General features: G+C 31.4%; 23 protein-coding genes and 1 non-coding gene across 26 annotated transcripts; 16 read left to right on the plus strand and 8 right to left on the minus strand.

Moving 5' to 3' along the window:
• Positions 1-6,744: 6,744 nt before the first annotated feature.
• On the plus strand, positions 6,745-9,182 carry LOC124929650 (F-box protein CPR1-like). Its single transcript, XM_047470052.1, has 2 exons — positions 6,745-7,976; positions 9,065-9,182. The coding sequence occupies exons 1-2, from the start codon at positions 6,745-6,747 to the stop codon at positions 9,180-9,182; spliced, it is 1,350 nt and encodes a 449-aa protein (XP_047326008.1).
• A 10,053-nt stretch (positions 9,183-19,235) lies between these two features.
• On the plus strand, positions 19,236-21,312 carry LOC124931784 (high mobility group B protein 9-like). Its single transcript, XM_047472336.1, has 5 exons — positions 19,236-20,102; positions 20,184-20,262; positions 20,350-20,515; positions 20,601-20,971; positions 21,068-21,312. The coding sequence occupies exons 1-5, from the start codon at positions 19,951-19,953 to the stop codon at positions 21,194-21,196; spliced, it is 897 nt and encodes a 298-aa protein (XP_047328292.1). The 5' UTR covers positions 19,236-19,950; the 3' UTR covers positions 21,197-21,312.
• Positions 21,313-22,489: 1,177 nt separating this feature from the next.
• LOC124932576 (plastocyanin-like) lies at positions 22,490-23,139 on the plus strand. The gene has a single exon (XM_047473229.1). It carries the CDS (start codon positions 22,517-22,519, stop codon positions 23,015-23,017), a length of 501 nt encoding a protein of 166 aa, XP_047329185.1. The 5' UTR covers positions 22,490-22,516; the 3' UTR covers positions 23,018-23,139.
• Positions 23,140-24,757: 1,618 nt separating this feature from the next.
• Positions 24,758-26,356, plus strand: LOC124931011 (monooxygenase 2-like). Its single transcript, XM_047471394.1, has 3 exons — positions 24,758-24,917; positions 24,981-25,127; positions 25,195-26,356. The coding sequence occupies exons 1-3, from the start codon at positions 24,826-24,828 to the stop codon at positions 26,225-26,227; spliced, it is 1,272 nt and encodes a 423-aa protein (XP_047327350.1). The 5' UTR covers positions 24,758-24,825; the 3' UTR covers positions 26,228-26,356.
• Positions 26,357-26,786: 430 nt separating this feature from the next.
• On the plus strand, positions 26,787-28,590 carry LOC124931399 (protein Abitram). Its single transcript, XM_047471852.1, has 6 exons — positions 26,787-27,149; positions 27,430-27,478; positions 27,580-27,706; positions 27,919-27,989; positions 28,081-28,153; positions 28,301-28,590. The coding sequence occupies exons 1-6, from the start codon at positions 26,921-26,923 to the stop codon at positions 28,412-28,414; spliced, it is 663 nt and encodes a 220-aa protein (XP_047327808.1). The 5' UTR covers positions 26,787-26,920; the 3' UTR covers positions 28,415-28,590.
• Positions 28,591-28,648: 58 nt separating this feature from the next.
• LOC124929652 (GDSL esterase/lipase EXL3-like) lies at positions 28,649-30,112 on the minus strand. The gene is made up of 5 exons (XM_047470053.1): positions 29,944-30,112; positions 29,571-29,701; positions 29,267-29,500; positions 28,918-29,185; positions 28,649-28,839 (listed from the first exon to the last, which is right to left on the minus strand). Exons 1-5 carry the CDS (start codon positions 30,110-30,112, stop codon positions 28,649-28,651), a joined length of 993 nt encoding a protein of 330 aa, XP_047326009.1.
• Positions 30,113-32,341: 2,229 nt separating this feature from the next.
• On the plus strand, positions 32,342-35,542 carry LOC124931398 (stress response protein NST1-like). The gene is made up of 3 exons (XM_047471851.1): positions 32,342-32,662; positions 34,083-34,536; positions 34,629-35,542. Exons 1-3 carry the CDS (start codon positions 32,582-32,584, stop codon positions 35,312-35,314), a joined length of 1,221 nt encoding a protein of 406 aa, XP_047327807.1. The 5' UTR covers positions 32,342-32,581; the 3' UTR covers positions 35,315-35,542.
• A 10,330-nt stretch (positions 35,543-45,872) lies between these two features.
• LOC124929653 (chaperone protein dnaJ 11, chloroplastic-like) lies at positions 45,873-46,352 on the plus strand. Its single transcript, XM_047470054.1, has one exon. The coding sequence runs from the start codon at positions 45,873-45,875 to the stop codon at positions 46,290-46,292; it is 420 nt and encodes a 139-aa protein (XP_047326010.1). The 3' UTR covers positions 46,293-46,352.
• A 2,181-nt stretch (positions 46,353-48,533) lies between these two features.
• On the minus strand, positions 48,534-50,054 carry LOC124932218. The gene is made up of 4 exons (XM_047472836.1): positions 49,574-50,054; positions 49,435-49,497; positions 49,253-49,327; positions 48,534-49,185 (listed from the first exon to the last, which is right to left on the minus strand). The coding sequence occupies exons 1-4, from the start codon at positions 49,913-49,915 to the stop codon at positions 48,688-48,690; spliced, it is 978 nt and encodes a 325-aa protein (XP_047328792.1). The 5' UTR covers positions 49,916-50,054; the 3' UTR covers positions 48,534-48,687.
• A 2,884-nt stretch (positions 50,055-52,938) lies between these two features.
• LOC124931005 (hexokinase-2, chloroplastic) lies at positions 52,939-55,530 on the minus strand. The gene is made up of 9 exons (XM_047471386.1): positions 55,166-55,530; positions 54,917-55,067; positions 54,636-54,818; positions 54,484-54,558; positions 54,248-54,412; positions 54,076-54,171; positions 53,717-53,853; positions 53,522-53,603; positions 52,939-53,433 (listed from the first exon to the last, which is right to left on the minus strand). Exons 1-9 carry the CDS (start codon positions 55,432-55,434, stop codon positions 53,098-53,100), a joined length of 1,494 nt encoding a protein of 497 aa, XP_047327342.1. The 5' UTR covers positions 55,435-55,530; the 3' UTR covers positions 52,939-53,097.
• Positions 55,531-56,797: 1,267 nt separating this feature from the next.
• TRNAS-UGA lies at positions 56,798-56,879 on the minus strand. Its single transcript has one exon. It is a non-coding gene; the product is annotated as a tRNA-Ser (tRNA).
• A 4,347-nt stretch (positions 56,880-61,226) lies between these two features.
• On the plus strand, positions 61,227-63,363 carry LOC124931323 (endoglucanase 2-like). Its single transcript, XM_047471762.1, has 5 exons — positions 61,227-61,552; positions 61,643-62,364; positions 62,448-62,583; positions 62,666-62,832; positions 62,905-63,363. Exons 1-5 carry the CDS (start codon positions 61,330-61,332, stop codon positions 63,238-63,240), a joined length of 1,584 nt encoding a protein of 527 aa, XP_047327718.1. The 5' UTR covers positions 61,227-61,329; the 3' UTR covers positions 63,241-63,363.
• Positions 63,364-64,953: 1,590 nt separating this feature from the next.
• On the plus strand, positions 64,954-67,352 carry LOC124929379. The gene is made up of 7 exons (XM_047469727.1): positions 64,954-65,189; positions 65,307-65,948; positions 66,032-66,225; positions 66,313-66,560; positions 66,646-66,848; positions 66,926-67,051; positions 67,128-67,352. Exons 1-7 carry the CDS (start codon positions 65,022-65,024, stop codon positions 67,224-67,226), a joined length of 1,680 nt encoding a protein of 559 aa, XP_047325683.1. The 5' UTR covers positions 64,954-65,021; the 3' UTR covers positions 67,227-67,352.
• Positions 67,353-67,515: 163 nt separating this feature from the next.
• On the minus strand, positions 67,516-69,105 carry LOC124929380. The gene is made up of 2 exons (XM_047469728.1): positions 68,685-69,105; positions 67,516-67,814 (listed from the first exon to the last, which is right to left on the minus strand). The coding sequence occupies exons 1-2, from the start codon at positions 69,039-69,041 to the stop codon at positions 67,785-67,787; spliced, it is 387 nt and encodes a 128-aa protein (XP_047325684.1). The 5' UTR covers positions 69,042-69,105; the 3' UTR covers positions 67,516-67,784.
• A 1,238-nt stretch (positions 69,106-70,343) lies between these two features.
• On the minus strand, positions 70,344-75,095 carry LOC124929508 (protein IQ-DOMAIN 32-like). Its single transcript, XM_047469888.1, has 6 exons — positions 74,774-75,095; positions 74,154-74,576; positions 73,884-74,072; positions 73,373-73,444; positions 71,314-72,844; positions 70,344-70,609 (listed from the first exon to the last, which is right to left on the minus strand). Exons 1-6 carry the CDS (start codon positions 74,852-74,854, stop codon positions 70,590-70,592), a joined length of 2,316 nt encoding a protein of 771 aa, XP_047325844.1. The 5' UTR covers positions 74,855-75,095; the 3' UTR covers positions 70,344-70,589.
• A 1,686-nt stretch (positions 75,096-76,781) lies between these two features.
• On the minus strand, positions 76,782-80,468 carry LOC124932459 (protein BASIC PENTACYSTEINE6-like). Of its 3 annotated transcripts, XM_047473090.1 has the most exons (5): positions 80,260-80,468; positions 79,721-79,778; positions 78,128-78,226; positions 77,176-78,045; positions 76,782-77,100 (listed from the first exon to the last, which is right to left on the minus strand). In XM_047473090.1, exons 3-4 carry the CDS (start codon positions 78,179-78,181, stop codon positions 77,194-77,196), a joined length of 906 nt encoding a protein of 301 aa, XP_047329046.1. In that variant the 5' UTR covers positions 78,182-78,226; positions 79,721-79,778; positions 80,260-80,468; the 3' UTR covers positions 76,782-77,100; positions 77,176-77,193. The 3 variants fall into 3 exon arrangements, with proteins under 3 accessions (XP_047329046.1, XP_047329044.1, XP_047329045.1); XM_047473088.1 differs by lacking the exon at positions 79,721-79,778; XM_047473089.1 differs by lacking the exons at positions 79,721-79,778; positions 80,260-80,468 and adding an exon at positions 78,670-78,755.
• Positions 80,469-81,480: 1,012 nt separating this feature from the next.
• On the minus strand, positions 81,481-86,604 carry LOC124931910 (rhamnogalacturonate lyase-like). The gene is made up of 16 exons (XM_047472492.1): positions 86,020-86,604; positions 85,471-85,529; positions 85,179-85,300; positions 84,950-85,006; positions 84,737-84,856; positions 84,541-84,666; positions 84,141-84,282; positions 83,652-83,822; positions 83,394-83,552; positions 83,208-83,314; positions 83,000-83,090; positions 82,756-82,897; positions 82,502-82,658; positions 82,285-82,401; positions 82,012-82,138; positions 81,481-81,886 (listed from the first exon to the last, which is right to left on the minus strand). The coding sequence occupies exons 1-16, from the start codon at positions 86,090-86,092 to the stop codon at positions 81,608-81,610; spliced, it is 2,049 nt and encodes a 682-aa protein (XP_047328448.1). The 5' UTR covers positions 86,093-86,604; the 3' UTR covers positions 81,481-81,607.
• A 4,458-nt stretch (positions 86,605-91,062) lies between these two features.
• Positions 91,063-93,336, plus strand: LOC124929297 (pentatricopeptide repeat-containing protein At1g09900). Its single transcript, XM_047469621.1, has 2 exons — positions 91,063-91,209; positions 91,317-93,336. The coding sequence occupies exon 2, from the start codon at positions 91,377-91,379 to the stop codon at positions 93,195-93,197; it is 1,821 nt and encodes a 606-aa protein (XP_047325577.1). The 5' UTR covers positions 91,063-91,209; positions 91,317-91,376; the 3' UTR covers positions 93,198-93,336.
• A 2,728-nt stretch (positions 93,337-96,064) lies between these two features.
• Positions 96,065-97,443, plus strand: LOC124929052 (aquaporin PIP1-3-like). Its single transcript, XM_047469315.1, has 3 exons — positions 96,065-96,741; positions 96,852-96,992; positions 97,082-97,443. The coding sequence occupies exons 1-3, from the start codon at positions 96,115-96,117 to the stop codon at positions 97,172-97,174; spliced, it is 861 nt and encodes a 286-aa protein (XP_047325271.1). The 5' UTR covers positions 96,065-96,114; the 3' UTR covers positions 97,175-97,443.
• A 3,309-nt stretch (positions 97,444-100,752) lies between these two features.
• On the plus strand, positions 100,753-102,125 carry LOC124929048 (aquaporin PIP1-2-like). Its single transcript, XM_047469312.1, has 3 exons — positions 100,753-101,430; positions 101,537-101,677; positions 101,774-102,125. The coding sequence occupies exons 1-3, from the start codon at positions 100,804-100,806 to the stop codon at positions 101,864-101,866; spliced, it is 861 nt and encodes a 286-aa protein (XP_047325268.1). The 5' UTR covers positions 100,753-100,803; the 3' UTR covers positions 101,867-102,125.
• Positions 102,126-105,495: 3,370 nt separating this feature from the next.
• Positions 105,496-106,781, plus strand: LOC124929214 (aquaporin PIP1-2-like). The gene is made up of 3 exons (XM_047469515.1): positions 105,496-106,158; positions 106,261-106,401; positions 106,480-106,781. Exons 1-3 carry the CDS (start codon positions 105,532-105,534, stop codon positions 106,570-106,572), a joined length of 861 nt encoding a protein of 286 aa, XP_047325471.1. The 5' UTR covers positions 105,496-105,531; the 3' UTR covers positions 106,573-106,781.
• An 8,706-nt stretch (positions 106,782-115,487) lies between these two features.
• LOC124932877 (putative F-box protein At4g21240) lies at positions 115,488-117,076 on the plus strand. The gene is made up of 2 exons (XM_047473587.1): positions 115,488-115,579; positions 115,843-117,076. The coding sequence occupies exon 2, from the start codon at positions 115,846-115,848 to the stop codon at positions 117,043-117,045; it is 1,200 nt and encodes a 399-aa protein (XP_047329543.1). The 5' UTR covers positions 115,488-115,579; positions 115,843-115,845; the 3' UTR covers positions 117,046-117,076.
• A 5,685-nt stretch (positions 117,077-122,761) lies between these two features.
• LOC124929654 lies at positions 122,762-129,656 on the plus strand. The gene is made up of 12 exons (XM_047470056.1): positions 122,762-122,857; positions 123,110-125,125; positions 125,207-125,336; positions 125,407-125,480; positions 125,740-125,963; positions 126,077-126,163; positions 126,251-126,350; positions 126,696-126,918; positions 126,998-127,112; positions 127,203-127,321; positions 129,391-129,461; positions 129,576-129,656. Exons 1-12 carry the CDS (start codon positions 122,762-122,764, stop codon positions 129,654-129,656), a joined length of 3,336 nt encoding a protein of 1,111 aa, XP_047326012.1.
• A 9,601-nt stretch (positions 129,657-139,257) lies between these two features.
• LOC124931627 (signal peptidase complex subunit 2-like) lies at positions 139,258-140,480 on the plus strand. The gene is made up of 5 exons (XM_047472140.1): positions 139,258-139,430; positions 139,516-139,667; positions 139,778-139,859; positions 140,013-140,155; positions 140,254-140,480. Exons 1-5 carry the CDS (start codon positions 139,311-139,313, stop codon positions 140,345-140,347), a joined length of 591 nt encoding a protein of 196 aa, XP_047328096.1. The 5' UTR covers positions 139,258-139,310; the 3' UTR covers positions 140,348-140,480.
• Positions 140,481-140,521: the final 41 nt, after the last annotated feature.

Consider the following 140,521-nt stretch of genomic DNA (forward strand, 5'->3'; position numbering starts at 1 on the left):
ATTAATTGCAACTATCCACACATTTGATCAAATTATTCTAATAGAAGGTTCAATTCTTCTCTTCTCTTACTATATATTTTCTTTCATTTTCGATTTAAGTGGAACGAAACTCTCTTGTTTATTAAGTAGTTGAATTTGTGATTGTGATTTCAGATTTATTACAATGTTTCTAGAGTTGATTTTGGTGGCTACATTGTGAGAATTAGTCAATAAATTTATAGCTTTATTAAATTTATATTTTATTTATCGTAGTGGATACAATAAGAGAAATGATTGGGAGGAAATTGAGAAGGGAATGAGACAAAAATAACAATTTTTTTTTTTCCTTATTTTATATTTTTTCCAATCAGTGATATAATGACACATCATTTTCTCTTTCATTCCCTCTCACAAATTTTTTATCCTATCCTCCTTGTAAATAATTAGTGGTTAGAAGAAGAAGAAGTATTAATTTATATTTTGTTGCTTACAGTTATTTCATTGTAAGGCTATGTAATAGTCTCCATTTTATTAATACAATGGGGAATTTTAACTGTGTGAGTTAACATAAGCATAGTTTTGATATACATTGTTTACAATTGGTTAAGAGCCAAAAACCTCCACCCAAAAGAGAAGAATGACAAACTGTGAGCTTGACATTGCCCATACACGAGAGAACGAAAGGCAAACTGTGTATTCTATCAAGCAATGGGAGAAGAAACACGAGTAGAAAAAGGGTCTTCTTTAACGAATGTCAGTAACAACATTTGAAAGAAGTGATGCGGGCATTCCAAGGATTCCACAGTTCGATGGGAAGCACTATGACCATTGAACCGAACTGATGGAGAATCTACTACGATCAAAAGGCTATTGGAATCTAGTAGAAACGGGAATTGATTACTCAACCGTTGTTGAGCCCCTAAGTAAAGCTCAGCGGGATGAGCTAAAGATGAAAGACTGCAAGGTAAAGAATTATTTGTACGTTTGAACAAATATTAGACAGACGAACTGCTAAGATTGTATGGGAATCATTGAAAAGTAAGTTTGGGGAAATGAGAGGGTGAAGCGATCTTTGTTGAACACACTGCGAAGGGAGTTTGAAATATTGGAAATGAAAAGGGGAGGGACGATATATTGGTAGAGTTACATGATGTGAAGCAATAGGAAGCAGATAGTACTATAGTTGAGAAGATTCTAAGAACTCTGATTGAGAGATTTATATGTGTGGTAGTCTCGATAGAAGAGGCTAGAGATACAAGGCTGATGACGATAGATGAGTTACAAAGCTCCTTGGCAGTACACGAACAAAAGTTCAAAAGAGAAGAAAAAGAAGATGACCAAGTTCTAAAAGTCACCAGTGAAACATGAGGAGGAAGAGGAAAGAGGAAGATTTGATAAATCTAGACTGGAATGGTACAACTGCCACAAACTTGGGCACCTCCATTATGCCACAAACTTGGGCACCTCCACTATGAATGTTCAATTAGAGAAGTGAAGGTCAACTTTGCAGAAGAAGAAGAAGTATTATTGATGGCTCTTATTGAGTCTTCTGAAAAATCCGAAGAAGAAACTTAGTACGTAGATTCAGGTTGTTCGAATCACATAAAGGGAGGAGGAACAATAAAGATGCAAGTCGAAGGTGTCAGACAAACAATCTTATATGTATTCTATGTCCCTGAACTAAAGAATCACCAATTGAGTTTAAGACAGTTTCAAGAGAAGTGACTTAGTATACTTATTAAACATGGAAAATGCAAGTTATATCAATCCCAAATGGGTCTTATAGTAAGAGCTAAAATGACATCAAACAATATGTTCACCATTTCTGCTACTATGTTGCATAAAGAAGAATCAGTGAAGCTACCAGCTATGACATGTTTTTAAACATGTGCTGAAGAAGAGTCTTATATATGGCAGTGTAGATATAGACATCTAAATTATAAGTCTTCAAGAGATGCAATCAAGAAATTTGGTAGAAGGCTTACCTCAAAATAACAAACCAGATACAGTTTGTTGTCACTCTATGACAGAAAACAACATAGACAGATTCAGTCAAAAATCAGTAAATGGAGAGCTACAAAGAAGCTTCAACTCATACATTCAGATATATGTGGACCTATTACACTTATCTCAACAAGTGGAAAAAAGTACCTATTATCCTTTATTGATGATTTCAGTAGAAAATATGGGCATTCTTTTAAGCTGAAAAAACAGAAACTTTTGAGAAGTTTAAATCTTTTAAACTGATAGTATAGATAGAATGTGGAGAATCACTTGCTTGTTTAAGAACAGACAGAGGTGGGGAATTTACCTCCCACGAGTTTAATAGTTTTTGTGAAGAGAAAGGAATCAGGAGACAACTCACGGTATATACAACCCAACAAAATGGGGTAGTTGAATGAAGAAATCGCACAATTATAAACTCAGTCCGTAGCATGTTATCCAACAAAAATATGGAAAAAAAATTCTAGCCTGAAGCAGCCAATTGGAACATACACATTATGAATAGAAGTCTCACATCAGTAATAAAGGAAATGACGTCAGAAGAAGCCTGGAGCAATCTGAAACCCTTTGTAAGTTATTTCAGGATTTTTGGTTGTCTCGCATATGTTCATGTCCTAGACCAAAGAAGAATAAAGCTAGATTATAGAAGTGTGGTATATTTTTGGGGTGAGTAAAGAGTCTAATCACAATAAGCCGAAATGTCATTTTTTAGGAGAAAAAGGGATGGAATTGGAATAATAATTCACCTCAAGAAGAAGAACCAAATCTGAAAGGTGGAGTAAAAGAGGAAGAAAGTGATACTGAAGAATGTCAAAACAACAGAATATGAAACACATGACCTTTCTGAAGAATTTGTGACAAGTCCAATATCTGAGGAAGCTACGGTTAGCCCTGTACAAGCATACACAATTGGAAGAACACAAAGACCTCCAAATTAGCAAAGAGACTGTGTAATGGGAGATGATCTACTTGAAAATATGAAAGCAATATGGCATTTTTCATCACATCTGACCCAACTACATTTAAAAAAAAAAGCAGCTGAGAGTCAACGCTGCGTAGAAGCAATGAAACAAGAAATCAAGTCTATTGAGAAGAATAAGACTTGGAAACTAGTGGAGTTATCAAAAGGGGCAAAGAAAATCGGTGTCAAATGGGTATTCAAGACGAAGCTAGATGAATCCGGGAAAATAAGTAAGTATAAAGCAAGATTGGTAGTGAAGGGTTATGCTAAAACATATGGGGTTGACTACAAGAAGTCTTTGACATGTCGCAAGGTGGGATACTATTAGAATGGTGTTAGCCACAACAGCTCAAAGAAACTAGAATGTGTATCAGTTAGATGTGAAGAGTGCATTTCTTCACGGGGAACTTATGGGATATGTCTTTGTGGAGCAACCTAAAGGTTTCAAGATAAAGAAGAAAGAACATAAAGTATATAAATTGGAAAAGGCACTATATGAATTGAAACAAGCTCCAAGTGCTGGAAAAGGTTTTCAAATGTGGTCATTTAAACCTAATTTATTTATTAAGTCAAGCTTTAATAATGACATATTAATTGTTAGCTTGTACGTGCTGCATCTTAACTTTGTTAAAAGGGTACTGTGATACATAAAAGGGACTTCTGAGCTTGGATTACTATATGAGAAAGATGGAATAGTGGATCTTCTAGGCTACACAGATAGCGACTATGCAGGAGATGTCGAAGACAAAAAGAGTACATCAGTGTATGTACTTTTAATAGGCAAAGAGGCAGTAGCATGCTCCTCAAAAAAGCAGCCTATTGTGACTCTATCAACTGCAGAAGCTGAGTTTTTAGCTGCAGCCGCTTATACCTGTCAAGCAATTCTGAATGAAAAGAATTCTCAATGCCATGAATTATCTACTCAAGAAATGCATTACTCTTTATTGTGATAATGTCAATGTGCCTATCATAAGGCTGTCAAAGGATGTTGTTCTTCATGGAAAAAGTAAGCATATTCATGTGAAGTACTATTATATGCAAGATCTATCTAATGACAAAGAAATAGAATTGGTACATTGCTCAACTGATGAACAATTGGCGGACAGTATGATGAAAGCTCTCAAGCTCTCAAGCTCGAAACGTTTGAGAAACTAAGAAGGATGATGGGAATTATGAAAATTGTAGAAGTAAACTGAAAAAAAAAAAAAAAAAAATCAGTTTAAAGGAGAGTTTGTTAGAATTAGTCAATAAATTGAATCGATAATGTAGATAATGGTATGCCAATATATTGAATCGATGTGTCATCCTTGATACCCATGATATTGTAAATGTCTACCTTTGTTTCCTCCTTCACTCTATCTTAAAAAGTCAAATTTGTCCTTAACATGAGCAAACAGATTTAGTGTTTCCTCCATAGTATTTACGTTCACATGAGCCGCTATAAGAAAAAGTCGTCAATAACAAATATGAGCATTATCTTTTTGTCTCACCCTATTTTTCTCTTTTTAATAGATAATCGTAACACACTACATAATTCATTCAACAAAATATAAGGAAATTCAAAATTATCATAGATGTTATCCCATTTAATTGAGTCAAAAAATTTCCTAATATCAATCTTGAAAGTAAGCGGAAAAAAATATGTTTCTATAACTTTTGAGAAGGCTTTGCATAAGTATATTGCGTGGAAATGAATTATTATAAAATTACAGAAAAATATCCCAAGATCATTTATTTACTATTAAAACCATTAAAAGTATATAAGGATCAATATTTATTATTTTAAGTTTCACTTACGAAATTTTTCTTATATAGTTGTATTTAAAAAAATGCATTTATATATGACATGAATCATTTAAAAAAACAATAAAATTGACATGTAATTTCATATTTACCTATAATAAAAAAATATAATTCATTATCTTTCTAACTTAATTATTTTAATTGTTTTTATATTTATTTAGTAGATATATTCTAAGTAGACATAGACACAACACGAGTATGCACATTAAACAACGTAAACACATTATCTAAGTTACTCAACTTAATATTAATATTTTTTTTAAATCTATTTACATTTTTATTCAATTAATAAATTATTTAATTTTATAAATATAATATATATAATTAAAACTAAACATACTAAATTAAAATAAAATATTAACTTAAATAATATTAATTAAAATAAAATATAAATATAAATAAAATTATATAAATAAAAATGTGGTCTCCAATTAATTCTCTCAAATATTACTTTTATTAATTAATTAATTAATTTATTTTATTTTAAATTTATAAATTATTTTATAATTTCAATTATTGATACATTAAATAATAAATATATTATAATAATTTAATTTTGATAATATAATAATATATTTATAATTTTTACCCACTTCTCCATTAAATTATAATATAATAATATATATTTATAAATATGTAAACTATAAATCCATTAAATTTTTACTCACTTTTCATATTTTCTTCTTTAAATTACCCACATTTTTCTTATTTCCTTACTTAAACTTACATTAATATTTTCAAATTAAATTTATTTACATTTTTATTAAATTAATAAATTATTAAATAATTTTATTTGAATAATTATTTTAAAATTTTAAAATATATTATAAATAATTGATATTCAAATTATTATTTATAAACTATAAGTTAGAATTTATATGTACCTATTTAACATTTAATTAGTTTTTAAAAAACATATTTAACACGTTCAACTTATTAAATTAATTTAAGTTTTCTAAATTAAAATTAATTAATTAATAATTATATTTTATAATTTTTCCTAACAACATAATTAAATATATATATATAATTAACATGAGTGTGTCAAAACGACATTACACACTTAAAAATGGGCATCGACACAATACGGTTGGGTCGGAATTCTAGTTGGAATAACACGAAACACAAATTTAAACACGATACGAATAAACTCGTGGATACGAATTAACACGACACAAAAGAGCATGTATATCATAATATTTTGAGTGTGTCAAAACACGATATGACACGATTGAGAGTCTAACACGACTTATTCGAGTTGAATACAACCGTTTAGGCACGATGTCCAGTTCAAGTATGACGTGACATCTTATCATTCTACGAGGAAAAAAGTATGAAAAGAGAATGAAGAAAAAAAAATTTAATATTTTTTCAACCAATGTTAAGTCATTTCTCCTCTTATTCTCTTTTCAAAAAAATTCTTCCTATCATTTCTTATAAATATATATAATATCTTTAAAATAATTATATATTTATTTATTTATTTTCTCTGCCTAAAAAAAGTTTAGAATAAGGTGAAAAATCTTTTTTTTTTTCTTTTGATCACTTCGACTTCGGTTGTTTTTCATCTGACGTGAATTTTTTTGTTATTGAATTACTGAAATATGATGTGAATTGTTTGAATATAATTCTCTTTTGTAAAAGTATAATTTAAATGATTTGAGTAAAATGATTTTAAATTAATTGTACGAAATATTGTTTATTTTCATGAAATAAAAACGTAAGTAGCACGCAATAAACGTAATTTATTCGGGATCTTTGTATTATAGTTATTTATTCGTTAGAAATGAAAGAGTGAGTATTCACCAACCACTTGTGGTCGCCACTTGGTGGTCGGAGAGACGACGGATATTCCTAAGGTTATCAAGTACGTAGTTTATTATTTGAATAGCAGCTGCTGCTGGTGCTAGGGTTTAAGTTATAAGCAAGCATTTGAGTATTTGAATAGCTGCTGCTGCTGCTGCAAGGTAGGGTTTTAAGTTAGAAGCGAAAACGAAATGAATGTGTATGTGAAGAAGAAGCTGTTAGCAAAGATGGAGAAAGAACTTGCGGCTGCGGCTGCGGCGGGCACTTCAATCGGGCAACTGCCGAACAACATCCTGGTCGACATCCTTTCTCGCCTTCCGATTAAATCTGTGATTCGGTGCAGGTGCGTCTGCAAATCATTTCTCTTTGCAATCTCTCAAGATCCCGAATTCCGTCCCTTACATTTGTCCAGATCCCCTCCTGAGCTCATACTATCCCGCTACACTGAACAACTTTTTCTCGTCGATGATTACGACGACAACGAGGAGCCGCGATATCACCAGCTCAATCTCCTCCGCTTCGAAGGATCTTATAATTATTATCTCGAGGCCCTCAACTCCACCCGCGGCCTGCTATGCGTCCACATACCCTATTCCTGCAGACCCCTTTGCGTCTTCAATCCCTTTACTCTCGAATACACTCTCATCCCGCCTCCTTTGGATTTGATAGGTACAACAACAAAATATTTTTTACTGAATTTCGGATTCGGCTACAGTCCCATCACTGATAAATACAAGGCGTTAGCGATCGTACAATATAAAAAAACAGAGTATTGTACTATCACTACTACTACTACTTTCACTGCCATTTACACTGTCGGAAGCCCTTCTTCTAGTTCTTGGAGGAGAATTCAGGAGGATGCTCCTGACGTGTTTTTCGACAAATCACCTACGTACCTGAACGGATCTTTGTATTGGATAGTCACAAAGAAATGTCATTATTACATTCTTTCTTTCGATTTCGATAATGAAAAATTCGGAGAAATAGCGATGCCGCCTCCTTTTGACACGGTGCGAGAGAAATGGTTTGACCCGCCGGAGGCTAACCTCTCTGTCTTTGAAGGTTTGTTGAGTGTATGTGTATTGACTGATCGCAGAAGAGTTGATCTTTGGGTGATGAAGGATTGTATGGACGTTAATAAATCGTGGTACAAGGAACTTGTTGTGGAAACAGTACCAGACCATGTCTGGTCTTGGGGTGCATTTCCTTTGAAATATGTGAACAAGGATAAAGAAGAAGTATTGTTGGATTTTATGGGTGATGATACTTTAGTTAAATACAACCTTATTGAGAAGAAGATTGTCAAGTTGAATTCGCTTCCATTTTATAATGGTACATTAAAGCCATTGATGCACGTTCCCATCCTGCTACCCCTAAAGGATCTAATTATCGGAGCTGAGGTCCATCTCATAACTGATGCAAGGTATGAATGACTCTTCTTATTTTAAGCCTAGTTATATATAAAAGATGCAAAACTTCAACCTAGCTAGCTATATATAACAATAATTAATAATTCATGCACATGTTTTCATATTTGTTTATTGCATATCTCAATTTCCCATTAATAATAAAACAATTACCAACCAAATGTTAATATCAATTTGGTTCAAGCTTTAATTAAAATGTATTTATAGATCACTTCTTAATTAGCAAAATGCCTTTTATTTTGTTAAAACCCATCATTAACTAATAAAGTATTAACTTTTGTTCAAATAAAGTGTATGTCAATAGTCCATTTTAGATTTAATTGTCACTAAGGAAATTACTCTAATTTAAAAAATTTCACTAAAACCATCTCATTTAAAAAGGGTCATAACATTAGGAGATCAGTTCATGCTAGTCATTTTCGAAAATAAACCCTTGAAGACAAACCAACATTTTTTCCTAGAGTCATTATATCTCCTCACTTCCTAATATAATCTCTCTAAATGTTATTTAAATGTACATTTTTTTAAGGATTTTGACATAGTTACTAGTGTTCTTTTTTATTCTCAATGTTTTTTTTATGCTTTAATGGTTAGAATTTCATCATTAAGGTAGGGAATCTAACCTAATATATGAGGTTATATATTTCTTTCCTCATTGTTTTTCTTTCAAACCTCTCTTTCTATATTTGTATGTAAGAATTGACTTCATGTCTCATTTCACAATAATCCACAATATGCAAACTTTAACTTGAAAATATTTATTTTTATAAATTAGTGAGATTTTTCCTTGTAACTAAAATATTTTATAGTTTTGAAGGTGCTAATAAAGTTTTAGATTTTGTTGAAATAATAAACAAAAATACATGGTAGTTTAAGTCTCTAATTTGTACTTGAACAAATTCACATTTATATATATATATATATATGATTTAAGTAATAGAATATATAATAAATGACAAAGAAATTGATATTAATTATGTTATTCAATTAGTGGAATTAGTGAATTAGAAAACAATTTAATTACTATATATTCTTCAACCATATATGTTATCAACAGGATGTGATAAGTGCTTTTATTTTGCAGACACCAATGGAAAGAATGGATTGGAAACAGCGTATCATCAGAATTAGAATCTACTCCTACTTTTGAAAATGATTCTGAATATGATTCTGTATATTCTTATTATTCTGATTCTGAATAAAGCATATGGCGGAGTGACTAGAAAGTTTCGATCTCTCAAGAAAACACAAAGCTCATTGAAATTAAAGGTATATCACTAAAAGATCGATGTTTGTCTTAAACTGCAATTATATATCCACGCATTTAATTTGGTCAAATTATTCTTATGGAATGTTCATTTCTTCTCTTCTCTTCCTGGATATTTTCTCTCATTTCCGATTTAAATATTGGAACGAAGAAGACTCTATTCTTTGTTGAGTAGTTAAATTTTGTGGTTGTGATTCCAGATCTATATATTATATGACCTCTAGACATAATGTGGTTGTTTGATTGATTGATTCAGTTGCATTAATATTTTGGCTCATTGCATCTTCCTTATTGTGTGATTTTCACTTTATTACTTTCCTTAGATATGGTATAATCTTTGACCATTAAACTATTACAATCACTATTTCAAATTAATATATGTCATTATTAAATTAATTTATTCTTTTAAATCATTCAAATATTAAATGAATTTTATTATAATTTCTATAAATAATTAAGTGATTTATGTTTGATGTTTGGTTTCATTAGATTGGGTAATTATTCAAATTAAGAATAGAAGCTTATTACTTTTGATTTCCCTATAATTATTTGAGGAAACAAAAAAGAAGAATCTATTCGAGCTAGAAATAATCGATATTTTGTTTCACCACAGAAAATTATTTGATTCTTGTCTTTCAAAGAATTTTCATGATCAAATATTAGTGATAATATCATCAAAATAACATTCTCATGTATTTCTTCATTATTTGAGGATCAGTTTGAATTTGTTCATTTGAAATATGTACTCGGTTTGAATTTGTTCATTTGGAATATGTACTCTTCGACTTCATTGAGAGAAGGGATGTCATAATTGAGGTTGAAAAATAAAGAATTATTTCGATGGAACCTTTTCTTCTATTGTATTCCCTATAGTAACTGAATTCGTGAATTATGATCAACAAATAGTACGAGCTCCAAGTTTTTAGATTAATTGGTCAAAATTTCATGATTATCTTGTCCCACGCTATTTGGTGGAATTTGACATATCTTAACTAAGCCTTTGGCATGAGTTCGTCGTGCACTGGTATAGTTCTGGAGAGGCTTACAAATTTTCATATTTAAAAGTAATTAATTTATATAATTATATAAATTAATGAAGATATTAAAATTTTTAAAAAGTTATAGACAAATGGAGGTTGAACTCCTTATAAAAAAAAAGCACCTCATGAAATTATCGCTTCTCCCATTGTATTACCCTAGAGTATTTAGAGTTGTAAGTTCAGTGAATATTTATTCCAGTGTTTATTAGTGGTACTATAATGTAGGTTTTTGCACTTTATAAAAAAAAATCTTTTTTCATAATTCGCCTATTAGGTCCATATTGTATTAATATAATGTTTATTGTTTTATTTGGTATATATATATATATATATATATATATATATATATATATATATATATTAAAATTATAATATAAGTTATAGTGTAACTATTTTATTAACAAATTTCTTATCATGGTAAAAAAAAATTACTGTATTTTTTTCATAAATATAATTTTTGAGTTTTCATTTTAAATTTATTTCTTTTTAAATTTTGTTGTAACGCAAAAAGTCATCTCTTTTCAAAAAAAGGGATTTTCGAACTGGATAGTCAACTCCATAATTCACATTACTCTCGAGTGAGACAGACACCAAAATGATTCAATTTTAGTTTATTTATATTTTTTAGTTTATTAGAATTAGCCCCAATCTTAGTTATAAATTAGGTGTATATTTACATTTGTTAAAGAATTGGATCCCTTTTGAGTTTTTAAGTAATTTGGTAGGTATTTTAATCTGTTAACTAAAAGAACGAATTTTTCTTTTAGTATTTTTTTTACAAATATACTAAATTTATATATATTTTGTTTGGATCTTATCAACCTACAAAATCTATATACAGACACAATCTATTATAAATATATATTTTTTTCAATTTATATTTTTCTTAAAAAAGTATTGATTTGCTATGTGAAAATCAAAATTAGTAATACCTACCTCATGTATAATAATTTAATCAAAATACATCATATAGGAATACATGAGAAAATATCTTAAGATCTTTTATTTACTATTTACACCATTTAAAATATATAATTATTAATATTTATTATTTTAAGTTTCTCTTTTCTTATATTTACGTTCTTATATAGTTGTATTTAAAATACTTTTATATAATTCATATATGACATGAATCATTAAAAAAACAATAATAATGACATGTAATTTCATATTTACCAATAATAAAAATATAATATTAAGTAATTAATAAATATTAAGTAATTAATAAATATTTATTAATTAAATAATAATATTTTTCCTTTTAAAAAAAATAAATATAGAAAATATATTTTAACAGTTTTTTTCTGTTTTAATAAAATGAGTTGAACCAATATTTTAACTAACCCATAAACTCTAAAAGTGACAACAGTGGTTATTTCAAAACATGATTTAGTTATTATGGAATAAAATGCTAACTACATCCGTTCAAATGAGAGAATAGATCTGAGAATGAGAATGAATTTTTCGGCAATTTTTCAGTAAAATTTTCTGATGATAGATTCTTGAAATTTTTCTCCAACAACGTGCACATTATTCTATTCAGCAATAATAACAAATCATAAATTCAATCGCATCACCAGAAAAACAAGAAACGTCGTCGTTCGTCGATTGAAACACTATCGGCACGAATGACACGTTTCACGAAGTAAGTGTCGTTAACTCTAGATCTCTCAGAATTGCGTCGATAGCTTTTATGGAAGCTTATTTCCTAGTCGTGAACGTCAGAATGCTGCATTTTGAAGCAATTTAGTCACTAAATGTTTAGGGTTTCTGAATTAGCTCATTTCTGCATTTACTCTATGTTATTACTGTGTTCTACTCTTCAACAATGGGAAAAAAATTAATAAAGCCAAGGAAGTAAAAGATTTTGTTATTGAAGATCTCAAGGAAATTGCTGGAAAAAAATTGAATTGATTGTTGAAAAAATCATTCAAAAAAATAAGACAAAAGCAAAGGAAAATCAAATGTTGTGAAAAATTATATAAAAAATAATGCAGGACGAGAAGGTTTCTGAAGAAAATAATGCAGGAAAACAAGAAAAGAATGAATGAGTCTGGAAGGTTGGTTATAATGAAAGAGTCAATATGTTTGGCTTCAAAAACCAAATCACCAAGTTCTTGATGTATTCTAAAGAATGAGAGATTGTTATTAATAAGGAAAAAATCCAGTATATAACCGTTTAACTCAATATTTATTATCTTCAAGACTGAAATCTGTTGAAGAATGAATAATATGAATAGATAAAAAGTTGATCAGTGGTTATAATGAGGGAACTGATGAAGACCCCTAAATCGAAGACTTATACTATCATGAGCAACTTTGCCTGAAAAGTAAAATGAGGTATGCAATAAAAATGCAAGAAAGAAAGCTGAAGATCATGCCTAGAAATGAAAAATCTTCTTAGGAGATGTTAAAACAAAAGTGGAGGTACTAAATTCTTCTTTTGAATTTAAATTACCTAATGAAATGGAAGAAAAGTGCATAAAAGAATGGAAAAATATGGTGGTAGAGAATTATATTGGGAAAACATAGTATCATTCTCAATCACCAAAGAATGGGTGGAGAAGATCTCTACAAATATTCATGATCTCTATTTTCTTAAATTCAAGAAAGGATCGAATCTGGATAAAATTCTAGAAAATGAGCATACATATATTGGATCCAACCAAGGGCGGAGCCACACAGGGGCTAGGGTGGGCTACAGCCCCACCTAAATTAAAATCTTAAAACAAAACATTTTATATATGTATTTAACAAATGACTCTTAGCCCAGTTGGCTATATAACTAAACTGTGAAAATGAGGTCAGGTGTGATCAAACCCTGACCTCACCTTTAATTTTAAAATATTATTTTTATATAAAAATTAATTTATAATTATTTTATTTTATACCAACAATATTTTCTAATATACATAAAATTTAATTAATATATAAATAATAAGATTTATTTATATAAATAACTTTAATTTATTATATTTTAAAATATAAATTTTATCTATAAATTAATTCATAATTATTTTATTTTATAAACAATATTTTCTAATATACAAATATTTATAATAATCCATAAATTTTAATTAATATATAAATAAGATTTATTTATATAAATAAAGTATAAAAAATAATATATAAAATAATGTAAATCATATAATAATATTATTTGTTTTAAAATTATATTTATATAATAATTATACATTATTTTTTATTTATTTTAATATAATTAATAATACAAATTATTTATAAGGGTAAAATATAAAAATTAAAATAATAATAGTGTTTTATATTTCTTAATTTTAAACTATTTCAAAAATTTATAAGAAAATATAAATTAATATTAATAAACAAGTTAAAATAGTTACATTGGTTTGATTCGGTATTTAAATAGAGAATTTGATATCCCTGCTCAAAAACCTAACAAATCTCCTAGAATTGATGTTGATATAAATTCTCTTAAACTTGATCCAGCATTACGTATTCCGATATGGAAATATCCTTTTAATAAAATGGATGAAATTAGACGAGCTTATATAAGATGGGGTCATATCAACCTATTAAGGATGAGTACCCGCCGACCAAATTTAGAAATCAAAATCGACGGTTCCAAAGTCATTGGTTTAAGAAATTTACTTGGTTAGAATACTTTCCTTTGAAAGATGCTACTTTTTGTTTCCCATGTTTATTGTTTGAACATAAGCAACCCCAAAAACCTACATTTACAATAGAAGAATTCACATATTGAAAGCGAGTTAATGATGGGGATAGATGCTCTTTTGTTATGCATATAGGATGTAATATTTCACCACATAATAAGGCAGTTGAATATCTTGATAATCTAATAAATATCCTTGTCATATTGACAAAGTACTGAATGCATAATATTCAGATGAAAAACAAAGTAACAGATTACGGCTTACAACAACTATTGAAAGTACTCGGTGGCTCACTTTGCAAGCGTGTGCATTGAGAGGGCATGACGATTCTCCATCTTTGAATAATCGTAAAAATTTTATTGAAAAAAAAACGAAGTATAGAAAGTTAAATCTGAGAAGCAAGTTGGAGTCAGCCCTAGGTAATTTTTTATCCTGGATCTCCAACTAAATGAAGTTAGAAAGATGATATTAAGATTTGAATCTGTTAAGTAAACCTAAATAGACATCACAGATATGGTTCAAGCTTTGAAATATCTCTGCACACATCTACAAAGTAGAAGCAATTAGTTATTTTATAGAATTATTGGGAAAATCATTATACATGGACCCAATAACAGAAGGTGGAAAGTATCTACCATTTGCTAGAATTGGCATAAAGGTGAATCCTCGTAGCACATTGCCGAATAATATGACAGTGGTCGATAGAAAGGAAAATATAATATCATGGGAATCACTTATGAGTGGAGACCAGGCAGGTGTGCATTCTGCAATACTTTCCAACATGTCAGCACGAAATATGCTCAAACTATGGAAGAAGAGTAGAATATATTGAAAGGTAAAGAAGCAAAAAAAATAGGAAAAAGAAATAGAAAAAGTCTAAAGCAAAGAGCAAAATATGGAGGAAGAGAAAGAAGTAGAAATCAAGAAAAACTCTGAAAAGGAAGAAAGCAATGAAATTAAAAGAAAGATGTTAAAGGGTTTATGTTGAAGAATAGAATAAAGGCAGCGATGAAACAAGGAATGAAGAAGATGAAGAAAGTTAATTCTCAAACAAGTCAAGTTGTAATAGAGGAAATCAGAGAGGAGGATACTCAGAATAATTAAGTTGAAGCAGAGGTTACCAAGTTTTGTTGTAGAGAATACCATAGCTAAAGCTGAAGGAAGCAAAGACAATAATCCTAAAACTCAAGTTGAGAAAAACAAAGATAAGAAATCTAAAATCCTAAAAAAAATCTTTTATATTAGATTAGCACGGGTTCGTTCAAAGAAAGATTACCCAATGAGAATAAGAAAGTTTCATCATCTTCTTCAATTCAATATTCTTTCATCGCAAGTGGAAGGAATAGAGGAAGGGGAAGAAGGCCACATGACGCAATAGGCTTTTATGGAAATAAACACTCTGATTGGGATAATTATGAGTTGTTATTGATTGTAAGTTTTTTAGTTTGTAAACTTTGTTGCATGGTTGTGTGAATGTTAATAATCAAATACTTTAAGGTCTATTTGATTGTCATTTTTTAATCATAACTAGGGTCTATATATCTATAATTCTTGAACCTCTCACTTTTAGAATTTTTAATTAAATAGTATTAACTGTTTTTCAAAAAAAAAACATGATTTAATTGTGCTATTGATATATAAATTGGTTTAACCATTACATCTTTACCTGACTTTATTCTTTAAATATTCTATTTCAACTTATTTGAATCAAATTTTTTTTATTTTTTTTTAAATTGTCTAACAAAATCTTATTTAATAAAAAAAATGAGTTTTTAATTATTAAAATATATTTTTTAATTTAAAATAAAGTAAAAATATTTTAGTTTATAAAATAAGTGATTTGATAGTTATAATCATAATGACAAAGAAAATTTATATAAATTTTAAAGATATCTCAAAAAAATATAATAAATATTGATATTGTAGATATCTAATTTTTACATCTTAAAAGTTAAAATAAGTCTATCTAGTCTAATATGATAATATGATAATCATATTTGATTATTGGACTAAAATATCAAAAATTAAAAATACTTTTCAAAACCGGCTTAAACGACACTTTTAAAGTGGTCAATCGTCAATTTTTTAAAATACTTAAAATTGGATGATTTAGTACATTCAGATTAACCGGTTTGAAAAATAATAAATTTTGAGTATAATATTTTTATTTGACAAAATGTAAAAAAATAATTTTTTTTAGACTTGTTTTTGCATTCAAACACCATTTTTTTATAAATAGTTGGAATTTAGGAGACTTGATATGTTCAGATTAACCGATTCGAAAAATTATGAATTTTGAGTTTAATATTGATGTTGATAATTTTGTGTATAATACATTCAAAAAGTCAAAATAGTGAAAACCGAGTCAAACCGGGCGGTTAGAAGCTTAGTCAACAAAAGTCAACAAAAGAATACTACACCAAGACTTTTCAAAACATGGAGCTTACATCATTGTGACGTTAGTGAGAACCACATTTGAAAACCTCCAAATGTGTTCTTCATTTGGTATCACCCCACCGAAGGAATATCAACAAGGACCTCCAACTTTAAAAAACCACATAGGCCTATACACTTGATGGTTTTGGATGATCTTGTATGTTTTTGAAAACTTAAAAAGTCTTCTACAAATTTCGTTTAAGTATTATTTTGGATTGAAACCCTTGATCACAAAGAATCGACGATGCAATATGAAGTATCAAGAATAGGACCAAACTAGACATGTCTTTGGTTTAAAATTCATAACTTGAGCCACATGGCCTCAAATATGGATTTCTACATATATTTAGAGAGATTAGACACAACCCGGTCGAATGGCACTGGTCTCAAGTCTCTATTCGATGGTTAAGGTGGTCTACATGTCTAGACAACACGATACAAATGCACTCATTTCGATCCTAGAGCAAAAATGAAGTTATGTGTAACTTAATAAATTAATATATTTTGATTTACCCAATCATTTGGTGTAAATAAGCTACCATTAGAAAGATCATTGAGTTAGCTTTCTATTGACACCAAATAGCACTCGTGGCTCGACCTCTAGTCCACGCTAAGTTTCCCGTAAGCTAGATTGTCACATTTGAGGCATTGACGTTCCATCAGAAATTTCATGAACTTGTGTTTTGTTTTGGACTTCGAGAGAAAGACAAACGGTGTATTTAACTCAATTACTTTTCCAAATCATCTAGACTCAACAACAATGGTGGTCTAAGTCGGAAGTTATAGACCTTCGAAGTCTCGGTTAGAACAAAGCTACTAAAATCGAAACTCAAAAGAAGGTGAACTTTGAAAATTTGTAACTTGGTTCACACTCTATCATTTGAGTTTATTGAAATTGGAGAATGAAGATAAATCTGTTACCTACAAGAATAAATCAGCCATAACTCAGTGAAAACCATAATAGGTCATTTCAACTCACTGAGTTAGTTGTCAAATTAAAAACACAGTAATTCCTTATTTGCCCCTACTGGAGTATTTAAGGAAAATTCCTCATTCAATTGAGAGGCACGACTAACCATTTTTCTTAAATCTAGAGAGAAATTACACAATTTGAGAGCTTCTTTCTAGCATCAAAAGTGAAGGAGAAATCGAAAATGTGGATATCGACGAGAAAGCTTGGGTGGTTTTTTAATATTGGAGTGTCTCCTTCCTATTTTCACTACTTATTTTCACTACTAATTGAGTTAGTGTTGTATTTTATTCGATTTTGCATTATGTTTAGTCGGATTGGATTTGTCGTCTGAAACTTTTATAATCCGAATAATACTCACAACTTTTTGTGTCGTTTGTTGCTCATATTTGTCGACTGCTCATGTAATTTTTTCTCGAGTTTGTGTTCATCATATTTTTAGTAACAAAAGGAATGAAGTTGTCATATCTACTATTATTTCTCATTTATTAAATAATGAGTTATATTAACTAATCTTTCATTTGAAGGACCTTTTATAAAAATCCTCACTTGTTTTTATGAATTTCTCATTATTTTAACTATATACGCAGATAGTTAGTTATTAAGTAATTATCACTTGACATAATATTTTCAAATATTTTTTACCAACTCACATAAACAACATGCAAAGACAATTTTCATTACTACTCATAATATTTGGTAGAGATTATTTCGACATCACTTAATTAGTTTGTTTGACTTGCTCCATTTTATCATTCATTCTTATGGAGCTCAAACGAGTTCGTCTTTAGAACCACGTTAATAAAAATTAAAAAATATTGGATTATTCATTTTATTTTAATTTTTATAAATTTGATATATTATTTAACATTATAGATTATCATTTAATTATTCGAGTTGTGTAAATGTTATAATGTATTATTTGTAAATTAATTTTACATATATAACTCTATTTTTTGAATGAGTAAAATTAACTCTTATAATCTATAATATCAATAATATAATAATTAAAGCATGCATATTATATATATATATATATATATATATATATATATATATATTAAATGAAAATACTCTTTCTAAAAAATAAAAGAAATCTCACTCAACCATATTCAATAAATACATTTTGTATTATCCCAACTTATCTAGATGCATTAAAGAGAATGCTAATTAAGCCACTTAGTGAAACTCAAAACATTTAATCACTAAGATGCTAGTATATTAATTAAATACAATATTAATTTCAAATTAGTACAGGGTCTCCATGATTTGAATAAACTAGAGTTATTTTGTAAATAATTTTATTTAGATGAATAAAAATTGAGTTATATTAAAGATATAAAAAAAAATGGGTTAATTAATAATTTAAATAATATAATTGATAAAAAAAAAAGATAACCAAAAATAAATTTATAAATGAGATAGAAAGACATAAGTGAATATATTAAATAATTAAATATATTTTGGTGAATAAAAAGAGTTATCATAATAAATGAAGTCAAATACTAAAAAAAATAATATTGAATGTTAGGTAAAAATAAAAATAAAAACCAATATCAAACAAGCTCTTGAAAAACCTAATATCTCTCTAAAATGTGCTTCTTCTTCTGAAAAAAGCTGTTTTATTAATGGTATATATTTGAGACACAAACAAACAACCATAAATTGGTTATAAGAGAAAATATATTGGGTGGAAGAGAATTAGGTATATCCATTATTAATAAGGTATTATTATAAATGAGTTGAAATTAAAAAAATGGAGCACCACAAGTTGGTTGTGAGCAAAAGACAACATGACATTCCTTATCTTAAAAATTGTAATATCACCATTCACTCATTAAAATGACCAAATATATATATTGATTCAATTTAGACTAGAAGAAGAAGAGTATTATGAAATGAAATGAAAAGAAAAGAAAAGAAATGGTATAAATAAATACAAGTACAAGGCGTGCTATAAGCTATGCTTAATACGGGAGATGTCTGGTCTGGTCTGGCCTGTGACTGTCTGCACACTATCTTAGCCACAGGTGTACGCAAAGATATGGTCCGACCCAGATATTGATCAAAAGCATCAATGAAAGAAAAAGCATCCATCGATTCATTCATACATATATATATTGTCAACGTTATTTCATTCTACAGAGAGGACCTGTCAGCAAAATATTGACACTTCACTTCCGGAGGAGATACAAGAAGAAGAAGAAAGAAGAATAAATATACTTTTGTAATTATTACTACTATATATCTATATGACAGACATAGACACAGTCCTATTCCTATACTATGTATAATCAATTAACAACATTCATTTATGATTTGAGAATAGCTAGATACCCTTTTTAATACTAGACCAGAGACGACGAAGAAGAAACAATAAAGAAAGCTGCTCAACAAAAATCCAAAACCACCCACCACCAGCGTAGTAGTCTTCTCACACGCGTCTCAAAGACTCCAGCTTTTTTCCAAAAACCTCTGCTTTTTGGACAGTTCTCTTTTAATTACAAGCTTATCTTTCTTTACTGCCCTTCCTGGAATCCCTTTTTTAATCTCTCTTCAGACCCTACAGTATTTTTCAATCTTTTTTTTCTTCTGAACTTGGGATTAATGTCTACACCGGCGCCGCCGACGACGGTTGCCCCTGCTGGGAAAGACGAAAAGCGCCGGCCACTGGCTGCTCATGAGGACATGGTCAAGGATCCGGCTGTGTTCTGGGATGCTCTCAGTGTATTCCATTCTCATAAAGGAACAAAAATTATGTAAGTCTTATCTATATCAATCTGCAAATAATCCATTACTAAAAAATTCTTAGGATTTCCATTTTCAAATTAAAAAAAAAGGGTTCCTGTGATTGGAGGAAAGGAGCTGAATTTACATGTTTTGTACGTGGAGGTTACCAGCAAGGGTGGCTACGACAAGGTTATATATAACATGATCATTATGATATGATTACTGTTTATTTATTTATTTATTTATCAATAATAAAATGTATTAATTAATTAATAGGTAGTGTTGGAGAAGAAATGGAGGGAAGTAAGCTCTGTTTTCAGTTTCTCCCCGACAACGACAAGTGCTTCGTATGCATTGAGAAAACACTATTTCAGTCTTCTCTACCATTTTGAACTAGCCCATTTCTTACACCGTGAATTCTCACTTGACTCTTCCTTAACAGGTATATTTGTCAGTAGACCCAGAATTACGCCATTTTTATCTGATAACAATTTCATACAATGTTGTTTGTTTTGTCTGTCGGGCAGCTATTGGAACAATCGATGGGAAATTTGATTGTGGATACATGGTGACAGTAAAGCTAGGATCTGAGACACTCAACGGAGTTCTTTACTATCCTGACGAATCGTCCAGCAGTACTACTCCGGTGCCGGTAAAACCCTGCACGGCCATTGTTCCCTTCAATATAAAGGAGACAGGAGGGGTCAAGCGAAGGAGCAGGAGAAGGAAAAGGGGTGGTGATCCTAATCGGCCAAAACCCAATAGAAGCGGTTACAACTTCTTCTTTGCTGAAAAGCATGCCTCTCTAAAAACAATGTACCCGGAGAAGGAAAAGGAAAGACAGTTTACTAAAATGATAGGTGAATCATGGAACAAGCTCACTGCAGAAGAAAGGGTGGTAAGTTTGTAAGTTATTAAATCATCATCATTATCATTGACAATTGGCATGAATTTCTTTCTTCATCAATGGTGTGTGTTGTTATTGAATTGATAGGTATATCAGAACTATGGATTGAAAGATAAAGAAAGGTACCAGAGAGAATTGAAGGAATATACAGATAGGATGAAAATGGTGGCTGCTGCGGGGGAGGGGTGTAGCGTGTCCAAGGAAACTAATAATTAATTAATTAATCATGTCTCTGTAAAACTTATTATTATCATTTCATTTGTATGTTGTTTCTTCCAAAGACATTTTCATTTGAGGACCAATTAATTTCTAGTTATCTCTTTATTTTCATCTAACTTTTTTTTTATTTGCTAAAATAAAATATTTTATTTATTTGCTAGAGATCTTAATTTACTTTCATCTCACTCCAATTTCTTGTAATCACTGGCTTATTTGTTAATTGTTGTGATTTATTTTTGTTAATTTTATTTTCCCAACAACACAAACTAACATATATTAAGTGATTTGATTTGATGGATTTATACAATGAAATGTATAATCAAATTGACTTGAAAAAATCTCAAGGGTGTTTTATTAAATAATACAACTACACATAGAATATTTTTTTTAAAATATAATAATAATAGTAAAGGTTCTTAAGAGATAAAGGTTAAAACTTTAATTTTCACTTAAAACGTTTTAAGTTGTAGTGTATGTAGTTACTATGAAGTTATGTTTGTATTCTAACTTAATATAACGGTAACAAAATGTGGATATCTCCAGCCTCACTGAGGACTTGAGTTCGAGTCCGTTAAATAGCAATTTTTGCGTCTGATTAAATGGTTAAGTGTTTTCGAATTATGCTTCAAATGCATTAATTATGTTAAAAAAATAGTGTTTTTTAAAATGACTTATGTGTGATGTATGAAGTTCAAACACATAATATTGTGAACATGAATGGTTATTAAGCAATTTGTATTTTCTGCTACCATTTTTTTGGTTATTTCGATGTTACATATACATGCAGGCAGTAAATGTATTTCACTCATATAATGATACATATACATAAAAGTGAAGCATCGTCTTTCTTGTTTGTTAATTTTTTTTTTTTTCTGTACAGGTGGTGGTACCTTAGTGGATACAGACATTGCATTTATAAGTAACATCGAACTAACCAATTTTTTCTAAACACCCTTGTTCCGTCTCACAGAGGGTAAAACTGTAATAATTTTATTTATTTACGATTTTACCCGTATTTGTGAGACAAGCAAACTTGAAGAAAATGGTAACAAAAGATCTATTAAGCTGTATTTTTATTCTAGTAATGAAAAATTAAAAATAATATGATTCGATGGTAGAAAAAAAGGGTATTTATCCAAATCTGGAGTTTGAGCCTCACAATGATGCGATGCCACGTGGACAGGCAATAGCATCCTAATTGAACCAATAGGATCCATTCAATCCAATCCAGATAACACCATCTCACTTCTCTACCATACACTTTCTCTTAAATATCCACTCCTTCTCCAAATTCAATTACTTACACAAATCAAAATAATGGCTGCCGTTACCTCTTCCGCCGCCGTCGTCATTCCCTCTTTCACCGGCCTAAAGGCATCTAAAGTAACCGCAACCACCACCACCGTTAAAGTTTCCACCCCATTCAGGAAATTCAGCGTCAAGGCCTCAATGAAGGACGTGGGCGCAGCCGTGTTCGCGACTGCGGCCAGCGCGATTCTGGCGGCGAACGCTATGGCTTTGGATGTAAACCTAGGAGGCGACGACGGAAGTCTGGTGTTCGAGCCGAGCACATTCTCGGTATCATCGGGAGACACAATCGTTTTCAAGAACAACAAGGGGTTCCCGCACAACATAGTTTTCGACGAAGACGAGGTTCCGGGCGGTGTGGACGTGGCGAAGATATCGATGAGCGAGGAAGACCTTTTGAACGCTCCGGGAGAGACCTACAGCGTTACCCTTACCGCCAAGGGAACCTATGGCTTCTACTGTTCTCCTCACCAGGGCGCAGGGATGGTTGGTAAAGTCACCGTTAACTGATAATTCATTATTCCCCCCTATTATTATTAATAATGTCTTAATTATTATTGTCTCCTCTTGTAATTTATGAGTAATATTAATTAATACTTGCACCCTTTACAAAATACCATTTTATTATGTTACATTGCGCATTCAGCTTAATTTAGTAGTTTGGTCAGAACATTTTGGGTTGAGTTTTACAAACTGTTTTAACCCAAAACATTGTCTTTAGATTATATAATTTACCCATTGCAGTCCTCACAACAATGTCCCGTGATAACTATGATGAGGGGATTCAGTGAGCAAATTAGGAGGCAAGCAAATAGACTTGAATCATATATCAAAAAGAGTATTTTAGTAAATAAATGAAACATTAAGGTGTTTAAATAGTAAAGAAATGGGGAATACACAAAAGAGGAGAAATATAAGTCCACTACCCTTATACTAAAACTAAAAAATAAATAAATGAGAAATGGATGACTTCTTTTTTTTTAATACTTCTTGTTTTTCTACTAAAAAATATGGTTATAAATCTTTGTTGATTGAGAGTTTGATTATCGAAGATATGGAATTCTTAGGGCTCGTTTAATGTATTGGTTATTGTTTTTTCAGGTTATTTACCTTTTAAAAAATATATGTTTGATTAAATTTTCTAAAATATCAGTTTTTAAGGGTTAAAAAGTAAAAAATATCTTTTAATTTTTAAAAATAAATAAATTATATATAACTAAATAAAATATAAATTAGTATTTAAATATATAAATTGAACGATTAGACGGTTGAAATGATTTGTGATATAAAGTTTGAAAAAAAAAAACATTTTTTATATATTTTTTTTTTGTTCAATATTAAATTTTCTAGAAATTAGTTAGCGCAGATAATATTGTATTGAATTGTATTTTTTTTTTTCTAAAACGACCTTAAGGTTAACAAATATGTTTCTGATCAAATTTGAAAACTACTAATCTCATAAAAAACAAATAACCAACTATTATATATACTAAATTGTTTTTATTAATTTTAATATTAATATATTAGATGTCTAAACAATTTAGACAGGTAGTCAAATGGGAATGGTGGTTTTTAAAGACTAAAGGTCACGCTTCAATGTATACTTAAAATGTCTTAAGTTGAAGTAGATGTCTTAATTGTGGAGTGCATGTTTTCTTATTAAAAAAATAAATAAAAAATGCTTAAACATAAAAATAAAATAAAAAAGTTGAATAAGCCTATAAACGTTTTCAACCTTCTAGCGTCACGTTACATTGATTATCATAATTTTTTCTTTTGTTTGAATCATAATTTATTTTCTGAAAAAATCTAGCGGGATCCAATCATTATTAATAGGTAAATAGAAGTATATAAGATATTGGATAGTTACGCCATATTATTTTCTAACCCTAACCCTAGTCCATCATTCATCTATTGTGCCACAGCTTGTTGGGTTCGCCCCTATACCTATTATATAACTTTATACTATTAATTATTGTTTGATTTGATAAATAATGAAAAATTGATTTAAAATGAGCATCTAATTAAATGAGGTATATTATAATTGAAGATAATGGTTGGTACGCTACAAAACAAATGAACCAAGTTTTGAAACAGAAACCAATTTGACCAAAAAAGAGAGCAATTCCAACTTTTTATTGACCAAAAAACAAAACAATTCCAACTTTTTATCTATGGAACATGTCTCTAATATTATATACTGAAAGGATAAACAAACTATTATACTAATATATAATTATTGTCTTGGAACATGGGAGGGAGGATTATAAATTAGGTGTGGGTTGGATCGAAATTGGTAAAAGAAAAAGAAAAAGAAAATGGAGGAGACAAAGGTGGAATTAATAGAAGAAGAGATAGTCATTATCGGTGCTGGAATTGCAGGTCTATCCACAGCTTTGGGACTTCACAGGTACGTACTATAATCATTCTTCTTGTTGGATTAGAAATGATAATAATGAATTGGAAAAAGCAGATTGGGGTTGAAGAGCTTGGTGTTGGAATCATCAGACAGTCTTAGAGTGAGTGGCTTTGCTCTCACCTTGTGGACTAATGCTTGGAGGGCTCTCGATGCTCTTGGAGTAGCCGATTCTCTCAGAATCAAATTCCCTCAAATTCAAGGGTGGGTGGGTTGGTGGGTTCGTACTTTAATTCTCGATTCTCGATCTAATTATATATATAATTTGTAGGTTTGAGCTTGCATCGGCCCATGCTTCTACTTCCACACCACAATCAGTAGCCGCTGACTGTGGATTGAATCGACCTTACGAATGCCGATGCGTGGAAAGAAAGGAGTTGCTCGAGACCCTGGCCAAGGAACTTCCACACGGAACCATTAGATTCTCCTCAAAGCTTCTTTCCATTCATCATCATCATCAACAATCTACTACAGGTTTCAAGTCTTTGCAACTGTCTGATGGTTCAGTAATCAACACCAAGGTGTTGATTGGCTGCGATGGTGTTAACTCCCAAGTGGCAAAATGGTTGGGTCTCAAAAACCCAGTTAAGTCAAACAGATCAGCGATCAGGGGTCTCCTTCAATCTCCCCCCGACGGAGGAGGACATGGGTTAGAACCCAGATTCCACGTCTACTTTGGCGGTGGAGTGCGTTTCGGGTTTGTTCCATGTAATAACAACTCCTTGTATTGGTTTTGCACCTTCACTCCTTCCTCCTCAACATCATCATCAGGTGGTAAGGAGGAAGAGTTTGAGGAAGGGGAAGCTATGAAGATGAAGCAATTTGTGTTGAACAAGGCTAGGAACGCCCCAAAGGAAATGCTGGAGGTGGTGGAGAGAACTGGGCTAGATGCGATCTCGTGTTCAGAGCTGAAATTGAGGCCGCCGTGGAATTTATTGACGGGTAATATTGTGAAAGACAATGTTTGTGTTGCCGGGGATGCTCTTCATCCTATGACTCCTGATATAGGTCAGGGCGGTTGTTCTGCTCTTGAGGACAGCGTGATACTTGCCAGGTGCATCGGGGAAGCTATGATGATGAAGACAAATGATGATAAATTGCTTGAGAAATACGGGAAAGAGAGGAGATGGAGAAGTTTTTGGCTGATTAGCGCGGCGTATATGATGGGTGTGATCCAAGAGAGCGGCGGGAAGGTGACGAGTTTTATTAGGGAGAAGGTTTTGCCTGGTTCAACTATTGGGGCCTTGGTCTATATGGCCGACTTTCATTGCGGCAAACTTACTACCACGGAATCTTCATCTTAAATTATAATCCATATTTATTCACTTTGTGTGTTTTCGAATCTGGGTTTCATGTCTGTAATCCTTTGTTTTGTTTGTTGTGTTTTTTTAAATGATCCAAAATGTCAAACTCAGTAGACATTACTTTTTACACTTTGAGTTACTAGTTTTTTTTTTTTTTTTTTTTTATGGTTTGTAATTCTCTTATAAAATAAAATAATATTATAGATGATCAAAATTGGAACAAATAATGCAACTAATTTGTACAATATCATATTTACAAGACATTTTTTTTTTCATTATTTACTCTTGTTACTAATGATTTTAACTAGGACTAAAAATATTTAGTAAAGATTATTTTCACATCTCCCTTAATAAACTATTACAAGGAGCCTTAGATTTTTTATTTTCTCATTGAAATCTTTATTTTTAGGTTAAATTATTAATACAATATATATATATATAGATAGATTACTAATTAATTTAATTGATTAGATGTTAATTTAAAACTAATTCATTTATAAAAATAATAATGATATAAATTGATAAAAATAAATAAAAAAAGTTTAATACGCGAGAAAGAAGAAAGAATCGATCGGTTCCGCCTCCGTCCGTCCGTCCGTCCATCCGTACTCCCGTTTGATCGTCTTCTTATCGTCGGCGATAAGGGTTTAGGGTTTAGTTTGTGTCCGGTGGATTTCAATTAGGTTTAATTTGATGGAGGACCCAAATCCCTCTTCTCTAATTGATCAAGTAGGCGGCGCCGACACGATCATCACTCCCACGGTGGTCACCTCTTCTTATACAGAAGAATCGTCGAAACCGAAAGTGGAACAAGAAGACGAAGACAATGAGTTGAGGAAACTACTTGTCCCTGACATTGCAAATCTCCCCCTTTCTCCTCCCTCCGCCGTTGAATGCAACTTTGTCTCTTACTTCGCTCCAGGTTCTTTCCTTTCTCTCTCTCTCTCACACACCACCGAAGATATGTGATAGGGAACACTGCTGCTTGCTATTCATGTAAAACTAAGCAAGACTATTTTGGGTTTTTCTGTTGCTAATTTGTTTGATCAGGGGTTTCAATGCTTCCATTTGGGGTAATTTTCTGCTAGCTTGTTTCTATGTTGATGATAATGATGTGATAGTTTTGTCTCTTGTTGATTGAGCAAATAGTATATGTTTAGTACTACTATCTATCCCTCATACAAGCTTATTTTTTCATTCAGATTTCATCAAACCTGGGCACGATCAGTATATTTATCGTCACGCAAATGGGTATGTATGTATACAATACAGTGCTGATACAGATGAGTTATTGCATCAAGATTTCCTTGAATAGTGTGATATAATCGTGCATGTTTGATAATTGATTGAAGGCTGTGTGTGGTTGGCTTAGCACCTATGCACCTGGCTTTGAAGGATGATGGTGGGATTACAGCAGTTGATTTCAATGTTGGAAAGTCTGATCGAAGTGGAATTAAGGTGACTGGGAAGCGTAAAAAGGTGAGCTTATTTGACTTTGAAAAGCATTGTGAGACTTGTATGTTCTATCCTTCATCGAATTCTAGGGTTTTCGATAGGTTTAAGTAAATCATAGCTGTTTGATAGTGGTGTTCTTTTGTGAAGTTTTCGTTTCTTGTCAAAAAAAATGTCCTCCCTTATAAACAAAGGAGTAGTATTTCAAACCTTATTGAGATTAGACATAATTTACGCAGAACGCGCAGCACTTGGAGCCCAATTCGGCCCTATGTAAAGTTTCTACAAGCAACTCCTCGTACATGGTCAGGTGCTGGTTAATAATACATTATCCCAATCCTTGAGCTTATTTATGCTATTATTATCCTTTGATCCTAAGTCTGTTAGGCATCCATCTTCAGATGCTGCATAAAGGGATCATTGCTTGAAGTGAATGACAGATTAATGAAGCAACCTGAATTGCTAAATTTATCAGTAAGAATCAGAAACCTCATTCTTCTATTACAGATGCTTCCCCTTCCATTAATTACTAAACCTCTGTCAAATTTATTTTTTTCAATTTACTTGGATGCTTATGGTAATGTATATGGAGGAATTATTACAATTCTGGTTCTGTTTCAGGCGGAAAGGGAGGGTTATATAGCCATCGTGATGCCAAGACCATCAGATTGGCTTAAAGCGAAAGACCAGCTATTGAGTAGTGAAGAGTACAAGAAGGTGCGAGAACTGCTTTGAGACAACCTTCAATTATTTATTATTGTCTTCTTCTTCGACTACTACTATTTTTGTTTATGAATAATTTGTGGCTAATGAGTTGTTGATTTTGTTCTAAACATATTACTATTTGGACCAAGTTCTTGTAGACATGAATTTTTGCTGAGTAATGAGTAATTACACACATGTTTACTAAATATATTCACGACCTTAGAATCAAAAGAGAGCGGGTTTTATTTGAAATGTGTTCAACTATCAAAAGAATCTAGGTAGATACGTTTGAATTAGCTCATCAACTAAAATCTTGTACCCTTTTTCGGTAGGATGAAAACTATCCCAGAATAAATACGACGAGTGATTTGAGCATGTGGAGCTATATTTGTTGCACAATATAATCATTTCTATAGTGCCCGTGCCACAACATCCTCTATCCACCACTTCAAGCCCTGGAAAATTAAAGACAGTTATATCAAACAATAAAGGAAGAATCATTAGAAGATTGATTAACTGGGAGCAGTACTCACCATATTTTGTAGGGTTCATAATTATATCAAACAATTGTGTGTAAACATCTATATAGACCACTCTAGCCTTCTGGTCGAGGCTGAATCTAGTCCCAATCGAACTAATCATGTTCGAGAGCTTGGTATTGTATAAGAGTGCTGCCTGGTTGTATGGCTCTGCACACACCCTTAATAGCCCACCCCCACCTAGAGTCCTTTGAGATGGAAGGCACCCTATTGGTGGCACGTTGAAAACCGCAATCTTGCGAGCGCCCAATTTGTAGAGTTCCTAAATTAAAATATATAACTAAATTGTAAGTAGTTTGTAGGATGAAGGAAATTATTGAATTATAATTAAAGAAAAGACCACCTTAATGAAATCGGTAGCAGATTGTAGCATGAGATCGGTATAAGAGTTGATGTCATATTGAGCCTCTCTTAAGCGAAAGGTGAAATAAGTATTGGCTAGATCGTCGGAGCCAGCCACCACGAGAAAGAGGCTATTGCTCAAGATAAAACTGCTTCTTTCCTCTCCTACTAATCCTTTAATTTTTCTCAAGTATTCTTTGAATAACTCCAATTGTTGCATCATTGGTATCACAGACTAATTCATCATCCAAATACAAAAATTAAATCAAATCATAATCAATCAAAATAACATTAAATATGTGTACCGCTATTTGAGATGTTTGAGGATCGTAGCCGGAGGAGCCAGACGCAAATGTAACTCCGGTTGGGAGATCATTATCGAGCAAGGTTGGATCTAAGTAAGCTGGAAGTAACTCTTTGATTCCCAGCTTCTCAGCTGCAAAATCATGCAGAATGTTATTATTTTAAAATGACAAACCATTTCATTTGATTGAATTGGTAAAAATTAACCCAACAAAAACTATTTCAAACAAAATCTATATAAAAAAAACAGAAAAAAAGTATGAAAACAACAGAGATCAAATGAAACATTAATCCACACAAATCTGTACCCTTGGGTCACATTTAATATGATCATACACAAGTTTTAATTAAGAAATGATTGAGTACTCTTGGTACCTATTAAGTCAGCGGGAGTCTTGCCGTTGGAAAACCTTCCTGTGGGAATTTGATGGATGAAATCGGTGCCATAGGGAGGGAAATTACATTTGACTAAAGTTGTGAGATTGTTGTTGTTTCCGTTATCGACAATGGAATCTCCAAAGGCTATAACTGCCGGAATCGTCATATTTTGGGGCGAGGGCGAGGGCGAGGATGATTCAGTACTCCCATTTCTGCTACCATAACACAAAACCAACAACAGGAGGAAGAAAAAGATTATGAATCTTCTTTGCTTCATGATGATGATGCTCGATCGATCAATTAATCCTCTTAATTCCTAATGAGTGTATATATATATATATATATATATATATAGTACTGATTAATTGTCATGTTAAATTAATTTATTCTTCATATGTGTATTATTATTCCACACCTAACTACTAATGCATGCTAGCTTCTTTTCTTTTATCTGCATTTATTCATTTATGTGTGCTTATAAACATATTGTTTGGTAAACAACCATGCACACCCACACACTTAAATTATTATGTATATTCCATCTTAATTCCATTATATATACACTTAAAATAAAGATGTCAATATTTGTGACATCAATTTCTTTGTGATCTATTTATAATATAACTATTGTCAATAACTCAATTTTAACTCCACTAATTCTTCTATATTTTATGTTTATATGATTTTTTAAAAGATAATTTTTTTAAAGTAAGATTTTAAATCAAGACTCTTCACTTGAACTTAAGTCACATATTTAGTGCGAGATTATCAAGATAAAAAAATATATGACATGTTTTCAGTATATTTCTAAGTAACCTATTGTCTGATTGCAGACATATCAAAGCTCAATAAGTCCTCTAAAATACATTAATGACTTGTTTATAAAGTCTTATATAGGATATCATATATATATATATATATATATATATATATATATATATATATATATATATATATATATATATATATATATATATATATATATATATATAATCAATTGTAACACACGGGAGGAATACATACAAACTAATCATCAATTTAAAATCTCTTTTGATTTTTTTTCTCTGAAAGTTTTATATTCATCATCTTTGATATAACAGTATTTTCAAATCAATTGACTGAGTAATATCAAATTCATATAGATTTTTAGACACACCTCAAATGTCAAAACTAAATTTCAAGCTAGTAATTATTAGTTTAATATTTTTTAAGTATTACTGTAATTCATAAAATAAATTTTAGGACGGCGGATAACTAATTACGAACCAAAATTATCCATATGGAAGACCTCAAAATAATTTGTTTGTTAATGCTTCATTCTTTTTAACTATTTATTCCCTAAATTTCATAACCCACTTCAATCAAGAACGTTCATTATCTTATATAAGATTACTTTTATTTGAACTATAATAATTATATATTTTAACATTTATTTCAAAGTTTTGATGATAGTTAATATATATATATATATATATATATATATATATATATATATATATATATATATATATATATATAAATATAATTTTGGATGCTTAGAACTTGTCTCATATGGTTATTTGGGAATTTTACCCAAAATCCAACCATCAAATTTCTTATATTTTCATAATTTAAATCATTGAATTTTCAATTAACAAAATATCAAATTATTCTTTATTTTTTATTTATTAAAGATAAAGATATTTAAGTGATATATACATAAAATATATTTTTCCCAAATTAATCAAACTCTTTTTTTTAAACTATTTTTTTTATCCACATATTAACCCAGATCAAACCAGCTCTATACTTCGATCCTGATATATTGAAATATTTTCAATAGTATCATTTATAATATATATTCTTTTCATTTGTATCATTTATAATATATATATATATATATATATATATTTATAATAATTAGAAACATTTAAGCCTAAACATAATAATTTAATTTATTTTTACCCTCTTTCTTCAAACAAATCTATAAAAAAAATAATGAAATATTTTATTAATAAAAAAATAAATATTATGAACAAAATAACTAAAAATTATTAATATAATTAAAATTATTACTAATTATATTTGATCAAATAAAACGAAATAAATTTCTACAACTGAAATATGGAAACAATATTAAAGTGTGGATACCCAATTTCACGTTATATAACAAATTAGGAAAAAATAAAATTATTATTATCATACTAAAATTATATTAAATTAAATTTCAATCATGATTATGTGTTTTTCGAGCAAAAGTGGATTTCAAACAAGGTGCAAGCATTAGGTTCCGCTTCTGCGCCACGAAAAATATGAGGGTTAGAAGGGTAATTCATAATAAATAACAAGGGCATAAATGCGAACAAATAATAAACAGCGTCCAAAGTCCGCGAACCTCTATAAATATCCTGCTGCCCCTAACAAATTTCTGAAATACCATATGCAATTTTCTCCATCGGCGAAAACCTAAATCTAGGGTTTGCTTTGGATTCTTCAGTCGGAGACATACAACTTTGTTTATTTGGGTTTTCATTCCGATCGATCGGTACACTCTTATTAGGATCTTGATTCTTTTGACCGTCTCAATTTTTCGCGTCCTCCGGAGAAAAAAAAAGTTAATTTCTGTTTGCGATCTTTGATTACCGAAGGAAGGAAGATGTCTCGGTGTTTTCCGTTCCCACCACCTGGTTATTCTGCAAAGATTTCTATCAACGAGACCTTGATCGAATCGATTAAGGTTTGATGAGCACCTATGCATCTTTGCGTTTATGCTCAACTCGACTCTATATTGTTCTGTGATGACCTATTTAAGATCTCTTTGGTTTTAAACAAAGATTTTCTGTTCCTGTGGCATTGGTTGGTGGTACATATTTGATGGATCAAGTCTTAGATGAATGATTGGGAGTCGGTTTTGTTTATCAGCATTGCATTTAACTTGACTAAAGGGTTTTCTAAATTCAGATTAAGATGTGTTGAATTGAAAATAGTGTTCAAGGTGATTGATGGGGATATATATATAGGTTTGATTTAGGGTTTTAATTGGTTTGTTGGAAGATAGAAACATGTGATATTTCTCTTAGTTGATAAAAAAAATGCAAATTGCAAAACAAATAGGTTAAGTGGAAGAGTTTTGTATTCATTTGTTGGACTTGTTTGACTATCAGTTCCATGTGGGAGGGAGGTATCATGGTTTTCATAGCATGGGAGAATTAACTAGATTGTAAATTTTTATATAGATTAAACCTTGAAGAACTTGCTAGTTCTACTGATGTGGGGTCTTTAAATTCTGTTTTGGGGCTACAGTCTGACTTCCTGATAAAAAGTCTTAACTGTATCACAAAGTTCTTCAATTCTTAAGCTAGATTACTTTTGACTTCTTTTCAATAGCTATTACTAAAGTACAGAATAAGCTGGTGGGTTTTTTCTTTGGGATTTTATATGAAATTGTAGATTGGTTTCCAAAACTTGTTTGGGCTTTTTCTTAGCTAACCATTTTATTAAAACAAAGACTTTTTTATGAAGCCCTGTTTGTGGTGAGCTTAAATAACTTGACTTATTACTTGTGTAGGATGTCATAATCTGACATGTTTTATCTAATGAAATCTTTCAAAGTTACATGTTTGTCGGTTTTCACAAGCTCATTGTGTATCTGATGAATTATGTAACCTTATGCTTTGTGAATATAATAAGCCTTTCTTAATTTAAATCATATTTTTCATCCTGATGTTAATCCAAATGAAATGACATTTGGATTTCATCCTTATGTTTTGTGAACATAATGACTTTATCAGGTTGCACATTTTATGTCCTTTTTCTCATGTAGATTAGATCAAGTAAACTAAATTTAAATGTACAATAATTTAATAGTGGGTTTTCATCTGTATTTGGATTCAGATACATTTGTATATAGTGTAACTGAAATATATTTTAGGAATTTTGAGATCCCCATTAATACATGCACACTTTTTCATCTGTTTACAATCGGCTGGTCTGTGAGTGTAACAAAAACTTTTATTTGGACTGATCTGTAGAATGTAACAAGAGATTTTGTTTTGGACTTATATGTAGCACACATTAGCATGTCTCTGCTTTTTATCTATGGTCTTCTCTACTACTCTGTGCTGAGAAAAAAACTTTTCTTCTGGTTGCTTTAAAAGCTCCAGAGAGAAACAGAGAAGGCCAAAGCTGAAAGGAAGAAGGAAAGGAGAAGAGAGAAGAAAGATAAAAGAAAGGAAAAAAAAGAAAGCGACAAGTCATTAAATGCGGCTGTTGATGAGAAGGGAAGGGATGATAAATGCGAGACAAAAAAGAGAAAGCGCAGTGAAGAAAAGGTCAGAAAAAGCGGCGATAAAAAAAGGCGTCGAGAAGACAAATCTCCGAAACAACAAAGTGAGAAGAAAACTCATGCAGAAGAGAAACCGAAACTTGATGAAGAGAAAAAGAGAGGAGTAAATACAAACGAATTATTGGAGAAGAGTGATCTTACTCAGGAGCATGAGCAACCCCTTTATTCACAGAACACATACTGTTTGTCAGACAGTTCAGAGAACAGCAACCAAAGAAAACTGCAGCAAGCAACTACATTACATGAAAATGCTGTCAATGCTCAAGGTGAAATTTCTCAATTTGCTCTTGTTATTGCAATTTCTTTAGCTTAAAATATGAGACTAGTTAAATAATAATATATATTAATTATCAAACAGGAAAGCAACTGATTAGAATTCGACTACCCTCTTTAAAGAACCAACCTGTAGCTGTGTCGTTATCAACAAGTAAAGATGAACAACCCTGCTCAACTTCTGGTAGAGCAGATTCTGAAACTGGTGATGGATATGATAAGTTGTTGCCCAAAAATGAGGAAAAAATAAGTTCCGATGCCCCTTCAGGGATAAAGGGGGTTATTTCTAATCTGAATCTGAAGCAGACTGCTCATGTTGTGCCTTGTTCATCTTCTTCATTTGAGAAGAAGATGAAAAAGGTAGAATTGGTTTCTAATCCGAATCTGAAGCAGACTGCTCATGTTGTGCCTTGTTCATCTTCTTCATTTGAGAAGAAGATGAAAAAGGTAGAATTGGTTTCTAATTTGAATCTGAAGCAGACTGCTCATGTAGTGCCTTCTTCTTCTTCTTCATTTGAGAAGAAGATGAAAAAGGTAGAATTGGTTTACAAAGCTTTAGTAGAGAATTTGGGGCCATCACTAAATGAAGAGATGCCAGATACAAATGATGAGTTTGATTGGCTATTTAAGAGAAGTGAAAGGTGTTGTAAACCTGTTGCTGCTGCAAATGATAATAGTGGTGGAGATGAGAGATCTTCTACTATGTGGCCTAGAGCACATTATCTTGCTGAAGCTGATGTTTATTTGATGCCATTCACTATTCCCTTTTAATAGTGAGTGAGTGAGAAAGAGTATATTCCAGTTTTGTTTAGTTGTTAGGTAGTTGGCAGGTTTATGGTGCTATTGCCATGCATTCTGGTTTCATTTGCTTACATTCAAAACTAAAGGCTGTTTTTTTGCTTCTTTATGTATTGTATGTCGTTTGATACTCTGATGTATGACATTTTTACCAACAAAGTTGGGCAGGCTAAATGAGTTCTTTTATACTACGACATTTTATTTTTTTTAATCATCTCTTAGTACAAAATGTTTATTATTTAATTTTAAGAGTTTGATGATATAGTATAGAAGTTTTTAAGTGAAATATATCACTTCTGTGAGATATTAGTATATAAACATGGTGGAGAATTGATTTCTCAGAAAATAACACATTTAAGAAGAAGCAAATCGCAAAGTGTTTTGAAGTCAGTCTAGTTAATCCAGATTATTTCAGTCTTTCAATCCTTTTCCTTTGCCTTTCTTTAGCTTAGTTGGTGCAAGGACCACCTTGATTGCAAAAACTCCCACATTCTACATTTCCAAAATCTTCAAAGGAAAACAACAAATCCTCAAGCAAAGAAAAACCTATTGCGTCTTTGAACCACATTCAATATATTTCCATCAAGTAGTAATATGTAAAGCAAAAAACAAAGAAATGAAACAGAGTTGATTGATTACCTGCAGTATCCCATAACTCTAAGTATTGTAGACAGATTGAGCAAGTCCTGGCTAGAAGAAGGAAACGATAATTCAGTTAACACCTTTCCATTCCATCCCATCTCAGCTCTGAAAAGGAATTATTACACTTGTCTCTTTCTCTCCATTTCTTCTTTCACACTAATTTAATTATTTTTACACATTCTTTTAACAATATTATAAAAACAAATAAATATATTTATTTTATTTTGAAAATGATTTTTGTACGATATTATGAAATGGATAGTTGTTTAACCGCAACAAAAATAAATAAAATTTGTGTAGAGAAAATCAATTATACATAAAAAAAAAAAAAAAATTAATGTGTACGAAGATTTTCCAAAAGAGAAATGAGCTCTCAGACTGAATTTGTTGACTTCCCATAACCTCATGTCATGTCAATACGATAGCATTGTGAAATATCTGTAATGGTCGATTGAGATTGTTGAAGGTTCTACGATTCTCTCAACTAAATTATCCACCAGAAAATAATAAGGATATAACCCCATTGTCTCTGACTCGCAAATCTAACTGCTTCAATCCACATTTTTCAACATGCACCAATAGTTCCCGACATAACCAAGTGAATATCAGTAATACTCTAGAGAAGATCATCATCCTATAAAGAGTTTCTATGACAATGACAAACAAAAAGGGGGACAACGGGTCTCCTTGCCTAATTCCCTCAAACTCTCGAAAAAATCTTCAGAATTATCATTCACGATGATAGAAAATTTAGTCATGGAAATGCAAAATTTTATCTGTCGAGTTCACTTATCACTCATTTTAATCCTAGCCATGACATCGAAGAGAATATCTTAGTTAAAATGATCATAAAATTTTCCAATATCAAGTTTAACGAGAGCACATTGAACATCATTGGAGTTAGATGAACCAATACACTCATTGACCACATAAAAAGATTTGATGTTCTTTAATAAACGCAATTTGATTGACAACTATAACCAATTTTAACACCACATGTAACATTTTTGCCAAATATTTTGAAATAATATTATTAAAAGTTGTAACTAAACTTATAGACCTAAAATTATTTAAGTCTATAGTTAATGAAGCATTGCGGATAACAACAATCAATGTAGAATTTCAATTATTTTCAAAAAAATGAGAAACTATAAAAATGTTATAGCCGCATACCATCCATTTAAATAAGTCTATGTTTTTTTTAGAAAAGTCAATGTATGTGAAGCCATAGCTATTGTCACTAGCGCACACATTAATAACATATTATACCTTATTCACTTTAAATTATCTCTCGAAAATAAGCTTTTACATAAAACTAATAGCCACAAAGTTTATGTAGTCTAACACGTTGGCCTATCAATAAACGGTTGGAGAAACATATTCTTATAAAACTGAATAATGTTGATGGAAATAGTTATTTATTTATTTTTTATATTTAAAATAGATATATTATAATATATAAAAAATATATTTTATATTAGAAACAATTTCATTTTTTTTAAATATAATATTAACCGTGAATAACTCAACTTAAGTGATAAAATAGTTTATAAGAGAATAAAAAACACATATTAATATTCTCAAATTTAATTTATTCCTCTAAACCATTTAGACTTAATCGGACAATTCTAATGGCTAGAATTGTTTGAAAATTTGTATCCTAACATATTGGAAATCTATTGAAATTTTACTTATAATTTATAAAATTAAAATATCAATAATGTAATTGAAATAAGTAGCAAATTATTTGAATAAAATTAAGTTGTTTAATCAGTTGAAAATTAATAATTGCATAGTTAAAAAAATAGTTGGCCAAAATGCGGTTAAAATCTCAAGTTAACTTTTAAAATGTTACGATTTTACTATTATTTTTTCAAATTAATTTTTTAGAATTTCATGTAAACTCTAGATTTTACGAGTTTACAATTGTTGACTAACGTTTAAAAATTGAATAAAAAAATAATTTGTAATGAGATTTGAACCCACAATCAACTAAATATTTTAAATATTTATCTTTCACCATTACAACACTTTTTTTTCTTCTAAAATTATAACAAATTTAATAAAAATATCTTACTAATTTTAATAATTGGGCTGCCCTGGGGAGTGGGCTACCCTAGCCCAAGAGCTTGTTGGGCTTACCTCAGGGTCGACCCTACTAACGATTCTACGTAAATTTCCGATTTTAACAGAATTAATTGGTATGATTGTTATAGCTATACTGTCAAAGTGGGCCGACTCTAGGATAAGCCCGACAAACCCTCGGATTAAGTCAATCCATTCCCTAAGGTCCATTTATTTTAAATAGTCAGATATTTAGTTAAATCTATTTTAGTTTTAAATATAAAAATTATAATTAAGTGGTTTAAGATGAAAAAAATTTATAATTTTTATAACCAAAATTAATTTTTATCAAAATTTTAAACTAGACCGGAAAAAATAAAAAATAAAAATACCGACATCTTTTCTTATCTGGGTAGGGACTGTGAATTCAAAGCTAGTCGATCTTCGCAAAGATTATGCAAATTAATTCACCTAAATGTCACGGCCCACTTAAGTTGGTTGGAAAAATCAGCCCACAAAGAAAAATATCTTGAAAGATCTTTAGAATATTTTAGAAGTGTCCAGGTCTTTCCTTCCAAGGAATTCTCTAGAATTCTCTAGGAAGTACTCAGTGTAAATAGTCCAAAGATGTGTCTAGAATTCTCTAGGACTTACTAAATGTAATTAAATATTAGAAGTCTCTAGAAAGACCTAGGATAAAGGAGTATCTAGAATGATCTCCTCCCTTGTATATAAACAAGTCTTGGTCATTAAGCCAAGCACCAAGTAATACAATTCTGCCTTATTCTCCAAGCTCTCACTCTAAAGTTTCCTTCTTGCAATTTCAAATAGGTTGACTAGTTAGCATTGTGGCAATACTAATCTAGGACCGCACGGGTCGAGGAAATCAAGCATTCGAAAGTTAGCCCATGACAAGTGGTATCAGAGCAAGCGTTTTGTACTTCCGCACTCACGTTGCAAGAAATGGATTCAGGATCGAACGTCACAAAGGTTCCGACCGACGAACAAAAGGACAAGGCGCCCAAGAGGGGAAGGTCCGTTGAGAGGAATGCTGCCATGGAAGCGCGGGTGACCCGGCTTGAGGAAAGCATGAGCGAGCATCAAGAAGCTCTCGAGGAGTTCAGCTCGGTGGCCGACAAGGTGGCGGCGTTAGACGAGGCAAGTGAAAAATTGGAGAATGAAGTCATGGGCATCATCAACAACTCGAATCGTGGCATTCGGGACGAAGTACTTGGGGTGGTTCGAGGTGATGTCAATGCTATTCAGAACGAGGTCCTCGCGACAGTCCGGGGAGAACTCCAAACGATGATCAACGCCTTCCGGAGGGAGATGATGGGAAGGCTAGAGGCGGTCGAAGCCCGGATTGGCTTAAATGGAGGGGAATTTCGAGGTGCGGCACCTCATCATGTGAATGTTCCCAAGCCGACTTCATTTAAGGGTTCGAGGAGTGCAAGGGAAGTTGAAGACTTCCTTTGGAACGTGGAAAGGTACTTTCGGGCATCCAACATACTCGATGATCGAACTAAGTTGGATACAACACCTTTCTTTCTAGTAGACATGGCGCTTCTATGGTGGAGGAGGCGTGAGACGGACATTGAACGTGTCACATTACGAATGGAGACTTGGAAAGATTTCAATGCCGAGTTCAAACGCCAATTTTTCCCAGAAAATGCGTATTTTGAAGCTCGGAAACGACTAAGCCAACTCGTGCACAACAAGTTCATCAAGGAGTACGTGAAGGAGTTCCAAGAACTAATGCTCGAGTTGCCAAGTCTCACCGAACAGGAGGCCCTGTTCACATTCGTCAATGGCCTGAAGACGTGGGCACAACTAGAACTCCAAAGGGCCAAAGAGCCAAAGTGCAGAATGTTTCCGAAGCCATTGCGATCGCGAAATGACTGGTCGAGCTGAAAGTGTCCACGGATAGGCCGAAGTCTAGCAAGGAAAACAAGGAGAAAGGTGGGGGAGACCGCCCATCCAAGAAGTGGCATCCAAACAGCAACTCGGGGAAGCAAACCGAAGAATCGGGTAAGCGAGCTTGTCATATTTGCGGTGCTACTAACCATTTGAAATTCATGTGCCCGTTCAAAGGAAAGAAGGTTGCGGCTGTGCAAGGGACCGAGCCAGCCGAGGAAGAAGAAGAAGGGACTCAAATGGGATCCCTAAAACTGCTTAATGCGGTCAAGGCTAGTGTGGTGGAACCGGTCAAGGGAACAAAGAGGGGCTCAATGTTCGTGGAGGCCTTGATCGGAGGAAAGCGTGTCAAAGCACTAGTCGACACGGGTGCCACCCACAACTTCATGCGTGAAGGTGTGGCCAAAGCGTTGGGTCTCAACATCAACCCAACAAAAGGGACCATCAAGTCCGTCAACACAACAACCAAGCCGGTGGCCGGGGAGGCGAAGAGCGTACCAACTCAGATCGGGGACTGGAAAGGAGTGGTCTCTTTCACCGTAGTCCCTATGGATGATTACGACATAGTGTTGGGGCTTCAATGGTTCGACCAGGTACGCGCTTGTATCATTCCTTACTCTGATTCTCTAATTATCTTGGACCACGAGAAGACTAGTGCCATACCATCAAAGAGAGAATTAGAGGGAAAGGGCATGCTGTCGGCGATGCAATTCAGCCGAGGTCTGAAACGTTGTGAAGAAACGTTTGCGGCTTTTCCCATGGTGGATGATGAGGATGAGCCCAAAGGAAAAGGGGAGATACCCAAGGAGGTCCAGGCGGTGCTGGAGGAGTTCAAAGATGTGATGCCCAATGAACTCCCAAGGAGATTACCACCAGAACGGGACGTGGACCACAAGATCGAGTTGGTGACCGATGTTATGCCTCCATCTCGCACGCCCTATTGGATGGCACCGCCCGAGTTGAAGGAGTTGCAAAGACAATTGAAGGAGTTGCTCGATGCCGGCATGATCCAGCCATCCAAATCGCCCTATGGTGCCCCGGTGCTATTCCAGAAGAAACATGATGGGTCGCTGAGGATGTGTGTGGACTATAGAGCACTCAACAAACTCACCGTTCGAAATAAGTACCTGATTCCTCTCATTGGTGAGTTGTTCGACCAACTTGGAGAAGCCAAGTGGTTCTCAAAGATAGACTTACGATCCGGTTATTGGCAAGTGAGAATTGCCAAGGGAGACGAGCCCAAGACCGCTATGGTAACCAAGTACGGATCGTATGAATTCTTTGTTATGCCTTTTGGCCTTACGAATGCACCGACCACGTTTTGCACTCTAATGAACAAGGTCTTCCACCCTTACTTAGATAAGTTTGTGGTAGTCTATCTCGACGATATTGTGGTATACTCACCCACGTTGCATGAGCACGTGGAACATTTGAGATTGGTTTTCCAGGCCTTGCGCGAGAATGAGTTATACGCAAAGCTGGAAAAGTGCTCCTTCGCCCAAGATGAGGTGATGTTCTTGGGTCATCGAGTGAAGTCCAGGTGCATCATGATGGATGAGGCCAAGGTCAAGGCCATTCGAGAATGGGAGCCGCTCAAAACTGTACCCCAACTTCGGTCGTTCTTTGGCCTGGCCAATTACAACCGAAAGTTTATAAAAGGGTACTCCAATATTGCTGCACCCCTGACCGACCTTTTGAAGAAGGACCGAGCATGGAGCTGGGACGAGCGGTGCGTGGAGGCATTCGAGGGGCTCAAGGCCGAAGTTACAAAACAACATGTGCTAGCACTGCCCGACCACACTAAGGAATACGAAGTCCAGACCGATGCATCTGACTTCGCCATTGGAGGTGTATTGATGCAAGAGGGGCACCCTATTGCATTCGAGAGCCGGAAGCTGAATGACACAGAGCGTCGATACACTGTCCATGAGAAAGAAATGACCACGGTCGTGCATTGCCTACGCACATGGAGGCACTACTTGCTCGGGAGCAAGTTCAAGGTCAGGACGGACAACATTGCCACTAGCTACTTCCAGACGCAGAAGAAGCTCATACCAAAGCAGGCTAGGTGGCAAGAATTTCTAGCGGAGTTCGACTACACATTGGAGTACAGGCCTGGGGTCACCAATCGTGTAGCCGATGCACTAAGCCGCAAGGCGGAGCTGGCCGCCATAAGCCAACCCGAGACCAACCTGAGGGAACGCATACGGGAAGGCCTGGAGAAAGATCCTCATGCGAAGGACATGATGAAATTTGCTCAAAGTGGCAAGACCCGAAGGTTTTGGGTCGAAGACGGGTTGCTCCTTACAAAAGGGAAACGAGTGTTCGTGCCCAAATGGGGAAGCTTGCGACGTGATGTTTTGAAGGAGTGTCACAATTCAAGATGGGCTGGACACCCTGGAATGCATCGCACTATGGCTCTCATGGAGGATTCATACTACTGGCCCAGAATGCGGGAAGACGTGGAGGCATACGTGCGAACGTGTCTTGTGTGCCAACAAGACAAGGTTGAGCAGCAACAACCGGGCGGATTACTCCAACCACTACCAGTGCCGGAATATCCATTCGAAAGTGTTTCAATGGATTATATCACAACATTGCCAAAGTCGGAGGGGTTCGGTTCCATCATAGTGGTGGTAGATCGATTCTCAAAATATGGCACATTCATTCCGGCAACACCCGATGTCACAGCCGTCGAGACGGCCAAGCTGTTCCTAAAGAACATAGTGAAATATTGGGGAGTCCCAAAGACGATCGTGAGCGACCGGGATCCCCGCTTCACGGGGAAGTTTTGGTCCGAGCTGTTCAAGTTATTGGGGACCAATCTAGCATTCTCGACCAGCTTCCACCCCCAAACTGATGGGCAGACTGAGAGAGTCAATGCCTTGCTGGAGTTGTACTTGAGACACTACGTGAGCGCCAACCAAAGAGACTGGGCAAAACTTTTGGACACGGCGCAATTCTCATACAACTTGCAGAAAAGTGAATCGACCGGAAGAAGTCCGTTCGAACTCGTGATGGGGAGACAACCATCCATTCCACATAATTTGGCCACAAGATACGTGGGTCAAAGTCCGGCTGCCTTCACATTCGCTAAATCCTTCGAGGAGGAAGCGGATCTTGCTCGGGCGTCTTTAGATAAAGCAACAAAGAAGTTGAAGAAATGGGCGGATCTAAAGAGGCGGGCAGTCGAGTTCAAGGAGGGAGACCAAGTAATGGTGAAATTACTCCCGCAACAATTTAAGTCCCTCCGGTCCGTGCACAAGGGTCTAGTGCGAAGATACGAGGGGCCGTTTGAAATTGTGCAGCGTGTAGGTAATGTCTCCTATCAGCTGAATTTGCCACCAAAACTAAAAATCCATCAGGTATAACATGTGAGCAAACTCAAGCCGTTCCACAAAGACGAAGAGGATGCCGGACGGGGACAATCAAATCAGGCAGCGACTGCCGTCACCATCTCCTTCGACAAAGACATTGAAGAAATCATATCCCATAGGGAGGTTAGAAGGAGGGGCGTTCCACATTACACCGAGTACTTCGTACGATGGAAAGGCCTACCAGATGCCGAGAGTAGTTGGGAAAGTGAAGATCACTTATGGAAATTCAAGCAGAATATCGAAGAGTACCGGTCCAAGGTCGAGACGAGGACGTCCACGACTTAGGTGGGGGATTATGTCACGGCCCACTTAAGTTGGTTGGAAAAATTAGCCCACAAAGGAAAAATATCTTGAAAGATCTCTAGAATATTCTAGAAGTGTCCAGGTCTTTCCTTCCAAAGAATTCTCTAGAATTCTCTAGGAAGTACTCAATGTAAATAGTCCAAAGATGTGTCTAGAATTCTCTAGGACTTACTAAATGTAATTAAATATTAGAAGTCTCTAGAAAGACCTAGGATAAAGGAGTATCTAGAATGATCTCCTCCCTTGTATATAAACAAGCCTTGGTCATTAAGCCAAGCACCAAGTAATATAATTCAGCCTTATTTTCCAAGCTCTCACTCTCACTCTAAAGTTTCCTTCTTGCACTTTCAAATAGGTTGACTAGTTAGCATTGTGGCAATACTAATCTAGGACCGCACGGGTCGAGAAAATCAAGCATTCGAAAGTTAGCCCGTGACATAAAGCACACTTTGATATTCAAGAAATCAATGAACAACTCTTTATTATACAATTATTAATTAAATTATTTTAAAAAGTTATTATAAATAATATTTTAGTCATATTAACACCTTATTATGTTTTAAATTATTTGAAAATAACATCGTTAAATATATATTATTAAAAAGCTAGTTATTTTGGGTAAAATATATTATGTAATAAAAAGAAATTAAAAAGACAATATATTTTAGTTGATATTGATTGGTGTTATTTTGTGTGAATGATACAAATAAATATATAATTTGATGGTGTAAAGATGTATAATTTTAACCGAAGAAGGTTTAAATAATTTGAAATAATCCTTTTTTTTCTTCAATAATAACACTTATATCAAACAAGCTCATTAAGTGGCCACTTATTTTATATTTGGTTAGACAAATATACAGAGGATTTTATCTAAATAAATACTTTTAAATAAGTTATTTTAACAATTAATCTTTGATCTAATAAGGTTCTGAGTAGGTAATCCTAATTTTTATTCGTATGACCTAAGATCTAGTTTGATGTTGGTGTATTCTTTCTTCTAAAATTTATTTTTTATAATATATATATATATATATATATATTGATTAGTTTGGGTTTAATAACACAATTTAATCAAATGATCGTATCAATATATTTTATCGTATCACTAAATTCATTAATTAAATATTAAAATATTTTTATTTAAAAAATATATTTATTTATTAATATATTTTAATTTTTTTTATGAAAAAATATAAAAATTAAACATACTCAAAATCACCATTAATTATTATTTTTTAAAATAATTCATGTTATTTAAATAAACTACAAATAATACCATAATCACTCAATCTATAAATTAAAATATTATAATATCTTTATTTATTTTTATCAAATATAAGAGACAAATAAAAGTGATAAAATTTGTATACAAAATTGATTTATCAAATAGTTCAAATGAAAAATATCTTAACTGATCAGAGTTATTATTATATTAGATTTCTAATAAAATAAAAAGACAATATTAATTTATAATAACTTAAGTAATAAAAAATTAAAATAATTTAGTGAAATCATTATTATAGGGTCATGTAATTTTTTTAATAATTAGATTCACACTATTTTAAATTAAAATAATTTATTATGAATAAATAATTAGAAAAAATCTTATATAGTTAATAATGTTGAATCTTATTACAAAATATTTAATATATTAAGAAAAAAATAATAATCAAATTAAATAAATAGTTTAATAATAGTAAAAAGAATATTATATTATTTAAAATATATATTATTAAATAAATTTTATTTTATCAAATTGTAAAAAATATTATTTAAATTTAAATAAAATTTATTATTTTTTAAAGTTAGTAATGATATATTTAAATTAATTTGTTAGTATAAAAAAAATATATATATATGACTGCAACTAGCAGAATCAATAGGAACCTTTTTTTCCATGTCTATCCATCGACCAAACTTTCTCCTTCTACCAACATTTCCATTCCTACAATTAAAGATAAAATGCACAAATCTCAATAAATGAATAAAACCTTTTTGTCATATTTTTTTTTTGTTTTGCTGCAAGGATAAAACCTTTTCAATCACTAACCGCTCGTTTCCACCACGTGTCATGATCATAGAACACGAATATATTGCCGTCTCAAAACGACTAAAAGTGGGTCCCACCCTCCTGCACAAAATATATAGTTCTACGCTTCTTTCTTCTTCTATAAATTTCCACTATTATAATGTATACCAGAAATTAAGAAGGTTTAAAAAAAACAAAAATGTGTTCTTCTACAACCATCTTCTTCATTGCGGCGCCCTTTCTCGGCGGCGCCGGCACTAAATTTGCCTCACGCTCCGCCGTGCCAACGACGCTAAAGTTCCGGCGTGCTCACAATTACTCATCAATCATCATCCATTCTTCTTCTACCTTTTACGAGGTCCTGGGGATTGAGGCCGGGGCGACGTCTCAGGATATAAAGAAGGCCTACCGGAATCTAGCCCGGGCTGTCCACCCTGACGTGGCGCCGGCGTCGTCCAACGGGTCTGAGTCATCGGCTGACCTGTTCATCAAGATCCACGTGGCTTACTCCACGTTGTCCGATCCTGGAAAGCGATACGATTACGACAGGAAGCTTTGTCAGCGCCGCCAGCTATGTGGTCAGCCGCGCCGGAATTGGGAAACTGATCAATGCTGGTAACTAGCTAGCTAGCTCGCTCAATCGACAGTTGTATTTATTTATATCAATTTGGAAATGCTTTTTAATCTGTTTTTGTATCCGGAAAAATAAAAAATTTGACAGTAATTTACGTTTTAATTTTAATTACGGGTACAAGGATTCTATAAGTAAACTAAGTTTATTGTCATTAGTACTTTTTAGCCGAAAAATTACAGTTGTTATTATCAATTAAATACAAAATATTTTAAATTATCCAAGCTACAGTCCGAACAACCTTATACATGAATCCGTTCCTGCATATATCCAGGCCATCTCATAAGGATCATATCAAACTCTATCAATCGAATCACTTTTTCGATTTTTCGAGAAAGACGAGACATCTAAGTCATACAAGTAAAACATCTATTTATTGATAAGAAAAGGAAAAAATCGTGAACGTTAATTCTTCTAATTATACAGTACGAAATAACATAAAAAAATATATTTTGAATTGTTCTATTTTACTAGGATGGAATCCTAGTGAGTGATTGCTCTTCTCCGACCCTTACTACCCAACCTGAGAGTGGACAGCTAATGCGTTCCACTTATTGAACAGGGTTCTATGGTCGGTCCGCGACCCTTGAATGCCGAAGGCCGTCCTTGGGTGATCTCGTAATTCCTACGGGGTGGAGGTGCCACCCAGGGCAGCACATTAAATAAAATAAAGAATAAATTTTTATAATTGTTTTAACATAAATAAGTCTAGCCTAGTGGTTTCAGGAAAAAAAATATAAAATTATCATTTTGTCATTAGTTCAATTTTAAAAAAAAAATATCATTTTTTTTAACAATCAAAAATCATGTTTTTTTTAATTTGGGGCATCCCAAACATCGGGTCGGCTCTTACTCTGCATATACCCATGGGGTTTTGCTTCTTATTATTATAGTGTGCAGTTAACATGCAAAACTAATGTAAAAAAACAAAATAACTTTATGTTAAGATTAGATCTGTCATGTTTTTGCAAGTGAGTTTTTGTTTTCTATGTATTTAAAATCATTTGTTTTATAAATTATAACTATTAATATTCTTGTAACACTAATATTATTTTAATTTAACTAATTAAAAATCTAAAATATATTTATTAACCCAACATGAAAGGTAAAAAAAAATGTACTGATCATGAGAAGTTGAAGATTTTTTTTAATAAAAAATTTTAAACTCGTATTAATATATAATAATAAGTAATAGTTTAAAATTTATAATATTTTAATTAATGAATTGAATGGAAGTAGGTAGGAAATGTAATAATATTTTTTTACATTTTAAGTCTTTTCTACCTGTCTTTCCTCATTGTTTACTCTATTTTTTCAACAATTATGCATAAATTAAAATTGTTTTATCATTTCAAAATATATATGTATATAAAAGCAATTATCATGAGACTGATCAACTTCTCTGTTGTTCCCATAAGCACGGTTTCTATCAAGAATTTCACTTCTTGATTTTTATTTCTTTTAATTCTTAGAAAAATAATTCACTAGCAAGAATTATCTTCAAATAAGTAGAAGCATATTTTATGAAAATCACATTTATGTAGCAAATCTCTCTTTGAATAACAACCGTTATTTTCATTACTAATATTTTTTTTTATGTATATTGGTTTTCCTAACCGTTTTTGTTCGATCCCAGAGTGCTTTCCAAGAGCTCTCTTAGATTTCTTCCTCCCGTGTCTGCCTAAGGCCCTAAGCTCAGTCCACCAACTAAAGGGAAGATTTGCAAAGAAGGTACAATTTCCTTCTATTGGCAAAGTGGGAGATTCATCCCCAATTTGGCCGAACCATTTTTAACCTTACAAATAAAAAAATAGGTTTGTTTTTAACTATCAAATTACTCCAATTCATCAATTAAAAATAAAAAATATATATATCCTTCTAACTTTTTCATAATTTTATTACAAAATTATTTTAATAAAAATAACTAAGAAGTCAAGTTTTTCTAGAAAAAGACATCAAACTAGGTTTAAAAAAAACAAAATCTACTACATTAGGATTTGTTTGATCTTGTTTTTTTTTTTTTAATTTAAAAAAATAAAAATATTTTAAAGTTAAAAAAACTAGGGATCAAACTAACTGCTCTATTTAAGTAAACATGCAACTTTAAGAAGTTATTTTCTTGATATAAAGCAAGGGACCATATAAACAAATAGCTAGATAACCCTAGAATTGCAAATAACACAGATCAATCAAGTAAGGGCACCTAACTAAACCATGTTAAATGGAGCCCAATACAAAACACTATTATTAGTATTGCAGTTCAAAATCTCAACTAGCTAGTGAGTATGAAGAAGTATTAATCAATAAATGTAAAAAGTAAATTAAAAAAAAGGGGAATGGAAAAGAAGACAGTAAATATATATATGTATATATACTACTACCCTCATCTGGACATGAATGTCTGCATTTTGATTTTGGCTGTAGAAGAAGAAGAAGACATTCGCCTTGTCTGTTTCATCCTGTTGTTGTTCATCCTCAGCTTCCGAGCTGCAGCATATTTTGCCTTCTTCTCCGCATCTGAAAAAGTTCTTCTAAGATCCGATGGGTGCACATTGAAAAGGTAGCCGCTTTCAGACGGTGCATTCAGATCAGGTCTCTTGTTGACGACCAACTGAGGCCCAGAAGATGATAAGTAAAGTAAAGCCCCCATTCCCAATTGGCTGCTGCTGCTGTTTCTGCACGACTGTTGGAAGTTCTGAATCTGGGTCTGCCATGAACAATTCAATGATGATGGGCATGATGCATCCGTTTGATTCACAAACATGTTGTACGGCTGCTGTTGTTGTAACTGTTGGATAACTACACAATTGTTGTTGTGCATCGTTGTTGGATAACCATTTCCATTATTAGAAGCAGTAGTTGTAGTAACAGTAGTACTCAACTGTAGAGAAGATAAGAAATCAGAATCAGTTGAACAGCATTTCCATTATAAGTAAAACAAAACATACATCTTGTTTCATGGTCTTCAATGCCAAATTGATTTCTTGAAGCTGGGAATGATATGTCCCCACTTTCTGTAATTCCTGTTCCTCAAATTTTACCCCAAACCCCCCCACCCACCACCAACAACATTTCATTAGCATATTTCTACAGTTTAATAATACTCATAATTACAATTACAAAAACTCACCACTCTCAATGTCTCCCTGCACCCAACCAAACCCTCGACGTTCTTCTTCAATACTTGTCTCTTCTACAACAATTAAGATGATAAATGAACACGATTTGCGAGAAATTAAGAGAAACAGAGATTAAGTAAGACGACATACTTTCTTTTGGGTTACGCGGATTTTGCGGTTGAGCTTGTCCTCTGATTCGCTTGATGAGAACAGAAGCGGGGTTGCGGGGCTTGGTGGCAACTCTTTTTTGCTTGGCGGCGCTCTTACCGCTCTATTAGTTGTAGATCTCCTCTTTTTAGAGGCCCAATCGGGCAGAAGAAAGGATTGGGATTGGTGAGTGACAGTGAAATGATTACCCTTGTCATGAATCGGCTTCCTGGGTTTGGAATTAGAAAGGAGAAGTAAGATGTCGGCTATGGCTGACTCGTCTTGATTGAAAAAATCAACGAGATCGGTTTCTTCTTCTTCAGAAGCAGCATTACTCTGTTCCATTGTCGCCTCTTTTCACGATAGGGTAGGTCACAGCTTATTCTTTCTTTCTTCTTCTTCTTCTTCTTTGTGACCAGCTCCCCCAAGTGTTGGCGGGGATTGAGCCAAATGGCAGAAAGAGAATTGTCAATGCGAAAAGATAGGATTAAAAAGACAGAAGAAGATTTTAGCACTGTTTTTTTTTTTTTTTTTCTGAATATGGCAATACAGGTTTACGCCACGTGTTGCTTTCTAGGAGTCCTTTTTCTAGGGTTTTCTCTCCTCCTTTTTATTTCTTTCACCTTCTTCATATCCTTTTTTTATTTTTTAAATTAATTTTTATACTATAAAAAATAAATTTTATTTAAATTCAACTAAATTTATGATATCATACAAATTAAAATTTTATTTACTAAAACAAAATTGTTAAGCCTTAAATATATTTGGTTTATATTACTTGCAATTTATGGAGCATATGATGGGCCCGGCCCGACGAGTATGACTGAATCAGTCGTGTAATTAGTAATGACAGAGGTGGTGATGTTTAATATGATTTGGGCCTAGGTTTAGGCCTATTCAAGCCTCTATCATCTAGAAAGCTTGTTATAACTTATAACAATCAACGAGCATCTTTTTTTATAATTAAAATAAATCAAATCTGTTTTAAAAAATAAATGTATTAAGGTTACAGAGAGAAAATATATATTTTTAAAGTTAAGTTATATTTATTTAGAAAATAATATTTTTTATTAAGATTTGTTTGATTTTGTTAAAATGTTCATTATGGCTAGCTTAATCTGAAATGAAAATTAAATCTTAATTATTTATAGGTAATATATATATTTAATTTATAAAAATTATTTCGATATTTTAATATATACAGATATACAAAATTCTTGAAAATTTTTGCGGGGGATAATCTTCCTCAAATCATAATTGTGACGCCATAGGCTCGTGATTCTAAATATATAGGATAAATTGTTAGGAACCACCCTATCTGAGTGGGAATGCTCCAATCAATGTTGATGTGGATACTTTGGCCTTTAATTTGGGTATTCCCAAAGTTGTCTAAATCAAACAAATTACTAAAAATTGTCTTGAATATCATATTCAGTGGGGGATAATGCATTGTTTTTTTTTGTTTTTAATGTTATAGCATGTCTTGTTAAGTATTTGGGATTAAAGGTTATTTCTTATTTCTTTTTTAATCAATAAAAACTTTAATTAAAAAAAAAATTAGGGTTGAATCACAAGTGTTTCAATAAAAGGTATTTACAATATTTCTGATTCTAAATATATATATATAAAAAAGACTAGAATGTGCTGTATTGATATCTTTGAGCCAGGAGAGAAAAGACAAGATTAGAATTGGAGTCGGTTAGTGGATAAGAATGAAAATATTATATATGATGATAAATAGATGATAAAGAGAATGAGAAAGAGTACGTAAGAGAAAGGATGAGTTTGGTTTTGGAAGAAGAAAGGGTAGGAGGAGGAGGAGGAGGCCGTCCGTGGTGGAAGGTGACGGTGGCAGATGCAGCTGTGCGTCCGCCTGCTAGTCTGGTGATGTTGGTGACCATAATATTTGTGTTGCTTTTTGTGAGTCATCACTACTTCAATTCCGAATCTCGTCTCGAACGAACAACAGCTAACCTCGAGGTGTATCTGTTGCTGTTGCTCTTGGTTATAGGCTTGTTGGCCACCCAAATTGGTTGGCCCGCCACACAACCCAAACCTCCTCCTCCTCCTCCTGTTTTTGCCGCCGCTGGTGGCGGAGAAAGAGTTGGAAGCGGCGGCGCCTCCTTGGCTTCGCCATGGGGAGTTATAGCTGCCTTGTTGCTCACCTTACTTCTCTTGGCTTTTCGCAACTCTTCTTAATTATTATTATTTTTATTATTATGTTTCTTTTCTATCTATGTTGTGGCATTTATCTTATATGCATATAGTACTGGTGATCTTGGGTTAATTAGTTGATATGGTTTTTCAATAAATTTACATATTACCTCACTACTCTAGTTTGTTTTAATAGTAAATCGACAAAAAGATTAACTAAATTAAATCAAATATACAATAACTAAAATGATTCATCAAGTTTTGGCATATATAGTTTTTCTTTTTAAATAACAAATTAATATATAAAATAATACGAAATAAAATCAATACAAATATTTGAGATTTAGATATTAAATATTTTACAATCCAAAGAGAATGTTCAACCATCCCTTAATGTTATTAGAGGTTCCCTCAACAAACTATGAGGATTGAAATAGGGTCCACCCAAAAATGTAATTGTAGATGAGTTTTTGTGAAAAATCAAATCAACTAAATAAGATAAATCAAATATACAATAATTATAATGAAATTAAGCTTTTGTATTGTTTTTTGAAGTATGATAATGCTAATATTTTAGAAATATAAGCAAATGCTGCTAATTATATGAATAACCATATAGAATTTTTTTTTGAGAAAAATAATAAACATGGAAATATTAAATATAAAAAAGTTAAAAATCTATTTTTTAATTTATTTAAAAAAAAAACTATGAAATGAATAAAATTATACAAGATTTTAAAATTTAATATTAGGATCAAGATTTGACAAAGTAACATGCATGGCTTATTTTTTCTTAAGCAAATCGAATATTTTTTGAAAATTTAGTATATATAAATTAACGGTGTTTTCCTGTCATACTTTGTTATTATTTTGTGTGTTTAAACAATATTTTTTTTATATAAATTAATGATTTAAAAAAAAAATTAAAATAAACAGTGTTAGTGTAATAAATTAACGGTTTTAGTATAAGTCAACCAAATATAGTAAAGAGAATTATTTGAAAGACAAAAATAAAATAAAATTAATAGGTCTAAATTTGAAAAAAAAAAAAAATGCTTAGAGGATAGTCAAATTTATCATCCCGTAAAACTTGAATAGGTTTGTCTGCTCAGCCTTGCTTATAATTAACCCTTGTACTTGAACGAGATCATCAAAACAACCCTTTTATCAAATAAATGTGACACTCTTATTTGATAATAAGAGACATTATCAAATACTTGAAAACATGTATAATATAAATGTATGATTTATTCCCTGCTTATATTTTACAAACTCTAATAAATTTAAAGAAGAACAAAAACAGAAAACAAGAAACAACATTATAAAAATCTCCCAAAGAATTATAATATAGTCCTGAATCTGATCATTCAAAATCAAGCATGGTGCGAGTACTTGGAATTAGTGGCAGCCAACAGAGCAGCCCCGATTCCCGACCCATCTTTAGAATGTTCGATGACAATGTTTCTAGAAACATCGGGTCCTAAAAGCTCATTGACAGCTTCTTGAAGATAGTCTCTATACTGAGGATAATGTTCGTATAAACCTCCATCCATGGCCACAACCGTCCTATTTCCCATGAATAAACCTCCCGAATCCTCCATCTTTTGAAGTATCCCAACAATCCCTGCCCCAGCCAGCCTTCCTCCCCTCTTCACTATCGTGTCGCAAACCTCCACCACCATTTTCCTCGCACTCAAATCAGACCTCACCTATATTATTATTATTATTCACTAGAATTATAAATCACAATTTATTTTAATTGAAATCATTGTATTTTGCTGTATATATATCACCCACCCCTGCCACATCGTATAGGATTGCCTCCACGGATTTGAGATCTTGGGAAGTGTCCTGTTGCATTGAACATACGTCTGGGGTCCTAATTCAAATGACAAAACCATTCTTAATTATAGAATATTTTATTCAATCAATATTCATACTATGTTTCAAATTTCAATGCAACAGAAAATTAATAGGATGAATCGAACACACCTAAGAGAGAAAGGTGTGGACAATTTTTCGAGAGGGGAGTTCCCGAACAAGGCGGCGCCTTCATGTTGAGCCATCTTGAGCAGCACTCGTCGGATGATCTCGCCGAGGTACATGCCAGAGATGGTCTTCTCAAATATCTACCATTTATTTATATATAATGTATAGAACAATATAAGTAAAGTTCATGTAAGAAGAACAATCCTTTTGTCAATTAGATGTTATTTTGGGAATTTGGATTTTGGTCCCCCTTCTAATGTTGTTTTCTATGACAAACTATGTGTTGTTTTTGTCTAGATGTTTGATCAACTTTCTTACCATTTCAAGAAAAAGAAAAGAAAAGTTATAGAGTTGGGGAAGACCTGTTCGCCGGGGTTTATACTCTGAGCGTCCATGTCCCGATCAAACTCCGTCAACGGAAGGCCATTGGAGAATGCTCCCCACTCTGTATTGACAATCTGTGTATATAGTATTGATAGATATTAATTAAAGAAAGAAAGAAAAACTTATTATGATTTTTATTTGATCACCAACCGTCATGCCCGAGTGAGTTTGATTGTTGTTGTTGTTGTTGATCTTAGGAATAGCATCGACGCGTTCTACATAACAAGCATTGGTCCCTGTTCCTAGGATTACAGCCACCATTACATCCTTATCCCAATATTTTGCTCCGGCCAGTGTCGCAACCGTGTCATTCACCTGAGAATACATAAATACTAACATACATTCTCTGATTCAGTCTAAAGATAGATAGATAGATAGATAGATACCAGGGCTGAAACCCGCATATCGAACCCTTTCCTTTCCATAGCTTCATTCAGGCATGCCACCACGTCTCTTCCCGCCTATTAATTAATGAATCCAATTAATTAATTAATTGGGGGATCAAGAGGAGGAGATGAAGTTAATTAGTTGTACTTACTGTTCCAGAGACGGAAAACCCTTTTGTCCACTTGATGAGTATGCCGGAATCAATGGAGGTTTGCTTCACCGGGAAAGAAAAAGTGAAACCCATCTCCCTTTTAGTCCCATTTGGTAACTCAAACTTATCGCCCTCAGTTTCAGAGAAATTAGCCAGTGAAGAAGCAATGAAATCGAAAAGCTCCTATATTATATTATAAACAAGCCTTAATTAGATTTAGATCATGGGCCGGCCGGCCGCCCGGCAGTTGTAAGATTTGTTGGAAAGACAATTAGACAAACCTCAGAGGTAGAGGACATGAGTTCCTGTGGGATCGGAACTTGCTGAAATTCAGTGGCCACCACTCTCTCCTCCTTCCCTCCTAACTGTACTCGAAGAACACGGAAATTTGTACCACCAAGATCCAGAGCATAATATAACCCTTTCTCATTTCTTTTTTAAAAAATCAAACAACTTTAATAATTACATTCAATTTAATTGAAGATCTAAACTATATATTCTCAATTAATAATAATAATATATAAATATACCCAGTTGGAAGATTGTCGACATAGCTTAGAATCATTTTGAGATCGCTTCCGCCGTCGACGGCAAGGCCGGCACGCATATCAGCTGCCATGGAACTGGTGACGTGGCGTAAAAGAGGGAGTGGAGTGGCGCACTCAGTCTTGAGCTTGGTCAGCATTGGTCCTAAAGGGGGGATCACGTTCGACCTCATGTGAAACCTCGGCGAGGAAGAAGCCGGTGATCGTGAGAACCGGAGAGATCGGAAGGGCGGCGTCGCCGGAGTTACCGACATTATTATTAATGGGTTGGCACTTGGCTGTTGGCTGGCGGTAAGATCAGAGAGAAAGCAACCAACAAACAGGGTGGAGAGAGAGAGAGAGAAAAGGGGACGGAGTCGTTAATGAAGATGTTTGACAACGACGTTATATAAAAGGCCGTTGGATTAGCAGCGGAAGTGTTTTTTCTTTTCTATCAACAGTTATACCACTATCCTCTTATTTATTTCAAATAAAAAATCATTTCATTTTATTCCATTACAAATATCATTATCTAATGAATTTCAAGTAATATAAGTATGTTTAAAACAATATATTTTATTTTTTTATATATTTTTAGAAAACAGATTAATTCGTTAATAGGTACTTTGACAATGATTTTCAAAAAAAACTATATAAAATAATTATTTTGACAATTTTTTTACTTATACAATTAACTGAGGACTAATTAAAAAAAAAATGATCTATATATTATATATTTTTTTAAGTTGTACTATTTGTACATGTAACCACTAATAAAAAAAATTATATATACTGTAAATGTTGTTAAATGCCAACATTTTGGTAGTGATATAAAAATCAATTATATAAATAATTAAGTACTGTTTTTTTATTTATTCCAAATAATCTAGTTTTTTAAAGTTAAATAACCATTTTAAGTTTGTAACCTATCCATTATAATAGTATATTATCTCAGAATATTCTGAAATAAAATAATTAACATGTAGCATCTAAAGGTTTGTCGTTTTGGCGATACAAATCCAATCCAGTCCATCTGTGATATATATATATTAAATTAATAATAGGTCCTTCAATTTAATCAATAATATATCAGGAAATAGATTATACTCTCATGTAATATTACTCCGTTTTAACTTAAGACTTTCTCTTTTATAAATTAAAATATATATATATATATATATGTTCTCTTAAACAATATTTTTCCACTTTAAGTTACTTAATGTATTTATTTTTTTAAAGTTTTTTAAAAGGTGGTTTGGTGATCTTTTCATATGAATAATTGATCATTTTAACTAATTTCTGTACCAAATTCAATCAATAAAATAAAATATCACACCAAACAAAGCTAAGAGATTTCTTTGATCTGTTGCAACCACAGCCACAAATATCAACCGGAACCCACTTTTTCCTTTTATGTTAATGTTATCATTATTCTTTCTCAATTTAGTTGATTATATATGATTTGAAAATAATATTATTCTCCCGGACATGAGTAATATTATATTCTTAAATTAAAGATCTGAGATGTCTATAGGAGAACCAATTTATTTGTTTGCTTAGCTTAGGTTTATATTTATGTTTGTTTCAATGTCGGTCAATTTTCATAAATAATGTGCAAAACTAAAAGAAAAAAAATATCGTCAACAGCAGGGTTCGAACCTGCGCGGGCGAAGCCCAACAGATTTCAAGTCTGTCTCCTTAACCACTCGGACATATTGACTATATGTTTAATTATGAAAACTTTATTTATTTAACTAATTAATTTAATGTACATATAAACTATATTAATACTAGGTTATCCCCAAAGTAGAAGAAATAATTATTATCTATACATTAAATCCCGAATACTACATTTTATGTGGTATCAAATTTTAACTTACTAATGGAATAGTTATTTACATATATATATATATATATATATATATATTATCATTTATCCTGGATTTATACAACCATATCATATGGCTCCTCTTCTACATATCTCTTTGTAATTTGGACCATGTATATTGTATACCATTTTAATTAAATAAAATAGATACAAGTTCTACAACTCTCATCAACTTTCTCTAGTATTCATATTTTACCATATAGGTGAGCTAAAATTGAAAGAGTTGTTAAATTTAAAAAAAAAAAAATTGTATTTGATTAGCACCTAAAAAAATGTTATAAATTGTTGCAAGTCAATCGATTTAAAAACATGAAACATAAGTTTGAAATTATTATTGCCAATAATTTTTAATTATATGATTTTCACTATTATAAAGCAGTAATATATATATCTGGACTCATAGATTTGTGGATCTTTATGTTATTTGTCTGAAAGATTGAACTTCTTTCTTTATAGAAGCTCTAGAGAGTTCTACTCACTGTTATTTCTTGATGGAGAGAAAGAAACCATTGAGTGTCAACATTTCTTATATACTAAAACATGTGGGCCAAACTTTAATTAAAAAACTCATAACATTAATGGTCCTACCCATATTAATGATTTATCGCATATTAAAAACTTAATGGGCTTTAGGTTTACCTTCTCCCACCGATCATAAGTAATTAATATAACCATTATAAGATAAATTCATAATCATATGGTAACATCATAATGTCATAATTAAGCAAATAAATTAATACAAATCATAGCGTTGTATGTCAATTTATCGACAGAATCCCTTTTATGTATCACATACCAGCTCTTCACATAATGAGACATTTCATGAAAGTATACATAAGGTCCAACAATAATGTTTTTGTCAAAGACAAAATATCCTGTTTAATTCACATAATTCATTAAGTATATATATACAAACATAAATAACAGTATTAATGACATTTATATCAGAAACAACAAAACCATGAGCTCAGAGTGTTAAACTCATCATAATTGAACATATACTATATCATACGTAGTATCTCATAATCCACATACTTTTGACATGTTCATTATATGTCTTGGGGTTCAATTCTTTTGTCAAAGGACTGACCATCATTAATTTGGGGATTATATGTTCAATTAACACTCTTTGTTTCCGAATTTCTTCTTTAACGACGAGATACTTTAATTTCATATGTTTTGCGCCTCTAAAATACATATCGTTTTTAGAAAAGAAGAGTGATACATAATTATCATAATAAAATTTCAACGGCTTGGCGATAGTGTCGACAAGTCTGAGCCCTGAAATAAAGTTCCGCAGACATAAAGCATGAAGTGTGGACTCAAAGCTTGCCATTCAGCTTCTTGATTCATTCTTGTGGATTTGGACAGAAGATTCATTTATCAATAATATCTTCTTGCCCTTCCAGACTTTTCTTAAGTGGTTTTCTTTCAGCTCTTTTCGTACTCATTAGATGTGCAGAATGAATACATGGGCCTTCATCTTGATTGAGCGTTTTTTTTTTAATTCATGCACATCTCATTTATCCTTCAGAGTAATATAGTTCATATGAAATGGATTGTACTCTGAGTGTAAGGAATTAAGAATGAACGTTACCAGGAAATTCTCATTAACTTTCATTCTCATAATCTTTAACTTTGTTGCTATATTCGTCATTTCAATAATATGCTCATACATAGGACGATAAGTGTCAAACTTAATCGTGGTTAAAATACTCATTAGTGTTCCAGCAACTGATTTATCGGCCGAATCAGACTAAGAACACTCTTCCACGAACCTCATGTATTCCTTCGCACTTTCAGTTTTCTTTATTGTGGTCTACACTCATTCGCATAAACATTAAGCTGAGTCGATTAGATCTCTCTCAGACTTTATGAAAATATATATCTTCAGCACTGCGTATATCAATAATAGCAGTTGGTTTCTCACTTAAAATGTCAAATCAAGATCCAAAACCCAAGATGAAATTGGACTTGTTCATACTATTCTAAGAAATTTAGTCTATTAAACTTAATAATAAACGTTGTGAATGAAGAGAAATAGGAATATATGCTGCAAAATCTATGCTCACGCATATTAACTTTGATTAACTTAACTTTGATTAAAATATTATCATAAGGCGTATATATTAATGTTCTCTTCTGGGTGATACACCAATATACCAACACATGTGATGCCCAACATAATTTTATATAATTGATAATTAAAATACTTTAATAAGACATATTTGTAATCTTTAGATAGACTAAGTATATACCAAATAAAGTTTATTAATTTACCAACATAATGTTCATAATTATAAAATAATTGATCAATCTTGATCGATACATAATATTTTATATATACACGTCAATGTACTCAAGACAAACTTTAATGTCATTCCATTATTAGTATCACATAAACATGAGTAATTGATTTTATTTTAATTTAATATCAATATACCTTCTAATTCGGTCACTTTGGTGACTAACAAATTATTCCTAACATATATCAAAATTAAAATAATACCATGATTTACAATGAATATATAATAAACTTTTGGTGCTGTCACTTTGATGATTAACAAACCACATTAATTATATCCATGGATAGATTTAAAACTTTATAAATCTTTTAATAAGGGTCCTCTATTTGAAAATGGAAAAGAGACAATTTTTTTCCTTTTATTCTTAATATTTATATCTATAAATCTTATACTATAGATATCGTATTAATCAATAACATAATTTATAAATAATATTATTTATAGTGAATATAATTTTTCTCATCCATTGGTGATTAACAAACCCACTTAATTATATTCATTAAATTTAAACGTTATAAATTTAAAATTTTCAAATTGACCTTGCAAAAATGATAAAAAAAATTATTATATTTCATGTTTCATAATAATTAATTAAACCAAACAGTACTTTATCGTTCATATAGGCTATAGTTACATAAATAAATTATGTATTTTTATTAAATTGCTCAAACCTTTCAATTCTTTCCAAGGATGTAGCAATACATTTATCTATTAATACATACATCCTATCAATTATAATTGATGAAGAGGAGTGTCATTTAGAGAAATTAAGAGAATACAAGAATGATGTGTATCACGTTATTAGTTGAAAAAAAAATTATAAGTAAAAAGTAGAAATTTTTTTATTATTTTTACAATTAATTATATTGCGCCACGTCATATTTCTTGCTCATCCCTCTTTCAGTTTCTTTCGCACAATCCTTTCTTTTAATTGAAAAAAAAAAAGATAACGTGTATCTCTATTCTTTCTTTCTTTCATCAATGAAGCTAACTGTTTATATATTATTAATACCTTGATTCATTTCAGCCATATCACATACACAATTACATACTCAGTTAATTGGAAGAGGACAGAACTCATTAATAAGACATAAAAAGTCAAAAGTTTATCATTTCCTTGCTGATAACTTTGACTGATATGCTTATCTAATAATAAATTAAATTGAATAATATTATTATTATTATTATTATTATCCAGCATCATCTTCACCTTACGGTTTAGCTTCCACTTCCATGAATGTTTCAATTACATAAACTTCAGTAAGCTTTTCTTAATATATATATATATATATATATATGAAACCTTAATATATCATAATTTAGAAAATCATACGTCCTTAAACCAAGCTCTAATTCTACATGAAACATACAACTTAAATTTGAAAACATTATTGTAAATAACCCGATCATAAAACAGTAATGCAGATAGTTTGCAAATTTCTAATTTTTATGCTATTGGTTCGAAGATTGAGCTTTCTTTATCAAAAGCTCCAAAAAGTTTTTCTTACTACTCTTTGTTGATGGAGTGAAAAAAATCATTATTGAAGAGAACCTTCAAACACCTTCCATAAAAAATAAAAATATATATATATTTGTAATTGTGGGATAGGTTTTAATTAAATAATATGAATAATTTATCTTATCATATATTAAAAACGTTTTTAATTAATAGGAGTATATATTATAGTATGTTCTCCGATTTGTCGGTTCCTCCCTAATTATAAGTTTGAGAAAAATAAAAATACAGAGGTTCCCCACAACAGATTTATCTTTCTCTCTCACACACACACACACTCACTGTGGCTCCACATTTTTAATTTTGTGATTTCATAATTCATATGTGGGCCGTCTGTCTGTCTGCATTCATCTCCCATACTATACTGTCCTTTCTAATCAATCCAACCAAATCAATACAAATACAAAAGAATATGTTAACTGCAATTTGAACAAGAAGAAGAAGAAGATAGAGTGAAATCATGAGAGTAATCAAACCCAGAGAAATGGGTGGCCGAAGGTCCACATCAAAACTATACTCCGGTTGGTTTCTCGTGCTGATTGTCGGTGGGCTGATCATCGTCCTCGCCATACACAAGAACACTAACAACTCCCATGTTCCGGTTCCTCCCGGTTTTGTTGACGACGGCGGAAAGTATGCGGAGGCTCTTAAAGTAGCCATGAAGTTCTTCGATGTTCAAAAGTGTAATCTTTTATAAGAAATTAATTCGAATCTTGATCATGGGACCTTTATTAATTTATTTAGTATTATTGCATTTGCATTTGCATTTGCAGCAGGGAAATTGTTAAACAATGAGATATCTTGGAGGGGAGATTCGGGTCTTAAAGACGGTAGCCAAGCCAATTTAGATCTTTCAAAAGGAATGTATGACGCCGGCGACCATATGAAATTCGGATTTCCGATGGCTTTCACTGCGACAGTTCTATCATGGGCTATCCTTGAATACGGCAACGAGATGAAAACCCTGAAACAGTTAAAACCCGCTAAAGACTCTCTAAAATGGATCACCGACTATCTCATCAACGCTCATCCAACCGACAATGTGTTATATATTCAAGTGGGTGATCCAGAAACAGACCATGGATGTTGGGACAGACCAGAAAACATGACGCAAAACAGGCCTCTCATTCAAATAAACTCATCTTTTCCAGGAACAGAGGTGGCTGCAGAGACTGCTGCTGCGATGGCATCAGCCTCGTTGGTTTTTAAGGATGAGGAATCCGGGTATTCGAGGACACTTGTGAAGCATGCGAAACAACTGTTTAATTTCGCCGACGAGTACAGAGGATATTACAGTGAGAGCTTCCCGGATTTGCAGAAGTATTATAACTCGAGCGGTTATGGAGATGAGCTGCTTTGGGCGGCTAGTTGGCTTTATTATGCAACCGGAGATGAATTCTATTTGGATTACGTTTGTGGGAAAAATGGAAATGATTTTGCTGATTGGGGAATTCCGACATGGTTTAGTTGGGACGACAAGAGAGCTGCAACTCAGGCACCCCACCCTGTTTTTCCTTCTATTGTCTTAAGAAACAATTCTTACTGATTAATCTCAAGAATACTCTTACTTACATACAGGTATTGTTATCGAGGATAAGCTTTTTTGGATCGAGAGAGAACTCGAAAAGTGTCATTAACTACAGGAGAAGTGCTGAGTCGGTTATGTGCAACATCCTCCCAACCTCTCCGGCGGCCACCACTAGTAGAACTCACGGTGGGTGTTTGAGAAATGGTTCCCCTTCAGGCTCCATCATGACTTTTCAAATAATCTAATTCTTTTGGTTTACATGGTGCAGGTGGTCTTATATGGGTCTCCGAATGGAATGCGTTGCTGCATCCAATCGGTTCTTCATTTCTAGCTGTGCTTTTCAGTGATTATATGTTCACAGCCCGTGTTACTAAATTATCATGTCACGGTCACACGTTTTCTCCTCATGATCTTCGAAAATTTGCAATTTCCCAGGTATACAAGATATTGGGTTTTTAATAATTTGGTATGGCTGAATATTGATAGTTTTTGTGGTGGTGCTTGAAGGCTGATTATGTATTGGGAGAAAATCCGATGAAGATGAGTTATGTTATTGGATATGGTGATAAGTACCCTGAATATGTTCACCATAGAGGGGCGTCCATCCCTTCGGATGCGACCACTGGGTGCATGGATGGGTGGAAGTGGTTTGAGTCGACTGAGCCCAACCCGAATGTAGCTACAGGGGCCGTGGTTGGTGGTCCGTTCTTAAACGAGACGTATGAGGATGTGCGAAACAATTCAAGGCAGGGAGAGGCAAGTACTTATAATAGTGCTCTCTTGGTTGGGCTTCTATCTGGTTTGGTCATGACCACTTCCTCATTGGTTACTACTTCCTTCTAGTTTCACCTTAGTGAATCGAAATGCCATGTTTTCATTATCATCGTTTCTATGTATCATAATATAAATCTATTATGTATCTTCTGAACTATCTTGGTATTAAGAGTACTTTTACAGATATAACTACTTTACATGTACACAACATTTGTTTTATTTAAGATAAATATATTGACTAATTTTGGTTACAAAGCCTTATTTATTATTTAATCTATAAAATATTTGAATTTACAACAATTACAATTTAAGATTTTAAAAAGTTAGAATTCATATTTTTAACTGGATCCGATGATACAAACTGTATAATTAGGATTTTTTTTTTCCAGTTAAATCTCACTGTTTAAAACAGAATTGCATATCTAAAAAGTAAGAGAAATAACACTTTGGTCTTTGTTTGAGGAAGTGGTTTTTTGGATTTTGTCTGGGTTTTATCCAAAAAAACTCTTGTTTGATAAAAGGTAGGAAAAAACTGATTTTTAAAATTTAAAGACTAATTTGTCCTTTGACTTTAGAAGATATGATGTATGTGAGAGAATGATGGTTTAGAGAGAAGATAAAATTAGAGGGTAGTTTTGGTATTTAAATGATAAAATTATTTGATTTGATAATTGATAAAATGTTTGAGTTTTGAGATAAAAACTGAGTTTTATCCCAAAAACATCTTCATCAAACGAGGCCTTTGAGACGGCTTTCATTCAATTTATCTGTTCTAATGGTGATTAGCTCTACTTTGTCAACATTAGTTATATATATATATATATATACCCAATTATTATATTAAACTCAAATTTTAGGTATTTTTATTGAATAAAACTCAAACTTTATTTGAGTTATATGATTCAAACTATCAAACTTTTAATCCTGTAATACATTTTATTAAAACTATATTTTATTAGTTTATTTTATTTGATGTGATATTTTTTTTTAAAATTATATGCCATTTCACATTTTTTTTAAGATGTGATAAGATAAAAAAAGCACAAAATTTGAGTCTATATAATAATTGAGCCATATATATTATATAAAAAATATAATATATATATATATATATATATATATATATATATATATATATATATAATAAACCCTAAATATTCTTCATCTTTCCCCAATAATCTCATCCAAATTCTCCCTTACCGTCAAAAGAGCAAATATATCTACATGCTCTGTTTGATCTTTCACATTTCATACTCTTAATTAGTTATTTAATTTTCGAGTATTTCAAGTAAATTATTTCAAGTAAATTGGGTTGTCAAGGAGTTAAAATATAAATTTTGATATTCAATCGAATTCGAATATATATGTGCAAATATGTTCTCAAGCCGACTAGACTCAATTTACCCCCTAATTCTAACTTCTAACTATAATTATTCTTGAAACGCCCATTTGATACGCTTAATTAATATACCTTATTTACTTAATTATTCAATTAATTCAGTAAACTCTCCTTTATATTTAATTTTATTTATAAGTGGTAGCTTATTTGCAGGTATAAAGTATAAACAGAATCAAACTAACCCTTACAAGCTATTTGGGAAGTAGTCATGAAATTAAAAAGAAAATTGGGAAGTGAATAATGACGTCAGACAAAATAATCTAGATTGCTCCCGAACTGCTACGTGGCAGATGTCAATCTAATAAAGTAAAATGACAAGACAAGACAAGACAGGAGGATCCATCATTGACAAGCACTAATAATACAGTTTTGTTATCAGATAGATAGAATTTCCCTCCGGTGGGAAAATCATATCATACAGCAGATAGAGAGAGAGAGAGAAACAGAGAAGATGGGGGCGTCGGCATCATCTGAACAAGGTTCGCCGGAGCAGAAAGAGGCTGAGAGTTTAGCAGCATCCCTCGGAGCTCTCCCTATGCTCAAAAAAGCATTCTCCCTCCTCGCCGCCGCCGACGACCACGATCCTCAATCCAATTCCATCCCCATCGTTTCCCTTCAGGTTTCTTTCTTTCTTTCTTACTAACAATAATAGCCCAGATCTGTTGTTATTATTGCCTTCTACTTCTTCTTCTAATCGCTTACATGTTTTCGATGCTCTCTTTTTGGGTGGTTTCAGCAATTGTTCACGTTTAAGTCTCACCAAAAATCAAACTCAGGAGGAGGAGGAGGAGGATTGAAGAATTTTGACCAACTATTAACTCAACTAGGTCCTTCCATAGTTGACCATTTTTTCTTGGCTAATGCTAATGATCATGATCATGATCATGATGATAAAGGAGATGGAATTACTTATGTTCAATTTCTCCGGGGTTATGTGAAATGCTGTGGAAGGTCTTCAACTGCATCATCATTCAATAATCTATTCAGGATACTAACAGCTGCAGTTACAAGGGCAGGTCTACCACCAAAACTTGAATTTGAATCAGAGGATACTGATTATAAGATGAGTGGATCATTCACCCCTCATGACATCTTACTGTTCCTGTCTCTATGTTGGATTATGTCTTTTGATTCAAAGACACAACAACAAGAAGAAGAGGTTCCTGCTCTTCCAGATTTGGATCACTTACTTCTATCAGCTGTTGAATCTTGTTCTGAAGAGTCTAACAATGAAACTAACAGCTTTTGGAACTGTGACCTAGATTTAGATCTTCAACTCTCTGCAGGGAAAGTTCTCTTGTGGGCTCTTAAAACAACACCTAACCTTGCAGATTGTACTGCACAGTTTGTCCATGGGAGACTCCAGAAATCTGTTGAGGTATTTCTATATATATATTTTCATATCATTTCATTCTATAGTTAGTCAGTGTAGTATTAATTATGTAATCTCACTTCTTCCAGGACAAGTCGTCTGAGGTTGATCTTTCCTCAGAAGCAGATGATAGCAGCAGCAGCAGCAATCTTTTAACAAAAGGAATGGTATGGGCCATTTCACTTACTTTGACAAGCACTTTAAGACAAGAGATTCTGAAAGCATTCCTCCCGAGCAGCAATAATGCTGATGATGGAAACAACTATGACAGATTAATCTATCGGTTTGTTGCTCCTGTTCTCTTTGCCAATCAAAAAATTAAAACAATATTGCCCTAGATTGAACAATTCTTAATACTTATGGTTGTTAGGTCATCTGTTCATGGGAAAGGTATGAACAGATTCTGGTCAAACGTTGAGGGTTATAATGGTCCGACTCTGATTATTCTTGCTGCTCGATTTGAAGATGATGATGATAATGATAATGATGGTGTTACTTCAAAGAGATGTATAGTTGGTGTCCTTACTAATCAGGGCTTTGAAAACAAGGATACATATTATGGGAGTCAGGGAAGCCTATATGCAATAAGTCCAGCATTTCATGTCTTCTCATCCCATGGTAATGTTTGTAAATCAGAATCTCTCATAATTCTTCATTTGAACTACTACTGAACAAGTAAAAGTATATATGTGGGCTATGGCAGGTAAGGATAAAAACTTTGTGTATACACACTTGCATCCTACTGGAAGAGTTTATGAGCCACACCCAAAACCAGTAGGAATAGCATTTGGAGGATCTATTGGAGGGAATGAAAGGATATTTATAGATGAAGATTTTGCCAAAGTTACGTTTCGCCATCATGCTGTAGACAAAACGTATCAACACGGTCCCCTTTTTCCTGGACAGGTAAACCTAATCTCCTTCTTCTAATTCACAAATAAAATAAATAAAAGATGATACCAATTCTATATATGATGCTGCAGGGGTTTCTGGCTGTAGAAGCTGTGGTATCTGAAGTGGAAGTGTGGGGATTAGGTGGAAGCCATGCTAGAAAATTTCAAAATTCATTCAAGCAGAGGGAAGAACTTTTCACTAACCAAAGACGCAAGGTGATAAATAAAAGCATAAATAATATTATTCCATCAAAAACTAAAAGAATAATGTGTTTAACCAACAAATTTGCAGGTTGACCTAAAAACATTTGGAAATTGGGAGGACTCACCTGAGAAGATGATGATGGATATGATATCTGATCCAAACCATGTTAGGAGGGAGGAGAGATAACTAAATGAAAATGGGCATAGATTTCTCCAATTCCAGCAATGTCAATTACTTGTTAATTGTTCTGGATTATTCTGTCTACAATTTGTCATTTTGACTTGCTGAGTGTAAAGTCCTCCACTTTCTTACTAATACTATGTGTGAAGTTTCATTGCAACTTCAAAGTTTAAATGTTGCTTTCAACTAGGCTAAATATATGCATCACTTCCAAAATAATGCTGCCCTGCATCATGTGGTATAAAGAAGACCCACAGAATTCAAATAAAAACTGGTAAAAGAAACAGGATCAAAGTAGGCATAATAATAATCCCCTTGACTGGATTATTAACAATGTTTTCCTAAAAAGCAACTGTTCTGTTACTGAGATCTATCCAGTTCCAAATACTAATATTCAAAACCACAAAGGTTGTGCAGAAATAGCTAGAATTGATTGAGGAAAGTTTAGTTTACACACAATTTAAAGTCACATTATGATATGGGAACACTTTATTATAGAGAGTAAGTTCAAACTATAAGCTGTGCCCAGATCAATCCAATTGAAAACAATACCAGATAATGTAGTTACTGTTTCTTCTCTTCTGCTTTTCTGGGCTGTAAACAAAAAAAGGGAAAAAATAATAATAGTGAGTTATCAAGTTCACAAAAGCTAAGCTAAGCTAAGCTAGGATAGGATTGAATATAATAAATTTGAAAGTGAGTTATGCCCATTTATCTCAATTTAGTAACAGTAGTTGCACCTTTAAAGAAATCTATTCTATAACAAATGGTTATGTATGACCTCTTTCTTGTTTCGGCTGGAAAGAAGCAAAATCTTGAATAACATTTATTTTCTAGTCATAATTTATAAGGAAAACTCTCAGTCATCATTTGTGCATTAGAATTTTCTTGGGAATTGAGAAGACTATATATATGACTGGTTTGACATTAGATGAAATGGCAATCTATATCCCAAGCTTTATATCCAATAATTAGATGTTTAGATTAACTTATGATAAAATGACAGAGACTGTTGGGGTTCTTTCTCCAGCTATTACAAGACAGCTCCAGGGGTATGTAGGAGATTTGAATAACATAATCAAGTTTAAATGTAATGCTGAAGAACATGGGAAGAAAATCAGCACTCCACAAACTTAATAAGACAGCAAATTTCAATCTAAATTCAAGAAATGAAAAGGAGTTGGCCAATCTCGAGAAAGAAAGATAGAATCAAGTGAAATTTGTATCCTCACTCCACTCATCATTATCTGTCTTGGTGAATATCCAATTCTAGGTCTTCTCATCTTCATCCTAATTTCTTTCTTCTCAACCCTAATTTTCCCTGATAAACTGGCTAGATGTTTGGTTGGAGCAATCTTGTCAAGATTCTGGTTTCTAGAGCTGGAATTGTGAGCTTAGCTATTCTCCAAAATGCATCAATGATTCAATAAGTGCACGAAATAGGGAATATGAGATAGAATTTACCTTAGTACCAGGTGCTGGTTGATGAATCTCTTCCTCTGGGATGATAACGGGCCACTTCTCACCAGCTTCCTTGAACATTTGCTCGGTCTCAAGTAGCTGACCTTTTTCAAGGATCATGGCCCTGATAGTCTGAGCGGTGGTGGAGGTGGCATCATAAACTTCCTCGACGCCATTGACAAAAGTAACGACGATCTGTGGCGGTTGTTCGTCTGTTCGGCGCTTCACCAGAAGCTGACAAGCTGGGTTTGATTCCTTGGCCTTGCGAGCGTTACACTGCGCTAAAAACTCCATACACGCAGCTGTCCGATGATCCAAGGCATTGAACTCTATTTTCACCTTCGACAAGAATTTCAGCATTTTTCTTGCTTCTCTCTTCTTTTCTTCTTCTTCCTCCTTCCTCCTGATCTGCCCTATCTAAACTATGCTGTAAAAACCTAGGGCCGGCCATTTTGGCCCTCTATCTTTTTTTAAGGTGACAAATTGGAGTTCATAATTAAGTATCCTTAATTTCATATATTTTATTTACTAATTTAATTTTCTAAATTTATATCAGAAGCTAGAAGAGATTATTTTTATATATATATATATATATATATATATATATATATATATTAACAAATTTAATAATACTTATGTTCATTCCATCACAAATTACATCTTTATTTGTGTTTTAAGTGGTTAATGTTTATTATAAATCAAAATATAAAAGTTTTGAATTATTTCACAAACCAATTCTTAAAATATATGAGAACATTTTTCTTTAATTTTAATTTTAAATTATTAAAAATTACTAAAATAAAAAAAAAATTACACTTTCTTCAATTCAATTTTTTTACCGCAAAAACAAGACAAGAGGAGAAGGAAGAAGATTTTATAAAGCAATAGATTTATATAGAAATAAAAACACCAATTGCGGGTAGTTATGATAAATTTTTGATTGTCTTCTAATTTGTAATCTTGTTTTTTGTTTTTACGAAAGTTACTAATAAATTTATTTTGGTCTTTGGATTGTCATCCTCTAATCATAGTTAGAATTTATCTAATTATTTTTTAAATTTTTAATATATTAGTATTTTAAAAAAAAAAACATTTAGTTTATCAATAAAACCCACATTATTTTTAACCAAGCTCATCTTTTATGTACATCTTAACTATTATCTAGAGGAAGCTAGGAGAACCTCATTTTGATCTTGTATTTTCACTAATTAAAGTTTGTTTGATGAGTTTTTTTTACCAAATCCCTCATTTCATCGTAAAAATACCTTAATTTTTTTTATTAAACTCAAATTTTAAATATAAAAAACATTTTATTAATTAAACAAATTAAAAACCTAAATAACTTAAATTTTGATGAAACAATTTTTTTGGACAAAACCCTCAAATAACTTTATATCAAACAAGCTCAATGCCACTAAGAAATATTTGGCATTACATCTAAATATCTATATTCACAGCTAAACATTAGTACTCTCAACAAAAACTTCTACAGAAACAAAAACAAGTGTGACATTTCAGTGATAAATAATAAATAGAGAATTTTGAGTTTTGAAAAAGCAAACTGAACACTAAGAACTTAATAATTTAAAAGGGATCATGTCAATATGGGGTAATGCTAAAACATATGAAGAAAGAGATAGAGACAAAAATCAAAACTAAAACCAAAACCAAAACCAAAGATTGACCATTGTCAATTTATTCAACATTGCTATCTCTCAATTTTCAAGCCTCTTTGATCATAAAGAAAACAAGTTCAAGTATATAAAAGATAAACAAACACAAAAGGAAGAGTTCAATTCAAATTCAAGACAAGAAAAAAAAAAGTTTTAGAATTAAGAGCTGCTGCACTTTGCCGATGACCAATACTATACATTCTTCATAGCTTCTAAGTTCTGAATAATGTATCCTTCACACTTGCCATCTTCTCTCTGAAAATTAGAACACCACATGATGATTAATAACTAACCAACAATATGAAAGAATTTGGATTTGTAATAACAAAAATTCTACCAGTTTTGTTAAAACAGAAAGCATATAGAATCTACCTCACATTTTTTGTTAAGAGAGGACCAGAACAGTTATGCTTGAAATGATTTATATTAATAGAGTAGTCGCAAGGCCGACTTCTAATAATACAAACAAACAAACAAAAAATGTATGTACCGTGTCTTGAAAAACTGAAATATATTTAGCAAGAAAGTTAAAGATAGTAATCAAATTATCTTTAGATAATTGTGATAAAAGATAATTCAAGTGAAACTCAGTAAAACAGATTGAGCGCAAATCATAAGTAAATAGAAGTAGAGTAGTTTTATTGAAGAATTTTAATGAATACATCAGATTGCTTTTATAACCTTTCAAACCTAACTATACTTGCTTAAAGATAAGAAAACAATAAAATTTTAAAAAAAAGGAATAATTGATCTCCTTATGAATTGTAGCAATCCCTTGATTCACACTCAATCTGTTTTATTGAGTGAGTCTCACTTGAATTATCTTTATCACAATTATCTAAAGACAATTGATTATTATCTTTAACAAAAGAGAAAAAGAAAATGAATGGTGAAATATCATAAGCATTATCTTCAAGAAAAATTAAACAAAACAATTGGCTAGTTACTTGAGTGCTTACCATTAGAATGATCATTTCCTTTGGCAACATGGTGCGCCAGAGATGTAGACCGCATGATACGAGGAGATTCCTGTTTTGTGTTTCCAATAGGTAAGGAATGTCTCTTCCTGAGAAAGCTTTCCCTTTCTTGAACATCCGGGCTAGATCTTGGAGAGCTATAAGCCTTGGCACGCATCGACTCTGTCAATTGCATGTAGCTTGGAAGAGAGCTACTATCACCAGAATCAGTCTTGTCTAGAGAATGACGTAGCTTTGTGCTTTTAGGCAAATTATCCAAACTACTCCTTAAACCAGACTCAAGCTTATAGTTTGAAGGGGATCTTCTTCCAGTTGATAAGGACCTACGTTTCTGGCTCGCGCCACTCTTATCTGTTTTAGCTTTCTTAGAATTAACTGAAATTTGAGTAGATGGTGTTCCCTGGGATTCAGTGGCCGTAAAATGGCTTCTTGGAGATGCTGCTTCAGAGGATACTGGTTTTATAGCTTCAACAACAGCTTCAGAGATAGGTTCAACCCATTTAGTAATATTTATGCTTCCATTGTCCGTTTCATTTTTTACTTCATATTCAACATCATTCACCGATTCATCTTTATGCCCACCAAGTGAATGGATCATGGATAAACTGGGAAGTTCAGTCTCACAATCTGCATTTCCAACTAGATCCAATGTGGAATTTGTATTATTAGTCTCGGTCTCTTTAACTATGGCAGATGAAAGTGAATCCAGTTCTGGATCAGCTATGTCTTCAACAACAGATCTTGCTATATTGCCTTCAGAATTCAGATTCTCAAATTTGGTTTGGGCAGCAATAGGTTCGGGGTTACATTCCTTTATTGATCCAACCATGAGATCCAATTCTTCGGGCTGCAGCTGCTCAAGAGTTGAATATTTGGAAAAAGTTGATTCTTCATCATGTATCTCTGGCTTAAAAGAATCAGAGTTCGGCTCCACTTTTGATACTGAAACTAGATTAGCATTTTGCAAACATAATGACTCTCCAGACTGTGCAGAGTTAGACTTCACCTGTGAAAATAAAACCATCGGCTGACCAGAAATATCTATATTGATTGGTTCACTCTGCATTTCAGATATTCCAAATTTTGGAAGGTCCCCCGTCTGTGAAACTAGATCTGATTGTTTCAGAGAATTATCGTATGTATTTGACATATCAGGAATCTTGTTATCATTTGCAGAAGCAGAAATTGGTTCACTGACAAGGGAGTTGATGTTTTCCGGATCTGAAGATTCCAAGTGTTTAAAAACTTTAACTGTATCAGCTATCTGTTTTTGCATTTCCTCCACACCAGTTGATTTGCACTCTTCAAATATAGACTTATTTTCCCCTTGAATGGAGGAAAGCTCAATATCCTCATCTTGTTGTTTGACAGATGAATCTGGTTTCTGTGTTTGGTTTTCACGTTCTAATGATGTAATCATCATCCACCTTTCCAACCATTTCCAAGCAGAATCAGATTTAGAAGGATCACACTTAATATTGATACTTTTTGTTTTGGGCGTTGACTCCAGTATCTTAAACAAAAAATGAAAAGAAAACAGATGTCAATGAATGAGAAATTAACTAAAAGAGGCTAAGAAAAAAGATCGAGAAAAATAATATTGTTTTTATCTTTTGAAACAAACTAAGTGACCTTGTATAACTTAACCAGCCTGATAGTAACTCTCTAATAACTTCAGGAACTTTTTTAATACTTTTGGCTAACTACTTCTAACTACTAATATTTGATGAATCTAGATCATCCAATGCCATTGTATCTCCACTGTCGGATTGTCTAACCCTTGATCCTAACCCTATGTGTACCATTAGACTTTGTCGTTCATTATATATAAATCCCAAAAGGGAGAAAAGTGGTAGAGAGAAAAACAAACTTTGTCGTTACTTCATTATATATAAATCCCAAAAGGGAGAAAAGTGGTAGAGAGAAAAACAAACTTTGTCGTTACTTCATTATATATAAATTCCAAAAGAGAGAAAAAGTGGTAGAGAGCAAAACAAGCTTTGTCGTTCTTGCATAAATGAGAAGAAAACATTAATTGTACCTGGCGAGCAAATTTATTGGCTAGAAGTTTCTCAATTGAAGCATGTGTTCCATTTGGCCTGTTTCCTTTTTCCTGAAATAAGAAAGCAATAACACGACAAACAAGTTAAAGAATGAAGTAAATGCTAAGAGGCCTAGATATGAACATTCTTTAACTTTTGTTCATGTCTTGTATATCATAGACTGGGTAATTGAATTTCTAGTAATTAATATGTTATAAATGATGTGGACAAGAACTACAGAAACAATATTGTAGAGCAGAAGCTCGTTTTGGTTTCCTTCTATTCAGCATTACATCAATCAATCTAAGGAGAGAATTATTACAAAATAAAAGCAACAAATGCATCTCTGACTATAAACCTAGATGTGTTAATGTAATTTATTGGAAGTGCATTTATGTTCACTTGATTTAGAAAATATGAACAAAATAAGAAGTAAAACTTTTCAAGTTAGCAGCTAGTGGAAACTGAAAAGAAACAATAACAGGTTATTACGAGGATTGAGAAGATTACCGAAATCAATGAGCTGTCCTTATCCTTTTCGAAAGAAAGACGAGCCTGCCTTGTACGAACAAGAGCCTGCATCTTCACAATTGCTTGGACACAACGTAAAGTTCCAACTGCATGCCTCCGAACCAAATATCCTCGTACAGTAGCTTGAAGCTTGACTACATTCTTGACCTTCAGCAATTCTCTCTGAGCCTGAAAAATACCATATAGGAAACGAATTAAAACTTGTTATGTACATAAACTAACATCTTAAGTGATAACAAAAGATGATACCAAAAATGTTCGAACTGCAGCCTGGATAACAATTACAGTAGACTCATCCGGATTGATGATGGATGCAGCTGTCACATTCACTGAATCAAACTTTCCCTCAGTTTCTTTTGAGTTCACATTAGGTTTCTCATCTGCCCATGTTACAGTGGATGCTTTCTCTGTAACTGGTTTCTCATCTGCCCATGTTACAGAAGATGGTTTCTCTGTAATGGATTTCTCATCTTCTTCCCATGCTACTACTGTCGATGTCTTCTCATTACTCCATGTAACCACTGCAGATTCTTTCTCAGGGGCTGCAGCAGCTTCTGTCAAATCATTACTCAAAGATGAAGGTGATTCCGAAACTATAGCATTGGTTAATACTCGGTGTCTGGACGATCTCTTCCTAAAACTCAACCATCCTTTGTCTCTTGAACTATTCCTCTATATATAGGAACAAAAGAACAGTCAAATACAATTTTTAGGTCTTAGAAACTACTACACTAGCAGATATGAGCAGATCTTAAGCAAGAAGGAAGTAGTTCAGATCAGGCACGAATCTAAAGATCCGAGTTTTAAGATTACATTAGCAAAAGACAACAAAACATATAAATATATATATATCTGTGACTAATACCCACCTCAGAAGGTGGTGCGTCTTCGTCGGCGGCACCGTTGCCACATGGGAGGACCTTAAAGCAAGAAGATTTGGATCTGCCCATTTTGGGTTTCTGCACCAAATCGATTAGGAAGTAGCAGTTTTGATGGGAAGATGAAAGATGAAAGATTTATCAAGTAACGGTATCTGGGTAATCGAGCCTGAGAGAAACAAAAGAGCACAGTTTCTAGAAGACCTCAACTCAGTCCTGAATTCCAGCTCAGATGCGCTTTGAGCTCCATTTCTCTTTTAAATAATTCCCTTCAAACGGAGAAAGAGGATGATAATGAAATGTGAGTAAGTAAGAGAGAGAGACAAAGTAGCATATGATCAAGAAAGAATGAAATTTTCAAAGTCATATATTATTTTGTCACATTTTTTATTCAATTTTGTGAATCTTTTTTTTATTTCAAATTAAAGTTTAATAAAATAAACTTTTTTTAAAAAAGATTTAATTAAAAGGTAAAGAGTACATTTAATGTGTACAGTTGAATGGATAAAATATTCTGAGCCCTAGTTAATAATTTAATGATATATTTCTGGTGAGAATGTTCGGTCAACTTTTTGTCTTTCTTCCCTCAACTTTGTTTTGTTCAAAATTGCCCCTTGAAACTAATTATTTGAAAATGTTATATTAATATTTAAAAACAAATAAAAGCGACGTGCAGGCTTGCAGCTAACCATTTATAAAATTAGGTTAGGCAGTCTTTTCAACAAAAATATAAAGGAAATTAAAATAATCAAGGTTTTGGTAACACATCACTTATATTATTATTCACGAGTCAAATCATTTATTTATTATTTTATTTTTATAAATTTTATAACCGTAGTAAGCTCACGACAAAGAAAGATTCTACGTGACCAAAAGAATCTATATGCAATTGTTTTTTAGTCACATCAAGTTCATTACGAGAGAGCAGAGTCACATCAAGTTCATTACGAGAGAGCAGAGTCATAAAGATCGTGAAAATCGAACTTCAATTTTTAACTCAAAATGGTTTTAATGATACTTTTTTATTAGTCTCTTATACTCTAATATAACTTACTTTCAAATAGACTTACTATCCTCTTTCATTTAAAATAAAATTAACAGAACAAATTAATACAGCAATCAATAATATTATGAGAATAAATTTTCCTAAAATTTTTATATCCCAAGTCCTAACATGCAGAATTGGATTAATGATATACTTATGATTTTAAACCAAAATGCTTTACAAGTAAAATAGAGAGATAATAAAATAAGAAGAGGTAGTAACAGTTTTATTCTTTTAAATAATAGTTATTAACTTTTATATTATGTAAACTAATAGATATTTTTTTATAAATTTAAATAAAACGCATGAACTTGCAATTCATTTTCAAAATTAAAGATTTTTTTAACAATTTTAAATCATTTATAATTTTTCTGCTAAACTCTCAAAGTAAGAAGTGATTTCTTTATTTGTAAAAAATTCCTCTATATAAACCGTAATCTAATTTTTCAAAAACAAACTGTAACTTTTATATTATGTAAACTAATAGATATTTTTTTTATAAATTTAAATCAAACGCATGATTTCAATTCATTTTCAAAATTAAAGATATATTAACAATTTTAAATCATTTATAATTTTTCTGCTAAACTCTCAAAGTAAGAAGTGATTTCTTTATTTGAAAAAAATTCCTCTATATAAACTGTAATCTAATTTTTCAAAAACAAACAGTTCACCAAGAAAAATGTAATTCATATATATACATTAAATTAATCAAATATAACATTTAATAATTTACATGATCCAAAAAATGGTTAAAACCCATCTAAATCCAGAAACAAATCCTACAAATAAATACAACATTAGAATCCATAAACTGTAGTCAGTTTGAAAACAAAAATAATTTCAGAACGGTTAAAAATGTTGAAATTGGAGGAGGAGGAGGAATGGCTATTTTCTATAAAGAAAAAATATAATGCAAAAAAAGAAAAAAAAACCAGAAAAGGAATAATAATGGTTTGAAATAGTCTGAGAATAATTACTAGCATTATTTTGGGTGTGTCCATGGGCATGCATTGCATGTAAATACCAAGTTATCGAACAAGTATCAGAGGCTATAGCTAAAGATGCATAGTATAATATAGTACCCGTTTCTTTAAAATCTAACAAAATAAACTGCACCTAAAAAGGTAATAGCCCCGCCCCAACAATGTCTGTCTAGGAAGTTTCTTACAGTTAATTCTTGCCTTTTTGTTGACCACATAATATAATTCCCAGGAAAAGCACACACGATACAAGGAAGACGACAAAGCCAGCCCACATTGATTTCCCTTCCCTATAAAAATGAACAAAATTAATGTCTCATTCTTCTTATAAATAAAAAAATAACAGTAATACAATTTTCATTTACCTGTGCTCGAAAAGCTAGCTACTTGATGGTGATGTAGCGATTAGTTCCATGTTTAGCCCAATGCTCCTTAAGATCAACAGGGTTTGACAAATCATAACCTTCAGAAGCAAGGCGACTGATTAGCTTGCTGAAAACACTCCCACTCATCTTCCTTCCACCAACACGAGCATGGCGTTTATTGGGCACAATAGGAAGTGGATAAGAAGATATGGTTGTTGTACAGCACGAAGATTGCCAACCGCCACTTCCCCACTTATAGCACGGCCTTATACCTCCAGTACAAGAACAAACAGGCACTGGCATAGCTGAATCATCAAATGAAATCTGGTTCAACCCTAGATCCTGAGCTTTCCAATCATTTTTAGATTTCGAAGATGATGTAGTAGTAGAAGAAGAAGAAGAAGAAACCCTTCTTCTCTGTCCCTCCTGTTCCTGATCCTTCCTCACTCTTCTAGATGGTTTCGAGATTTTCTTATTAGCTGTCTTGTTATTGGTATTCTCCTTAGTTCTCTTATTCCTATTGGATTTCTTGGGTGATGGGAATTCATCACCTGATTGGGAGGACTCATCATTTACAATCTGCTGAGAATGATGGTGATGATGGTGTTGTTGTACATACTGGGTAAGATTAAGACGGCCACTATTCATCCCATTCCCTCGATACTGAAGAGCTATGATGGCGTTGTCGCGTTCCAGAATCGCGTTGTTTCGCTCGGCTATCACTGAATCCCTTTGTAGGATGGCCATGTCTCGCTCCGTTAGGGCTTGCTTCTTCTCCGAAATGGCTAGGTTTTTTTCTTGAATAGCTGCATCTCTTTCAGCCATAACTGCCATTATCTGCTTCATAGATGGCTGCTGTTGCATCATCCACTGAAATCTCGTAAAAGAAAAAGGAACTGAATATCGAATCATTCTTTCTCTTATAGTAAAAATTAATTGCATATTCTTTTACCTGACTATGGGGTGGTTTGTGTCTTCCATTTTCTCGGTTCCCACTATCGTCCATACTTTCTACTACTGGTGCTAACTTCAATAACTAATTGGTACAGTTCTACAAATAAGAAACAACCAAAAGGAAACAAACAGTCAATTAAATTGTTTCACCAAAATTCATCTTATGTGCAGAAGAAAGACAAACTGATCACCATACCACTTCACAAACAGAAATTTCTAAAAAAATAATATAATTTACATTTTACAAAAAAAATATAGTACATCAAAAATCAGACAAGAACATAAAAATAATAAATAACTGAAAAGAAAAACTTATTAAAACCATAGTAAAATCAAAGATCGCGTAGAGCGTATAAATGATGCAACCAAATACAGCATAGAAATTAAAAAACTGTGAAGAAAAGAAGAAATTCAAACAGTATTAAAATTCACCATTGGTTAAAACTACTATGTATACAATTTTTCCATAGATGTTAAATCAGTGGAATTATGGTACGTAGTGTTTTAACACAATGGAGAATATTAATAAAATTGAATTACCAGAAGGAATGAAAGAATAGTCACAAACAGCCCTTGGCCTTATGTTCCGTGACAAACAAGATAGAATCTGCCTAGTCATCGCAAACGCCAAAACCAGTTGAGAAAAACACCCGATAAGTTACCAAAGACATCAATATCTCACAATTGACTAGCAGGAAAAGTGTGGAGCAAATCGTGATACCAGGTGTCATAGTGAGAAGGTAGTCAATTTTATTTCAACCTCCACAAAACAGAATTATGGAGAAATGGATAAACTTTCAATGACCAATTTATTGCTGTCTCGCAAAAGAAATCCATGCACTTTTGTATGACCAAGTATATAACAACATCAGACTTTTGTTGGATTCAACACTAATATATCATTAAATACACTAAAATGTTTTCTGAAAAGAGAAAATTTCATTCATCCACCATCAATGCGAAAGTAGCATTAACCGTGGGAAAACCAAACCAATTAATACAAGGCAGGTCATGTGTTGGCAAGAGTGAATCAAGAAACAATAACACCACAACATGATCATCAATTAGTAAAACTCAAACAAATAATCTCCTCAAAATTCTAGATCAAGGTTCTCAAAAAATGTGAGATCTACATGAAGTTGAATTTTCTTGACGTGTGCATCACGCAAATGAGCGTGCACCGTCATAATTAATGCAACAATACAAGAAAGGTTATTAACCACCTGTACTGAACAGTAGGTTGATAATATAAACTAAAGCACATGAAGATAAATAAACCAAATAGGAAAAATGAAATCCAGTTTAAATACAAACTCACTTAAGTACTGCAATACATGCAAGTAATGTATATATGTGACTTGAACCATTTAAGGAAAGAGTCAGATGGAACAAAACTCGATAAAGAATCCATCTTGGAAACATATATAGGTGATAAACAATCAGATGTTAAAGATGATGAAAGATAAAAGACATCAAATGGACTACTACTACTACTACTAGCAAAGTATAATCAGAATCAAACCAACTGCCAATCTTATATGAACTAGTTCTATAAGCATCACAGAATGTTACATGGTCTTGATTTGAATACCTATTATTGACTCCTATCAGAATGTTCAGCAACACTGGCCTAAGATCCTCAAACCCAGCTACAAACAAGCATTCAAAAACCATAAACCAGATTAATCAAAGAATTTAAGCACAAAGAAATGGGATTTCTTAGTAGATCGACAGTAAACAGAAAAATATTATCAAGGTCGAAACTTTTTTATACCAAAGATCATCTACACTTCAATTTCAAGCTAAAGCCCTAAACGAGTCCAAATCAAGCAAGCAAAAGTAGACATAAACAGCAAAACCTGGAGACGTAAACAGATGGGTATACAATTCATCAAACAAAATCGAAATCAGCTATCGGCATAACGATCGGATGAGTTCGTATCGTATCAACATTAAAGAAATGTGAAGAAAGCAAAAGCTTACAGCTTTAACAAAGGGGGATTAAGGTGAATCTTTTGCGAACAAGAACAAGAACGAACAAGGAGGAGTAAGAAGTAGCGAAATCGAGTATGGAGAAGCTGGAATCTAGAAAAGAGTGAAAGAATGGTGTAAAGAAAGAGAAGTACTCACTTCTGTGCTCAAATTTAATTGAACGCTGGCCAACCAACGAGATCTTCTCTGTCTGTCTCTGTATCTGTCTTCCTACATCCTTTTCACCTCCGTTTCTTCCGGATTTAACCAAAACAAAAATGTCAGCCGTCGGCTACTCTGACTCAACCGATGGATGACGAGATAAATAGAGAAGAGAGAGAGAGAGAAGAGATTGAACCCGAAAAAATAGAATTCAACTTTGTTTCTATTTCTGGTGTAGATCATTCTTTTTTTTTTCTTTTTTCTTTCTTATGAATAATATTATTTATTTATTTATTTTACTTTCTTTAAAAATTGACAAACCTTTTTGAAAGAAATAATAATTTATTCATTTACAAATATCTATTTTTTTTTATTATTTTTTTTTAGTAATGTAAGAATATTAACAAATTTATAAAAAAACTATATCAATCATTTATACAAAACTCAATATAATACATTATATCAAGTCTATCAGAAATATTTACTCTATATACCTACAAAGAAGATAATTATTAAATACTCAACTAATTAATTAAAGATACACAAGATCAATTGGTTAAAGAATTGAAAAGATAAATGAAACGATAAACTATACATATTAGGGTTAAAATGTTTTATATACTAACGTTGTTGTTAATCCGGATGAAGATGTTTATTCTATGAGAGAAATTCTTGACAAAAATAGTATTTTTAAAATCAACTATAAATAATCTCTTCAAATATTTATTCATTTCAATAATTTGTATTTATGATGTTATGTAATCTTCTAAGATTAAAACTATTTTAATATGAAATATATTTAAATCACAATTTATTTTGTCTCAAACATTAGTGTTTGAAAAAATAAATTGACTTTTTATTTTATTAATTTTTAGACATTTAATAATGGGGATATGATTATATGAATTCATTGCATTTATATAGTAGTTGGATTTTTTTATTAATAGATATTGAGTTACTTACCATAACTAAATAATGTTTTTTTTTTGCTCTAATATAATGTTATCTATTTTTTTTCATTCTTCTTTACAAATGAGATAAAATTCTTGAGATTGCAATTCTAAACCAAAAAAAAATATGCCAAACTAATTAGACTATTTCATTAATAATACAAAATAAAACTATCATGTCTAAACAACACAAAGTAACAACTATAATATAATATATATATATATATATATATATATATATAAATTATTTTCTTTTTAAGTAGAAACAACATGAAGAAGAAGAATAGCAGAATACTTTGAATAAAACTTACATTAATTTGAGATAACTAGCATGCATGATGATGTATATATATATATAATCCAACTTTTATTTATTGTGTATAAGAAATTACAATTTAGTCCCCTTGAGATTCTGGGGCATCACTAGCCAGGATTGGTGGCGCGGGTGGAGCTTCAAGACGAATGTAATCATACATGAGATTCTGCCAAGGGCTCTGTCCCCTTGTTTGTGTCAAAAACAATTTATTCTCCCCATCCACAAGTAAAGAGCCTTGCACCTCTATGTTGAACAGCCAGTAGATCCCGTGAATCCCATGTCTCGCTACTGAATTGTCTCTTCCTATTAGACCACTCGAGAATAGAGGCCTCTTTGTATTTGGATCGTTGAACCGAACCTACAGAAACAATAATTGACAGAGTTTACAAGTCAAATTCATGTCATTTATTCCTATTAAACCCACTAGTAAAAAACAGATCATGATGATCTCCTCTCCTCTCCTCTCCTCTCGAGTTTAATTACCTGTAACTCGGCTAGAGTCGCAGAGGCGATTGCTACACGTAATTTATAGGTTCCACTCTCATCCACTTTATCCAGATTGAAATTGATTTGCCAAGTTGTACCTTGATATGTTCCATCACTTTTCCTTCTGCAAGTGCATCAAAAGGTATTGGGCACAATAATACATAACTTATAAGGGCTTGTTTGTGTAAAAATGATTAAAATACCCTTCATATTTTATATTTTTAAAAACATCATCAATCAAACAAGTCCATGTAAACAAGCATTTACTACCTTGTGACCTGAGCAAAGAACCAATCTTTACTATAATCACTGGCACCAACTGTGTAGACTACATCTCTGTCGGGATATAACTCTGCATATCTTTCCCATAACCCATACTGCCTAAACCTGCCCCACATCAATATTAGTAATTAGTTCTTTGAATCTTCAGCATTTACCACCTTAATGGTTCAACCGAAATGGGAAGATGGGAGGATCTCATTCTAACCTGTCAGGATGATCAATAAACAGTCTGTTGACATATTTTGGATCAGGATCAGGTACATAGAATTCAGCAGCTTTACGATCAGGAATACCAATTTCCCACAATGTAGGTCCATCTCTTGGGGGCTCGTAAACCAGATCCCCCAAATCAGTACAACCACCTTTAATTTTTATCCCATGCAATTGAAAAACAATAGAAATTTAGAAAGATTTTAGGCAGAAAAGGAGAAAAAAAAACTAAAAAAAGGACAGGAGTACCTGGAGTTATGGTAATGACATCTTCATTCCTATAATCTCCAATAAATCCAGGGACCCATGCATATATATTATAATCGCCAGGACGTATATTGTCAATGGAGAAATAGCCATCTTCATCTGTTCGTGTCCAGAATTGGTAACCCTGAAGATATTAGTAGCTTATTTTTCAGCATACCACAGAAGAAACATTATATAGAAGCGGGCATAGAGGGACAAAAACATTCTCTGATTAAGAAAGAATCACCTTGCATTCCCTTTGCCATGAACCAACATCTCCAGGAGGTGCTAATCCCACATAAGCACCGTTTGCTGCCATGTTATCATCGGCAACATATCTGTAGTACAATAAAAAGACAATTTTGATTATTCTAAAATTTTACTGTAGCTTTAATGAAACTTTTCCTAAAAAAAGAAAACTAAAAACAAGGCAAGCAATTAAAACGAGACCTTACCTTTCATTTACGAGAAATCTACCGGTAACATTACCCCTCTGATCTGAAAATGGGAAATCATCTGATGCTGGAAAGTTGTAAGGCCAGCATTCAATTTCAACTGCCAACTGATAATGAACAGAAAATAGTTTCAATATAATCCTCCTGCCTTAGTAAGTAGTCAGAATGGAATATCTTAATGCAGACCTGATTTTTAGCATCTTCCCAAAGTGGGGTAAGTGGGTCTTCCCTATCCATTGCATTGTTAAGGTAGATAAACACAGGACCAAAAACCTTTTTCCATGGTTCACCCTGACCGAATTTTGGTACCAGGTCATCCCCTGCGTAATGAGAACTCAGAAATATCTGATGATCACCCATCAAATTTATTTACACATGGTTAAAAACCTCTTCAAAATGCAGAAACATTATGCCTTAATTCTTACATTAATAGAGTGGACTTACAGCAAGACAAGTGGGACCAACATGGGAGGAAAGATCTTGCTTGAGAGGACCGCCTGATCGAAATTCATTACTAGGTGTGATCTGCCAGAAACCAACAGGAGGATCCATGGATATCCATCCATGAACTCGAAGATCTTGGTTTTCACAGGAATACTGGTACTTATCATCTACCTATAAGCAAATCAGCACAAAATCAACACAAGAAAAATTAAAATGAGGAAGAATTGGCCAATGAAGTGTAGCCCGAGTAGTTAGAGTCTTTTCTTCCTAAGCAGAAGATCGTTGTTTCCACCTCTACTTGGCGGTTGGCGCGTTTATAAAAAATGAAGAAGAATTGCCGTCATGCCATTTAGCTTTTTTTATTACAAGTGTTAAAATCATGACTTTGTTTTCCTTATTTGTTGTAAAACCAAGTAATGTCCATTGATTAGTCTCAAAAAATAATTTGATGGTCTATCATTTTGCTAGTTACAAGACCTTTTGTTATACCTCTCCTTTAAGTTCTGGCTCGACAGGATTTGTAAGTAGGACTGCTTCAGGGTAGGCCAGGGGCTGGCCTCTTCCTGGTAAACGGTCATCTGGCAAAGGCATGAATCTCCGCCTATTGTCTGATACAGCCATGTAGTGAAACCTAGCCAGTTCAAAACCCATGAATCTCAGCTTCTTGCTTAGACATTTTCCAATGTAAGCATATTTACCTAAATAGAATATCTAGAAATAAAATTGAAAAGAACTTTTAAGTATCTTATATCATCTCTTGTGATTTTTTAATAACTGTAGTCATGCATATCCAGTCATTTTATTTTTTATTTGAATCAAGTAAAAGGATTTGCACAGTTAAGCAACCATGTCAGCAACAAAAGCCAAAGGATGAAAATTGCATTTTTACTTGTCTTTCCGTAGCTTGAAAGCTATCCTGGTCTCACCGAGGCTGAAAGCTGGCCATTCTGGTAAGTTTAGGTGTTCATAAATAGCATACGAGTAAAAGCCAGACGAACCACGCAGCACTATAAACCTGCATAAATCATATCATATCAATACATCAATTTAGTAAAGAGAAACCAAAAGTGTTCACGAAATTGAACCTTTTGTCTATGTTAATTGGACAGAGCTTCCCTTGGAAGGAAGGAGCCCATGGTCTCGAGAATGACACCTCTACCTGTTCTTCTGTTTCCACTATTACCTTAAAACTTGTTGCCTTAATCCTTCAAAGAAATAAAATATACGTATCAATTTGTAAGGGCGACAAACACAGTACTATACATATATATTTTTAAAACTCTTTTAGGGAGACATACACTTCAAATACTCCTGCTTTCCCACCATCTGGTGTATTATAGACAACATCCCAGTATCTGCATTTTCCCATGACAACAACAATAACTATGTAATCGTATTGAGCAAATATCCTAGAGATAGATCGTGCATAAAACATAAAACATAATATTTTTAACGCATTAACACCATATTGGTTCGACAAGGGATAAAATGTACATAGTGAAGGAAAGATGAGTTGAATCCACATACCCTCTGTTACTTTCATCATTAAGAACCTCCAGCAAGTTGTCCAGGCCATTGTACCTTATGCCGGTAACTATGCCATCAGGATTTGAAAGAGTGATTTGAACTATGCCATTATCGATCACCACCTATGTGAGAGGTCAAAAAGTACATGAAATTCATGTCAAAAAGAACATAACTGAAATATATATAAAAAAGTTCAGGCTACATATGCATGATACCACAGTGAAATAGTTTTGCAAGTCCAAAATTTATAAGATAACTTTCTATGATTAATGAGATTGAACTGAATACTTACATGGCGATCCTGAATCAATAATTGAACACCCAGAGGCGACATTCTTCCTGCGATCCCTTCTGCACAGTTGCAAGAAATATGGTATTACGTTTGTTAAATTGATCTTAAGCAATGCTACTACACATTTATACTACATAAGTTACAGATAAATAGAAAGAAAGAGAGAGACTAAGTGTTGCTTGCCTTGTAATAGGGGATAAATCATAAAAAGGAATGTTATTTTTGACTTATCCCCTCTTAACTTATTTGCCAATACTGTTAGGTGGAAATCAAAATATGACTTGCATGAGTTGTTAAGTGAAGAAAATACTCAAGAAACTGTTTTATAATCTTCTTTTGAGATTACATCAAACCTGAAGAATCTCACATTCAACTAAATGGAGTTAAAGTTTGTAATATTCTAATCATATGGAATACTAAATGCTTATTCGATCGAGAGAATCGGTAAACAAAAAAAAATCAGGAAAAAGAAAGAAACGTATGCTTTTGAAATTCTGAATTTGTGATGAAAACAAAAGGAGCAGATCAGACAGACATGGATAATTATACCTTTCTTAGAGTTGGATGATGATCCACAGATGAAGATCTTTCGTATTAGGTTTTTCAACTTTGAAGTTACCATATCCTAATTTATCCTTTCGCGTTACCGCCGCGCTTCCTGATGCTGACACGACTAATAACTAACTAGCGTATCTCTATGAACTACTACTCCCGCTATGAGGAGAAGGCAAGAAAACATAATTCAGGGAGTCTGATCGGAAGAGAGATAAGCCTGGGATGGGGTGAGACATGAGAGGTGGATTAGCGCCCTAGGTCTCCGAAGATATAGGCGTTTGTTACGCTGTTGTTTCAGGCAATAGTATTCACGGTCATTGAACTGAAATGCGGGTGTTTCCTCAAGAAAACGCTCCTGGAATTCAGAATTCGGAGTAGAATGATGTCTCGTAGTCATAGATTGATGCATAGGTGCATGAAATGAACTAATAATTTTGGTGGAAATTTATGAAAATGTGAATGTCTTGATTTTACAAGCATCCAATAACCTACATATAAACTATAGATGAATCTTTGTAAGATCTGTGAATTTTCGTTTGCTGAGTGAGCAGGAGGCATCGCCATTGATGAGATGAAGTTCCCCCTCATTGTAGACTCCCTTTCCTTCATGCACCAAGAGCTTCATCTTAGCTGAAAAAATAAGAAAAAGTATGTTCTTTATTTATTTTATTTGTAAATAGTTATTAAAAACAAAATTTAACTAATAAATAATAAATAAAAAACCTATAAATTCAATACAAACATATCATGAATTATATTAAATTTATTAACAATTTACAAAATTAAAATTTCTAATATCCAATTATCATCAATGAAACTCGTTTGAGTTTTTAAACAAAGAAGAGTAGATGACTAAACTAGAGTAAGCACAATGAACCAATGAAACAATGTGTTACGACTTGTTTAATAAGGTGTGTTTATGGGTTCTTGATTTCAAGAATCAAGTTCTTAATCTCTAGACCGGTGTAAATTTTATAATTAAATGGCAGCGAAATGTTTTTAATAAAAAAATTGGAATGAGGGGATAGAAGAATCAAGGGTGAGAAGAGAAATATTGTTGGTTTATACTTTATACCAAACAGTCCATAATAAATATAATAGACAAATGAGGGGTGAAGTTCATATCTTCATTATTTAATTCATGGGTCCTTGGGGAAGAAAGATCAGCATTATATAGGTGATGTCTTGCCCCAGAATATTCGGTTACAGCTACTTAGAAAATAACAGAATTTAGTTTGTAAAATAGAAAGGGAAAACAAAACAAAATATTAAAACAACAAACAGAAATCTGGCTCATTGCACAATAGGACCGAGAAAGGGGTGTTGAAATTATTCTAGGACCGAGGCCTTAATTTGTAGACCCTAACACAATGTTAAAAGAATTTCTACATAATATTTTGAGCGACAATTTAAATTATTCTTAAATGATGGTTGATAAGCAACGCTGAAAGAGGTCATGTCAAATGATAATTGACCATCTACATATATATGGCCAAAATAATATAAAACTCGTACAAATAATGGGAGGATACTTATATAGGGTCTCTATATTAAAAATTAAATCAAATAACTCATTATTGAAAACATAACAAACAACTTCAAAATTTGATACTTTCGACTCCTTTGTTGTAAAAAGGGGAACAAATACGAACTCGAAAAGGCATTATTAACATAATCGGAAGATATAAACAACAAATGACCCACCAAAGATGGAAAGTATTATTCGGATCGAAAAAGGGAAAAAAAAAATAGAGCACCTTCCAATAATAGAAAACCATAGAAAGTGTCAAAAGAATATATTTTCAACTTATTTGAAACATTTTCATAAGAAAATATGTTATTAAAATGTTTTTTTTTTAAAAATCATATATATATATATATAAATAAAGTAATGTTTTTTTATTTGTTTTCTTCCATTTAGATATTATTAGTTTTAAAATTATTTATTATTTAAAAAATATTTTTTTTATCTCTACAATTTCACAAATATTTAATCAAATAATAAAGTACCCATTGGAATTTAGGTACCCAGTGGAGATAAAAATAAAAATAAATAAACCCATAAATGGGTCAAAATCAAGTAATAAAATAAAAATTGAATTCAAGATACCTCTGTCCCCTCTAGAGCTGCAAATGAGTCGAGTCAAGCTTGAACTTGCTTGAGCCCGAGCTCGACTTGATTTAGTATTTATTAGCTCGACTCGAACTCGAGCTCGAACGAGTTTATAAATTTGAATTCGAGCTCGACTTGATTATATACCTATAAACTCGGCTCGACTTGAAAAGCTCGAACTCAAGCTCGAACTCAAGTTCCAACTCGAGCTCGAGCTCGAACTCAAGCTCGAACTCAAACCAAAATTTATTTTCAAAATGAAAATATCAAATTTTCATATATATTCAATATTTAAAACATAATATTTTAAAATGAAAATATGAAACAAACATAACTATTTAAAATTCCAAAAACATGATAATCTAAAAACATCAGATCACTATTACACTAATCAAAATTCTAAAATATAAAATTTTAAAATCAAAGTACAAAACTATATAAATTATTTAAACATTCAATATATTAATATTTTTTAAGTCATGTTCTTCAAGCATGACACAAGTACATGCATTTAATAATATGAAATATTTAAGTTTAACAATAATTAATATAAAAAATAAATATTAAAACAAATAACTAAAATTTAACTTGATGAAAACAAATTCAACCAGTTTTCTATTAAATATTATTATATATATATATTTAAATTATTTGGGTACAAATATAATCGGGATTTATTAACTTATTTATAACAAGAATTTATTAATTTATTTATATATTATAATATATTATTAATTTTATAAATTTATTTTCTCTCTCAACATATTGTATATAATATATACTAACATTTTTTTTTATCTTTTATTATATATAATATATTAACCTTTTTTTTTATCTCTTTTAATATTATATTATTTTAAATATTATAATATAATATTATCTACCTTTTTTCTATCATCAAAATTTAAGTATCTAACCCTAATATAAATTGTAAACCATTATATATAATAATTTTGTTCTATATTTATCTAATATTTTGATGCACTTAAACTTATTTTGTTCTTTATGATCAATATATATAATAATGTTTTTCTATATAGATTTATGAACGATCTATATAAACACAAATTTCTCATAATACAAAAAAAATGAAGGTTATCTAAACGTAGGAGCAATAGTTATATTAGAAATGAAAATATATTTTAATTTACCATAAAATAGATTATAACATAAAAAAAATGTATTAACCCATTATGAATGAGTTAAATTAATGACGAAAGAAGAAGAAATGGTGAAGATGGAAGAAAAGAAGAAGAAGAAGAAATGGTGAAGATGGAGAAAAGAAGAAAAAAAGATGAAGAGTTACTTATGACTTATAATTGATAGATTAGAAATTATGGTTTTGTTTTATGACAATAGAATATAATAGTGGAACCATTTCATGTTTTACCCACCTTTCAAACAATTTTTCACAAACTACCCACATTTTCATTCACATTCCCAAACTACCCACCTTTCTCTCTCTAAATCATTAATCAACTTTTTAATTACCCATATTTCACATTAAATTCACTAATTACTTTATTTTATAAATATATATATATATATATTTTAATATATATAATTCAAATTAAACATTATAAATATAATTTAAATAAATATTATAAATTAAAATAAAATATTATATTATTTATTAAAATAAAATAAAATATATATTATATAAATATTAAAATAATACATATATTACATAAATATTAAAATAACACGTATATTTTAAAATTTATTGTAATTTATTTTTTTTTAATTTTTTTTTAATTAATATTTTTATAAATATTTTAAGATTTAGTTTATTTTATTTTATTTAAGGTTTATGTTATTTATTTAATTTTAGTTTATAATATTTATTTTGATATTTAATTTAGTATGTTTAGTTTTAATAATTATATTTATAAAATTAAGTAGAAATAAAATATGTGTTGTTTTAATATTTAATGTAGTATATGTGTTATTTTAATATTTATATAATATATTTTATTTTAATATATAATATTAAAGGGTTAGATGATGATTTTTGTTTTAGTTTATAATATTTATTTGTATTATTTAATTTATAATGTTTTTTTTTAATTATATATATTATAATTATAAAATTAAGTAATAAAATATATGTGTTATTTTAATATTTATGTAATATATTTTATTTAATATATATTATTAATTTTAATTATATATATTTGTATTTATAAAATAAAGTAATTAGTGAATTTAATGTGAAAGATGTGTAATTAAAAGGTTGATTAATGATTTAGAGAGAGAAATGTGGGTAGTTTGGGAATGTGAATGAAAAGGTGGGTAGTTTGGGAAAAATTGTTTGAAAGGTGGGTAGAACAGGAAATGGTTCTATAATAGTGTGTATTGTGGGCCTTCTAATTTCTATATGAGCTTTGGAGAGGGAGAAAAGAATTTTTTTTTAAAAAATTTTAAATTTTAATATGAAATAAATAATAAATATATTATATATTATCATATTCGAAAAAGCTCAACAAGTCTTCGAGCAAATATGATATGAACTCGAGCTCGGCTCGAACTCGATCAAAGTCAAGCTCAAGCCGAACTTTGACCGAGTGGCTCACGATCAACTTGACTCATTTGTAGCCTTAATCCCCTCACATGGAGAACAAAACAGTCATATTTAAAAAAATATATATATTATTTGCCTCTCCTGTGAGGGAACCGGTAATCCCGAACAATGACCATCACCGGGTAATTGTCATTCCTATAATAAATAAATAAATAAACAAACAAATAAATAGGATGTTTAAATATTTATTATTATTTTAAATGTCTCATTTTTTTTAAAGATTTTCTTGTTGGGCTTAGAACAGAGGTTGGGCCTTGTATGTGGATCCTTCATCTTCATTCGACATGAAATTCTGTCTTCCATGTTACCCCTGTATTCTTTCTTCTATACTCTGAAGGCTATCTCTGTCTGTCTTTTCGATCCTGCAAAGTTGTGTCTATCTATCTGGCTTGGGGTTCGGGAGAATAGAAATTCGGATAAGAAGAAGAAGAAGAAAGGCGGCAGAAGCTTTCATGAGCTACTATTGAACCTACATCTTATTACTCTGGCTGTAAGCTTCCTTTAGCTTCTACTCTTTATCCATTTCCATGACTGTCAGCATGTTCGTTCAGCACAAATTTATTCTTTTTTCCCTCGTTTGATTCATTTTCGTAACAGCTAGATAGATGCTTGCGTACCCAACTCTCGTTTAGATTTTAGACTTTATCCGGAGCCAAAATGGATTTTGTAGTTCATACGACGCAATCCCACGATGGGTTCTGTTCATTTCACTGCCTTAAACGTCCACACAAAAGGAAGAACAAATTAGGGTCTAGAGTCGGGATTAGGGTTTGTTCTAGTTCGAATAGTAGCAAATTCCTTCCTCTCCCTCTGTCTGTTTGTAATGCCAAAGTTGGGAACGAAGCTGGGTTTCACAAGCAAAGTAGAAGGTATCGCGTATGTGCTGTTTCAAAGATTGAAAACTTTAGCTCAAATGGCCGTTCGCTTGAGCAATACCATCCACACTCTTCAAATCAAGAACATTCTTCTTCACATGGTTATGAAGAATTCGAAAGTAATAACTATCTTAGAAGATTGGTAAGAAACGGAGAGTTAGAGGAGGGTTTTAAGTATCTCGAGAGCATGGTTTTTCGCGGCGACATCCCAGATATTATTCCCTGCACGAGTTTAATTCGCGGATTCTGTCGAACTGGAAAGACAAATAAAGCCACTAGGGTTCTAGAGATTATCGAAGAATCGGGTGCTGTTCCAGATGTAATAACCTACAATGTTTTGATAAGCGGGTATTGTAAATCAGGAGAGATCAACAATGCGCTAAACGTATTGGATCGAATGAGTGTCGCCCCAGATGTCGTTACTTACAACACGATATTACGAAGTCTATGCGATAGTGGGAAACTAAAACAAGCCATGGAGGTTCTTGATCGACAGTTACAAAGGGAATGTTATCCCGACGTAATCACATACACGATTCTGATAGAAGCCACTTGTAGAGAAAGTGGAGTTGGACAGGCAATGAAGCTTTTAGACGAGATGAGAAACAAAGGCTGTCAACCCGACATTGTTACCTACAATGTCCTTATAAACGGGATCTGCAGAGAAGGAAGATTGGATGAAGCGATCAAGTTCTTGAATAATATGAATTCTTATGGTTGTCACCCAAATGTAATCACACACAATATAATACTACGAAGTATGTGCAGTACCGGAAGGTGGATGGACGCTGAGAAACTTTTAGCTGAAATGCTTCGAAAAGGCTGCTCTCCTAGTGTAGTCACTTTCAACATATTGATCAATTTTTTATGTAGAAAGGGTTTGTTAGGTCGAGCGATCGACACTCTCGAGAAAATGCCTAACCACGGTTGTACTCCGAATTCGTTAAGTTACAACCCTTTGGTTCACGGTTTCTGCAAAGAGAAGAAAATGGATAGAGCGATTGAGTATCTAGACATAATGGTATCGAGAGGTTGCTACCCCGATATCGTAACCTACAACACTCTACTAACCGCTTTATGCAGAGACGGGAAAGTTGAGGTTGCGGTTGAGATTCTCAAGGAGCTAAGTAGCAAAGGGTGTTCTCCGGTTTTGATCACTTACAATACGGTAATTGATGGGCTCTCGAAAATGGGGAAAACCGATAGGGCTATTGAGTTGTTGAAAGAAATGAAGAAAAAGGGTCTTCAACCGGATATTATTACTTACTCTTCGTTGGTTGGAGGGTTGAGTAGAGAAGGTAAAGTTGAGGAAGCGATAAAGTTCTTTAGTGAATTGGAAGGGATGGGGATTCGGCCGAATGCGATTACCTATAATGCGGTCATGCTTGGGCTGTGTAAGGCTCGACAAACTGCCCGGGCGATTGATTTTTTGGGGTATATGGTTGGGAGGAAATGTAAACCTACTGAAGCTACTTATACAATTCTTGTTGAAGGTATTGCTCATGAAGGTATGGTTAAGGAGGCCTTGGAGATGTTAAATGAGCTGTGTTTGAGAGGGGTTGTAAAGAAAAGCTCGGCCGAGCAGGTGGCAGTCAAGATATAGTAAGTAGCTAAGCCCAGTTGGGGCCGAGTCGCCGGTGATGTTTGTTTTTTGTGTTTGAATTTGAATTGTTTTATGTTTAGTCTAACTTCATTTGAATTTTGATGAAATCCATGTGAGTGAGTTAAATGACAGTTATCTTTTGAAGGTCATTTGGATTGACTGAAGTAAAATGAACTATTTACAAAATGAAAGGGAAACTCTGCTACAAATTATCTTCAAATCTGAATAAGTCATCATCAAGTTAAGACACTACCCATAAAGACATTATTGATTGATCTTCTTCAACCAAGAAGGGTTCTTTTATGTGAAGATATATGGTTTCTTCAATGGTAGACCAGAAAGAAGGTGGAAACTTGGTTTCTTGCACTGATAAAGATTAATCCATCAATGGAAGAACAAGATTAGATCTTGTTGGAGGTTTCATGTACTAGGATCCTTTGAAGATTTTGATTAGATCATCTTCATCTTGGCCTGCTGTTGCTTTTAATTCCTTCGACTTATCCATCCATTCCAACTGCTGATCTAATAATTTAAAACAAGGCTGACTATTATTCATTCAACTTTTCAATTATTCTATTTTTTACTTTTTATAGACTCACTTTTGTGTCTGATATATCTTATACTATTAATACTCCTAACTTAATTTGCTCTCAAGAAAAATATAGATAAAACAAAATTAAAGAAATCAAGAGTTAATGTCACATTTTTCCAGTAACTCATATTAGATGTCTCTTTATAAAGAGTAATATAGAACATATTGTAAAAGCATTCAATCAGAATTAGCTTTTTTTTTTTTTTTTTAATCTAATTATCTTTTCATAAAATATTTTCCTAAATACTTGTACTATGATTTTGCCCTTTTAATCAAATTAAATTCATATAATGTCAAAATGACACACAAAAATTTATCGAGATTCGATCTATGATATTTATATTCTTGAAGAGTCGTTGTGACTCTCAAAGTTCAAATAACTATATATTAACAAGTCTATATTTAAATAAGTATATAAAATAAACACTATGATTTACTCTTCTAATCAAATTAAATTCACATACAGTCCATATGTATAAATGATACACAAAGATTCATCGAGATGTCCATAGGTAGTAAATGACACACAAAGATTTATCAAGATTCGATCTATAATATTTACATTATTGAAGAGTCGTCATGACTCTGAAAGTCCAAATAACTATATATTAAAAAGTCTCTAATTTAAATAAGTATATCAAATACTACACTATGATTTGCCCTTCTAATCAAATTAAATTCACATAATGTACATAAGTACTAAATGACACACAAAAATTTATGGAGATTCTATCTATAATATTTACATCCTTGAAGATTTGTCATGACTCTCAAAGTCTAAATAATTATATATTTAAAAGTCTCTATTTAAATAAGTATATCAAATACTATTATTTTCCTTAAACTCATTAAAATAAATTAAATTCTAAATTTGTGTAATTGATTTTTTTTTTTATAATGATGCTAAAAATATTCCATATTTCTTTTAGGTTTACTTTTCTGACATAATTTTTACAATTAATTAAGGTTAAACATTTCACTAATATAATATGTAGGTATTTAGTTGTTTTATTTATATTTTTTTGTCTTGTGTGTTGTAACTTGTAAGACTTGCATATAATATATATTAGTGTGTAAGATAATCTATTTAAAGCGGAATAAACTATTGTCAAATCCATTAATTATTAATAAACAAGCCGCCCCTATTGTTATTATTATCTTGATTATTATTATTATGATGATTATTTTACCTAGTAAGTATTATCAATAAATAATCATACGGTCCAAATGATGAGGGACAGGACGGTGAACCTCATCTACATCATTCCACTTCAATACCAGTGGTGCAAATTTCGCCACGTAGGAGCCAACCCATTACACTATTTTCCAACCGCCCACAAATACATCGTTTTCAACAAACGTGGGAGGCCAGAAATTCATATCAATCCTTAGCTTTGTTTATATTCTCTTTAACCCTTTCACTTATCACTCCAATCAAATTAAACCCTAAACTTCATAAATACCATCCAATAAGTTATTAAACTTAGGAGTTACAATTTAGGTAAGTTTCAGGTTTGCGGGTTCGGGTTGAAAGGTTAATGGGTTCAACGATTCTAACCTAAACCTGACTTGTTTAATAATTCGGGTAAAAAATCTCTAACCTAAACCTGACCTGTTTGACCCAATTTACCTAACTCAACTCGAAACAAACCCGATGTAATTATTTCATATCTCTTTATTTCAAATTAAAATAACATCAATATAAAATAAAAATGAAGTTAAATCACAAATTCACTTATACAAAATTTTACAAAAAAAAATGAGTGAGAGACTAAGAAAAAATAACATAAAACTCAACAAAAGAAACTTGTAAACGGGTTATCGAGTCTACATTGATTCATGTCAGGTCGACCCGATTTTGACCTGTTTATTAATCTGGTTAAAAAGGTCGACCTAATTTTAATCCGAACAAAAAAATAAATGATCCTAACCTGAATTTTTCAAGTTCGGTGGTTCGGGTCTGTTTTCGTGTCATGTCCAAAATTGAGAGTCTTTAAACTTAACATTATTATATAACAAATCTATTTGGTGGTATAAACGACTGATAATACAAGTTTAGGGTACAATTACTTGACATAATACAAATAGGGGACCATTGATCATCTCTCTTTCTCCAAGAAGGAAAAAAAAATACATGGTCGGTTGGCAAATACGGCAGCAATGGCTTTCATCGGACCCACCTTACGAGTTACGCCACTCCCTAATAATAGTACTGGACCGGATTTCTTCAATATAAGAATCCCCCCCTATTTCTTCCCATTTATCCAATATCGAATCTCATCAGTCACCAGCTAGTGTTATTATTGAGTTCAATCTTTATAACTAATGGAGGGAAAGGAAGAAGACGTGCAGCTAGGAGCCAACAGATTCACTGAGAGGCAGCCCATAGGAACCGCCGCCCAAGGCGACAAAGACTACACCGAGCCGCCGCCAGCACCCCTCTTTGAACCCGGCGAACTGACATCATGGTCTTTCTACAGGGCAGGGATAGCCGAATTCGTGGCCACTTTCCTGTTTCTCTACATCACGGTCTTGACCGTGATGGGTGTGGTTAAGGCACCCACCAAGTGTTCCACAGTTGGTATCCAAGGCATCGCTTGGGCTTTCGGAGGAATGATCTTTGCCCTCGTCTACTGTACCGCCGGCATTTCAGGAGGACACATAAATCCGGCGGTTACATTTGGATTGCTACTTGCTAGAAAGTTATCCTTGACGAGAGCCGTGTTCTACATGGTCATGCAATGCCTGGGGGCTATATGCGGCGCCGGCGTGGTGAAAGGGTTCGAGGGTAAGAACCAATTTACTCTTCTGAAAGGCGGAGCCAATACTGTTAACCCCGGCTATACAAAAGGCGACGGTCTGGGTGCAGAGATCATGGGCACCTTCGTTCTCGTCTACACCGTTTTCTCAGCCACCGATGCCAAGCGCAGTGCACGTGATTCCCACGTCCCTGTAAGCACCGTTCTAGTTACTAGTAATTAATTAACTCTGATTCATAATAAATCTAATCCATTCTAATAAAACTGTCTGTCTCCTATATATGTATGTATCAAAAATTGCAGATCTTGGCGCCATTGCCAATTGGGTTTGCTGTGTTTTTGGTGCACTTGGCCACCATTCCAATCACCGGTACTGGAATCAACCCGGCTAGAAGTCTTGGTGCAGCTATCATCTATAATCAAGAACATGCCTGGAATGATCACGTAAGCATGCATAAAGTCTTGCCCCGTCCGATGATCTTTTATTTTTGTTTCTAATGATTTGAATATTGTTTTCCATTATTGATATGCAGTGGGTCTTCTGGGTAGGCCCGTTTATTGGGGCAGCTTTAGCGGCGCTCTACCACCAAGTCGTGATTAGAGCCATTCCCTTCAAGTCCAAGTAATTACCACTTCACTTCATGGCTGTTGATTTAGTGAATAAAGTCACGTGGTTTATTTTGTACAGTGAAGAAGAAAGTTTTACTATATATAAAGCCTACAAAAGATAAGAAAAAAAAATAATATCATTGGGCTATTATTATAGTTAAACGTTTGTATCCTGTTTTTTTCCTTTTATTCTTTCTTTTGTGTTTTCTGGTGGTATGTTTTTTTTCTTCTTGAAAGCTTCTTGTACACTTCTGCTTCAACCCTATAATCATCGGGTTTCTGCCAAGTTGATTGATATAAACCGATTTCATCTTAATTTGGTGATCATTATCTTAGAATTTGTGATCATGAATTCTTATGTTTTTCCGTGGACTGAAGTGGTGGGGCCGAGGACATAATACATTGATGTGTTCACCTTCCCGAGGATTGGTCGAATTGCAAAAACTGATCTAAATAAAAGAAAAACACAAATTTCTTATAAAAAAAGATATTGATTGAAATCTCATTTTGGTTAGAACTAAATGGACTGACTATAAACAATTTTTTGTGAGGTTAACTTTAAAATTAGAATTACAATTGGACTTATTAGGTACTACACTTTTATTCGAAGTCTCTAATTAATGTTTCGACAAAATTTTGAAATCAAAATAAGAGATGAGTTTGTGTGTAAGTTTCAGAAGAGTCCGTATAGTTTAAAACAAACTCCAAAATAATTGTATAAAAAGTTCGATAACTTAATAAAATGTAATAATTTTTTAAAGTGTGAAGTTGATTATTGTTGCTATGTTAAGAGGTTTGATAAATAACACTTTTGAGATAACAAAACTAACTAAGGGCAATAAACTTTTTAAAAAATCGATAGTTTTATCGGTCGAAGCAATATGAGTATAATTTACAACATATATAAGAATCAGTTGATTGTAAAAGATTTTTTGCAAAGAAAGTATGATAATGGATCAGATATTATGACAAATGTGTTATCACGAAACAAGTTTGAGTTTGTCGCTCGATTGTCGAGTTGACATTACCCTCAGTTGGTAGGGGAAGTTTGTTGTGTTTTGTCTCGATTGTCGAGTTGACATTGCCCTCCAATTAGTTGGTAGGGGAAGTTTGTTGTGTTTGTCTTCCTAGTTGGAGAGACATAACTGTTGGAAACTATCCATTAATAAAAAGAAAAATACAAATATTTGGTGAAATAAATCAAAGAGAAGTTTCTTTTATACACTAAGAAACTTCCCCAACTCTCATCATCTTCCGATGTGGGATTATATTCTAACTGTGAAGAGAGTTTTTTTATATACTAAGAAATTTCTCTCACCCCATCATCTTTCGATGTGGGGTTCTAATTGTGCCAAAAATAACAATAACTTGGTGTGAATTTTATTTAGACCATAATATATAATGTGAAAGAACATTATTTTCTATTTATATTTTCTGTAAATTTTATATAACAACAAGAGAGACTATAACAAAAAACAGATTTAGGGGTTTGAGATAATAGTTGAAAAAGATTTCCGTTTATCGATGCTTGCATTGTTTGATCGACTTCAAACATTTACAGTTTGTTGTTGGTTATTTCTGGGGTTACAATCTTAGTGGTGAAAATCTGTTTTATTAGGTTTCTAAATCAATCAAGAGAAACTAGAATTGTATAAATTGTAAGGTTGATTGATTTTGTTATTTTTATCTTTATTGTTATTTGTTAAACTTGTTGTGTGATTTTGATGTAATTGATTAATAACTCCGGTTTATATCTAGAATAAACTCTTACTTTTAACATTATTGATAATAGTGGATTGTTAAGTGACTTATTTATGTCTTGTGATTTTTCTTTTTGCTTCGAAGAGATGCGTTTTCACGTTAAATATGTTTTGTATTGCCTTTTAAATTTCATTTATGTTTTATTCATCTCTTGTACAAATTATTCTGTTTTGAAAAATACATTTTAATTATTATATATTTTATTCAAATAATACTGATAACTATATTATTTATTTTTAAATCTCATCTGCATCAATCCACTTCATCGCCAGTGGTGCTAGTTTTGCCACTTAGGACCCAATCCAGAACATTAGATTCCAACCGCCCACACCAACGTCGTTTTCAACAAACATGGGAGGGCAGAAACTCGTATTACACTTAAACTTTGGTAATATTAAATTTAACCCTTTAACTCATGAATTTACTAAAATTAAACTATAAACTTCACAAACATCATAACCCATTCGGCTAACTCAAACTAAAGAGTCTCGTCTAAGAGAATACTCAATTAAACACGCTTTAAGTTAAAATTAAGAATAATGAATATAAAGTCGTGAATATTTTACAAAAATCAAACTAAATTTATTTGATCTTGAAAGAACGATTATTGCTAATAAATTGTGTTTAACAAAATAAATTTTCAATAATAATCTAATTTATATCAACATTCATTGTGAATTGTTACATACAAAAAAATCACAATAAATATAAACTATATATTATAAATACTTTCCTAACTAATTTTTTAACAACTACGATAATTCAATAGTTTACTTGATGATATTTGTAGTATATTTTTCTTACGGGTAACAATTCTTAAGTTCAAGCCATTACATATGACCTGTGGGATGAGAAACGACACAATGATAAGAACAAAGTGTTATAGAGTACTTAATAAATTATGCGGAAAGAAAGTGTTACTTAAGTTATAGAATCTTAACTTTTAACTAGAGATGAAAATATGTATCGGAGATCCAATATCAACTAATATTCCTTGATTTGGGTTGATGAATGAAATTGAAATAAAAGTTTGGGTAGAAAACAATAATTTTAATAGTTGATAAATGTGCCTAAAATCCGTCCATGACAAATAAATAATATATATTATATCTTCAAACATTTATCTCTTTTTCAATAATATTATTATACTTCAAAATTTAGATTAAAATATAATTAATTTGGACATTTGTACACTACAATTTTGACATTCTTTTCATACCTCTCTTTTAATTTTTTTTCTCATTCACATCTTTTCAAACTAATGCTCTTCTACGTCTCTTTTCTCAGTCCAAAAAATATAAAATTTAAATCTACATCAACAAAATGGAGATTTATTTTTTGCCACAATAACCGGACTTCATTATTACTTTTTAAGATTGTCTTTCTTACTTAAATAGAAATCAAATTAGATTACATAAACTCATTAATTATGTTAGTCATGGTGTAAACTTATTAGATAGATTATTCTCTTCAACGAAAATTTAATCAACAATAAGGACATGTTAATCTCTCGCGCTCGAAAAAAAAAACACGATGAATAGAGGAGTCTTGTTTTTTTTTTTTGGGAAAATTAAAGAGGAGTCTTGTTGGTATATCAAGTTTAGGGTCCAAATACTTGACAGGATAAAAATAGAGGGACCAGTGTTCTCTCTTTCTCAAAAAAGAAATAGTAAATGATTGAATATTGCATGGTCGGTTGCCAACTCTTGCAAAAAATAATACGACAGCAATGGCCTTCATCGGCCCCACCACCTTACGCCACTACCTAATAGTAATGGACCGGATTTTCAATATAAGAATCCCCTTCTCTTCTCACTTGTCCACAGCAGAATCAACACTGATCATTGATCAAGAACACTATTATTCAGTTCAATCTTCATAATTAATGGAGGGAAAGGAGGAAGACGTGCAACTAGGAGCCAACAGATTCACGGAGAGGCAACCCATAGGAACCGCCGCACAAGGCGACAAAGACTACACCGAGCCGCCGCCAGCACCCCTCTTTGAACCCGGCGAACTCACATCATGGTCTTTCTACAGGGCAGGGATAGCCGAATTTGTGGCCACTTTCCTGTTTCTCTACATCACGGTCTTGACCGTGATGGGTGTGGTTAAGGCGCCCACCAAGTGTTCCACAGTTGGTATCCAAGGCATCGCTTGGGCTTTCGGTGGAATGATCTTTGCCCTCGTCTACTGCACCGCCGGCATTTCAGGTGGACACATAAATCCGGCTGTTACATTTGGATTGCTACTGGCTAGAAAGTTATCCTTGACGAGAGCCCTGTTCTACATGGTCATGCAATGCCTGGGGGCTATATGCGGCGCCGGCGTGGTGAAAGGGTTCGAGGGTAAGAACCAATTTACTCTTATGAAAGGCGGAGCCAATACTGTTAACCCCGGCTATACGAAAGGCGACGGTCTGGGTGCAGAGATCATGGGCACCTTCGTCCTCGTCTACACCGTTTTCTCAGCCACCGATGCCAAGCGCAGTGCACGTGATTCCCACGTCCCTGTAAGCACCGTTCTAGCTGCTAGTAATTAATTAACTCTGATTCATAATAAATCTAATCCATTCCAATGAATCTGTCTGTGTCCTATATATGTAACACAAATTGCAGATCTTGGCTCCATTACCAATTGGGTTTGCTGTGTTTTTGGTACACTTGGCCACCATTCCAATCACCGGTACCGGAATCAACCCGGCTAGAAGTCTTGGTGCAGCAATCATCTATAATCAAGAACATGCCTGGAATGATCACGTAAGCATACATAAAGTCTTGCCCCGGTCGATGATCTTTTATTTTTGTTTCTAATCATGATTTGAATATTAATTGTTTTCCATTATTGATGTGCAGTGGGTGTTCTGGGTAGGCCCGTTTATTGGGGCAGCTTTAGCGGCGCTCTACCACCAAGTCGTGATCAGAGCCATTCCCTTCAAGTCCAAGTAACCATTTCATGGCCGTTGATTTAAGTGAGTAAAGTCACGTGGTTTATCTTGTACAGAGAAGAAGAAAGTTGACTATATATAAAGCCTACAAAGATAAGAAAAAAAATAATATCATTGGGCTATTATTATAGTTAAACGTTTGTATCCTGTTTTTTCCTTTTTCTTTTTCTTTTGTGTTTTCTGCTGGAATGTGTTTTTTTCTTCTTGAAAGCTTCTTGTACACTTCTGCTTCAACCCTATAATAACCGGGTTTCTGCCAAGTTGATTGATATTACCGATTTAATCTTAATTTGGCGATCATTTTCTTAGAATTTGTGATCATGAATGAATTCTTATGTTTTCCCAAGGATTGTTCCATTTGAAAATACTGATCTAAAAAAAAGAAAAACACATATTTCTTATAAAAAATTATTGACTGAAATCATTTTGGTTAAAACTAAATGGTCTACAAATAATATTTTGTGGGATTAACTTTAATATTTGAATTTTAATTGGACTTGTTCGGTTCTACATTTAAACATTTTCTTAAGAGACGGATACCACGCGCGATAACCAATTGTGGAAATAAGTAATCTCAGGGAGCATTCCTTTGATGATTGGTGGTTGCTAGAGGGACAGATGAGACTAGATAAGTCACCAGGATTACAAATTTGGTATAAACAATTTTGATGTCAAAGATTGTAATTCATAAAAAAAAAGGCATCGAAGATAACCATTTCACAATCATATATTAGAAAAATGAAACATTCATAGAGGCATTTACTATAAACTAAAAGTCGAGAGAATGTAAATGTGCTACATTTATATTCACATATAACTTTGTTCTTTGGAAACCTTGAATCATTTCAATTAGTGTTTTATGTATATGTATATATAATTGTTGGGTTGTTGCTTAGATTTTGCAATTTAAAGTTGTTGATACTTAGATGGTAATCTTTTTTGTCAAATTATTTTGTTTTTTAATACAAAGTGTTTGAAAGAAAGAAAAACATTCCACTTAAAAAAAAAAAAAGTAATAGAATAATAGTTTTTAAAGACAATTTTTCTTTTTATCCTTTGTTTTTCAAGAAGAAGAAGAAGAAGGTGGTGGATGGAGAAGAAGCTAGTGGAGGCATAGTTTCGGGACTGTTTGGCTGTTTTTATATTCAAGAAAATCTTTTTAATTTGCTTACTAGAGTTAGTTAATATGCACACCAAAAAAATAAAAATACCTTTAGATTAAGTTTGTGAAACTTTATTTTTACAATTTTAACTATAGAGCATAATAAAGATTGATAATTGTGTTAAAAATACCTTTAAAAAACTAGTACAATTTCTCATGAATATGACTCCACTTCAATTTAGCCTGATATTAGGTTAAATTAAAACAAGAACCTTTAAAAATAAAAAATTGTAAATGTGTTTTTATTCATTAAAAATTCATGTGTATATATGTAAATGTGTATGTAACCTGAAACTTTTGGTCAATAAAGATTAAAAAACTAAAGTATATAACTGGATTTAAAAATTAAAAATTAAGGTCATAAAAGTTCCCATTGTTTTGTATGTTTACTTTTATGACATAATTGCTACAATTAATTAAGGTTAAACATTTCACTAATTAATTAAAAATGTAGGTATTGTGTTGTTTTATTTGTAAACTTTGTCTTACGTTATTAGACTTGCATAAAAAAGTGTTTAAGATAACATATTTAAAACGATTAAATTATTGTCCTTCAATAAATTATTAAACCGCCCCTATTATTATTCATTTATTATTATCACTATTTACATAGGAATTATTATTAAATGGTCCAAATGATTAGGGCGGTGAACCTTGAGCTTTTTTTTTATGTTGTAATCTTCATCTCTTATTAAATAAAATATTTAATTATTATTTTCCTCAAATAATACAATAACCTCTTCTTTTCATATATAAAACGTTTTTTTTTAGTTTTTTTTTTTTATATCTCATCTGCATCAATCCACTTCATCGCCAGTGGTGCTAATTTTGCCACGTAGGACCCAATCCAGAACATTAGATTCCAACCGCCCACACCAACGTCGTTTTCAATAAACATAGGAGGACAAAAATTCATATAATCCTTAAACTTTGTTTATATTCTGTTTAACCCTTTAACTCATGAATTTACTCAAATTAAACCCTAAACATTACAAACATCATAACCCATTCAAATAGCTCAAACTAAGTTTAAGAGAATAAAAATATAAAGTTTATTCTCATTAAAAATATTTTAAGTTAAAACTAAGAGTAATGAATTTTTTATAAAAATTGAACTAATGATATTTGGTATTTTAAAACAATTTTTTATAAATTAATCTACTTAATTTAATTGTGTCTAACAAAATTATTTTTTAACTGTAATCTAATTTGTATAAACTATAACATTTATAGTTGACGTCCTATTTAAAAGAGTGAGACTAATATATAATAAATAATTTTATAGATATCTTTTGAGCTTCAATTATGTTGGTTAAGTGGTTTGTTCAAGAATATCTCTAGTCTATTTTTTTTACATGTAACCATTTTGGGGGTTCAGTGTGTTATATGTAATATGAGAGACCACCCAAGGATAAGTACAAAGTGTCAAATGCAAAACTTGTTAAATTATGAAGAAAAAAAAGTGATACTTGAGTTATTTCTATAATCCTTAGTAATAAGGATCACACATCAATACTCAAAAATTCAATATCTATTGAGATGATAATTGTAATAGTTAATAATTGTCTCCAAAATTAAATAATATATATATATATATATATATATATATATATATATATATATATATATATATATATATATATATATATATATATATATATATATATATATATATTCTATCTTCAAACATTTCTTTTTTGATAAGATTATTATACACCAAAATATAGATTAAAATACTTCATTACATTTGTATTAATACAAATTATTGACATTTATTTTCATCTTTTACAAAATTTTATCTTTTTAACTTTTTTTTTCTCACTCATATCTCTAATTAAACACATACTATTCTGTATCACTTTTCTCAATTAGACAAATTTAAAACTTAAATTTACATAATCAAAATTGAAATTTATTTTATGCCCTTCATTGTTACTTTTTAAATGGTCTTTCTTACTTACATTCGTATGTATTAAATATAAATCAAACTTATATTACAATATAATATATATTGAATATAATTAAAAAGCTAACAGTTATAATTATCGCTTCTATAAGATGTTTCACCTTTATTCTTTTAGGAACTATTCTCGTAACTATTTAGATATCATATTTTTAAATAGGAATGACAATTTAAGCATCAACAAGGACATACTAATTATCTCTCGTACTCTGAAAACAAAACGATGAAACAAGGAGTCTTATTGGTATTAAAGTTTTAGGGTCCAAATACTTAACCGGATAAAAATAGAGGGACCAATGTTCTCTCTTTCTCAAAGAATGAATAGTAAATGATTGAAAATTGCATGGTCGGTTGCCAACTATTGCAAAAATAATACGACAGCAAAGGCCTTCATCGGTCCCACCTTACGCCACTACCTAATAGTAATGGACCGGATTTTCAATATAAGAATCCTCCTTCTCTTCTCACTTGTCCACAGCAGAATCAACACTGATCATTGATCAAGAACAATATTATTCGATCAGTTCAATCTTCATAATTAATGGAGGGAAAGGAAGAAGACGTGCAGCTAGGAGCCAACAGATTCACGGAGAGGCAACCCATAGGAACCGCCGCCCAAGGCGACAAAGACTACACCGAGCCGCCGCCAGCACCCCTCTTTGAACCCGGCGAACTCACATCATGGTCTTTCTACAGGGCAGGGATAGCCGAATTCGTGGCCACTTTCCTGTTTCTCTACATCACGGTCTTGACCGTGATGGGTGTGGTTAAGGCACCCACCAAGTGCTCCACAGTTGGTATCCAAGGCATCGCTTGGGCTTTCGGTGGAATGATCTTTGCCCTCGTCTACTGCACCGCCGGCATTTCAGGTGGACACATAAATCCGGCTGTTACATTTGGATTGCTACTTGCTAGAAAGTTGTCTTTGACGAGAGCCCTGTTCTACATGGTTATGCAATGTCTGGGCGCTATATGCGGCGCCGGCGTGGTGAAAGGGTTCGAGGGTAAGAACCAATTTACTCTTATGAAAGGCGGAGCCAATACTGTTAACCCCGGCTATACGAAAGGCGATGGTCTGGGTGCAGAGATCATGGGCACCTTCGTCCTCGTCTACACCGTTTTCTCAGCCACTGATGCCAAGCGCAGTGCACGTGATTCTCACGTCCCTGTAAGCACCGTTCTACTAGTAATTAATTAACTCTGATTCATATTAAATCTAATCCATTCTAATGAAACTGTCTGTCTCCTATATATGTATAAAAAATCGCAGATCTTGGCTCCATTACCAATTGGTTTTGCTGTGTTTTTGGTGCACTTGGCCACCATTCCAATCACCGGTACCGGAATCAACCCGGCTAGAAGTCTTGGAGCAGCAATCATCTATAATCAAGAACATGCCTGGAATGATCACGTAAGCTTAAATTCTTGTCCCGGCCGATGATCTTTTGTTTTTAATGATTTTATAATGTTTTTCATTATTGATACGCAGTGGGTCTTCTGGGTAGGCCCGTTTACTGGGGCAGCTTTAGCGGCGCTCTACCACCAAGTTGTGATCAGAGCCATCCCCTTCAAGTCCAAGTAACCACTTCCTGGTTGTTGATTTAAGTACTGAAGAAAGTCACGTGGTTTATCTTTGTACAGAAGAAGAAAGTTAACTATAAGCCTAAAAAGAGAGAAAATAAAAATATCATTGGGCTATTATAGTTAAATGTTTGTACCCTGTTTCCAGTTTTCTTTCCTTTTGTGTTTTGTGACATCTTTCTGAAATAAAACTTGTCAACTTGTATTTACCTTGAACTAAAGCAGGAAAATCAAATTTTATGGTAATGGAAATGATTCTAAGTAACATATAGTCCTAGTAAGGTAACTCAATTTTCTTCGTGGTCGTCAAAGAAGCTATCTCTTTCTTCGTCTCCTCGTCGTCAATCATTGTAGTCAACATTACAAAAACATACCTATTTTGGTTATTTGCATTGCAACAATTATATGACCATTCGCCATCACCCCATGTCCAGTCTGTCTTACCAATCCATACCGGCCACATGTAATCCGGTTAAGTTGCTTCGGGAGAGGGATGGCTGCGCGACCGACGATTATATCACCCGTGGACGTACCCGGATCCTGTATGGACCAATGCTTCATCACCTCCACGTATAAGTACTTGTAATCCATGTCTTCGTTTAGTGGTAAAGTATTAGTCATATTCCAGGGGATCCAAGATGGGTCGGGAAGTCCTTTTTCAGGAGGAGTGCAGAATTCCAATCCTTGTCCAATTCCTGCAAAAGTGCGATATATTCTCATATCCTCCTCCTCTTTCCAATTGGGGTTCTTGATCATATCTAGAAACTCTCTGTCGATTCCCTCTGTAAATCGGATTTTGATGTGCAATACAAGATATTCTTTGTATCCTACCACTTCATTTTCGGATTTAGCTATTACGTTGCTCTTCCCTTTCTCAAAATACAGTGAATCCATTCTCTTCTTCAACTGATCTATAAGATAGAAAGATCAAAAGAGGCAAGAAATTAATGCAAGAATCGTTTAAAGAACCCAAGAAGACATTAAACTAACCTAGAGAAATGATATCCATCTATCGTTTACAGAAATTTATGAATGCAGCAGATATTGGGAGACCCTTGAGACTTGAGAGATGAGAGAAAACTGGGAAATGTTATTTGAAAATTAAACTGAAAGTTGGGCTCATCGATTGTTATAGTTTATCAATTATTTATATGTTTATTTAATTTTAGATCATACATTGTAAAAATATAATATAATATAATAAAATTTAAATTTAAAATATATATATACTGTATATATATTCTTCCTCCTCTTTTATTACACAAATATATCACACAACAAATATAAACTTTAATGATCTTTCACCTTATTTGTACTTGTACCAAACAAAAAAAAAACATAAAATGCATATATTTAGAGATTTCAGTTTTCACCATCTTAAAGTTATTATAAAAAAATAAGGATATTATCAACATTAGATAATTTTTTTTAATGAATACATTAAATAATAGATAAAATTTGATAATAAAAAAATAGATATACAAAAAAAATATACTAATTAAATTATTTACTTATTTATTTTTTGTTATATGTATTCACAAAACAAAAAATTATTTTTAAAAATTATTCTTTATATATATTAAATCGCTAACCAAGACTATTGCTAACAACATGGCAAATGAGAAAATAATCATGAGTATGATGAAAGTTTTTACTGATATTTAAGAGAAATCACATGTTAATAATAATGTACATTTGAAGAAAAAAATAATTTTTTACTTAAAAATGGTTGATGGTACTTCTATCACTACTTACTTGAATGAATTTAATACAATTGTGAATTAACTGTTATTAACTGAGATTAAGTTTGGGATAGAACTAGTTCTTTGATTTTGTTAACATCTTTATCAAATAGTTGAGAAACTATAAGAATAACAATTAATAATTTTATTGAAAATTCAAAATGTATTAAAGTTAAAGATCGTATTTTGCTGAGAAGTTTGTAAAATTGATTCTAATGACACGATTAAATGTTTTGTCATAAACATTGAAAACAATTGAGTAAATAATAATAAAAATTTCAACCAAAATAAAAGAAGGTCTATGTTGAAACATGAGTAGTTAATCTAGATCTAACCGAACATTTTATTGTTAGAATTGTGGTAAGAAATGTCATTTGAAGAGGAACTACAAACAACTTGAAAATGTTCATATTAATGATTAAAAAATCATGAATCCATACTTGGTTTACTTTCTCCAACTTAATCTAATTTGGATTAGTTATCCATTACTAAAAATCTAACTTTTTTGAGTTTATCCTATCTAATTAATATATTATCTACCTCTCTATATTATTCATTTTAATTTATTATATAAAAATAATAATTTAAATATAAATAAATTATAAATTATTAAACTTAAAATGTATTTAATTATAAGATATAATATTAATAAAATATAAAATATCATAATAAATAAATAAATAATAATAAATTAGGTAAGTTTACAAATAATTAAACAAAATAAGTTAGTTAATATCATCAAACTTGGAACTGGTTTAGTTTGGAAACCTGTTATCAAAGTTCTAAAATAAAATAAAATAAAAAGTTGTACTTCAGCATTTAAAGTGTACTTACTATCAGAATAACACCAAAACAGTACTATTCATTAAATATCCCCAGTTCCCCAAATCCAATAAAAACATTCTTTGACCTTGTTTCATTGGTTTATTTTAAAATTTTGAAATAATTAAATATTATTTTATTCAATTTCTTATAATAATATTATTTAATTTATTAAACTAATTTATATTTCTAAAATTATATATATTTTATTATTATATATTAATATATTAAATTATTATATAAAAATCTCTCAAAATCACCAAATATCAATCTTTTTAAATAAATTAAAATTTATTTACAAAATCAACTATTTGTTTTGATGATATAATATTTTAGAGAAAATATTGGGCCTGGTTTGTTATAGATTTTTATTTTAATTTTTCCAAAATCAATTTAAAATCAATCACTTCTCACCAATTACATCATTAATTTTATTAACCAAAATACTAAAATATCTTTTATTTTAAATTATTATTTTATATTTTATTTATATATATCAATACTCTTTAAGTCTTTTTACTAAAAATAATCATTATCTCCTCAAAATCATCACACATTATTCAATTTTTCTCGCTCTATGTTTTTTAAAAAACCCAGCCTTAACTATTTTGAGAATTTAATGCAACAAATGTGTAAGTCTTTTAATTAGAATATAGACATATCCATAATATATTTATGGTACAATTATGAGTTTGATTAGTATGGCACAATTATGGGTTTGATTAGTAAATCTGTAAAAGAAACATGGAAAACAGACACAATTATGAGTTTGATTAATAAATCGATGAAAGAAACATGGATAAACAGACAAATGAAAAAATTTGGTAAGATATATTCAAAGAAATAAGAATTATGAAATGACACTATCACCAATTATAACACAGAATAATTAGATTTATAACATTTTTAATGAAAATATTGAATTAACATATTTAATTAAAAATGTTGGAAAGTTATTCTTCAACAACTAAAAACAATATTCTAATACAATTTGTACATACATGAAACATGCAGTGTACATTATTAGCAAATACTTTCAATAAGATGGGTCATCAACTTTCAGCATCAAAGATGCTACCCCCACATGATCAATAGTCTCAACAATATCACAAAACTCAACCATATGTTTTGATTTGCATAGTAACAATAATATGACCATCATGGACCAACCCATTTCCAACCTTTCTAACCAATCCATACCTGCCATGTGTAATCTGGTTAAGTTCCTTCGGGAGAGGGATCGTTGCCCGACCAACAACCCTAAAACCCGTGGATGTACCCGGATCTTGTCTCGACAAAAGCTTCAACACCTCCACCCATAAGTATTTGCAATCCATATCATCGTGTAGTGGTAAAGTATTATACCTTTTACAACAGTTCCAAGATGGGTCGGGAAACCCTTGTTCAGGGCGAGTGAAGAATTCCAATCCTTCCCCAAGACCTCCCAAAACGCGATATAATCTCATATCCTCTTTTTTGCAATTAGGGTTCTTCATCGTATCTTGGAACTTTTGGTCGATTCCCTCTGTGTGTTGGATTTTGATGTGTAATACCAAATTTTCTGAATTATTAACTAGTAATTTGCCCTTCCCTTTATTTAGTTTGGCATTCTCGATCCCCTTTGAATCCATTTTCTTCTTGAACTGATCGATCTATAAAACAGATAATGAAAATGTACATTTACAAAGACCAAACGAGCTAGGTAATAAACTAATCAAGAATTTATAGTTTAAAAAGACAAGAAGACTTACAATGGGAAGGAGACTTGAGTCGGCTGCTGGTATCTTTTTTCTATATTGGAGTCATTAATATAGATGAATGCAGGAGATAGGTGACCGTTGGGAGATGAGGGAAAACTTCATATTATTTGAAAATTAACCTAACCTAAAAAAAGTTGGGCTGATTCTTATTTTATTTTATTTTTTTAAAGAATAAGACTTAAACAATCCATTTAGTATTATTATTGGGCCGGTTTGAAAATTTACTCTTCTCTTAGGTTTGAAGTTGAAGTTGGTGTTGGAGTTAGAGTGGTTGGAAACATAAATTATTTTTCGATATATTTTTGGTTATTTTCTTATAACAGTGTAATTATATATATATTTTTGGTTATTTTCTTATACCTATACATTTTTTAATATATCTATATAATATATATTCTTATTTTTTTAAATTATACTTTTTAAATAATTACTTATTATTAATGTACTTATATATAAAAAAAATGGAAAATTTATAATAACACTTTTTTATGACCACCTAATTCAATTGAATAATTCTTATATTTAATTTGTCATATTGATACGTATATTATTTATAAAATATATTTATTTTTATTATTTAAAAAATTGAGATACACATTTTGTTTTTAATATTATGTAGGTATATAATTTTGATTAAACATGTTTGATACATTTTTTTTAATAAATAAAATTTATTCATGATATATATATATATATATATATATATATATATATATATATATATATATATATATATATATATATATATATATATATAAGGATGACAATTTGAAATCGTTCCGTGAAAATCGAACCGAATTGTTCCGTTTGGGACGGTTTTTCCCCGAAACTGAACGGGGATGGGACAGGGATGGTATTTGTGTCCCCCGCCTCGATCTCACCCCGATTATGCCCTGAACACTATAAAACATAATTAAATATATTAAATTACTAATATATTTATTCACTGTATTTTATAAGAATTATAAGTTTATTTTTTTATAATAATATAAAATTTCAATATATTATATTAAAAATTTGTTTATATAATATTATTTAATAATTTTTTTATTTTAAAAAAAATATTTTATTAAAACGGTGCCCCCGTGGGATTCCCCGAAACCGAACAAAACCGAACGGGGCGGGGATAATATTAAAAAAATCCCCGAAATAAAAACGGTGCGGGAATGCTAAATGCATTCCCAACCCCGAACCGTCCCATTGCTACTGAGCAAATCTCTCACAACATTTTTTTTTTATTTCTAGACAACAATGTTGAAGATTAAGATGTCAACGAAGTAAGTGCTTATTTGTTTCTCAGTATTTTTTATTTTTTGAGATATAACATGAACAAACAACAAATAAATATGTAGGAGATAAATGAACAACAATCTTGTCGTCGTCTTAGTCTGCAACATCGTTTTCTAAAAATATAACGAAAAAATTGCGTCATCCTTTGATAATGGAGTTGAACAGTCGTATAAAGACTGAAATGAGAGACTTGATTGTAATATAATTTAGAAAATAAATATGTGCATATTTTCAACACAAATGGTGTAATAAAATTTTACATGTTTAAACAATAAATTCAAACAAAATTAAATTGATAAGAAATAATTTTAAATAAAATGATGTTTATAGAAATATTTTAAACTCAGTCAAATGTAAAAAAAAACCGTCTACCTATTATTCATAAATTTTACTTTGACAATTAAAATATTATAAATTATACCAATTTTCAAATAAATTATAGGACCAATTATACAAAAATAAAAAAGACATTAAAATAAACTTACAATTAAACAAATTCTAGGAATAATTAAAAAAAACCATTTATTGTAATAATGTATTGATTATTTTAAAAAATAAATAAACACCACATATTTGTTTAATAAAAATATTTTATTTTATTCATTTTTTAAAATTAGTTTGAAACCTTATCAAATTGAAAGAGTCTAACTTAATTAAATGGATGAATTTATATATATATATATATATATATATATATATATATATATATATATATATATATATATATATATATATATATTTAAACTTTACATAATTTCCTTTTTCTTCTTAATTTAAATTTAAATTCAACAGAATAAATTCCTTATTAACTTTATAAATCAACAATTAAATGTATTTTTAATTTAAATAAAATGTTAATTATCATAATACAATATTTTTTTATTCAAATTTCATAAGTAAAAATCATTATTCAAAAAACTAGATTTCTATTTAATCTTTGAACTTTCAAAATTTCTCTGTAAAAATTATACACTTAGCAAATAAATTATAATAATACCCCCAAAAGAAAATTATCAATGTTTTTGTCAAAGATAAGTCTTGTTTAAACATGATAATTATCAATGTTTCGTCAAAGATAAGTCTTGTTTAAACATGATAGTTTTATTAGGTCTGTTCAAAAATAAAACTCTCTATTATGAAAAGAACTCTTCATGTTGTTTAATACTTTTTTATATATAATTCAACAAACAAACCACTAAATTAAAAATCCCACATATTTTAAAGGTAACATTTTGTAACTAGTGTTTATGAGTTCTTGATTTTAAGAATCGAGTTATTGATCTTTAAGACCGGGTGAAAATATATAATCAAAGTGCAGCAAAAAAGTTTTGTAATGAAGAATTTGGAAGGAGGGGAAAGAATAATCAAAACTGAGAATAGAATACTGCTGGTCTATACCAAACAGTTCAAAATATAATCAAAGTGCAACAAAAAAGTTTTGTAATGAAAAATTTGGGACGAGGGGAAAGAATAATCAAGACTGGGAAGAGAATACTGCTCGTCTATACTAAACAATTCAAAATAAATAATCAAAACATAAAATACAATGAGAGTGAAGAACTTTCACAAGTAATTTTATATATTAATTATTCCATGGTCCGGTACTTAGGAAAGAGGGATCAACCTTATATAGGTGCTTATTTGCCCCAGAATATTCAGGATTTATTGTTACAACTACTAACATAATTCAGTTTAAAAAACAAAAAATAAAAATAAAATAGAATATTAAACAAAAAAACAGAAATTTAGCCCAAGTGCACACTAAGATCGTAAAGGATGCCTAAATTATTTTGAGACCGCAACCCTTATTTCTCTCTATAAATAACAATGAAAATAAATTAAGATTCATCTTAATTGAATAACCATTCCTACAAAGAATATAAAGAGCTTCTTTACTACTAAATATACACATTTTAGTCTCTCAACAAATCAAATAATATTTATTATAAATATTGATACAAAATATTAATTTATGTAAAAAATTATTAAATTATCACTTTTCTTAAGTATAGTTACATCTTTTATAACAAATGAAAACAATATGACTTTTTATGTTGATAAATGTTAAAAGTAATTATAGTTGGGATAATATAATTATAATAAATGATTAATTCCAAAATAATGAAATACATTATTTACACTAATAAATAAACTAATTAGGTAGGCTAACAATAAAAATTGTGGTCAATAGATGAAAGTCTAAAAAAAAAAAAAAAAGTAAATAATGTAATATAATAATAAATCTATGAGAGTTATGATAAAACTATTAAACTTACATTTTCGTTTATCATTTAAATTATATGTTTAACTTACTTAAAACGTGCCTTATCAATAACTAATAATTTTTTTGGTATCGACGACAAAGAAAACGTTGGTAGTTTTCTAACGAATATTATCGCTACATTTGGAAACCAAATATACGTCGCAAACATATTTTATGAATAAATGTGTCAGAAATCTAACATGACGAATATTCCATTTTAGTTTACTTTTAAACATTTATATTCCATATATGTTCTTACAAAATTTATATGAAAAGTTTAGAAGACTTCAAAAATGAAATATATTATGTTATTGAATATATTTACAACTATGAATTGAATAACAAGTATAAAGATATTTTTTCTTTTTCAATTATCTTAAAAAAACTATAAACATATATGGAATTAAATTGTGTCCAATAGGATTTAAACCTAGACATTCGGGTAATAATACCGATGACTCGTTTGTATTTAACATTGGCTTTCAAAGATCAGCACGGTATTATGCTTGGCCAAACACGACAGAAATGACATGCCTAGCTTTAATGGGTTGGTTTCTATCTATTGTACATACATGTCGAATAAGAGATGAGCTTGAAAGCAACACTCCTTTGAAGAAAGCGTAATAACTCACTAGTCTAGCTTTATGGCACCGAAAATGTAGGAGGTTGAAAAAACGGCTAAAAAGAATAGTTTTTTTTTCTTGCGACCTTCCATTTGGCTTAAATTCTTTTTATTCTTCTCACAATTATTCTTTATATTTGTTATTTATATTATCTAGTTAATTTAGAAACAATATACTTTCATTTTATATGACCAAAACATGAATTTAATTATTTGAAATTCTATGTTTTTTTGAATTTATTTTTTATTTCTAACTCTATGTATTTAATTATTTGAAATGAAACCCTTAATCTTTGTATCTTTATTCTTTTACCCCAAAAAGAAAGAATGAGAGACACGCATGCTATATATATAAACCCTAGTAACCTAGCTAACCCTAGTAACCTATCTAGCGCCGCAGCCTGCGGCAAAGCGCCGTTTTTTCTTCTCAAACACTGTTCGATCATATCTCAAGGTCTAGTATCCTCTACAATCCTTATTCGTCTAGATAAGCTTCAAAACATGCCCAGGTAAAAACTCTATCTGTCTCTTTCGTTTTACTTAGTTTTGAATCAATTCGCATTTGTGGGTCTTGTTTTGTGATTGAATTTCATGAATCCCTGTTCTTTGCTTACCTTAGATTTTAAATTGAATCTGATTACAAAGGCTAGAAAGTTAAGCTGATTTCTTAGATATGAAATTGTGTTAACCGTGTTGATAAAACGTGCAAAAGCATAGATTTAATTTGATAAGCTAGCTAAATTTGAATTGATCTCTTTGGGATCATGTTCAGGAAATGTGGATACAAATGACAAGTGCTAATACTAGTATGATGGGAGCTGATCAATTACCTGAAAATGTAATCCATACAATTCTGAAGGGGCTTCCAGCCAAAACCCTAATGCAATTCAGGTGCGTGTCAAAGCTTTGGAAGTCCATTGTGGATGACCCTTTCTTTATTGAAGAGCATAGGCAACACTCGTTTTCTCGCCCCGATGGGACAAAGATGTTGGTGTCCAATTTTCTAGATGATGGCCGTTGCAGATTCTCCTACATTAGTGAAGGTACCCCCCTCACTCAGTTAACTCACATTCAAACCCTTCCATCGAGTGTGAATCATTCCTATAAAAAGTACGGTCCCCACTCAGTTAACGGCCTTGTTTGTGTGGGAAACATCATATGGAACCCTAGCACGAGACATGTCTTGACTCTTCCGGAAAAAGTACCCAATGCTATGAATTACTTAGGTTTCGATCCTAATACAAAGCAATACAAAGTTCTCTCCATATATCAGGCATGCAAAGGTCCTCCCCAACAAGGAAAACCTCATTTGACAAGATGCATGATCATGACATTGGGCATTGACGACTCATTCAGAGATGTTCTCGGCCCTTTTCCAAAAGGACTCGACGCAGTTTTCGCTTTGCCTAATATGTGTTGCATGGATGGTATCATGTACATTAACGGAAATTGGAATCGTGCAATCCTAGCCTTTGATTTTAAAATCGAGAGTTTCTATTTTGTTCCTCTTCATCCTGAAACCTGTCATATCTACACCATGGTGCAAATGTCCGCCAAATGCATCACATTGATTGATAATTTGAACATGAATACTTTTGAATTTTATCCAGAAGAGAAGCATTGGCTCAAACAAAAGGGTGGATCCAATTTATTTATTTATTTCAGTGGAGCATTTCTGAAAGAACATCAAAGACTCAGGGAGACGAATGATTATACACAAGATGTCTTGGATTTTGATAATGGAGAAATCAATGATTGGGTCACAACGAGAGTAGAGTTGTCTGATACTCTTCATGGTACTGGAGACACGGTTGTTCAAAATAATCTTGTGTCACTACGTTTGAACTTCTTCCCAAGAAGACCGTCTGATTTGTTTTGGAATGGGTGGAGGCGTGAAGATGGTATCCGCACATTCTTTTCGACATCTCAGTTTTATTTAATGACTCATCCTGAAAATTTGGTAAGGCTTAAATGATATCTCATTAGTAGAGTTTATGTTGCAAGACTTCTCCTTTAATTTATTTTAAACAATTTTTATTCTGTTTTTTTTTCTTCCAAAAATATTATGTGACTGAAGAGAATTGTGTTTTATTTTGAAGTTTTTGAGCTAATTTGATCATTTATAGATTGGGATTATTGTGATTGTGAATTTAAAATATCTATTGATTAAAAAGTGAGAAAGAAAACTTATTTTCATTAAATTATTATAATGTATTTTTTATATGTAAAAGGTGTACATTATTTTGATTTTTCAATATATAATTTATTTGAAAATTATTATTTATTGTAATTATAATCATTGTTGACAATCTTATCGGTGGATATTTTAAATTGATTAAAAACTGATATTTTTAATAAATTTTAAATTAGATATAAATAGTTCTTTTTATCATTTAAAAAAAAAAATGTTTGTTTTTTGACCAAATGTTTTGTAAAAAAAAAACTTACAGATTTGATAGCTTTAAATTAACCTCCTCAATTACTATGTATATGATATTCATTCTCGTTAAAATTAAGTTTATTTTATAGATTTATATTGTCCACATTCCTCTTATTTTATGTGTAAATTTTTCTCTATTTCAATGAGGTACACATAAGGGCATCTTATAGGATACAACATATCCATCCCAATTACTAAAGTTTGTTAATTGAGGATAAGTTTAAATAAATCTTGTATTATTTAAAATAAAAGTTAGTTTTTTTAGTAAAACAATTTAAAATGTATTTTTTGTTTTTTTATATTACAATAAAATAATATTTTTTAAAGAAATAAAAAGTGTTTATGTATTATAATTATAAAAAAAGAAATGTTTAATTATAATTTAATTTAATTTAATAAAAAAAAATAATATGATCATTCAATGTCTTTGAATCCTCCACAAGGTGTATGTTTGAAAGTTGCTTGTTTTATAAAAGAATGAAATATAGAGCCTATTTATTTTTCTTAAAAAAAAACAAAATACTTAGAGAGAGATGCTCCTGTTGTCTGGTTTGTTATTTTTTTTTTTCAAAAACTCAAACAAAATAATAATACAATGTTATTTAAATAGCCTTGACCACCGAACAAATTTCTTAAATGATAAATTAATATGACCAGTAAAATGACAATTGGCAGTCCAACATATTTTAAATCTTATTAAATTATTATAATTTTTTATATAAATTTTGTAAGTATTTTTTTTTAAACAAAAACTCAATTAAAATCAATCAACATATTATTAAAATAAAATTATTTGATCATTCATAGAGTATATCAATTAATGGACAATTTAGCAGATTCGTTGTGGGCAGGTCCGGCCCGCCAGAGAGAGAGAGGAGGCAACTACTCTCTATGGACCTCAAAATTGTCATATATATTTATATAAAATATTATTAATAATTTAACGAATTAATAAATATATATAGAGAGAGAATTAATTAGTCATTTTTTCACAATTATTTAAATATTTTTAATATAAATTGGGAAAGATTTTATATAATAAGTATTATAATTATATATTTATTTATTTTTTTAAAATTTATAATTATTAGTGTAATGTCAAAAGTGTAACAACCACGTATCTTAAGAATTTGAAGGACTAATCCGAACCGATTCCGAATTAAAAAACTGAATTTATTTTTTTGGTTTGGATTAAATTCGGATTGAGTTTAATTTGGATTAGATTTGAATAATTTAATTAATTTAAAATTGCTAAATAATTTGAAGTTGCCATTTACAAATATATAATTATTTTTTAGTTTGGATTTTACAAATTATATTCAATTTAATCCGTAGTAATTAGTAAAATGATTTGGATTGCGAATTGAATAAATTTAGTTTGGATTTAATACTGATCGGACAAAACGGATTAGTTTTACCCGTTTGCTCATCTCTAATATCACCAATAACAACATAACCGATTATTGGTCGAGTAATTTCCCTAGTCGAATTGTATATTAACGGATATTGAAACACATGCCGTCCTAGAATTTGATCTTAAAACTGAGAGTTTCTATTTTGTTCTTCACCATCTCGAGGTCAGTCATGTCTACACCATGGTGCCAATGTCCGCAAAATGCATCATGTTGTTTGGTAATTTGACAATGGAAATTAACTTTTGCATTAGAACTTGATAGTTTAATTAAATTATCATCCTTCATGACTTAGTGTATGAGTTGAGGTTGAATACTATTTAAATAAATTTTGAATTATTTAAAAAGTTTTAATTGGTATTAATTTTTAAAAATTAGTTATTTTTTATTTGTTTTAAATAAAAAGACTTAAAATATATTAATATATGTTAATAATATATATATATATATTACATAATAAAAGGTATTTTAATTAATAAATTAAATAATGTAATTAATGAAAGAGCTTGATTATTGTTTAATTAAAATAAGACACAACCAAACAAAGCTATATGATCGTTTAGGTGGCATTAAAGCTAGGAAATGAGTCACTCTTCAATGTCCCCACAAGGTGCATGTTTGAAAGGTGTTTGTTTTCCATGTCCCCACAAGGTGCATGTTTGAAAGGTGTTTGTTTTCTAAAACAATAAAATATGGAGCCTATTTAAAAAATAATAAATAACCGAACAAGACTCTTGTGTCCCCACAGGGTGCATGTTTGAAAGATGTTTGTTTCCTAAAACAATAAAATAAAACAACTCCAAAGTACTTTTTTTTTAATTAGGTCTTGTTTGACAGTGATTATTTAAATAATCCATTACTTTTTATCTATTAATCTATCAACTAAATATTATTTATTTAAAATTTTCATTTAATATTAATATCTTTTAAATATTTTCATTTAATAAATCAAAATTTTTTAAACTAAAACTCATTAATAATAAATCCAGATAAAATAATATTCTAAAATATAGATTAATTATCCATATATTAAAACTTTTAATAATTCGTTCAAATTTAATCCCACTCAATTTTAAATGTTTTAAATGAATAACAATATTTAAATATCCTTAATGGAACAAGCTTCTTAATGAATCTGACTAGTAAAATGATATCACTGTCCCAATCTGAATTAAATCACTACAAATTTTTATGTAAATTTTTTAAACATACACTCATAATTAAAGAACGGAAAGAAATTCAAATTTTGAAATGAAATATGTGATATTTCCTTACAAGAAGGATCGAAAAAAAAAAAGAAATATTATAAATATTTTTTATTGCTTACTGGGCTTTGCGACTATCTATATTCCAAGCCTATAAAATATTAAAATAATAATATCAGACAAAACAAGTAAACCCTAGCTACTCTCTTTTAAAACAACTTTCTTCGTTTTCGTTTTCCTGGTTAGGAAACTCCGCCATCTTCTTTCTCTCTCAAACATTTTCCATCAAAATGAAAGGTATGTATTTTTGACAAACACTTACCTTAAACATACTTCGATTAACCAAATCGGTATCTTTCTCATTTTCCGACAGATAAAGCTCCAAGCTCCGGCGACCGGTATCCTTTACAATCCTTACGTTAACCAGACTCAAGCAACCGTCTTTTCTCCACTCTAAGCTTCAAAACAGTGTCAGGTATAAACTCAAACTATCTTTTACACTTCAAATCTACAGATCTTTTCCGCATGCATGATTTTCCTCTATTAAAACCCATATATGAATCTCACAAATCATTTTTCTATTAATAATAATGATTCATTTCAGATATTCAAGATTCGATGGAGAAGATTTTAAATAAGTTTCAATGAAATATCAAATTGATTTTCTACTCATCGGATTGTGTCAGTACAAATAGGAAAAAACCCTAAATTTGTAAGAATAAACATTGTACATCTATCTGACAGTGTACATCTATCTGACAATACATCATTGTTCTTATAATATTTAAAATCCTATAAGTACCATTTCTCATTCTCCAGAATATATATAAGTAAAAACGAAATAAATATAATAGTTATAAAATTTCTCCTTAAAAATATTCTTGGTATATATAAAATATATCTCAAAATAAATATATCAGTTATAATTATTTTTTTGATATTTTGATTATTACAAGTATGGATCTGAAACTATATAAGTATATAAGGAATACATCTCCAACTACATATAATAGTTATAATTTTTTTTTTATAGATTATCCATACTTATGTATTCTATATATCTATATATTTGTTATATATGAAATGTATCTCAAAATAAATAAAATAATTATAATTATTTTTTTGCTATATTGGTTATTATAGATATGCATCGAATCTATATGGAATATATCTCAAAACAATTATAATAATTACATTATATATTTTGTTTTATTGATTATCCTCACTTATTTTTATTGTATTCCATATATTTTTTTTGTATATATATATATATGATATATATCTCAAAATAAATGTAATAGTTATGTAATATATTTTTTGTTATATTAATTATAGATATTTTATATTTTTTAAGTAAATATTTTCTTAAGTAAATAATTTAAACCTGTGTATATTTTATTTAGTTTTAATAACAGCCTATATTTTAATTAGTTTTAATTTTTTCTTAATTTTATTTTCTTAAATAACATAAATATTATATCCAAACTATATAAAAAAAATATAAAATTTAATAATTAATTTTAAATTTTAAATTTAATAACCCTCTAATTATACATATTTGTCAACAATCCCATCAGTCCTAATTAAGACACCTCTTATTATCCATATAATAAAGTCCATATTATAAAATAAAATCATATAATTAACCCTCTCTATAATCTTAACAATTAAAAAAATCCATATAATTATCCCAACCTATAATTTTAAAAAAGTAATATCTTTTAATAAACAATGATAAAATAAATCATACATTAACTATAAATAATACAAAAACAATAATGTGATAATATAATTATAATTATATAAAAAATAGCTGCTTAAAATAAATTTAAAAGAGATTAATTAAAAATTAATATTTTATATCACTTTAATAATATATATTAAAAAATATTAAACATTATTAAAAGTCATTCCCTTAACAACTAAATAATCTCATACCTTTTTATTAAACTCTCATACCTAATTACAAATACTTTACATTTTCTTTAACATGTAGAAACCTCATTGATTTAAATAAGATACATTAATTTTATCAACTTTTCTTTTGATATAAATAACAATTCTACAAAGTAGTCAAATCATTGAGAAATACAATATGAGTATTATAGTTATAGACATATATTTGAGAAATATATAAATGAGTTATGCTTTTTACAGTGAAAGTTTTTCAAATTAATCTTGTGAAATCACTTTTTTTTTTTAATCTTTATTCAATTATGCAGGCATATTTTTACATAGAAGTTTATAGTTATTGTATCAAGAAGGATCATACATTTTTCTATCATGTCACAAAAGACTTTTTTATTAAACTCTCATACCTAATTACATGTAGAAAACTCACTGATTTAGAAAAGATACATTAACTTTTCTTTTGATATAAATAACAATTCTACAAAGTAGTCAAATCATTGAGAAATACAATATGAGTATTATAGTTATAGACATATATTTGAGAAAAATATAAATGAGTTATGCTTCTTACAGTGAAAGTTTTTCAAATCTTTTGAAATCATTTTTTTTTTAATCTTTATTCAATTATGCAGGCATATTTTTACATAGAAGTTTATAGTTATTGTATCAAGAAGGATCATACATGTTTCTATCATGTCACAAAAGACTTTGTTGGCTTCTACAATGAGGACCCGGATTGAAGGTCTTGAAGACACAAGAAAAAACAAGCGCATAAAGTTTATTAATCGTCCCAAGTTTTTTGTTGGTGACACAGTTGAGGTAATGCAAATGTTCTATTATAATTTTTGTGCTACTTTTATATATATTCTTCATTGATATTATTATTTCATACAATATATAAGTTTTTTCATGAACAATGTGAATGCCTAAATTAAAGATAATATTTTTGAAACCTTAGTAAATGATTTTACTATCTGACACGCATAGATTAATTTATCTTTTTATGTATTTGAATATTTTTTGTACAGATTAAAGAAATAGGTTCATGTCCAATTATGAAAATTTGTGTAGGTAAGAAGTGTGGAGGAAGGATTCTTAGGCTCATGGCATAGTGGGAAAGTAATTTCTTGTGAATCTCAAGCTATAAGAGTTGAATATTATCACATTGTGTGTGATGATGATTCTGGGAAAAAACTGATTGAGTCTGTGAAGATTAGTCCTGCTATTCAAGGAAGATTTTATAATCATCCATCTTCAAAAAAGAAAAGAGGCTTGATACATCCATCTCCTCCTCATTTTGATTTTGATTTGCGGAAGCTGGAATATGGTCATTGCGTTGATGTTTATTACCGAGATGCTTTTTGGGAAGGTGTGATATTCGATCACAATGATGGTGCGGATGAACGAAAAGTTATATTTCCAGATATCGGTGATGAAATGTTGGTGAAAATTTGCAGCCTACGAATATCTCAGGATTGGAATGAGACTAGCGGTGAATGGCAGTCACGGGAAAAATGGATATTTCTTCATTTGGTCGAGGAACTCATTGAAAATTGGCCTATACATGTTTCAGCAAAGGAGTTATGGTATGGAGTTCGAGGAAAGAAGATTTTTATGAAACTTGTAGACTGGACATCGAATAAGATGAATGTCTGGAACGAATTGATGTCAGAAATTATTTCTGATTATCAATTCCTTGCTTTGAAACATGTATTGAAATTGTTAGATGTTGAATCTGACAATGAGCAAAATCTTTCAGATGCCACCACAACCCAAAGTGATTTGGTTATATTCAAAGATGAAGAAAGAAAAGATAATGGATGGTCAGTTGTAGGAGCTAGCATTGTTCCAGATGTTAAGTCTGACGAGAAGTCAGTGAGTGATTATTGTAATTTACATAGAGACGGTGGAAAAGATCACTTTGGCGATACAAAAACTAAAGCTCGGCAACATTTGGTTTCAGTTGGATGGAAGATCGAGTCTATAAGAGATGGAAAAAGAGGCTTTCTTAGAATGCGTTATACTTCTCCTGAAGGAAAAGTCTTCATGTCACTTATTCATGCATGTTATGCTGTGCTTGGATATAAATCAGAAAAGGATCTGCCACCCAAAAGTTCCCATTCTCGGGTTTCTGAGAAATTACAAGAATCTGTAGTAAATTCTCCTAATGAGGCATTTTATGAACCTGAATATAATCATGAAGCCTTATTGGAGTATGTTTCAATTGGATCCAAAGATAAGAATGATCATACTTGGTACAGGAAGCCTCATGTTAAAGAACTTCAATTGAAAGTACGAAAGCATCTCTCTTTTCTTGGATGGAAATTCGGTAACTCTACAAGAAGAGGTAAAAGGGATTTACGATATTACTCACCATGGGGGAGGGTACAAACGTCTCTTTTTAAAGTGTGCAAGCAATATTTGAAAGATAGATTTGGTTTGCAGAAAAACTTATTTCTACAACAAGAAATCTTTAATGAATCGAGGGAGATTGTTGTTCAACATGAAAGCACTTTGGCTGTTCAACATGAAAGCACTCAAGCTAGTCCTTCTAACTTGTTGAGTGTAAACGAGGCATTAGTAAAAAAGAATTCGGAAGATTTGGTTTGCAAAAGAGTTGGAAATGAAAATCCCACCACTTCTTTCAGTTCGAAACCTCGAACTGAATTGTCTTGGTTAATAGACAATGATATGGTGATCCCTAAGACTAAAGTATATTATATTTGCGAAATTGATCAACGTCGCTTAGCTGAAGGAGAGATTACACCAGAAGGAATAAAATGTGTTTGCTGCGAGCATGTTTTTGTTATTGCAAAATTTGAGACTCATGCTGGCATTATTGACCATAATAGATCAGCTACCAGTTTACTTTTGGAGGATGGAAGAACTCTTTTAGAGTGTCAATCACAATTGAAGAATCGAAATAATATAATATGCTTGAGAGAAAAGTTTAAAGAGGCACCAACTCCCGATATGCAAAGTGATAATATAAACGATTATATATGTTCTATTTGTCGTCTTGGTGGAGAATTACTTTTGTGCGATAAATGTCCATCCTCATATCATATTGATTGTCTTGGTCTTAAGGTGAGTTTTGATTATTGATTATTCTTATTTAGTTTTTTTATTATTATCTAATCATCTAATTTCGAAACTCTATTTCTTTAGAATGTTCCCGAGGGCGACTGGTTTTGTCCAACGTGTTGTTGTGGATCTTGTGGAGGAAGCGATTTTTCAGAAGATGTTAATGGAGTGAAAAATGATATTTTTCTCTATTGCCACCAATGCCAACATAAGTGTATGTTACCTAACCAGATAAGAGTTTATTCATTTAAATATGTCTATATAATAGTGCTATATTTTTTTAGATCATAACGGGTGCGTGAAGGAAAACAGACATGGAATCATGGGAAGTAGTTTTTGCAGCAAAAGTTGTGAAGAGGTATGATTTTCTGTTTATTTGAGTTTGGCATGGTATTATGTTTAATTTTATTAAAATTTTATGTTAAAATAAAATATTCAATATCTGTAAAGAAAATTGAATAAAAAAAGAAACAGATGTTAAATTTATTTTGAAGTATAAAAATGACATTAGTAATAAGGAAATGATCAAAGAGAGTAATTTTTACTTGAAATGTTGAATTAAATTTGGTGAATTTGTCTCTTTATATATGAAATTAACTTTTTATTTGTAATTGTAGATATTTTGTACTATGGAGTCACTTTTGGGAAAATGTATTTCCGTGGGCGAAAATTTAACATTGACAATATGGAAAGGTGTTTGTTTTAATGATGGTCATAAGAAAGAAGCAGAGAGTTATAGCAAATTGAATGTTGCTATTAATTTGATGCATGAATGTTTTGAGCCCGTGGAAGACCCTGGAACTAAAAGAGATTTAGTTGAAGATGTTATTTTTTGTCGAAGGTTAATCATCTTTCTCTTATATAACATTAACATTTTATATTTGAGATATGTTATTGTGAAATTGTTGGACTTTTACTTTGATGTTTATGTCATTTTCAATAAATTTTATGCAGATCTGAGTTGAATCGTTTGAATTTCGAAGGATTCTTTACCATAGTTTTGGAAAAAAATGACGAGCTAGTTTCAGTGGCTAACTTTAGGTATCTCCCTTAACAATCTTTCATAGTCTAACTAGCTTAGTTTCTTTTTTTTAAGTCATATTTTTTAAACATTTTCTCATTTTCAAGGATTCATGGAGAGAAAGTTGCAGAAATGCCTCTCGTAGGCACAAGATTTCAGTACCGTAGATCTGGAATGTGTCGCATCTTGATTAATGAGCTTGAAAAGGTAATTTTTTGTTTTTATTTTGATAAATTAATGATTGTATAGGTTTGTAAAATAAGTGCAACATTTATTGTTGGAATCCAAACAAAAACTTTTTACAAAAATTAGCTATTATTTTTCTTAATTTTATGTTAGGTAAAATATATTTTAATTGAGTTATAGAAATGACTAAAATGTTTTTAATATATAATATTTTAAAATATGATGAAATGTCCATATTTTAATCTTGGAGAAATGATTTAATAAAAGAAATAAGATTTACTCCTTGTTTGAATAAATATAGTTCATATAATGTTTTTACTTTTATCATTGATTCTTATTCTTTACTTTTTCATTCTTTATTTTCAGATGTTAATAAACTTAGGTATACAGAGAATTGTATTACCGGCAGTTCCTAGTGTCGTCGATACGTGGAGAAACGCTTTTGGGTTTTCTATAATGTCGAGAAAAGAAAAGTTAATGTTTTTGAATCACACCTTCTTAGATTTTCAAGGCACGGTTATGTGTCAAAAGGTGCTACGAAAGGTGCTACGAAATGAGTCGCCGCAAATACAATTATTTCCTTATTCAGGTATTCCTTCTTAATATTTTTAAGTTAAGTCATTTAATATTAATAATTGTTATATAATTAATATATTTGTTTTAATCAGAGAACGAGACAAAAGTATGTGATGAAGCTCTTGACGGCACTGCTATGTATTTGAAGGCAAACAAGACTGATCAAGTTGAAGAGAAGAGAATAGTGAAACAAGAATATTCTTCCCAGTATGTCTTTTTTATCCCTCATTTTATTTTTATTTTCAAAAGATTTTAAATAAAGAATGAATTGATTAATGTTTGTAAAATTGATGACAGTAATAAGGATGACCTAATTGTTGCAAGTGCAGAATTAGGAGAGCAGAAGACCCAATTTGATGGATTTGTCATGTTTTACAAACGCAGATGCAAGTTCGCTAATGTCAAGACCACACGAGGTATAATCGACACGACTAAATTGCTTTAGCAATCCTTTTCTTTTCTTTTCTTTTATGATGGACTTGGGAGGACTATGGTAAGACTTTCTTAGCAATCCTTTGTTTTGTTTTTGTTTGCATTTAGTGTCAAACTATCTCAAGACTTTCTGTGATCTTTTGTTTTGTTTATGTTTGTATTATGTGTAAGACTGATTATCCTACTACCAGAACTTTGAACTTTGTTGATCTTTATCAATGTTATGGATTCTTTTTTTGTTTATTATTTTCCCTATTTTTTGGTATAGTTTGTTAAAACACTTGTGTTTTCAAAAAATAAAAATTTGTGTGGTGTTTTTTCCATAATAAAATACTTTTAAATTGTAACTAGTTTATTGTTTCACAAAAATTATAACATATATATAACTTCCATTTATATATATATATATATATGTTTTGAATTACACAATTTATTAAAATATTATGAAAACGCCTTTTATTAATAAATATACCATAATTTATCACACTAAATTTCACACTAAACTAAAAAAAAAAAAAAGGTACAACACACTTACCTATCTAATTCTATTTTTGGATAACCGGTTGTATTTAGGTTTTTTAAATAATTTATTTATATTGTGGCACAAATATGCACGTCTCAAGATAAAGGTTACCATGAGAACTTCACAAATTATACAAATGGCTATTCGATTATTTTTCATATATTTTGTAAATTATATATATATATTGAATTTTAATATTTAATTAAAATGAATATAAATGTGTTTAATATGGATTTTAAGAAAGACTTTACAATATATATATATATATATATATATAATTAATAAAAATAAATTTGTCATGTATTTATACAAATAGTTATTTATTAATTAAAATGATAGTGAAGAGTGAAAATATTATTTATATATATATATTGTATATAAAATAATTAATAAATTTGATGTAAATTAATGTACCTAATTTTTAAGAGATAAAATATAAAATGAATACAAAATATTAATTAAGGGTATAAATAATATATATAGACAGAGGATGTATTATAAATAATATTTTTAATACATTATTTGATAATTATTAATTTGAGAATAAATTTAAAATATTTTATAAATAATTTATTATATATTATATAAAATAATGAACGAGAAATAGAATGATTGATGTATATTTATTAAAGATGATTATTTTGAAGGAATTATTAAATTGAAAAAAAAAATTAAGATATAACTAATAAATATTAATAGAAATAGAAAATTAATTTTTTTAAGCTAAAATAATAATTAATTAAGGATGAAATTAAAGTAAATATATTTTTAAAAACCTAATATATATAATAAAATTAATAAGTTATAAAGATTTTTATTTATTTAATTAATAATTTTACATTCATTGTGTTTTTTTGGGAAATTGGATGAAATGGCTATCATAAGAGGCATAATTCTAAAAAAAGGTCCGCGCCTGATAATGTTTGCAAAATGAGTTTTTTTTGCCCTACGAAAAGTCTGTAATATCCCTCGCGTCTGATTTACCGCTCATTTACGAGAAATGTCATTCACGCATTTTTGTCTAAAAAGCGTGAGTTCATTAACGCGTTTTAGATGAAATGCGTGAATGATATTTCCCGTAAATGGAAAGTCGAGAAATTTCATTCACATTTTCATCTAAAACGCGTTTATGAATTCACGCTTTATATATGAAAATGTGTAAATAACATTTCTCGTCTTTCATCGTATATATAATTTTTTTTGCCCTAATTTAAAACAAAACTCATTCACGAAGATCTATCGACTCTCTTCCACACCGATTTCCAAAAATTCGTCTTTACAACTGTCGACTTTCTATTCCAACTTCGTTCAACATCATCGATTAATGCTTATGGGATTGGTCCTTCTGTTCGTGTCTTTGTTCCTTTACAGGTCAGTTTAGGCTTTAAGGATTGAGTTTAGGGTTGTGTAATGTTATTATTCTGTCTGGCTTTTATGTATAACTCATTGATGCTTATATATTGATGGATAATCCTTAGTTTTAAGATGTTTGTAGAGTTTATGGTTTATCTGTTTATATTGATGGTATAGGATATATGTGTCTAAACATTGTATATTCAGGAGCATTGTATATTCACGAGCATTGTATATTCATGAACATTGTATATTATGATGTTTCTTAGCTTATTCAATGTTCTATATTCACGAACTTGGTATATTCTGATGTTGCTTAGTTTTTCAATGTTTGGTAACTTATGATTATTGTATATTCTCAGCTTCGTCCCTTAGTTCAAGTTCAGCAACTGAAGACCCACGACTCTTCGTTCTCAAATGGGTTCTCAAATGAGTATATGTGAACCAATAACAGAACATTACAATATGCGTATAATCGTTGAACTATTTTCAATTTCAGCTCAAGTACTTCTTTACCTTGATGGAGAGTGGAAAATTACGGATTGCATAACTCATTTTGTTCCAAAGTCAACTAGAGGTTTGAATGTTCCCCTAAATTCTACATATGCTGAATTAGTTGATATGATATATTATGTTACTAATGTTGATAAATCTAGATATGATTTATTTTTCAAACCAAGTATAATACTCCGGGTATGAATGACAAATTTTCCTATATAACTGATATCAAACAAGATATGGATGTGAACTTCTTTTTAGTTGAAACATCGATATCACTCCACCATCGCACTGCACTGTGTGTATCTTTAGTAGAGAAATCACTACCTAGAAATCCACCAAACCCAACTCAAGAAAGTGTAGTGGTTCTAACAATTGATGATCCTGACGTATTCCCGAAGTTTCAGCAGTAGGAGGTTGTGTTTGAAACTCAAAATGACATAGAAGAAGACCCATATTTGCGTCTGAATGAGGGGGTTGATAATTGGGTTCCTAATACACAAACAAACAATGATTGGGTTCCTAGTACACTATCAAACTATAGTGATTGAGTTCCTAGTACAATACCAAACAATGTTTGGGTTCCTAGTACACAACCAAACAATGTTGTTGCTCGTACCCAACCAAGCTGCAGTGATTGAGTTGCTAGTGACATACCAAGTAGTGAAAATCATATACATGAGGCATTAACTTGCGAAATCGGATTGGAAGTCAGTTCGTTGTTTGAGAATAAAAAATAACTTCAACTGAGGTTACATAAATATGCGATGGCTAATCATTTTGAATTCAAAGTGGAGAAGTCAAAAAAAGAACTTTGGTGTGTGAAATATTTGGATAAGAATTACAAGTGGAGATTGCGTGCTGTGAAAGGAAAATCCTTGGAGATGTTTGAGATTCGTAAATTTTTGTAAAAGATCATACATGTTCATGGTAAACAATATTATATTATATATAATATTGAAATATTAATATATTATATATAATAAAAGATAAAACAAAAATGTCAGTATATATTTTGTATATATTATGAAGAGATAAAAACGGTTAGTATATATTATATATAATATGAGAGAAAAAATGAATTTATAATATTAATAATATATTGTAATATATAAATAAATTAATAGATTCTTTCAATAAATAATCAATAAATTCTTGTTATATTTGTACCTAAATAATTTAATTATATATAATAATATTTAATAAAAAATAGGTTGAATTTGTTTTTGTCCGTATCTCCCTTAAACCTTAAAGTAAGTTAAATTTTATTTATTTGTTTTAACATGTATTTTTTATATTAATTATTTTTAAGTTTAAATGCAGGTAAGTGTAATCGTGCTATGCTTGAAGAACGTGACTTAAAAAATATTAATATATTGAATGTTCAAACAATTTATATAGTATTGTACTTTAATTTTAGAATTTTATATTTTAGAATTTTGACTAGTAATTGTGGTTGAATGTTTTTTGGATTATTATGATTTTGGAATTTTAAATAGTTATAATTTTTTAATATTTTTAATTTTAAATATTATGTTTTAAATGTTGAATATGTATGAAAGTTTGATATTTCATTTTGAAAATAAATTTTAGTTTGAGTTCGAGCTTGAATTCGAGCTCGAGCTTGAGTTTGAGTTTGAGCTCGAACTCGATCTTGAATTCGAGCTTTTTGAGTCGAGCCGAGCTTATAGGTAAATAGTCGAGTCAAGCTCGAGCTCAAATTTATAAACTCGTTTGAGCTCGAGTTCGAGTCGAGCTAATAAATACTAAATCGAGTCGAGTTCGAGCTCAAGCAAATTCGAGCTCGACTCGGCTCATTTGCAGTCCTAATTTCAGGTATATATTCATGTCCTAGGCCTCTCAATTAGGGGTTTCAAAAACTGTTGTCGTCCGGTATTATGCGTCGATGCCAATTTTCTTAAGCACAAGGTTAGATGTCAGCTATTGGTGGCGATAACATTAGATGTGAATGAACAACTCTATCCTGTTGCATTTGGCGTTGTTGATTTAAAAAATAACAACTCGTGGACTTATTTCATGCAAAAAAACTTAGAGATGCAATTGGATTAGTTGATGATCTCGTCTTCGTATCCGATAGACACCCAAGCATCGCCAATGCCTTGTGCTCAGTTTTTCCAAAAGCATATCACGGTGCATGTATTTACCAAATCAAGATGAATATTATGACCAAATTTAAAACCGATCACTACCACTCATAGTTTGATTTTGCTTCTCGTGCATACACAATCTTGCAGTTTAATCGACATTTTGACAAGATCAATGCTAAGGACCCTCGTATTGCCATGTATTTGGCAGATATTGGGTTTGAGAGATGGAGTCGTGCCTTTTTCCCTGGTAAATGATACAATCAAATGACAAGCAATTATGCCGAGAGCTTTAATAGTCAAAGTATGAAAGCTAGAAAGTATCCCATAACAACTTTAACTAATTATTTAAGATTCACGATACAAGAATGGTTTAATAATAGAAGAGAGTTGTTGCTCGTAGCCATAAATTGGATGCCTATGAGTTCTGTTCAAGGTAATGATTTGCTTTTGAATTTACCTAACTAACTAACTAACTAATTTCTCACATGTTCAATTGTTATCTTTTTCAATTATTACTCAACTCAATTGTGGATCAATGCATATGCGGAGAGCCTTAATAGTCAAAGTATGAAAGCTAGAAAGTATCCCATAACAACTTTAACTAATTATTTAAGATTCACGATACAAGAATGGTTTAATAATAGAAGAGAAAAAACGTCCAATCACAAGGAACGTTTATCTCATTATTATGAAAAGTTCTTACGTAATCAAGCTGAGAAGGCCAAATTATATAACGTACATCCACTTATCTGATTCGAGTTTTATGTGAATAACGGTGAATATGATTTTAAAGTTAACTTGAAAGGATTGAGTTGTAGTTGTAGGGTATTTGATGTATTTGACTTGAAAGGATTATATAACTCATGCCCTAGCTGTTGCCCGTAGCCATAAATTGGATGCTTATGAGTTCTGTTCAAGGTAATGATTTGTTTTTGAATTTACCTAACTAACTAACTAACCAATTTCTCACATGTTCAATTGTTATCTTTTTCAATTATTACTCAACTCAATTGTGGATCAATGCATATGCGGAGACATGCTATCCAGTTTGTCATCAAGACTCTTAGGATATTCCAGAAAATATCAAGTAACGAGTGTGCTTTAAACCACATGTTAAGGTTAAGAAATGGTAGCCACAAACAAAGCGTAGGTCATCCCAATGTGAGACTCGTAAGGTACCGAGAAGATGTAGCTCATGTGGTGGTCAAGGTCATAACATGGCAACATGCAAATTAGTGATGCATGCACCCTCTACTACAAGAGCTGCAAGAGCATCATCTCAGCAACCATCATCTCTTGCTTGAACAGAGGTTGGTTTTATCTTATGAATATTGTATCAATTATTGTTGATTTTGTCTTATGAATATTGTATCAATTATTGTTGATTTTGTCTTATGAATATTGTCTATGGTTTTGATTACAGATGTTGATTTTGATTATAGATTGTTGGTGTTGATTAAGATTTTAATGTGTAAGTTGTCTATTTTATGACTTTTGTTGTGTTGATAAACAGTATAGTTGTTTCAGCTATAATTTCGTTGTATTATTGATACACGTTGAATTACCATCTTCAAGTAAACAGAGAGAAGCCATATTACTATTCAGTATTACAATTCACGCATTTTATGGTGAGTCATGACTCACACATATTGAATATGCGTGAGTCATGTGTAATATGCATGAGTAATAACTCACGCATTATGTAATAGACTATATGCTCGAAATACACTATTTACGAGAAATACACCATTTGCGAGAAATACACCATATGCTCGAAATATACCATTTGCGAGAAACACTCCATATGCTCGAAATATACTATTTGCGATAAACATACCAGCTGCGAGAAATATACCAGATGCGAGAAATACACAAAATGCGAGAAATATATCATTTACAAGAAACACACCAAATACGAGAAACACACCATAACTAATGATGATAAACAATATTCAGTATTACACAATATGTTATAACAATAATATTCAGTATTACACAACATGTTACAACAATAATCAACATATTACAACTTCATGGCTCTAAAATTTGGTGGAACAATCTGACTGCCCACTTTTCTCTATAAAATTTCATCTTATCTGATATGTAATTTTCTAGACCAAGTTTAGCAGTCAGGTACTCTATATACATTAATACAAAAACGTCACAGTCCCCACTTATTGTTGTTTTTGGTACTTCTGTATGTGGGATTCTACAAAATCTTAAAGTCTCCATTGTCATGTTAGGATACCTGGCCATTTGAACTTCAGACAATGCTTTATGAAGAAAGGGCGGCAACATTTGACACATGGGTATCATGAATTCTGCAAAATAGTCGTCTTTAAAAATTGACTAATCGCAATCATAAACATTAATTCTCCATTCTTTCATTCGTAGAACACACAGTGCCCAGTGCTTGAGGTCGAGGTTGAAGGGGAAGTAAATGTTATCAATAATGCTTCAATTGAGCATATGTCTATCTTCTCTACTCCAGTAGTACAAGTAAAATGATTCATCAAAAGAATGGTCTTCTGGTTTATCAAGATCAGCCGAATCAGCAATAAATTTGTCATAGAATGATGTAAACAAAGGGACGAAATGACAATCTAAGATGGTGAAATCCATCGCGTACGTCTTAGGGTAGATGGATGCTCTTTCTCTTAGCAGAACACATCCGACATTGATCTCCACATTAGTTAGTCAATTACGTGTGCTCAGAATTGTATTGAAGAATGAATAGCATATAGTGCCAACACAGAGCTCCAGCTTTTTACATTGACCTCTTTTCGCCAACTCTTTCATCAAAACTGTCTTTAGTTTCGGATCAAACTTCGCCATAGGATCGACAATGATTGGATCCTCAACATCTTCTTTCACCTTCTTTTTTGGACGAGGGACGGTGCAGGGATTAAGTAGAGGTTTCGATCTTAACCTCTCTCTCTTAAATTGGACGTGGGATGCATCGTTCAATTCCACCACATCCTCCTCCACCTTCTGCTTGTCCTTCTTCTGCACTTTGTCTTCCTTCTTCTCCACAAACAAATCATCGTCCACCTTCTTCTGCACCAACTTCTTATTCTGCACCACCTTTTTATTCGGCACCTTGTCCACTTTCTCTACAAACAATTCATCGTCCACCTTCTTCTACACCACCTTCGTCTTCTACACCTTCATATTCTGCACTTTCTTATTCTGCATCACCTTCTTCTCCTCCACATTCTCATCCTTCACAATCCCATCATCCTTCACAAAAAAAATGATTGAAATACATTATTTGCGAGAAATACACCAATTGCGAGAAATATACTATTTGCAATTGCGAGAAACACACCATACATACCTCAATATCATCCACATTCTCCTTCACAATCCCATCATTGGATTTCTCATCAAACACATCAGCTTCCTTCACAATCCCATCATTGTTCTTATCCTCCATTAGTCCATCCTACAAAAAAAATGATTGAATTATACCATATGTGAGAAATAAACCATATGCAAGAAATAGACCATATGCTCGAAATACACCAATTGCGAGAAACACACCATATGTTCGAAATACACCATACATACCTCAATATCCTCCACCTTCTCCTTCACAATTCCATCATTGGATTTCTCATCAAGCACATCAGCTTCCTCAACAATCTCGTCATTGTTATTCTCCACAATCCCATTTATGGATTTCTCCTTCATTATCCCATCCTACAAAAAAAATGATTGAATTAGACCAAATACGAGAAACACACCATACATACATAAATATCATCCACCTTCTTTTCCACAATCTCATCATTGTTCTTCTCCTTCACTTTCTCCTCCACTAGTTCATCCTACAAAAAAAAACAAAATGATTGAATTAGACCATTTGCTAAAAATACACTATTTGCGAGAAACACACCATACATACATCAATATCCTCAATCTTGTTCTCCACAATCCCATCATTGGATTTCTCCTCCACAATCTCATCATTGTTCTTCTCCACATTTCCATCTATGGATTTCTCCTCCACTATCCCATCCTACAAAAAAAAACAAAATGATTGAATTAGTCCAAATGCGAGAAACACGCCATATGCCCGAAATACACCATTTGCGAGAAACACATTATACATACCTCAATATCCTCAATCTTGTTCTCCATAATCCCATCATTGGATTTCTCCTCCACTAGCCCATCCTACAAAAAACAAAATGATTGAATTAAACCATATGCGAGAAACACACCATATGCTCGAAACACACCATATGCGAGAAATACATCATTTGCGAGAAACACACCAATTGTGAGAAACACATCATACATACCTCAATATCATCAATCTTCTTCTCCACAATCCCATCATTGGATTTCTCATCAAGCACATCAGCTTCAATACAAGCCCATCATTGTTCTTCTCTATCCCATCCTATAAAAACAAAATGATTGAATTAGACTATTTGCGAGAAACACAGCAATTACGAGAAACACACCATACATACCTCAATATCATCAATCTTCTTCTCCACGATCTCATCATTCACCAAATCATCCTCCACCACATCGTCATTATTCTTCTCCTCCATATGCCCATCCTACAAAAAAAATACAAAATGCTTTAATTAGACCATATACTCAAAATACACCATATGCTCGAAATACACCAAATGCTAGAATTAGACCATACCTCAATATTATCTTCACCACTAATATAATACTCGTGAGTAAAGAACACTAAATAAACAACAACATCATATACACACATAAACGAATATAAGATGCATAAACCCTAAAAGCTAAGGATACATCAATATCCATCAATATAAATGGCAGAATATATGATCGAAGAGAATATTACAAATTAAACCAAAACCTAAACCCTAAACTCATTGAAATATATGATCGAAGAGACGGACGGATGACGGATGATGATGTTGAACGAGGTTGATCGATGATGTTGAACGAAGTTGGAATGAAAAGTCGACAGTTGTAAAGACGAAGTTTTAGAAGTCGGGGTGGGAGAGAGTCGATAAATCTTCGTGAATGGGTTTTGTTTTAAATTAGGGAAAAAAATTATATATACGATGAAAGACGAGAAATGACATTCACGCATTTTCATCTAAAAAGTGTGAGTTCATAAACGCGTTTTAGATGAAAATGCGTGAATGAAATTTCTCGATTTTCCATTTACGGAAAATGTCATTCACGTATTTCATCTAAAACGCGTTTATAAACTCACACTTTTTAGACAAAAATGCAATGAGCGGTAAATCAGGCGCGAGGGGTATTACAGACTTTTTGTATGACAAAAATGCCCATTTTACAAATATTATTAGGCGCCGACCTTTTTTTAAATTAAGTTATTATGGAGGCCATTTTATCGTATTCCTATTATTTTAAAAAATAAATACAGATACCAACTCATACTCATTTATTTACTTTTGAGTGAATATAAGAGAAGATTGAACCAAGCTTTAATTGATTTTTTATATAACTTTAATATATATATATATATATATATATAAATATTTAATTATGTATTTTCAATATATATATATATAATATATATATAATTTATATATAATATGCTAACTCTTAATTTAAAAGTGGAAAATTCTTTATAATTATTCACATCATTAATTAATTAATTTTTTTAATTTATTTATCTTAATTATTTTTTTCTTTTAATATATACATTTTTTCTCTTTATTTCTTATATAATATATATATATATATATATTTCTCACTCTTAATTTTTCTTTCTTAATTAACTTTTTTTTCTCCAATAAAAATATATAAATTTTATAAATATAATTTTAATTATATTCTATTAAAATAATAAATATTTATTAAATATTTTAAATATATAAATACATATATTAAAATAATTAATAATATAAAAAGTTATATTCAACTTTAATCATACAAAATTTAATAAATTTTAAAAATAAAAAATAAATTTAATTATATTAACTACTAAATAAAGATTATTTTTATATTTAAAAATGTATTATTTTATTCTTAAAAAAAATCTTTAATTAAATTATTTATGATTATTCAAATATTAAAAATCGGGACATCAATTATTAATTCCGATTAAAAATGACATAAATTGAAGTATATTCCAATTATTAATATTGAGTTAACCTTCCTTTAAAAATTCAAAGATTATTTTTAATTTATGTTTTATTTATCTTTATGAAGCATGATATCTTAAATGGTTATATATAGACTAAAGTAATTTATTTATTTTTAAAATAAATATTTATACTATTTTGTAATTATATATATATATATATATATATATATATATATATATATATATATATATATATATATATATATATATATATATAGAGAGAAATGATTAGGTGAGGGAATTTGGTGAGGGAATTTGGTGAGGGAATGATGTGGCGTAATCTTATTCGCTGAAAAAATCAAATAATTTCTCTCTTTTCTCTCTTTCCTCTCACTTTTACATTTTCCAACCAATGTGATGCCACGTCATTCCCTCACCAAATTCCCTCACTAAATTCCCTTACTCTATCATTCCTCATATATATATATATATATATATATTCACTAGGGTAGTTTTTAATATATATTTATATATATATATAATTAATAATAAGTTATAATCATCTAATATTTAATTAAAGATACCATAAAAATAGGGTGAAATGAGGAGGGTGAGGGCGAATAATTTAAATAGCGCTGGTGACATTCTTTTTTTTAATGACAATTGTATCCTTGCGTAACGCAACCGGATTTTTTTTTTCGTCTCACGATTGCGTGACGCAACTGGGGTTGCGTGATGCGATTGCGTAACTTAACTGGGGCATTTTCGTCCAAAAAAATTCATAATTAATTTTTTTTGAAAAATAATAAAATATAAAATTGCGCAAACATTTTCGTCAGAAAAAAGAGGGTTACAAGCTATTTAATTTATTCACTCTCACCAAACACAATTCACCCTGTTTTTAGGGTCATTTGCACCAATTCCCTTGTACCGAAAGGAGGACATTAACACTTTTTAATTAATAATATACATAACAGAGTTATGGATTTAAGATATTCATTCATATTTAAAAATATAAAAATTAAATAATAAATATACAAAAATAATTCACCTCGAACAAATGTACAACAACTAGGGAGTTTATTAATAAATGTGTTTAGTAAAATCATAACATACTTCATCAAATTTATGATTTTCTTTTAAAATGAAAATTTGCATGACTCATAACTACAACTATCCTATTTTATTTGTCTGTACAAAAATAAATCATATTTAGTTGTAATTTTTTTTAAAGATTGACAAGATATTGCGTTTTTGCTTAAAAAAGTTAAAAAAAAATCGATTCACAAAATCATTTCATTTATTATTATTAAAAAAAAAAAGAGAAACAGTTTGCTTGTTGTGTTCATATTGGATCAATCTCAACCCCCAATTTCAATTTCAGACAAAAACCCTAGAAAGAAAAAATTCATCTCTCCAAAAAGAAAGAGGAGATGCAAGAGAAGAAGGGCGAAATGGCGACTTCCAACAACTCATCCAAGCAATCTCCCAAGAAGATTAACTTATTGGATCATCATTCCATCAAAAACATCCTTGACGAATCTGTCACCGAGGTAATTCTCGATCTCTTGTTTGTTCTCCCCCCATCTCTCTTTGTTTGTTCTGTGATTGATCCGTGATTTTGTTTCTTACTCGCAGATCGTTACTGGCCGGGGTCATATAGAAAATGTTAGGATGAGTAACATTCGCCTTTCCTTGGGCACCCTCATCATTCTCGTAGCTCTCGCTGCTCAGTTCTATCCCAAGAAGTTCCCTGAGAATAAGGATTTTCTGATCGGCTGCATCATATTATATCCTTTTTTTTTTCTTTCTGCTCTGTTTAGTATTTTGACAAATGATGTCCCTTTATGTTTAAGCAAGTAATGTTTCATTCCAAATCGTGATACCTTGACTCTGGCAAGTATATTGTGCTAAATGTGATATTGCAGCTGATTATTCACACAAAGGAGAAAGATGCAATTTTGTTTACAAATCCTCCTACTGTAAGTCTTTTGTGGTCGCATAATCTGGGAACACTTTCCTCTTGTTTTGATCATACATGGAGATATTTTCTGCTATTTTCTTGTTTTTATCCACAATTACTAAACACAATCAAATTAGATATGGTTTATTTATATGTTCTTGTGTGTTTGCAGGGATCGTTCAATATTACTGGTCTAATTGTCTCTTCCAAGTTGCCAAGGTTCTCTGATATGTATACTCTGACCATAGCTAGTGCAGATCCCAAATCCATAGCAGCTAAGCCTACAGTAGAACTCACCAAGAGTGTTACTCAATGGTATTGATATCTTTCTCTCAGCAGTCTCTATGACTCAGTCTGATTCGTCAGTCTATTAATTGATTGATTGATTGGTTCGTATTTTACTGATAATGCAGGTTCACCAAGGATGGAGTTCTTGTTGAGGGTCTTTTCTGGAAGAATGTTGATGCACTAATAAATAGTTATGGCAAGGAGTCTAAGAAGGGATAAACGTGATGATGTTTTTGGGCATAGGTGATATGACAATGGGGTTTAAATTATTGTGATTTTGAATTTTAGAATAATAAAGTATATGAGGAATTGATTTTAGACTATACCCTGCAATTGCATACATGATTTTAGACCTTTTTAGTCTATCTTGCTGCTATTGAAATGTCTGTCTAC

This window comes from Impatiens glandulifera, chromosome 3, assembly GCF_907164915.1.
Source record: "Impatiens glandulifera chromosome 3, dImpGla2.1, whole genome shotgun sequence".
In the NCBI taxonomy this organism is placed as follows: Eukaryota; Viridiplantae; Streptophyta; class Magnoliopsida; order Ericales; family Balsaminaceae; genus Impatiens; species Impatiens glandulifera.

Excerpts from the sequence above, each read along its gene's own strand:
- LOC124929650 (XM_047470052.1), top strand. The coding sequence starts at position 6,745 with ATGAATGTGTATGTGAAGAAGAAGCTGTTAGCAAAGATGGAGAAAGAA. Across the intron at positions 7,977-9,064 it reads CATCTCATAACTGATGCAAG|ACACCAATGGAAAGAATGGA; the intron begins GTATGAATGACT and ends TTTATTTTGCAG.
- LOC124931784 (XM_047472336.1), top strand. The coding sequence starts at position 19,951 with ATGTCTACACCGGCGCCGCCGACGACGGTTGCCCCTGCTGGGAAAGAC. Across the intron at positions 20,263-20,349 it reads GCAAGGGTGGCTACGACAAG|GTAGTGTTGGAGAAGAAATG; the intron begins GTTATATATAAC and ends ATTAATTAATAG. Across the intron at positions 20,516-20,600 it reads ACTTGACTCTTCCTTAACAG|CTATTGGAACAATCGATGGG; the intron begins GTATATTTGTCA and ends TCTGTCGGGCAG.
- LOC124932576 (XM_047473229.1), top strand. The coding sequence starts at position 22,517 with ATGGCTGCCGTTACCTCTTCCGCCGCCGTCGTCATTCCCTCTTTCACC.
- LOC124931011 (XM_047471394.1), top strand. The coding sequence starts at position 24,826 with ATGGAGGAGACAAAGGTGGAATTAATAGAAGAAGAGATAGTCATTATC. Across the intron at positions 24,918-24,980 it reads ACAGCTTTGGGACTTCACAG|ATTGGGGTTGAAGAGCTTGG; the intron begins GTACGTACTATA and ends TGGAAAAAGCAG. Across the intron at positions 25,128-25,194 it reads AAATTCCCTCAAATTCAAGG|GTTTGAGCTTGCATCGGCCC; the intron begins GTGGGTGGGTTG and ends TATAATTTGTAG.
- LOC124931399 (XM_047471852.1), top strand. The coding sequence starts at position 26,921 with ATGGAGGACCCAAATCCCTCTTCTCTAATTGATCAAGTAGGCGGCGCC. Across the intron at positions 27,479-27,579 it reads ATTTATCGTCACGCAAATGG|GCTGTGTGTGGTTGGCTTAG; the intron begins GTATGTATGTAT and ends AATTGATTGAAG. Across the intron at positions 27,990-28,080 it reads AACTCCTCGTACATGGTCAG|ATGCTGCATAAAGGGATCAT; the intron begins GTGCTGGTTAAT and ends ATCCATCTTCAG.
- LOC124929652 (XM_047470053.1), bottom strand. The coding sequence starts at position 30,112 with ATGACGATTCCGGCAGTTATAGCCTTTGGAGATTCCATTGTCGATAAC. Across the intron at positions 29,186-29,266 it reads CTGCTACCGATTTCATTAAG|GAACTCTACAAATTGGGCGC; the intron begins GTGGTCTTTTCT and ends ATTTTAATTTAG. Across the intron at positions 28,840-28,917 it reads TATGAACCCTACAAAATATG|GGCTTGAAGTGGTGGATAGA; the intron begins GTGAGTACTGCT and ends TTAATTTTCCAG.
- LOC124931398 (XM_047471851.1), top strand. The coding sequence starts at position 32,582 with ATGTCTCGGTGTTTTCCGTTCCCACCACCTGGTTATTCTGCAAAGATT. Across the intron at positions 32,663-34,082 it reads CCTTGATCGAATCGATTAAG|CTCCAGAGAGAAACAGAGAA; the intron begins GTTTGATGAGCA and ends TTGCTTTAAAAG. Across the intron at positions 34,537-34,628 it reads AAATGCTGTCAATGCTCAAG|GAAAGCAACTGATTAGAATT; the intron begins GTGAAATTTCTC and ends ATTATCAAACAG.
- LOC124929653 (XM_047470054.1), top strand. The coding sequence starts at position 45,873 with ATGTGTTCTTCTACAACCATCTTCTTCATTGCGGCGCCCTTTCTCGGC.
- LOC124932218 (XM_047472836.1), bottom strand. The coding sequence starts at position 49,915 with ATGGAACAGAGTAATGCTGCTTCTGAAGAAGAAGAAACCGATCTCGTT. Across the intron at positions 49,498-49,573 it reads TCCGCGTAACCCAAAAGAAA|AAGAGACAAGTATTGAAGAA; the intron begins GTATGTCGTCTT and ends TAATTGTTGTAG. Across the intron at positions 49,186-49,252 it reads TGAAGACCATGAAACAAGAT|TTGAGTACTACTGTTACTAC; the intron begins GTATGTTTTGTT and ends TCTTCTCTACAG.
- LOC124931005 (XM_047471386.1), bottom strand. The coding sequence starts at position 55,434 with ATGTCGGTAACTCCGGCGACGCCGCCCTTCCGATCTCTCCGGTTCTCA. Across the intron at positions 55,068-55,165 it reads GTCGACAATCTTCCAACTGG|AAATGAGAAAGGGTTATATT; the intron begins GTATATTTATAT and ends TTTTTAAAAAAG. Across the intron at positions 54,819-54,916 it reads TCATGTCCTCTACCTCTGAG|GAGCTTTTCGATTTCATTGC; the intron begins GTTTGTCTAATT and ends AATATAATATAG.
- LOC124931323 (XM_047471762.1), top strand. The coding sequence starts at position 61,330 with ATGAGAGTAATCAAACCCAGAGAAATGGGTGGCCGAAGGTCCACATCA. Across the intron at positions 62,584-62,665 it reads CACCACTAGTAGAACTCACG|GTGGTCTTATATGGGTCTCC; the intron begins GTGGGTGTTTGA and ends TACATGGTGCAG. Across the intron at positions 62,833-62,904 it reads GAAAATTTGCAATTTCCCAG|GCTGATTATGTATTGGGAGA; the intron begins GTATACAAGATA and ends TGGTGCTTGAAG.
- LOC124929379 (XM_047469727.1), top strand. The coding sequence starts at position 65,022 with ATGGGGGCGTCGGCATCATCTGAACAAGGTTCGCCGGAGCAGAAAGAG. Across the intron at positions 65,190-65,306 it reads TCCCCATCGTTTCCCTTCAG|CAATTGTTCACGTTTAAGTC; the intron begins GTTTCTTTCTTT and ends GGGTGGTTTCAG. Across the intron at positions 66,561-66,645 it reads TCATGTCTTCTCATCCCATG|GTAAGGATAAAAACTTTGTG; the intron begins GTAATGTTTGTA and ends GGGCTATGGCAG.
- LOC124929380 (XM_047469728.1), bottom strand. The coding sequence starts at position 69,041 with ATGCTGAAATTCTTGTCGAAGGTGAAAATAGAGTTCAATGCCTTGGAT. Across the intron at positions 67,815-68,684 it reads AACCAGCACCTGGTACTAAG|CCCAGAAAAGCAGAAGAGAA; the intron begins GTAAATTCTATC and ends TTTTGTTTACAG.
- LOC124929508 (XM_047469888.1), bottom strand. The coding sequence starts at position 74,854 with ATGGGCAGATCCAAATCTTCTTGCTTTAAGGTCCTCCCATGTGGCAAC. Across the intron at positions 73,445-73,883 it reads AGGACAGCTCATTGATTTCG|GAAAAAGGAAACAGGCCAAA; the intron begins GTAATCTTCTCA and ends TTCTTATTTCAG. Across the intron at positions 70,610-71,313 it reads AGGAAATGATCATTCTAATG|AGAGAAGATGGCAAGTGTGA; the intron begins GTAAGCACTCAA and ends TCTAATTTTCAG.
- LOC124932459 (XM_047473088.1), bottom strand. The coding sequence starts at position 78,181 with ATGGACGATAGTGGGAACCGAGAAAATGGAAGACACAAACCACCCCAT. Across the intron at positions 78,046-78,127 it reads ACAAACCACCCCATAGTCAG|TGGATGATGCAACAGCAGCC; the intron begins GTAAAAGAATAT and ends ACGAGATTTCAG.
- LOC124931910 (XM_047472492.1), bottom strand. The coding sequence starts at position 86,092 with ATGGTAACTTCAAAGTTGAAAAACCTAATACGAAAGATCTTCATCTGT. Across the intron at positions 84,667-84,736 it reads CCAATTAACATAGACAAAAG|GTTTATAGTGCTGCGTGGTT; the intron begins GTTCAATTTCGT and ends TGATTTATGCAG. Across the intron at positions 84,283-84,540 it reads TTCAAGCTACGGAAAGACAA|GTTTCACTACATGGCTGTAT; the intron begins GTAAAAATGCAA and ends TGAACTGGCTAG.
- LOC124929297 (XM_047469621.1), top strand. The coding sequence starts at position 91,377 with ATGGATTTTGTAGTTCATACGACGCAATCCCACGATGGGTTCTGTTCA.
- LOC124929052 (XM_047469315.1), top strand. The coding sequence starts at position 96,115 with ATGGAGGGAAAGGAAGAAGACGTGCAGCTAGGAGCCAACAGATTCACT. Across the intron at positions 96,742-96,851 it reads CACGTGATTCCCACGTCCCT|ATCTTGGCGCCATTGCCAAT; the intron begins GTAAGCACCGTT and ends CAAAAATTGCAG. Across the intron at positions 96,993-97,081 it reads AACATGCCTGGAATGATCAC|TGGGTCTTCTGGGTAGGCCC; the intron begins GTAAGCATGCAT and ends ATTGATATGCAG.
- LOC124929048 (XM_047469312.1), top strand. The coding sequence starts at position 100,804 with ATGGAGGGAAAGGAGGAAGACGTGCAACTAGGAGCCAACAGATTCACG. Across the intron at positions 101,431-101,536 it reads CACGTGATTCCCACGTCCCT|ATCTTGGCTCCATTACCAAT; the intron begins GTAAGCACCGTT and ends CACAAATTGCAG. Across the intron at positions 101,678-101,773 it reads AACATGCCTGGAATGATCAC|TGGGTGTTCTGGGTAGGCCC; the intron begins GTAAGCATACAT and ends ATTGATGTGCAG.
- LOC124929214 (XM_047469515.1), top strand. The coding sequence starts at position 105,532 with ATGGAGGGAAAGGAAGAAGACGTGCAGCTAGGAGCCAACAGATTCACG. Across the intron at positions 106,159-106,260 it reads CACGTGATTCTCACGTCCCT|ATCTTGGCTCCATTACCAAT; the intron begins GTAAGCACCGTT and ends AAAAAATCGCAG. Across the intron at positions 106,402-106,479 it reads AACATGCCTGGAATGATCAC|TGGGTCTTCTGGGTAGGCCC; the intron begins GTAAGCTTAAAT and ends ATTGATACGCAG.
- LOC124932877 (XM_047473587.1), top strand. The coding sequence starts at position 115,846 with ATGTGGATACAAATGACAAGTGCTAATACTAGTATGATGGGAGCTGAT.
- LOC124929654 (XM_047470056.1), top strand. The coding sequence starts at position 122,762 with ATGAGGACCCGGATTGAAGGTCTTGAAGACACAAGAAAAAACAAGCGC. Across the intron at positions 125,481-125,739 it reads GCAGCAAAAGTTGTGAAGAG|ATATTTTGTACTATGGAGTC; the intron begins GTATGATTTTCT and ends TTGTAATTGTAG. Across the intron at positions 126,351-126,695 it reads TGATTAATGAGCTTGAAAAG|ATGTTAATAAACTTAGGTAT; the intron begins GTAATTTTTTGT and ends CTTTATTTTCAG.
- LOC124931627 (XM_047472140.1), top strand. The coding sequence starts at position 139,311 with ATGCAAGAGAAGAAGGGCGAAATGGCGACTTCCAACAACTCATCCAAG. Across the intron at positions 139,431-139,515 it reads TTGACGAATCTGTCACCGAG|ATCGTTACTGGCCGGGGTCA; the intron begins GTAATTCTCGAT and ends TCTTACTCGCAG. Across the intron at positions 140,156-140,253 it reads ACCAAGAGTGTTACTCAATG|GTTCACCAAGGATGGAGTTC; the intron begins GTATTGATATCT and ends CTGATAATGCAG.